This window comes from Catharus ustulatus, chromosome 1, assembly GCF_009819885.2.
Source record: "Catharus ustulatus isolate bCatUst1 chromosome 1, bCatUst1.pri.v2, whole genome shotgun sequence".
Taxonomy (NCBI): domain Eukaryota; kingdom Metazoa; phylum Chordata; class Aves; order Passeriformes; family Turdidae; genus Catharus; species Catharus ustulatus.
The window spans coordinates 49,133,397-49,277,096 of NC_046221.1; the positions used below are offsets into that span (position 1 = coordinate 49,133,397).

Here is a 143,700-nt window from a genome sequence, read left to right on the forward strand (position 1 = left end):
AGGCAAGGAGCTGAATGGACTCCCCTACACCCCAAAGGCAGCAGTAGGCATCTGTCCCTCTTGTTCATTTGCAAGATAAGCCATCCCCATTCCTGATGCTGGGTGTTAAAACCTTCTGGCAACACGATATCAAAGGATATTTATTATTATGCTAACATGGTCCTGTGCATCCCTTAAGAAAAATCATGACACTGAGAAGAACTTCACATTGCACCCAAAGATGTGCACTGGCTGAAACAGACCTTGATGTTGGATTCAGACACAGAGTTAGGCCTGAGGCTGTCTCAGAGGACCCTGGTAGTTTCTAAAAATTTTCTGGAGGAGGCGTTTCCATTTGCTTTGGTCATCCCTCCTTGTGACTCAGCCTGACTTAAGCCAAGCTCAGCAAGAATCCACCACCCCCTCTTCCTCTTCTGGGTTATATTTCCCCCATAGCCTCTTGCTGGGGCAGGTAACACTGCTTGCAAGGACATGGGTTATCCATTCATAACTGTGGTGGAACCCAAAAATAATCCCCCAGAAAAGCCTCTGGGGAGTGGGAGGCTAATGGAAGATTTGGCTCTGAGAACAGTTGTTTTAAACCAGTTCCCAATCACTCTTGGGAGCTGGAGAGTTCTCCCAGGCTTATTTTCATCAATTTTAAAAATCCTTTTCTTAATTTTTTTCTTCTTCCACCCATTTGGATCTGGAGTGTTCACAAGAGATAAGGCAGTAGACATTTGACCAATCAAAAAGCACTGATAGGCCATCCAAATGCATGTTGTTCCCATCCAAGAGACATCAGTGGCATCAGGTAGGAAGTTCTCCCTTCTAATCTAGGTCCCAAAACATCCTGGCTTCCCAGAGAAAGTCCATGCTTATGAACAAAATAAATGCATAGACATTACATGCAGCTCCTCTGAATGAAATAAGAGCTATTTTTCCCATTTTGGAGCTGATCTGTGGAGCATGATGCTCCATCAGCTCTGGTGCATGGCCCTTCACAGGTCCAGTCTCTTGTGGTGGGATCAGGCACACACAGATGTCACTGGAGCTTACCAAACCTAAGTGACACAGACTTGAATGCCAAGCAGAGGAAGGATGATGGCTGCCATTTGGTTTAGAAATAGGATTCTGGTGCAGAAGCTCCACACCGTTGCTCTGATGAGCTATGTGGGAGTATGTGTGTTAGGAGGAGGAATATACCACTCTTCTCCAATAAGGAAAGCTCTTAAGCTCTGAAATGCAGTTCTAGGTCAAGCAGTGGAAGCATTAATAATTTTTGCTTTACAGCTGGGCACAAGATACAATCCTAAACCAGTTTGGTCCAACATACACTGACTGAGGAAATTACATCAACCAAGTTAAGCCTGAATCTTGCTTTTCTAAGGAGGAGGAACTGTATTTAAACACCACATCCCACCCCCTTTTCTTGTAGTAGAATAGAGTCGCTTTTCTTCAACTCAAATTAGTTCTTGGAACTGTCAGCAAAAGAAGACCCCCCCTTAGCAAATGAACTGGGTGACAGTCTTTGGATATGATCCAACTTGCATGTGAAGTTGAATGGAGAACAAATGATACCCTCTCGAGCCAGAGAATGCTGTGAGTGACAGAAAAACACCTTGTGGTGGATAAAAACTGTGTTTTCATAACCAAGCCAAAACCTCGAGGTTACGTGAGATGGAAGATGAGACACAGCAGTGAAACCATGGTGAGGAAGAGCTCTATGCCGTTGCCTCAGAGGTGCCACTGTGGTTGCACCTCTGGTCACAACAAACTCATGAAGATGACAGGTGATATTCAGCCTAAAACACTCCACAGAGCAGCCAAGATTGACAGTAAATTTTTGCCCCAAGCAGAAGGAACTTGGTCCCATCTAGAAACTCTGGCCTTACATGATTATTTTGCACCAATCATACTTCTGGTAGGAGGAGTTCCATATGTGGGACCTGCATTTGTGCCCCCTACTTCCATTTCTACAGCAAAGAGTGTCAAAAGCTGGTTTATAGTTCAAAGCATTTACTTTCACACAGTCTTGAGTCATCACAGATTTGGGTATAAAGCATCATGATTTCCTGTGATAGGTCACAATATGTTTCCAAATTTTATTAACTTGGACAAAAGAAGGTGAAACTTATTTGGCTTTCAGAGTGCATGCACCATGTAAATGCCAATCAATATGGGTTTTAAAACAATGTAAAACTACAAAAAGAAAGGAAGGTACAGTAATTTCACGAATACAAACCACACCATTTTGACTAAAATTTTGCTCCCACATCGGAAATGCAGCTTATACTCAGGAGCAGCTAATATGTGAATAATTTTCTGACATTTACAACCCCGGAAGTGCCAGCCAGGGTGCCGAGCCGAGCACCTGCCAGTAAAACCCAGGATTTCGCGATTGTTACAAATTGGTTACTGTGTTGGGCGGCGGGTGGGGCCATCTCAGTGCCGGCAGCGTGGGGAGGGGGAGGGAGGCAGGGGAGCTCCCTCCTTCAGGCGGGGGAGAGGCGGGAGGCTCTGTGCTGACATCCCCACGGCTCGAGGAGGAGGCAGGGACTCCGTGCTGCCATCCCCGCGGCCCATGGGGTAAGCGGGGGGCTCCTGCCCCTGCCTGCCATGGCAGGAGCAGGCAGGCTCCACCCCTGCCTGCCGCCACCGCGGTGGGAGTGGGGGTGCTCCTTCCCCGCCTGCCGCCGCCGCCACGGGAGCGGGGGGGGCTCCATCCCTGCCCGCCGCCGCGGGTGCCGGCGGGCTCTGTCTCTGCCTGCCACCAAGGGGCAGCGCTGGGCCGGGGTGAGCAAGCCTGGCGGCAGCAGCAGCCGGCCCCGAGCGGCCCCGCCGAGGGGCCCCACCGAGCTAGGCCACCTGGCCCCATCGGCAACCCCAAGCGGGTCAAGCCTGCACAGCCTTAGCCGAGCCAGTAAATCCCACCATGCTGCGATTCTGTAACTTTGTTCACACAGGTCCTCCCTGCGAACTACAGAGCGGCTTATAATCAGGTGCGGCTTATTTATGGACAAAGAACGAAATGTTTGCCACCACCCGGTGATGCGGCTTATAGTCCATGCGGCTTGTATTCGTGAAATTACTGTAATTATTTTTACCTCTGATTCAATACACAGCAGCAAGCTCCCTGTACATCATAATGAGGAGGGCAGAATGATGCAGAGGCAGGAAAGAACAGCTTTCAAGAACAAAGAAAAAAGGAATAAAAAGAGAAGAGGAAACATCTTAAGCTATTATTGCCTTTGCAGTCTTCTTGTCTGTAACTGAGTACAAGAAATAATTGAATTACAGTCCAATAATTACTGGGTTAATAAGGGCAGACAGACAATTGCAATAGTCATGGTTTTCTTCCTTTTCTTCCCTTTCCTGAAAATACTTAAAATAATTGGTAAACAAAGTGGGTTATTTATAAATACAGACAGACTATACATCCCACACCAGTACAGCTAAGCAGGGGGAATGGAAAATCCTGGGATTTGGAGACATTTAAATCTTCCCTTAAGGAAACAGCGCTGTATACTACCAGCAGTAGCTTCACAGCTGGTTGTTAAATACCCAAGCTGCTTTAAAACTTGCCTTGGAGATGCTGAATATATAATTTTAACTCCTAATGAGGTGTTAAGAAGCTCAGTAATTTATTTCCTTCCCAGGGGCTAATGATCATGTCAGAAGGGAAAGGGTAGCTATCAGTCTTGAGATTTTGGTTATCTCCATCAGGACTGGTAGAATTATTGCCTTGTATACCACAAGGCAGTGAGCTCTTCCAGTGTCAGCAGCACAGTGGGACCTTTTTTCCTTTATTCATGTTGTAGAAGCCTGTGTTACTCTTAGCCAGGGCTGAACACCGCAGGAAGGAAGACAAAGAAGTAGTCTGTGCCTGGGGAAGTTTGTCAGGAAATCTCAGGAAGATGAGGAGCTCCCGCTGAAACCCAAAGTCGTGTCAACTCATTAGCGGTCTATGGGGAAAACATCTCCTAATGACATAGGACACAGCTACTTTCTGCATCTTTTAAGCATCAGGTTTTCTAACTCAGCACAGGTCAGCTCTAATCAATGTGCATTTTAAGCCTTAGCTGCCAGTTGCTTTTGAGCAGGGAGGAAGTAAATATTTCATTTCATTTTGGTTACTTTATGCCCACATAGATGCTGCTTTACTGAGGCACAGTCTATTTTGACAAGCAGTAGAGTTTGCAGCCTTGTGTGATTGCAGGGCTCTTGCTTACTTTTGACTAAAATTTTGGTCCGAACCCGGAAGTGTGCCTTATAGTCCGGTGCGCCTTATATAATGTACAAAGTTGCAAAATTTCCCAACCTGGAAGTGCCATGAGCTGAGCCATGAGGGGGGGCGGGAGTGGGCAGCTGCAGGCAGCCCCCGGCCAGCAGAAGCTGCATGGGGTGGGTGGAACTGGGTGGCCTCCGGCCAGCAGAAGCCGTGCGGGGTGGGCGGGACCGGGCAGCCCCCAGCCAGCAGGAGCCATGCGGGGAGAGCAGGACCAGGTGGCCGCGGGCAGCCCCTGGCCAGCAGGAGCCGCATAGGGAGAGAGGGAGCAAGTAGCCCTGCGCCGCTCCCAGCTGCAGGGGACCCCGTACCACCCCAAGCTGGGCTGCCCCGACCAGCCCCGACCGGCCCCGAGCCACGGGCTGTCCCAAGCTGCCCCAAGCCATGGCGGCCCTGAGCTGCCCTGAACCGCAGCAACCCTGAGATGTGAGCCGCGGCCGCCCCGAGCTGCGGCAGCCCCGAGCCGCCCTGAACCACGGCAGCCGTGAGCCACGGTTGCCCCAAGACCTGCCTCACCAGCTGGGGGTGGGTGGGAGTGCACAGGGAGGGTGCTTGGGGCTGCATTTAAAGGCTACACCAATCTGTGAAAAATGTTTGCAAATTGAGCACATGCCAGTAAACTCCACGATTGCAGGATTCCGTTATTAATTCGTTACTTTGTTGCATGCAGCACAGATCTTCGCTGTAAAAAAAAAGTGCGCCTTATAGTCCGGTGCGCCTTATAGTCGTGAAATTACTGTAATTGCTGTAAGTGAAATTGCTGTAAGTGAAATGAGGCTAAATCTTAACAATTTCCATGATGAGGCCAATACAAGAAGTCAGTCTGTCTGCAAGTTGGGAAGCACTGTGAAAAAGTTACTATTTAAGTATACTAATAACGATAAAGTACAGTAATTTCACGATTATAAGCCACACCATTTTGACTAAAATTTTGGTCCGAACCCAAAGTGCGGCTTATAATCAGGTGCAGCTTATATACAGACAAAGAACGAAAAGTTGCTGTTTTAGTTTGGAGGACAGGTGTCTGCTGAGAAAGGCAGGAGCTTCTCTCTGAAATGGAGAATGTAAACTCCCTCCCTCCAAATTATTATAATTCTGAAATCAAGGGGCTCTCAGGCAAAGATATGGGAATTAGGAATAACAGTTCTTTTCTAGGGAAATTAAAATAGAAATACAGTACTACAAAGAAACAAACTTCAAACCCTGACAAAGTCAGAGTACAACCTGACACTCCGTCAGGCAGGGTGTTGGTAGCAGTCCCATTAAATGGTGGCTGCATCCTCCTGCAGTGACAGATGTGATTCAGTTGAAGCAGTGCTCCTGCAGAAGGTGCAGTTTCCCTCCAGAGATCCAGTGGTGATGTGGAGAAAACTGATTTTCCTCTGGAGTCCAGTGGAGAAAGGGGCTCCCTTAGTGTCCCAAAACCTCTGTTTTTATCTTGGTAAGAAATGTTGGGCTCTTCCCCCTGGCTGGAGCAACTTCCAATGGGATGAAGTAATTTTATCAGTCACACAGTGGGACTCAATGGGCCATTAGCAGAAAATGACTTGCTGGAGGAAGGATGGGTTGTGAAAAGATAAAGAACAATGCCCCGCTTGGCTTCAATGGATGGCCCATTAGCAGAATATCTGCCGTTGAGATAAGGATCACTGCCCCCACCCTCAACAGATGGTGATAGAATAGATACCTTTTATCATACTCTGTATTGTAACATGCGGCTTATAATCAGGTGTGGCTTATATATGGACAAAGAATGAAAACTTGCTGGCACCCACAAGTGCGGCTTATACTCAGTGCGGCTTATAATTGTGAAATTACTGTACAGAAAAATTCTTGCTCTTTTGGGGTATTGCTCGGGTCAGTAAAGATGAGCTGTGTGGGCTAACATAGAATCAGAAAATGGTTTGGGTTTGAAAGGACCTAAAAGATCATCTAATTCCAATCACTTGCTAAGGGCAGGAACACTTTTCACTAGACCAGGTTGCTCAAAATCCCATCCAACCCGGCCTTGAACAATGCCAGGGTTGGGCCATCCACGACTTCTCTGGACAAGTTCATACATGTGGTAAGGTAAAGGAATGAATGAATCCTATTGTGCTGACATGACATGCTCTGAATATCTGTGGCTGTGTATGATCAGGTCTGCAGGTGGACTTTGAAGGTTAATCTGGAAACAAAAGCCAGCTGCCTGAATCAAGAGATTGCAGAAAGGTGAATATTTAGATAAAAAATATGTAGTATTATTTTATTCCTTCTTTTTTTTTTTTCTTCTCCTCTTTCCTCTTCCCTATTGCTCATATAATTTTTTTATAATGTAGGCTTCCTCTACGCTGGATTGTTTGTCAGAGCCCTGTGTTTCAGCAAATCCTACAACAAAATCTCTGACTCAGCGAAGATTAGATCACAGTAAAGGCTTGTCATACTTGTTGTCCAATTATGTCAGTCTGTAAAAACAGCTCCAAGTGAATAAAAATAACTTTGACAATGTGAATTACAGTGTTCTGTTGTGTGACTAATTTCAGTGCCTTGGTATGATAGCTTAGTTGCTGTAACAATTAAGACTATACAACACCTTGGTAACAGAGATGAAACTCGGAGTTAGGCCCATCTTAACTCTTTGCCTTAGAATGTTTTTGAAATGGACTTTGTCTTTTCTACCCTGCAGTCTAAGCTAGGAGGAGGTATAACATTTTTCCTGCTCTGTTATCATTGCCATTTCAAAGTTGTAATTTATATATTTCAATCTACCAGTGCCCCTTCTCCCACTGCCTTTTGCAGCAGCAGCATAGAGCGTCTTTTCCAGAGGCCAACTGGTGAATGCATTGCTTGGCTTAAAGGACACTGCTAACAATCTCAGCTCCTGTAAGTCTGTAGATCATGTCATTGAGGTCAAGCAGTCTCTTAGAAGCCAGGTAAATTAGACATCTGAAGGGGCCTTCTTCCAGCCAAAGAAACTCAAGCATGCATGCAGAACCATTAGGCCAGTGAAGCCAGTGGGGTCACTGCAAGATGAGCAGCTGCTTGGAAACTTTATTGCATGGAGAGGGAGATCTCAGCACAGGCAGGATCTTCCAACTTACTCAGCTGTACAGCATGATTTTGAATGACTTCATGAATAATATCACAGGAAGGGAGGGTGGTGTATAGGGTGACCCCTTTTATTCTACAGAAGAATAACCACTGCCACAGAACAAGACATAAGTACTCCTTGTTTGGACTTCTTCCCCTCACACCTCGCAACATGGTTAGATGTGAGCACAAACATTGCTGAAGACTCAGCCTGGCTACTTAATCATGGGTTTGCAGCATGCCAGTTTCCAGGGGTATATTCCATTCTTAATTACTCCTGCATTACTCCTCTGTGCTCTGTAATTTGTCGCACTGTCGGAGACTGTTTTGCAGTGTCTGTGCTCCATTCTGTTGCATGTCACCTCATCCGAAGTTAAATTCCAAAATAAAATAAATGTTATCCTATCTGCATTGAATATGGGGTTTAGCTGAAGTTAGATGCTAGAATTCATTCTGACATAGCAAAGGATAAAAGGGATAATAAGAAGCCCTTGCATAGGTAAGCTTTTTAGCTAAGTACCCTTATGCTATATAATTTTATTTTGTTAATATATTAATCTAAGAGTCAGGTGGCCAAGATTTCACAGCCCGGAAATAGAACCATCATGAGCAAGGATTCAGATGCAAAATATGTCCATGCCACAAGCCATTACTGTACATTTAATTTTCACCTGCATACAGAAATACCTTTCTATGCATATTATCTTGAAAAATTGGTGAGCTGGCAGGAGAGGGTACTGAAGGAAGAAAAGACTTGCTTTGACTGAGTGTCTGAATGGTGTCTCTCAAAACAAATTGCTGTTCCAATTTTCTATCCTGCCTAGATTGACTTCACAGGATTGTCTGTATGTTGCATATGTTCCAGGGTCAAGGGGAAAGCCTGGGACAGATCAAGCTCTGAGACGTCAGGCATTTTATTTTATTCCCTTGTTTCTCAGTTGTAAAAGGAGTTTAATGGCACTTCCATTGTAACAAAGGTGCTATGAGGAAAGATTTCTGTGATATTTCTGAAGCACTTAGATTAGAAGGATCAGGGAAAGTACCTCAGCAAATTATTTCCAATCCCACATGATTAGTTTTTCAGTTTTCAGACCTGCTCCTTTTGGATCACGCAGAGCAAGCGCTTCTGAGCAGTTTGTTAATGTGACTTGGCATCATCAGAAATGTCCAGGACAATAGCTTCACTGGTAGTTTCCTGCATGTCCTATCCTGGAAATACAGGAGACCCACCTATTATGTCTGAACCTTGCTGTTAGAAGAGAGGAGAGATGAAATGCTCTGTGTGATGCTCTACAACCCCTCAGAGATTCATGATCCTTTGCTTCATTTGTCTCAGACCTCTCGCCACAGTCTGAGAGAGAACCTTCATAGGGTTTTATGTATGGTGAGTAGACTCATGAGCCGTACGTACCCAAAAATATTTATGCTCAAATCTTTCAGGCACTGTAGTTTCATTATTATCCATTACTGTAAAATAATTTCTTAAATGAAGAGATCAAAATCCTGAAATCTCACAAACAGAAAGACACTGAGTCATCTCTCTTCTTCAAGGTTCCTAGCCTTGGGATCATTATAGTGGCAGTAGGCTGGGCACAGAAGTGAGGAGACAAAGCTCTGAGTGGATTTTTAATGTCTTCATTAAAAATGAATATATTTTATGAGCATTCTCTTTTAATGTGTAATTTCACTTTACTGTGAAATCCCATGTTTTTGGCAATGTGATCCCACTGGAGTATCAGTCAGCAAATAACACAAAAGCACAGGCTTTTACTGGACTTTCTAGGACTGCACAACTTATACTTTGTAGGAATCCTCACTAATACTTGAGCAGATATTAATTAAAAACTGAAACAACGACAAATAAAAAATCCTAAGCTATTCCTCAATTAGAGCTTAAAATATACTCCATCTGGCTTTTATGAAGTAAATTACCAAGATCAGTCTTCTGCACAGCTACTGATAGGAGAAATCTCATTACTAAAAGAATAACAGCATAGAACTTCTTCCATTAGCAGGGACTGTCACCATGTACATCTAGATGCAGTGACTGTATGTCTAGTCCCCCATCAGTCTGACAGGCCACCAGTCTTCTAAAGGCACAAGGTTCTGAGCTACATGGCTCAAGAAACAAGACGCTGAGCACAAGCAGTAGCTCTCTAGGCTTTCTCCTTGTTATGCTGGCACAGTATCAGCTGCCAAGTCAGCTCTGAGTGCATCTACTCCCTGCAAAAGGATTGAAGTTCCTGCTCAGGTGACTGCTAAGGTTGAATGGAGCGTGGCTGATAGCCCTGAGACCTCAGAAGAGCATGATTTGTTTCATCCCTATCACAATTTTCGTTATGAAACAACATTTCAGGGAACAAAATTATTTTGAGGCAGTAGTTCAATTTAATTAGTTTCAACTAGCTTAGCAAGCTGGAGATGGGGGCATCTTAAGATTAAACACACAAAGTTTTTGTTTACAGTTTGACATGAGGCAAAAGTAATGGTTACAGTTCCCTACTGGGAATCCAAATCCAGCATTTAAACTTGTGTGAGTCTCATCTGTCTCTGTCTCTGAGTTCTAATTTATTTCTCCTCCCCCTAGTCCTTTCCTGACATTTTTAAGCATTAAATGTTAATGTAATTCTGTGCTAATGTGACTGCAGCCTCTAAGAAACACAGCATGCATTTTTTTCATACTCAGAAAGTCTCACAGTAGTATGGGAGTTTCCTCTTTTCCTTCAGTTTCCTAAAGTTTTGGAACGTCTGTTTCCAAAAGTGATGCCAGGAACTAGCACATGAGGAGACACCAGGACATGATGGAAGTGTGGCTATGAAACAAACTTTAAAATCAACATTTTAAGCCTGAACACCTGACCAGAGTGTTATATCATATCATATCATATCATATCATATCATATCATATCATATCATATCATATCAATCATATCATATCATATCATCATATCGTATCATATCATATCAATCATATCATATCATATCATATCCACTGAGCTCTGGACTATCCTAATAATGCCACTAGTCATAATAAATACAATAAAATTATTTTTAAAAAATTAAATACTAATAAATATAATAACCATGAGCTAGCTTGGACTGTTTCATGCAGTACTGGGCAGAACTATAATGTGACTTAAGTGTTTGATATCTTTCTTCTGAAGGATGCAAAATCCCATTTGCTGTGGCAGATGGAGATCCTTTTTCGTCATTTCTCTTCTGGGCCATACTCTCCAATGAAGAAAGCGTTTCTTTCCTGGTGCAGAGGTATCTGTCCCTTTCTGTCCCAGGGTAGTACATCATCCATCATGGTCCTTAAGAGAAGTATGTTATGGGAAAACATTCCCATTGTCAATTATGGTACCTTTTACAAAGTAGTTGGCTGAAGTTACAGTAATTTCAAGAAATCAAGCTGCACCATTTTGACTTAGATTTTGCTCTCAAACCAGAAATGCGGCTAATATGTGAATAATTTTCTGACATTTACAACCCCAGAAGTGCCAGCCAGGGTGCCGAGCCGAGCGTCTGCCAGTAAAACCCAGGATTTCGCGATTGTTACAAATTGGTTAATGTGTTGCGCGGCGGGTGGGGTCAGCTCAGCGCCGGCAGCGTGGGGGGAGGGAGGGAGGCAGGGGAGTTCCCTACTTCAGGCGGTGGAGAGGCAGGGGGCTCTGTGCTGACATCCCCATGGCTCGGGGAGGAGGCGGGGGGCTCTTCCCCCGCTCTCCGCCACCGCGCCGGGACCGGGGCGTGTGCTCCGCGCTCGCCCGCTGCTGCCGCACCGGGAGCGGGGCGTGCTCTGTGCTCGCCCACCGCCGCTGCGCCGGGAGCGGGGCCGGGGCGAGCGACCCCAGAGGCGGCAGCCTGCCCCGAGAGGCCCCGCCGAGCGGCCCCACCGAGCTGGGCCACCTGGCCCCTTCAGCAGCCCCTAGCAGGGTGAGCCTGCACAGCCCGAGCCGAGCCAGTAACACCCGCCTTGCTGCGGTTCCGTTACTATTTGGCAGCTCTGTTGCACGCGGGTCCTCGCTGCGAACGACAGAGCAGCTTATATTCAGGTGCGGCTTATTTATGGACAAAAAACGAAATATTTGCCAACACCCAGAGATGCGGCTTATACTCAGTGCGGCTTGTATTCGTGAAATCACTGTAAATCTTCCTATAATTGCTTGGGCTTCTAATCACAAACATCCCCTTCACATAGTAATCATAGTAACAAAAAACCCTCCAACTTTTTAGTAAGGAAATGTTCTATTGTTTCAATTTGCTGTAATTAAAGCCTGCTCTTTGCATTAGAAAATCAATTTCCATTTACAAGATGAATAATTCCCTTGAGCTCTTTTTGCTTGTATTGTTCTAAAGTGATCAAATTCTCTCTATTTGGCTAAGGAAGCCCTGAAGTTTTTTTTCTCTCTTGGAGTCTCTCTGCTGGACCATTTCAACAGAGCTTTGGTTCAGAACTTGTGGATTTTATTCTTACAGTATTAACAAACCACTATATCCATTCCTGCAAAACCAGAAACAGATTTTAATTATTTGAGAGCAGCTGGATGAGGATTCTTTTCTTGTTTCTTTTTTTTCCTTTTTTTTTTTTTTAATCCAGTTTAAATAACATATCTTCTTTAACTAAAAAAAAACCCAAACCATACAGCTGCAAGCTACTTTATAGTTTATAATGGGATGGTTATCCCCATGGATCTGCAAAGAACAAACATGAAACTACCAATGCCATACAATCCCTCTTCTATTCCCTTTTCTCTCTCTCAATATCTGTGTTCTTTGCAGCTTACCAAATCCTCCTCCATCTCCTATTTATTATGGCAACAAGTGATATCAGGGAATGCTGGTAATCCACCAGCATGACTCCTAAGACACAACAGAAGGAAGACTGGACACTCAGTGGGGTCAAACTCAGAGAAATGGTTGGACCACCATTTACTACAAAGCTGCAGAATAATTTAGGTTGAAAAGGAGATAATCTAGTCTAACCTGCTGGTCAAAGTTACTTGGGACTACATAGAGCTGTGCTTCAAATATCTCCAAGGGTGGTGATTCCTCAGGTTCTCTGGACCCCAGCCTTGGGCTGCACCACTGTCATGGGCATATCTGCAGGGGAAAGATCACTCAAATTTTTCTGCTGACATTGAATACATTTCAAGAGTTTAATACTATTATAATTAGTTCTATTACTCTTTCTCCTCTTGCACCCAGGCATAAAGGACTCTCCTCCATCTCAGCAATTCGAGCACTGAATTTGAATCTTAACAGTTGTAATGCTTCAGAGGCATAGGCAGGAGTCTCTTGTTTGTCAGGGAGAGAAAAAAAGCTACAGCAGTGAGCTGGCACAGCCTTCTGAGCAGAGCTGTGAAGAGGAGATAAAAGTGGGAGCATGCTAGGGTACCCAGAGAAACCCTAATAATGGAAGACATAACGGAGAGTGTTCGATATCTTATCTGTGAGCAGCCTCTGTGCTTTGTCCAGAGATTAAAAATATGTGACCATTAAACATCTGACCATACAAAGTGACACACTATAGTGAGTGAAGCCCCTTACAGCTGGTTCCTTTGACAACATAATTCAGACAAATATTACAGGTTTTTCATGTTGTTTTGAAAAAAAAAAAAAATCCTTAGAAGCTTGCGGTTTGTTTCTGTTTGTTTATAACAATGAGCTTAGATAAATTGTTTGACATCACAAATGTCCAAAACTTTTAGCAAGAGTGAATATGTTAACCAAGGAATTTTTGTTGAGATATTCCAATTTTCAAATTTTTTTTTTAAGCTTAATTTAACATTTAAAACCAAGATTATAGTTGACTTTTTATTGCATGTTCCAGCTCTGGAATTTGAAGCTACTTGATGGAATATTTTTGAACATTTTTATTAAAAATGGGAGCTAAAGGAACCACTGTGAAATTCCTGAATCATGTGAAAGAGACCTGTCCTGACCTTTATATAACCAGATGGTTTTTTTATTGTTTTCTGTTTGGATGGGGGGTTTGTTTGTTTGTTTGTTTGTTTGTTTGTTTGGGTTTTGGGGCTTTTTTTATGGGGTTTTTTTGTTGTGTTTTTTCCCCATTTGATTTATGCTAACACAAATTCTTTCCTTGCCCTTTTGTTTTCATGTACCACACCTGGCCTGATCTCCTGGGAATCTCTAACCCTTCCTGAATTCCAAGGGGAATAATGTCCCTGCCACTGCTGAGGAGCTTGCAAATATTGCAGAGAATTTGTTTCTGGTATCCAGTTTGACTTACAATCCTGCAGTGAGTTGGTGGAATGTTTTTGCTAGGCAGTGCACCCAACATTATTCCTGCCACAGTCTCCGCCCAGCAAAACTGAGTAAAATTCAGAGCTTAATGAAGGACAAAACTCAGTGCCTTCCTGATTCGAAGGATTTCTTCTCTAACAATGCTTGTTTCATGACTTGTTCTTGTGATACAGATTATCATTGTGCCTTAAACAATGACTAGCTTAAATCCAAAGCGATTCTGCAAGTTTGTGCTGCCTTATCTAAAAATATCGAGAATAAGAGAACACAGACAGAGCAAAACTCCTTCCCCATTTCTTTTCAATCTATCACAAAGGTGGTGAGAAGCCTTAAGTGTTTTTCTTTGGAAGAATCAGCTCTTTCAGAATCAGATAGTGTCAAGATTGATTTATGTGAGTGCAGTTTAGTGTCCTTGCCAACTTTTAGCGTGCTTGGTTGCCTGTTTCAAACAGCCCCTGTGAAGGCCATGTGCTGATACCTTTCTTTCACAGCAGGCAACCTCCACTCTCCATCTAGTCATAGTCACACTAGAAAGGTTTGGACCCAAAAATGGCAGTGCAGATGGCAGATCGCCATGCACAGCTACAAACCTGCAAACTTGTGATTGGTATGATGGATAATTACTGTATTGAAGTTCTCTAAAATACATGGAGAGCACTGTTGGTTCTCTTTTAACCAGCCTTTCTAAAACCTTACTATCCTATGTTAGTAGGAATAACAATGGCATGCAGTGACATGCAATGTAAAAAGCTGCAGGTGAAAAAAAATAGTAGGAGTAATGACTTGGTTTGGTGAAAATCAGTCTTCCCGTCCTTGTGCCAGATGGAGGTGACAATGCATGTAACAACTGCTTGCTTGGTTAGGGCAATTCATACCTGGAAAATCTAATGGTCTAAGAGGTGAACTGTGCGGGCAGACTTGTGACCTTGCCAAGGCAATGCTGGATATCAGGCAGACCCAAAGCAAATGGCATATCCAAAGTAGGTACCTGACACTCAGAAGCCCAAGACATTAGCCTATGGAACACCACCATGCAGTCAGCCTAAGAGTCAATGCTAAGAGTGGAGTGAGTTCTCATCCAATTTGGGATGGCAATATGGTACATAAAGTGAAGGAGCAGTAGTTGTCTTCCCAAAGGTGTTTGTTTGCCACAGTTTGCACGTGTGCATGCACAGTCAGAAACAGAGTCATCAACAGGCACTTTTGGGATGGGTCTTAGTCAGCTTGAGTCATTCATCCAATCATTTCTCCGAGTTTGACCCCATTGAGTGTCCCGTCTTCCTTCTGTTCTGTCTTAGGAGTCATGCTGGTGGATTACCAGCATTCCCTGATGTCACTTGGTAGGTATCAGGATAGGGATGCCAAGCACCTTGCATTTCAAGTGACAAGAACATCACCTGAGTCATGGGAGGAGCACTCATGTCCCATAATTGCAAGTGCACAGGTTAAAGGAGACATGCTCCATGACTAACACAGGAAGAATGTGCTTGTTTACCGGCTGGCAAGAATGTATGTGTGTGACATGGCTATATGTGGTGTGAAATCTGAATAAATCAACTGCATGCTGCAGGACACTTGGGAGAAGGATTAAAACCTGATTTCAGGATACCTAGTAAGATTACTTTTGAAGCAGGAGGTGCTGGAGCCATGCTTGTACCACAGCAAAGTCTGAGAGTCCATCACAAGAAAAACAGACATCCCACAATACCCAGAATGGTGTTTGCATAGAAATGACAGCCAACTAATACGTGTTGTGTTGTTTTTGTGCTGAGTCATGGTAGTGAGAACACACCAGGTGAGCAAGAATGAACAGCCTGCAGAGTGTGGGGAACTCATGCTCTGACATAATGCAAAAGCTTGTGTAACGTGGCGACAACGATTTTTCCTTGTCTTTTCAAACTTTGGAAAAGTCTCTCCAAAATACATGTTATTTGGCTAGAATAAGATTTGGAGCTGTGGATGGGACCTCAGCCAAAACCTCACACACAGTAAAAAGAATACTCTAACATCTTATCTACATTAAGTCTTTATTTAGGCAGCAAACTCCTCACCCCAGGTTATGCAAGCTTTATTCCTGTCCAACAGAACTTCACAATTCCTGTGTTTACAATTATTAGAGTACATATTACTTGGCATAAGCAAGGACTAGGATCTAGCCTTAAAACAGAAACCACTTCAGGGCTGTGCAGTTTGTTTTGGGAGAATTCTGGGGGTTTTGCGATGTGTATAGCATCTGGCAGCAATTCACCAATACTTTGGCATGGTAGCACTAAGCACCATGTTCTTGACTGCACCTGTGTCAATGTATAGCTATCTTCCTAATCATGGTGTTGGGATTCGTGAGATAAGCTAGAAACAGACTTTGGTCTCCACTTAATGGGGCACCTTGCTGACTCTTATGTTTTGGAGCCTTTACTGCCCCATCTGTGGCTCAGGTATTCTCATTTTGAAAGGATGATGCTGATTTCTCCTCCCTAGGTCTCTACAAAATTCATCTTGTTGATTTTGGAATATCCCTCTGACCTGTGTAGCCTGTTTTGAATTTTGATCCTACCCAACCAAGTCCTTTGCAGGCTTTCTGGCTCCACCCACAAGCTTTTAAAGTATATGCTCTTCCACACCCTCTGTCATTAATCAGCTGTTTCTGTCCTATCCTTCAAGTCAGTTATCCCATCAAAGAAAAGAGTGAGTTTGGTACCGCTGTGCTGGTTAGGTTTTTAGAACAGCTAATTACCTTCCAAGAACTTAAAATCCTAATTTGTGCCAGGGTCTTTCCAGGGATCAAAGCTAGGTTTAATGGGTCCTTCAGTTTGGTTTTAACTAGCTCAGCGCTGTTCAATTCCAGGTGATCAGGGGCTTGCTTGTCCTCTACTGGTCCAGTATTGCTCAGATGCTCTGCTGTCCGTTCCTCAAATGCTGCTGAACCTGAGCTCATCTATCTCCTCCAAGAAGTCATCCTACAGAACCTGTTCCTAGAGGAAGACCTCTATACTGTCCTGCTGTTCTTCCTCCTTCATACTTTCATTTCAATAAACCTCTCAGACGGAGAATCACACAAGTCAATTCCACCAACAGCGCAAGTCCTCCTGCTTGCCTAAGTCAGCAGAGAAGCCTTTTGAATCATTCTGAGTATTTTCCTTTATCTTCATGTAAATTGAATCAAACCATCACTGAAGGTGTTGTAATAACTAGGCAACTTGTACTGCTTGTCAGGGAGGCTCCTCAGAGAAGTTCAAAGTCTGCTGGGAGTGGTTGAAGCCATTAAACCATTTTAATTGTTGGTGCAGGACTTGAAATGTGAGAGACAGATTTTCTCAGGAGACAATTGCAGAGATGCTAATTTAAGCAATGTGCTATGCTTTGTGCAAAAAGTCTTAATCAAAACTTTTTCAGTTTCATAAACCAATGACCTGATCCTCAACAGAGCTCTGGTTTGATACTGGGGCTCTACTCTTTGAAGATCTCCTCTGAGAATTTGGAACTAAGTGAAAGTTGACTCTACTTTGTTTTATTTTTTCTTCTTAGCAAACAATTTTATACATGATTGGGAAAAGATAGGAAACAAACATGACATAAGTAAACCACACAGAGACCTGACTGACCCCTTCTTTTATCTGAGAAAATTAGGAGAACTAAAAGTCCATGTTTTGCCTATCTGAATAATTTTAGGGTCTGAAACACAACTGTTCAAAGAGTAGAGACTAACCTCCTATGTTTTTATAACAAAAAAAAAAAAATCCCCATGAAACACAAAAAACAAAGGAAACCCCCCCCAAACAGCTGAAGTTATAAGTAATATATAAATCTGGGCAGAATTGCAGTGGCTGCTACAGTAACTTCAGAATCACTGAGTTAAAAAGCTGTATGCATGAGTTAACAAATGATCATGAAACTCTTTGAAAAGTAAAAGGTAAATATGAAATGGATTTTTTACATATTTCTTTAAAATTTGTTAACAAGAAAATTAATTATGGTAACCTAGTAACTACAAGTAAAGGATAAAATTACAGATTATGGAAAATAGTAATTTATTCAGTTGAGAGGCTGGCAGTCCAACTGCTGATGACCAAAGTGCTGTGTGAAGTGCTGAAAACTATACTGAACAACCCTTTCCAGCATATTGGTTTATTTTTCCTCTTCTCCTGCTTGGCTGTCAAGGTGCCTAAAATCTCATTGCCTGTATCTTCTCCACAAAAATCCACTTGGTATTCTCCTTTGGATGGAATCACAGAAAGCTTGCCCTGGGTGAGAGCTTAGCCACCTGGCTCACAAGTTACTACTTCTGACTCTCCCCCGTGTCAGATTCACATAGCAGTGATTTGTGGGCATTTTTACTGGAAGCTTGATGGACTAGGCCTCAAAGAAAACATTAGCTGGGTCACAGCTCCACCACATCCTGTGTTTCTCATATGGGAAGTTCAGGAGATGCACCACTGGAGGCCTGGAGTAGGCAAGCTTATAGTAAGTGTGACCTCAATGTGTCTGCTTGAGGTCAAGGAAGGACTAGATTTTAAAATTTTTTTCTGTCCTTGTGATCCAAGGGGTATCTGAGTCACCTAAGATGTGGGGCATGAGAACCAACCCTGCTGTCTATGAAAACTGGAAAATGCATGCCATTCTCTGCTGGAAAAGGTCTTCTCTAACTTGGGTTCTTCTCTCTAGGATGAGTTGTCCTACAGTGTACTGGTGAGCCACTGGTTGAGATCTCCTCTGGAAGGGAGAGATCTTGGTTTCAGACTCAACCCCAAGCCAAGTGAAGCCTTAATCGAGGTATGAGGATGACTCACTTCTGCTCACCCTTCTGACTGTATTTCTCTGAAGGATGTGACACCTGTAACCTGGCAACACAGCACTGGTGACATCACTTCTTTTGTAACAAGTTTGGTAGCTATATAAAATGCCTTACAGGAAAAAGAACTCACATCACAGACATTGGATTCCCAAGGAAAAACTCGTGATTGTGCGCTCTGCTACTCTGGCCCTCATCCCTTCCCCAGGGGTTTTATTAGAGAGTGGGCAAATTTGATAAAGGTTAAATGTACCAAAAACACGAAGTTTCTTAAACAGCCACAAGTATTGATGGCCAAGTATAACAAAGATATCCAGATTAGTGACCCCATTGAAAGACCAATGGAGACTCAGTTTTATTTAAAACGACCAGAAAATCAAAAAAGGAAAGAGCCGCCAAGAATGAGACTTTGTAAGTCCCACTGCTCATGAATTTGCTAACTCCTACTTGTTATTACTTGTCTTCATAAAAACACTGCCTGACTCCTCTCTTAGGCATCTGTTACAAGTGTTACTGAAGATGTCCTTGCGGAAAGAAAACAATTATTTTAATAGCTCCCTTAAATAAGAATATAGGCAGCACAGTTAATCAGTTGACTTTTTGAGCCCTTGCCCATTAAGAGCCCAGTGCAGCAGGTCTGAAAACATAGATTCTAAAAGCATGATTGCCAAGCCCCCCAACACTGTGTGAGAGCTGGAAAAAGCAGTGCTGTCAGATGGTGGGCTGGTAGGAACTGCAGTTGCTGCCTGAAGACTGAAGAAAAACTCTGTGTTTTTCTGTTGAGTAACATCTTCTCGTGCCTTCTATCCCTCATCATAAAATCCAGTTTATTTGTTTAGAGCCTCTGTAGTGTAAATGAGAGATGTTAAAAAGTGTAAAAATAGATAATAGATCCTTTTTAGACCATCTTAAAATACTAAGAAGTTAGCCTTTAAAATCTATTGGTCTGTGTGCAATGTTTTTTTTCATTAATTATGCCAAAAGACATGGTTCACCAGTACCTGCTCCCACTCCATTTGGTTCAAGCACTTCCACATCACGCTTAAACATTGCATTTATAGACCTGAAGTACCACAGAACCTCCTTCAGATGAAAGAAGTTTGGTTTTGTTCTTTCCTCTGAAGAATTCCTGCAGGGAAGAGGCATTTAAGACCTCCAGAGCAGGCAAGCAGGTGACACAACCCTTCCCCGTGTTTCTCCTGTGGCCAGTTGCTTGCCCTGGTGCCATATGCTGTCTAGAAACCTCCTTCACTACCAGCTTAGGAGGACAGGATGTGAGATGTACTGTTGAGGAGGGCTGTAGAGAGTGGCAAAGCAAGTCCAAGACCAACAAACGGCCACTGGGCAATGATAAAACCATTATTCTCTAACCCCCTGCTTTGTAACACTGTCCAGTGAAAAACAAAAAGCCTCTACATGAAGTGTGATGGCTGCTCCCAAGGGCCTTTGGAGGGAGTCCCCCTACACCTCTCACTGCTGGAGCCTGCCTGGCCCTGTGAGATCCTCTGCAGATTCACACCCTTAGAGCAGTGAAACTCAATTTTGCTGTCACTGGGAGGTTTCTAAGCCAGCCCTGGCCAGCAACCAGCTGCTCAATAAGCAGCAAGCTGCAGATCCTGAGGAATAAGCCACCCATGGTGTCTCAAAGCCCTCTAAACCCCTACTGGGGTTGATGGAGATTGAGGAATCCTGGATTCATGTCCCTTTGCAGGATAGGTGCCAAGCAGAGCAAGAAGGCTACCTGCCAGCCATTGATCACCAGGAGACCATGATGAATCCATTCACTTCTTGAATAAATTTACACTGAGCTCAAGATTAGATCAAAAATAAAATCTATTATCTACCTGGTTTTCACAACATTTATTTTCCGTTGCCTACACCGGCTGTCAATAATTTTGCCATTGTTTTTTTCAATTATTTACTGACTGAACCTCATTTTTAGCTTTCTAAAATTAATGGATTGCCTAACACTGATGTCAGGACAGTTGATGAATCTTTTTTTCATTTGTCTTTTTGTTTAACTTTTCGAGATATAAACAACTCTGTAACTTTTTAGATCTTTTGGTGCTTTCCTGAAATGTGCCAAAGGTTGACTCAGATCTCATCAAGTTTACTAAAACTGTCAACAACAACAAAAAATACAGGTGTGGGGCTAATGGGATGACAATCCCCTCATTCTCCCTCCCCATGTGGGCCCCCCCACGATTTCACATTAGCATGAGGTCATACTCAGGATTAGGTGATGGGACACTTGTTGCATCCCTCTGAGCTTGGTTCCTCAGGTGCATCCATTCTCACAGATTATTTGGGTGGTGCAGATTCAAGAAATGTTGAGTAGTTGCTATCAACAGAAAGTGCTGAACAAAAGGGCATCTGGTGTTTTTTTGAAGATGCTCCTGCCTTTTTTTCTGAAACACAGAAAACCTAGTGCTGCCTGCAACCTAAATGATGTCTCAGATGGATTTTGGGGTTTTTCAGCTTCGAAACTTAGTTAATGAGTCTGTATCAATGCAAAACAAGCTGGTGTAGAAAGTGAAACAGTGGGTTCTCCATTGAGATAACAGCTTCTGGAACTATTACTGTAATAATACAGCCTCAAAAAGAATACTAATTTCAATGGTAATTGTTTCCAGTTCTGTGCTGGTATTGTCCCAGCAGGAATAGGCCCAGCATGACTTCTGCAGCATTGGCTGCTGCTATTGCAGCACACAGAGCACTCTCCAGCAGACGTGGAAGCATTTAATCACCTAAGTGAGCACTTTCTCTGCTCCAGCAGACAGCAGAGAGCCAGTGCTCTAATGCAGCCAGTGCCCTAATGTAGTCAGTACCATTCCTGTAGTGATAATTTGCTAGCTCCACAGGTCAGGCGAACAGAAGGGAAATGTATGATGCACAGCAGAGTATCCAGAGCCGGTATTAAAGCACCTGTGCCCCTGTGCAGTCTGAAAGTCTGCTAAAGCCTGGTGCAGCCTGCACTTCTTTAAGCACATCACATTCTCCTTTGCCAAGAAGCTGAATAAATTTTTTATTTCAGATGGACCCAAATAATTTCCATTAGCTTGCCATGAAAATACATCTACAAGCTGCTACTGCAAGTGGTTTTATTTTCATTAGAAGGCCAATCAAGAGCCTTGATGTTGAAAATACACAGGTACCATATTCTGTGCAGCTAAAAGAAATATAGCGAGAGACTGTCAGCACCAGGCAGCATCAGGGCACGTAACTGGCATCTGCAATCATGTGTTTTCTCTTTCTTTCAAGTACCTCCTTCCTTTCAATTACACCCACCAATTATATTTCCATTCATTGACACTACAGTCACTCCTATGTGGGCACAGTCAAGCTAGTTTCAAATGAGCTAATTTAGCTACAGATAGCATTACAGACAGTGCAGCGTGGGACTGGATGCAGTAGAAACTGGGTAAATATTTAAGTGGCTTCACTAAAATGGTCCGTGGTGGGCTGTTGTGGCTCTCAGGGCACGAACAAACTATGTTAAAGCCAGCTGAGGCACAAAGGCACGACTTAGGTGCAGAATGAGGTTACTGTCATGGAAGGGCTGTAGACCACCACCCCAGCTGAGGCAGACCTAGTATCCAGACCTAATGTGTCCAAAAGCATCATTCCATGGGAAATTTCAGTATGTCCAGCACTCTCGCAATTGCTTGAGATGGTAACAAAAAAAACCAAACAAACAAACAAAAAGAAAAAGACTTCACCTCGATATATAAAAAAAAGCGTAGTGCCTCAGGAGCACAAAACCAGTGGAGATGACGGTTGAGGTTTTCATGAGGTGAAAACACACCGATGCCCCATCAGCTGCAGTGAGTTGAGCCCACGGAACTTCTGGGACAGTAATGCTGCAGGGAGCATCTAAACACTTGTATCCTTTCACCTGGGGACGGAAAAAGCCTACCTTCAGCGGCCAGGCGACAGCACTGGGGACATTCTTAGTGCCCCTGTACCTACGCGGGAAGAAGGAGCTCAACCCTCATACTCACCCCCACCGCCGCGGAGGCCGCGGCCGGGGCAGGATCCCTCGTTAGGGAGCCCAGGCCGTACCGCCCCCGCCCAGCCTGGGCGGTCCCCACGGTGCCCGGGCGGGGGCGGGAGCGGCGCAGATGACGCCCGAGGGGCGGTGGCGGTGGCCCCGCCTCGCCCGACCGAGGGGCGGGAGCTCCCGCTGTGCTACTACTGCCGCCGGCGGGTCGCGGGGAAGCGGTAGCGGCGAGCGCCGGGGGCCGGAGTGGGGCCGGCTGGGCGGGCAGCGGCTGCGCAGGCTCTTCCGGCGCCGGGGAGCGGCGGTCCCGAGGAGGGAGGAGGAGGAGGAAAGGCGCAGGGGCTCCTCCGCGGGGCGCACGGTTCTCCTGACTCGGGCGTGTGTGGCGGCGCGGGGTCTGTCCGCAGCTGCCCCGCTGCCCCCCGCTCCGTCGCCGGACCTCCCGCGGAGGTCTATGAGTCGCGGACGGGTAGCCCCGTCAGCGGCTCGCGCCCGCTTCCGCGGCTCCGGCAGCAGCCCGTGGTGGCGGTGAGATGGGGGGCAGCCTGGGCTGTCACCGCTCCATCCCCCGCGACCCAGCCGACCTTTGCCACAGCCGCAAGTTCAGCGCGGCGTGCAACTTCAGCAACATCCTCGTCAACCAGGAGAGGCTCAACATCAACACTGCCACGGAGGAGGAGCTGATGACCCTGCCTGGGGTCACCCGGGTGGTGGCCCAGAACATCGTGGAGTACCGCGAGTACATCGGTGGCTTCAAGAAAGTGGAGGACCTGGCGCTGGTGAGCGGGGTGGGGGCGGCCAAGCTGGAGCAGGTGAAGTTCGAGATCTGTGTGAGCAGCAAGGGCAGCTCGGCGCAGCACTCGCCCAGCTCCCTCCGCAAGGACCTGGCCTCTGAGCACTACCTGTCAGCCACCAGGATCAACATCAATACCGCCACCCCGGCACAGCTCATGAGCATCCGCTGCGTCACTGAGAAGATCGCCAACTGTATCGTGGACTACCGTAAAAAGCATGGGCCCTTCAAAAGTATTGAGGACCTGGTGAGGATGGACTGCATCAATTCCTCCTTTCTGGACAAAATCAGGCACCAGATTTTTGCTGAGTGCTCCAGGCCCCCTTCAACAAACACCAATGGTGGCTTCAACTTCATGGCCAAACCTCACCCCAGCCCCACCTCTCTAAGCCTCCAGAGTGAGGACTTGGACTTTCCTCCTGGAGGTCCAACCCAGATCATATCTACTCGTCCCTCTGTGGAGATGTTTGGGGGCTTGAGAGATGGCAGACCTGTCTTAAGGGTGGCTACATGGAACCTGCAAAGCTGCTCCATCGAGAAGGCCAACAACCCAGGCGTGCGGGAGGTCGTGTGCATGACGCTGCTGGAGAACAGGTAAGAGGCAGTACCTGACCTGCAGGCCCAGCTCATGCCTTTGAGGTTTGGGTGCTGTAGAGTCTTGTTGTGATCCTAGTGGGACTCACTCCCTCCCCTGTATGTTTCCCGCTTCTCACATGAAACCCTATTTGAGTCATAACGCTGGGACTGTAGTGGCTGTCCCTTGATAAAGCTGCTACAACCCTCAACTGGCAGTGGAGTGCCTGAGGAGATGTATGTGTGTATACACAGCTGTGCGGAGGAGACTGGGCTGTTACAGTCAGTCACCTGAGGCCTGTTAATGGTTGGTAAAGGTCTGATTCTCCATTAAGAACCTTTTGGACATGTAATGGAGAGCTCCTTTACTGGTGGAAGCTGGGGGACAGTAATGGGGGAAGGGCTGTTTAACAGGTGTGGCATGCCACAGCTCGTCCTGCAAGGGTGACACAGCTTGTTAATGAGTGGTCATGGGGCATCTTCTGAGCTGAAGGGACTGCTCATCCTCAGGAGTGTGGGACATGAAGCACCTGCGTGGGGAGGCTGTGCTCTTCTTATGCCAGGCTTTGTGCCCTGACTGCACTGAGCAAGGTCACTTGGTGGTGGGGCCAACAGGATGATATTTTAGGTGTTAATTTAAAGCTGAGAGTTTGTGTTTTGTTTTTTGCCTGTAATTGGGCAAAAGTGCTGGGGATGTCTGTCTTACTAAACTTCCTGCTGGACACAGAAATGTAGATTGCAATAAGCATTTTGAAATAACTCTAGCCCTTTCTTTCTCATGTGTCAAATCTGTCTCAGCTGATCTGGGATTTGGCTTACAACAGAGTTAAAGTAACTTTTCTCTCTGGCTACCATTCACAATTCCAGCAGGAAATGATAAGGGGCAAGGAACTCTTGAAAAGTGATAAAAAAGTGAAAGTGATATTGTGCCGGGGCAGGGGGAGGGGAAGTGCTGATGAACTGTTACCTCTGGTCTTTTCCAATAATAGGCTGAAAAGCAGCTCTTGTTGGTGCAGTTGCAGAGATCAGGCATGTGAGCAGGATGGTGACAGTGATATGAAATCCTGTGCTGCAGTAGAGTATTTGTGGCCTCTGCTGTGAGGTATTTGTGATACCTTTGCAGTGCACTACTTGGGAGCCTGATGCTCCCACATAGGAAACATCTGTCATCTCACAGGCACCACTGCTTGATACCCAAAATGAAAATGATAAACCAGCAGGGTTATTGAGATATTACGCTGATGGCTTCAGCTTAACATCTGTCAGTATTCTGCTTCACAAGTTCAGGTATCCTGAGGTATCCTGTGCTTTCCCCTTTGTCTCCACTCTATTGGCTTTTTGGGGTTTTTTTGTTTGGTTGGGTTTTTTTGTTTGTTTTTTATTTGGAGTTTTTTTGGGTTTTTTTTGTAAGCAACTGGTTGGCTGGAGTGGAGCTGCTGGGGGAAAAAAGCCCTCAGATTATCACTAGTCTCAGAATAATTCTAATAATCCAGTTTTGGAAGAAAAGTGACTTCAGTGATTTATTTGTATTTTTTTATATACATTTAAAATACATTTTTATATACATTTATATACATATATTCATCCAGTGAACTGTTAACTGTCACTTCTGCAACTTCACCATTTTGGGGGAAAGGCTCCAAACAAGATGGCCTGCCTATTACAAAAACCAAGGAGATGTAGCGGCTTGTAAAATAAAGCTGCCTTAGCCCAAGCTGGGCACTGTGTGTGCAGACTGTCATCCTAGAAGTTTGTTTTATTTTTGCCCTTAGACTCCATGGCGCTTAGTTTCTGTCCAGTTTAGCCAACAGGCACTTAGTTGTGCTGGATGCTGTGAAGTATCTCCTGGATACTTTGAAGTTTCAAAGAAGCCTGACAGAAGTACTTGTTTTTGTTCTGTTTTATTGCACATACGTGTCATCAATCACACAGGGTGAGTACGATGCAATTGTTTTCTGTACTTAATCCAATTTGTGATAATGTGAGAAGCTGGAAAGAAATGAGAGCAATGTGCATCCACAGACAAGCCTACAAAACTTTCCTGGAAAAATAAACATGGGAACAGAAAAAAGCAACACTATACAGGAAAAAAAAATATGTTGGGAAAAGCCATACTCAGCAACTCAGGGAGGAATTTCCTCTTGCTTGTGTGAGCATTGCTAGGGTTAGTGGAGCTTTGCAGCTGTAAAACTGCCTCAGCTGAGGCCAGAAACTGCCTTCATTCTGCTTTTGAGCTCTGTGTTCTCCCTCCCAGGTCAGGTCGTATACCCTGGGAATGGATAGGATGCCTTGCAAACTAATCTTTGCCTAGGTGAATCAACTTCACTAGACAATCAGCTGGAGAAATTCACCTCTTGCTTCTCCAGGCAAGAATACATCACTTAATGGGGCTTACCAGCACTTCAGCCTCACAAAATCCATGGGTGTGTTTTCAAGGTGCCCTGTGGGTGTCCCACATGTGTTGTGCAAGTCTCCAGCTATGACCCAAGCTGGAGGTGGATCTGAAGGCTGTTTGACCTGACAGTAGGTGCTCTCCTGAGCTGTGCTAATGGGTATCTGCTTGCTCTGCTTTAATATACATGAATAAGTGTGCTCCTTCATGCTGATCTCTTATAGTCATGGGTGGTCTTGGGTAGTCCAGGTTGCTCTCAGGAGCTGGAGTACTGTCTTGTTGCAATGCTTACAGCTGGAGGAGCTGCCTCATCTGATTTCTTATGTTCAGAAATAAAGCAGAGCAAGTCAAGAAGATTAGTAAAACTGTGTAAAGAGAAGCAAAGTATCTAAATTTTACATATTGGGGACTTTTATGCCAGTTAAAAGGCTTGCTTTGGGCCTTGCCTTGGGGTTTGGTTTTTTAAAATTTTTTGGTTGGTTGGTTGGGATTTTTTTAGTGGCCTGGTCACAGCAAGTAGCTTTAAAAGCCCTTGGGCTTGTTTTTTCAGGTGTTAACAACTGGGAAAAGTACTGCTTCTTTCCACATGAGGCTAGAAGGCTAAGCTCCTTCTGTCTTCCAGCCCTTTGCATTGAGAAGACAGGAAGGAAAGAGGGCCAGACTTTCATTCAAACCAAAGGAAAAACAAGAAAATGTCATATTGTAACCTGTTGAAAGGAGGAGAGGAAAAGAAACACTGATTCAAAGTCTTCACACTTGTTCCCAGAAGTGCTAAATATCTGAAGATGAGTGAAGGAAATGTACACTAAATCAGTAAGCATGACTACAACTGCTAAGCTATTTCAAAATTCATTGCGTAGTGCAAAAATAATGAAATACAACCAGGTCCTCACTCTCTTTTCTCATATTACAAGGATCTATATTTATCACAGTGTTTGAAGTGAAGGAACGAAGTCTTTTCATTCAGAGGACTAGAGGGTAATTTTAGAAGAGCTTAACATGATGAACAAGCAGGCGAGCATGGCACATACAGTAATTTCATGAGTATAAGGCGCACCAGAGTATAAGGCACACTTCTGGGTGTTGGCAAATTTCTGAACTTTGTCCATATATGAGGCCCATCAGAATATAAGGCGCACTTTTTTTTTGCAGTGAGCATCCATGCGCAACAAAGTAACCAACACAGGATGTGATCGAAGTATCTATTCTATCGCCATCTGTTGTGACCAGGTGGGGCAGTGATCCTTATCTCCGTGGGAGATACTCTGCTTATGGGCCATCCATTGAAACCAGTAGGGCATTGTTCTTTATCTTTGCACTCCCCATCCTTCCTCTAGGGAGTTATCTTCTGCTAATGGCTCATTGAGTCCCACTGTGTGACTGATACAATTACTTTATCCCATTGAGAGTTGCTCCAGCCTGGGGGGAGAGCCAAGCCTTTGTTACCTAGATAAAAACTGAAATTCTAGGTCACCCAGTAGCCCTTTCTCTACTGGACTCTAGAAAAAAACGAGATTTCTCCACATCACTACTAGACCTCTGGAAGGAAACTGCACCTTCTACAAGACCACTGCTTCAACTGAACCACGTCTGTCACTGCAAGAAGACTGCAACCACTATTTAATCAAACTGCTACCAACACCCTGCCTGACGGGGTGTCAGGTTGTACTCTGACTTTGTCAGGGTTTGTTTCTTTGTAGTACTGTATTTCTATTTTAATGTCCCTAGTAAAGAACTGTTATTTCTAATTCCCACATCTTTGCTTTGCTTTTGGGGCTTTAAATTTCCACTCCAGCCTCTTAGTCTGGGCTGAGAGGTGGTCTTTTACAAGGGACTGTTCTTTGCTATTGGGGCTTGTTAATTTGCATGGGAAGGGGTATGGTGTGATACCTTGTCTCCAGGGTTCTATTGTGTTTTCCATCGAGATGATGGAAAAAGATTGCACCCCCACAGAACAGACATTGCAGTAATGTATCATGGTAGTAATGGTGGTTGTACTTGCACACATCAGAGGCTCATGACCAGTTTGTATTTGTTGTTTCCATGCTGTTGCTGAAGCTCTCAGTGGTCGGTCAAAGCCCTGAGGTGTATCTGTTTTATATCTCTTTGTAAAGCTGCTAGATTTTCCCTCCGTTGGGTTAGGCTAGAGCCTTGCTAAGAATAACTCCCCTGCAAGAAAAGATCAGGAAAGAGGACCTGGCTCGAGTAACCTGACCATGCTAATACGTCTTAAACAGCAAAAGAACAAATACGCCGTCTTCTCCTTGTGTAATTGGGAAGAAATCCTGCCTCCCGCAGCTTCAGAAAAAAACTTGAGAACGAAGGAATTGTTAGATGATATGTGCACTTCACAGAGCAATTTTAGTGAGCAGTAGAAAAAATGATGAATGTAAAGCCACCATTAAATTACACTTTCTGATAACTCAGAGAACAAAAATTGGGGTGATGAAAGAACTGTTGTTTTGGGGGTTGGGTTTTTCGTTGGGATTTTCTGGCCTCCACCTGCATGAGACCAACAATATTTACTTACTGAAGACTAGTGGGAGCCTTGACTTGCCTTCTGCATACTATCCGGCATGGGAAAGCAGCAGGTCGGACCCTGAGTTATTTAGTTTCCCAGTGAAATGAAACTTGACTGATATACTCCTCTTCAGGATTTAGCCCATTCCTTTGCCTGCGTAAAATCACTTGGAGGCTGCCAAGCTTAATGCTAAAGAGTACTGCTCTGTCCTTGGGGGTTAGGGGTCCTCTGAGGTACTGCCCCTGTCTTGGGTTTCAGCTCCTTTTCAGGGCTGCTGATGGGGGGAACAGGTAATATCACTTGCAAATTAATCAAATAATATGTTAATTAAATTCCATTTCCAAACTTGTGCTTCATGTGGATGCAGTACTGAGCCCCTCTTCATGGGCATCCCCTGCTCCTCCTGCAGGAGATGGGCTGCTTGTTTGAGATACTTTGTTACTCCTGGGTCTTTGCAGGAGAGATCAAAAGTAGTGGGTGGACTTTCAGCAGGACTATGAAGGGCATGCGCCATCCTGGTGTCCGGGCACCTTGGAGAAGGCATCTGGAGCCATATGCTCTGCAGGACATCTCAGAGGTGAATGAACTGAGCTGTTTGATCCTGCTTGGTCTCTGTTGCCCCCACAGCTTTCCTTGCTCAGACATGACATAGGAATGTAGGACAGTCCCTTGAAGTTACCCCTGAGTAGCCTTTCCAGGGATTTTTTGTTTTAAATGGAGATCTGGGCATTGTTTTAACTTTGCAGAAGTGCAGTTTCAACATATTTCCTGAACATTCAAGAGCTTTATCCAACCAGTCATTTTTGTCGACTTTAAAGTTGAGAATGTGGCTGAAAAAATAATGTAGTTAAAGGCTAGTTTATTCATATAAAATAAACATTATTTTTGTCCTTTAAAAAATTATAACCATGCCCTGCCACTGTTACTTGTGCCATAAAGCTTGACTAAAACGAAATAGATTAGTGGGGAAAGAGTTGTTTCTTATATTATTCTTTTCTCCAAATGTGTCTAATTGATCCATCTGGCAGCACTTAATGGCCACATAGTTTCCATCTAATGCTTGCTTGACTATTTTGCACATCTTATTTTGTGTCACTGGATTAATGTTCCACATTGCAGGTATTTTGTTAAACCAGAACTGCCAGTTTATTCCTGCAGATCCTGCAAGGTTTGCTTTATTCCGTGTGGCAAAGATTAAATGGGTTGGCTGATTTATGGTAATAAATTGGTGAATTATTAAGTGATGTTGTACTGCCTGTTCCTGAGACCACAAGACTATAACCTCATCCTGCTTGACTTCTCAGAAATCTTGTGTCACATGGCTGTAGGAGACAGACTAGGCACCTACACATAGGGCTTCGTCCTCTAAACAGAAATATTTAATGCTTTGGGATTTTTCTGTGGTTTGGAAACTTGCAGTACAGCTGCAGGAAGGGTGGTTTTCTAACTTTGAAAAGAACAATGAGACTGTTCCCATTTCTTACTGGGAAAGAGAAACCAAGGGACTGCTAAGTTCCTGACAAGGTGAAGGCAGAAACTTGGTCAGTCACTGTTAACTAGAGGAAAAAGCTGTTTCTGCAATCAAGTGCTGGTCTAGCTCACTGTGAACATGGGTCTCCAGCAGTGTTAAACATGGACATTTAAGACACAATCAGGTTTTTTCAAATTTAGCCACATCCTTCTTGGTGGAATTGAGCTTCAGTGTGTTTCCTAAAGCTTTATTATTAAGGAGACCCTGCTTCTTTAGTCTCTAATTAGTGTTTCTCTGGGAGTCTTCACCCAAATCATGATTTCAAGATTTGGCTGGATGAGCACAGAAGAGGTGATAGGTCATGGATTACAGTGTGCATGTAACTTAATTTTTAAGTCACAGTGTTCTTCGTTGTAATGCAAGTGTAAACTGACAAGTGGAAGCACAGTATCCTTACTGAAATAATTATAATATGCTGCAGTAATTTCTCAACTCTGTTATATGATGTGATGATAGAGACAAGAGCCGTGGCACATTAATAATAACAGTGCTTAAAAATAGGAATGCAGTAGCTTCTTTGCTTCCAGATTTTTTTGAATTATTGTTTTACAGAGGTACTGTGCTTTGTTTTAGTAATAGCTGGTGATCCCCACTAATTTATGAGAGAGTAAAAGTGCATGGTGGCTTTGATGAGGGGAGAGGGAGGCCTACCAGAGGCCTCCTTTCTCATGTTGGTCCTCTCCCTCATCTCAGGCCTGGGTGCTCCACAAAGGACTCCAAAATGTCTTGTAAGGTGCCAAGAGCAGGGTGGGCATCATATCAGTAGTAGATAAATATGAAGGGAATATGTTGCTGTGGTAAAAAAAAAGGATATTTTCTGTCACTAAACTGTTTTATCTCACCCCTGGCATATACAGCATATCCATGTCCCGATCAGACCATATGGCATTTTCAAACAGCATGAGTGTTTCAAACTGCTTTTTCACCACTGGGGAGGCTCAGTGCCACTGACCTCCTTTCCATCCCTGCTGCTGGGGATTGGTGCAGGAAGGAACCCGGTGTCAGCACCAAGATGTTATTTTCAGTGCCTGTGGTAAAATTATTAGAGGCTAGTGAGTAAGAGAAATAAGTTTGCCCTGTATATGCCCCATGTGCATGCATGTTCCAGAAGTTCAACTGTGTATAAAAATATTATTTAAAACAAAATCCCTATGGAAAAATACATCTGGGGTTATATTGTTGTGTATGCTAGGGATGGCTGAGAACACTGTGGATATGGATGTGCACTGTGAGTGCAGTGGAATTAATGCAACCTGCTTGAGTGGAATGGGTTGGAATCCCTCTTACTGAGGCTATCTGGAAGGGAACCTCATGGCTCTGCAGGCTGGTTGTCTGTTCTGTCCCTGTGTCTGTCATGGAGTTGAGGGGAGAGCACAGTAATGCCCTTCTGCTCTTTGTGGTGAACATCCCAGTGGGCAAGGTTGTACCTGGGAGCAGTTTTCACCATAGGCTTACAGATACAGATAAAGAGTAGGAACCAGAAAATTTCCTTTTCCTTGGCTATTTTTCTCCCTGTTTTTATTGGTGTTTCAGGTAATGTGCTCAAACTCCTGTGCAAATTTAGCTACAACAGCTGTCCAAGCCATTCACAGCTGAACGGGTATTTAATGGGTTACTGAAAAGCAAAATTATCAACTCTGCTTTGGCTGCATGAGGCAGTGGCAACCTTCCTGCCCTAAATCCCTTGTACTTGCTGCACACCAGTCCTGCAGAACTGCTATTCCCTCTGCTTCATGAGACAGGCAGATTAAAGACACTGTTGCTTTTGCTTTCAGACTTATCCTTTGACTCCTTGGTATTTATAGCTCCGTTGTTCCCTTCTACTTCCGTGTCACTCTGTTGCTCACAGCCCTGCGGGTGCAGAGGCGCAGGCGCTCAGCAGCCTTAGGGCTTGTTCCAGGCTCACTTGAGGTAATTACCGGTCAGTGCCCATCCTGTCTTGCGCAGGCTTGGCTGGAGTAAAGGTTAGTCACCTTTCTGCCAAACTGGAAGCAGTGTGCTGTTGAATACACACTGGGTGTTAACTTAGGAACCTTATATTTAGTTTCTTTATTTATTCTATTTAAACAAATAGGACCAAGTGTGGTCTTGTTATCTCAATGTCTCTGAATTGTGTCAAAAACAGGTCTTAATTTGATGTTGAAAAATGAACTGTCAGGCAAGTTGTCCTTTCACACATGCAAGACAAGTTCTTTGGGTTTGCTGTCAAACCTACTACCTGTAGAATGTTAAATGACTACCTTACTCTTTTTTTCTCCTTCTAAGCAGGTAGAAACATGGAATAGTGTGAACCCTGTCAGGGAGGATAGTCTTAGCTGGGAGCAACCCATATGACTTGTTTTAAAACAGTCTGCTTTTCTAATAGGGCAGGAAATTTTCAGTGGTAATCCCATTTTAAGCTAACATAAGCAGATTTTGCTCTTCCACCAGATGCAATGATGGAGTCCCTTTCTGTAAGGACTGCCTTAGGGAAATCTTTTTGTTCCCCTCTTGTGATGTGTGGGGCTGATGGTGGTGAAGCACATACCAGCACCACGATACATAGGAGAGGAAGTGCACTGTGTCTGCAAGAGATTCTGCCCCCATACATGAAACACCAGCACTGCTGGAGAATTAAGAGCTAAAATAAATGCTATTGTCAAGAAAATGCTACAGTGGTATCTGACTACCCTTTGCAACCTTTATTCTGACCAGCCCAAGTTTTCCTATGATTCTGGCAGCAGTGACAGTGCAATTTTTGGCTGTCTGTGTCTTCCTGCTAGTCCTTTGCACAGCTCTTTCCATTATCTCTAGCTGTGTTTACAGTCCCCTTTCATAATCAATGGAGATTACCAGTGCTGCCCACTGCCCTCTGTGCTGGCTGCTCTCCCGAAAACATGGCATTGAGCAATAAGCAGCATGTAGCCTGGGTGAGGGCAAAGGGATTGGTACTGCTGGCAGATAGCACAGAAGTATTTCCAATACATCCCAGATGGATCTCTTGGTGAAGATAACACACTGGTTACCAAGAAACCCCCACAAGGTCTTGTTTTAATTGCTTCTGAGTTCTCTAGTGCAAAGCAACACTGCACAAAAGGAAACCATGGCTTAAGGGATGAGGTGAAGTTTCAACTCGTGGATATAGACACAGTTAGGTATTTGAACAATGTCAGCTCTGGGCTGTTGTCAGTAAAGGTTCTGAAAGCATTGTTGCTGGATGGAAGCTGTGCAAAAGCCACCTCCAAGCATGTGGTGTTTCCCATTTCTGTTTTAAACTGAGAGCACTTGGACTTGGCTGTGGTTTGACTTGCTTCTCTATTGATTTTTTTCCTTTTGTTCTTTTGGGGGGGGCGGGGTGGGGAGGGGCAGACTTTTTGAGGAGCTGTATGCAAGGATGATGGTGGCCTATATTACCCAGTTGAGTTCTGAAATTTGCCAAAAAAACCCTGAAAGTAAGAAACTGGGCAGATATCTATATATTGGTTGTCCACAGGTTGAAAGGAAATTGTCTCATAAATCTTTGACCTTGTCATTGAAGCTTGCTCTTGCAACCTCCCACTTCCATGTCCTCTTTCCACCCCTACTGAATCTAAAGCCTTTTTGCTGGTTTCACTTGGCTTTTTGTCTTGCCATACCTTGAGCACTTACAGTTATCTCAAATGCTGCTTGATCAAGCCTTTGCTTTCACACCATGAGGGTTGAATGATATAATCTCTCACCTACAAGGCTGAGGACTTCAGTTTCCTTGGATCATTTGTGATACTTTCCCCAAATCACTGTAATGCCATCTTCTTGCTCCAAAATGTCCTGCAGCATTTCTTTCTCTGCTGATGCCTCTTGCTGGGTAAGTTAAATATCAGTGCCTTTTAAGATACATCATGTTTCAGGTAAAAGCTGCCTGAAAACTACACCCTTGCCTTTTATGTCAGGGGGTGTTAGGAATTCTTGCAATTAGAGGAGGCTCTTGTACCGTTGCTTTGAAGGAAAAAAGTATTTATGTTTCCTGTTTCTGTTCCTCAGAGGTACTAAAAACTCTGCAGAAAAGTAGCGTATTAACTTCCTTGTGTATTGGATGTAGTATTATTTTTAACTTCCTAGAGCAGTTGTTTTAAAGGAGTTTGTACATACCTTAGGCACTTGGCAGTGTGAGTGCTCAGTATTTTTTTTCCCATCTGATTATGCTGTGCGGGTGCACGCTGCACTGACAGTTTATGCTTCCTTGTCCATATGTGTCTTATCTTCCTGAATATAGTGTCTTCCTGAATATAGTGGAGATGTCAGCTCTGTGAGGAGACATTGATTAATTTAGATCAGAAGAATCTTTTTGTCTAGCAGCTCTTCAGCACCGCATGCTGTTCAGGGTATCTCTTAAAAATAGAAAGTACTGGAAGAATATCACCTTTGTCATGGCAGTGTCATTTGTCGTCAGTGCCAACTTGATTTGGCTAATCCCCGGTATTAGTAGAAGAAAGTCTGAATTGCCCATGTAAGGTTCCTGTGCCCCAGTGTTTGGAGTGCTTAGGGATATGTTTTGGGGACTACAGCCAGACCAGCATGAAGTGTGTGTATTCTCTTAATTTGTACCTAGGTGTATTTTTCAGTATGATTGTACAGTACAGTAATTTCACGAATACAAGCCGCACCAATTTGACTAAGATTTTGCTCCTAAACCGGAAATGCGGCTAATAATCAGGAGCGGCTAATACAACCTCAGAAGTGCCTGCCAGAGTGCTGAGCCGAGCAGCTGCAAAGTCGGCATTTTGCGATTGTTACAAATCGCTACTTTGTTGCACCGCGGGTGGAGCCTGGCTCCCTGCAGGCAGCACGGGGGGCGGGGAGAGAGGCGGGAGAGCTCTCTTTCCTCCTCTGCCACAGCCCAGGGGAGAGACGGGGGGGACCCGGCGCCGCCATTGCCGCGGCCCGGGGAGGAGAGGGGGGACCCGGGCTGCCCCTACCGCGGCCTGGGGAGGGGAGGGGGAAGCCCGCGCCACCATTGCTGCGGCCCGGGGAGGGGGGGGGAAGCCGGCGCCGCCATTGCTGCGGCCCAGGGAGGGGGGGGGAAGCCGGCGCCGCCATTGCTGCGGCCCAGGGAGGGGGGGAAGCGCGCGCCGCCATTGCTGCGGCTCGGGGAGCCGACAGGAGCCCCGCGCAAGCCATTGCTGCGGCCCGGGGGGGGGGGGGGGCCCGGCGCCGCCATTGCCGCGGCCCGGGGAGGAGAGGGGGGACCCGGGCTGCCCCTGCCGCGGCCCGGGGAGGGGGGGGGAAGCCCACGCCGCCATTACCGCGGCCCGGGGAGGGGGGGGAAGCCTGCGCCGCCATTGCTGCGGCTCGGGGAGGGGGGGGGAAGCGCGCGCCGCCATTGCTGCGGCTCGGGGAGCCGACGGGAGCCCCGCGCAGCCATTACCGCGGCTCGGGGAGCCGACGGGGTGCTTTGTCCCCGCCCGCCGCCGCCGTGGCAGGAGCGGGGAAACTCCATCCCTGCCCGCCGCCGGCGCCACGGGCGCGGGAAAGCTCCGTCCCCGCCCGCCGCCGCTGCCGTAGGAGCAGGGGAAGCTCCTTCCCTGCCTGCCACCACGGGGCAGCGCCGACCCGGGGTGACCGAGCCCAGTGGCAGCGGCGGCCGGCCCCGAGCGGCAGCACCGGGCTGGAGCACCTGGCCCCGTCAGCGGCCCCTAGCGGGCCAAGCCTGCACAGCCTTAGCTCAGCCAGTAAACCCCGCCCTCCCACGGTTCTGTTACTAATTGCACGCGGGTCCTCGCTGCGAACGACAGAGCGGCTTATATTCGGGTGCGGCTTATCTATGGACAAAAACCGAAATATTTGCCAACACCCAGAGATGCGGCTTATAGTCAGTGCGGCTTGTATTCGTGAATTTACTGTAATTTCACGACCATAAGGCGCACCGGGCTATAAGGCACAGCCCCGGGAGTCGGCAAAATTCGCAACTTCGTAGATCATATAAGGCGCACCGGACTATAGGGCACACTTTTTTTTTGCAGCGAGGCTCCGCCCCCAGCTCCCCCTGCACGGTTGCTGGCCGAGGCCCTGCCTCAACCCAGCAGCCATGGGCCCCTGGGCCCGCCTCCACCTGACAAGGGTGGCGCTGCGGGCCCCCAGGCCCGCCTCTACCTGGCTGGGGCGGTGCTACAGGCCCCCAGGCCTGCCCCCACCCGGCAGGGGCGGTGCTGCGGGCCTCCAGGCCCGCCTCCACCCGGCTACCGTGGTACTGCCGGCTCCCCTCACGTCTCACACTTCCGGGGTGGCAAATGTCGCAACTTTGTACATCATACAAAGCGCACCAGACTATAAGGCGCACTCCCGGTTCAGGAGAAAATTTTAGTCAAAAGGGTGTGCCTTATAGTCGTGAAATTACTGTAACTATGATGGTCTAAAACTTCAGTTCTTCTGGAGATGAGGTTTCCTTGTGTGTTTATCTGCTGCAGGCCAATTTCATGTTATCAAGGAGCAAGGATCATACAACAGCATGAATCCACCAAACAAAAAAAAACATGGAGATTGTTGCTTCAATTTTTATTACTCCCTGTGCTTGGCTTTATGTTTCACCTCCCAGGTCTACTTCTCAAAACTGGGATGTTCTTGGAAATGCTGTCTAGAAGTTCCTTCCCATTGAATTGGTGGTTAAATTTTGGACAGTTTGATTATCCCTTGTTTTTTCATCTTCCTTAATGCTTCATCCAATCAAACACTTCTACATGTTTCCCTGTCACCCTATTTTTATGTCTTGTTTTCCATACTGGCATTTTGCCTTATGGGTGCAATGAATGGCAAGATATATTTTAGTACTGTGTTATTGCCTATAGGTATTAAATGACTGGTTTGATTGTTTTTATAGGTTGTTTTTATAGCACAACTTTAGGAGGCAGTCAGTCATACTAACAAAATCTGTGTGAGGCACACCTCTTGAAATATCTGGAATGCTTTCCATGGAGCAATGATGACTTACTTATCAGAATAATCAAGAAACAGGAGTGAGGTCAGCGTTATAAAAACTTTATAGTTTCTTCTCCATGGACTCTGTAGACCTGCAGGTTGTAAATACCACTGAGAAGAATCACTGGTGCCCTCTTTAAGTTGCTTTATGTCCACTGTTCAATCCAATAAAATTGTAACCAGGGCTCAGCATTCAATGTTCTTGCTCTTTCTCCCTGGAGGTGTATGCACTGCCAGCTTCACCATTTCTCCACTGTTTTTGGAGTGTTACCACCTGTTCAAGCTTGAGAAGATCAGTGGCAAACTGGAGGCATGCATGGCATGGCAGTGGGTAGCCAGGTTATCAGGGAGAGCCTATGAGGAACATCTTCATGAGCCTCCACATAATCCTGTTTCATGCCCTGCATGTAGTCTGTTAAGAGCTTGTTTAACTTGGAGCTTGTTAAGAATTTGCCTTGGAGATTGTTACAAAACATGCAAATCATATCAAAAGCTGCGCAAGACATACAGTAATTTCACGATTATAAGCCCCACCCTTTTGACTAAAATTTTGGTCCCAACCCGGAAGTGCAGTTTGTAATCCAGAGTGGCCAATATATGGACAAAAGTCAGAAATTTGCCAGCCTGGAAGTGCGAACCTCGGCCACCCCGAGCCAACGCAGAAGTGCAAGCCGCGAGCTGCAGCCACGCCACAGCAGCCTCAAGCTGCAGCACCCCTGAGCTGCAAGCCGTGGCATCCCTGAGCTGTGAGCCGCGGCAACCGCAAACCGTGGCAACTCCGAGCTGAGCTGCAAGGGGGAGGTGGCCCCGCAGCAACACCGAGCCGTGAGGGGGAGCACCAAGCCAAGCCCGCACGGCCACAAACCGAGCCAGTAAACCCTGCAATCCCACGATTTTGTTACTAATTGGCAGCTTTGTGAATCCTTGCTGTGTGGATCGTCGCTGCGAATGAAAGTGTGGCTTATAATCCGGTGCGGTTTATATACAGACAAATAATACAAAGTTGCCGGCACCCAGAAGTGTGGCTTATAATCAAGTGCGGCTTATAATCCTGAAATTACTGTAATTTTGCACCAGTATGTGCCTCCTATCGAGCACAATTTCCTCCTGTCTTCTCTTTCCAGGATACATTTGCACTTCAGCTCTAATATTTGGAGAGCTCTGGGTCTGCACAAAGCAGACTTTCTCATTCCCACAGAAACCTGGTGTTTCTAAGACTTTTGTGCTGAAGCCCCTGACCTAGATTAAGGATCTGGGTTACACAATTAACACCCAATGCCAAGAAAGGAAAAGCTAAACTTGAGCCACCATTCCCCACTTGGCTAGGGCTGGTATGCATAGGGGGCTCTGTGGTCCTCTTGCATCCTTATGCTGTAAAGGCCATTCTTATGTCCAGACATCTCTGAGCCTGGCACGCAGGGGTCCTCTGTGACTGAGAAGCATTCAGACTCCTTCCTGCATGTCATTGTGCAACTAGAAGCTTGGATTGCTTCCAGCTCACTGAAGACACTCCGACATTGTTCCCTCCTCTTCCCTTCCTTTTCACAAAGTATGGTTTTTCGGAAGGCTAGCATGTTCCATAGCTGGCTTTCTGCTTGGGAACACAGATGGTGGTTCCTGGGAATAACGTAACCCTGAATTAGTGATGAGCCAAGGCAGAGAGCGGCTGCATGGTGTGATGGTGGGATGAGCCTTTGGCTCTATGGTGTGTGAGTGAGGATGCCTGGTTAGCCAGGCTGGTTTGTGGCTGTGCTTCATTTATCTGTTTGCTGGCCTGCCAACAAGAAGCACAAATGTTTAGTACTAGTGGGGTTGGGTTTCAGCAGGAAGAAATCCTGTCCCCCCATCCCCCTTCTTGCAGCAGCTCAGAGGATGATTCGCACCTGGTTTGCTGTTTCTTTTTGTGTGCTGGTAGTCTGGGGAAATAAAAGTGGGTTAATGGGACAGGGTAGAGGGCACTTTCTACTGAACTGGCTTTTTTACCCAGATGCAAGAAGAGAGAAAGAGAACAAGGTAATGAATAAATATATATATTCAGATGTCTTTACAAGGACATCTTTCAGTGCAGGGATTTGACCTTGGAGGTTTGGATTGTATAATTTATAAGGTGGTGGCCTTGAGGTCAACCCACCTAATACCTGAAGGTGCTGCTCCAGAGGACTTTTCACAGCTCTCAAGGCATTCACAGATCTAAAGAGGAGTAAAGGAAGTTTATTCCAGCCAAGTTATGTCACCTTTTCCTGCCTTCTAGCAGGTCAGGAGCTCAAGTGAAGTTAGAACTTCTGGTACATCTGGCTGTGCTATTGTTTGCTCTGCTGTTCCTTCCGATGTTACTAGCTGTGTGTATTTGGGACGCTAAAAGAGATATTTAAGGAGAGGGAAGCTGGGGGCTTTTTCAGGGTTTCTCTTAATGATGAGAACCTGGACACATCTGTAACCATGAGCACCAGACAGCATGACTGGGATCCCTAAATCAATGGTGTACAGATGTTGAAGCCTTCTTTGCAGTGTTAGGCTCTAACTATCAAGTTTTGCCTCTTAGAAATATTAAAAAATGCAAAGATAGTTTCTAAAAAAGTAGCAGGATAACTTAGAGTGATTGTTAACAATTTTGCAGATCTGTTGTGGTCTGCAATCTCACACTTTTTACTTTAATCCCTCAGAGCCATGTTCTGTAGAAAAGGCTATGTTCCTGGGAGATAGGACAGCTAAAGTGGGAGGTGAGTAGGATGCTTCACAGTCAGATCCCACAATGATATGCATGATCTTAGATTGGATGTTAGGAAAAAATTCTTCGCTGAAAGGGTTGCCAGGTATTGGAATAGGCTACCAAGGGAAGTGGTTGAATTGCCAACTCTAGAGGTATTTAAAAGATGTGTAGGCGTGGTGCTTAGGGACAGGGTTTATTGGTGGACTTGGTAGTGTCAGGTTAATGGTTGGAGCTGGTGATCTTGCAGGTCTTTGCCAAGCTAAATATTTCTATGATTCTTTGGGCTACTGCTGTGAGCTTGATGTAAAGGACACAGCAGTCGGAGACACATTGCTCCTCCTCCTCCAGCTAACCCACATCCCTTTCACCTCACATCCTGTAGACATGATGGGTGTTTCCCTTCTTGAAGGAGGGCTTTAAAGCATTATTGTGTTTTGGGAAGGGGGTAGGGCAGAGAGGAAATCAAAGGCCCAGCATGCTGACTTTGCTGACTTAGGAAATCAGATGGTTTGCCTCGTGAGAGATTTCTTCAGTGCAGAGCTGGTTGTGAGGTGGTTTATGGCCATGTTGACTAATTCATGTTTTCCTGTTGGAGGTGGGGGCAGATTGATTCCAGCAAAGTGTTGTCTCGTGGTGTAACCAAACCCCTTTTGCATGCTGTCCTTGTATCTATGCATGCACAAGTTGCTCCTGTTTGCTCATCAGAACAGATTGTCTCTCTGCTTCTGGCTGCAAACTTCAGCTAGTGGGAGGTTCTGTAGTGACCTGAGCTCTGAGAAGAGCACCCTGCCATCCTTTTAAATGAAGGAAGGAGCAACACTGCTGGAGATCTGTTCTGCTGTTAGCTCAACCTCTTTTTCTGCCTATGCTGACTACTAAAATTTGTCATTTTTTTTCCTGAACTATTTGTGCTTTTAGTCTGAAGAGAAGAGGGGCAGTTTTAAATTTTCCTTTCTACTCCCTTCTTCTACCCTGCTTTTCTGGGAAAGCTGTCCTTAGCATTTTTCTCTGTGCTTATGTCATAAGATATGCTTATATGTTGTCATCTCTTCCCAATACTCTCCTAAAAAAGGAAGGCATGACTACAGCCTCTGTAGCCTTTCTTTCCCAAGGGTACCTCTTCTTTCCTCATCCTCTTGTATCACTACATGGTCATTTGTACATCTGGCACTGCCTAAGTGGGACTATCCAATTTTGTCATCGTTGCCGTGCTGAGCATCCTGTGGACTTGGTAAAATACTGGCTGTGACTTATGGTGTCGCTCAGAGACCAATCCTCTTTGTTCCATTAGGGCTCACGTTTTTGTTTCCTCATGCTCCTGTCCCCAGCAATGGTGCTGCTTCATGGTGAGCTTACTGAGATGCCAAAATGCCATCTTGAACTCAACTTTTTTATTCAGTGAAGTGAATGAATGCTGCTGTACCTGTTTTCTTTTCATCATCTGTGACATGGCCAGTCTTTTCCTGAATATTGGGGTTTCAGGCATTAGGGAAGCGGTTGTGATTTTCCTTACTGGCTTATATGTATATGCCACCTTATCATTTGCTTAATATTTTATCGCTTAAGCTAGTGAAGCTGTTGATCGTCTAAGGGACCATAGGGAGTTCAGCTGTAGATTAAGATTCAGGGAGCCCCAGGTGCTGATTGACATAGTGCATGAGAGGAGCCAGCCTGATGGGGGGCTGCGCCTTCCATGCTGCTATTCCATAGACTCTCCTTCATCAGGGTAACATGTGGAGGCTTTCCTTCTCACTAGGTATCCTGCAAACCAAAATCAGTCCTGCTGAAGTGATTAATGGAAGCTTCAGTATCCTTAATGCGTGCTGCACATCTGCAAAAAACTGGAATGCTTAGCCAAGATGAACGGAAAGGAGAATTGGTAAATGGCTTCTTCCTCCAAACCCCTTCTCCTTTCTGGGCCTTTAGTCATGGAGCAATAAACAGGAAAAGGAATGAAATCACCTTTTTAATGTTGTGCAGGTATGCTAGAGTTATACCCTCTTAAAAGATCAGTAAACGCTATTGACCTTTCTTACACTGCTAGGAATTGCGTAACATGGGAAACTTCTTTCCCTTACAGTAGTACAGAGGCTGTGGTGGTGTGTGTGCTATTTTTCTCTTTTCTCTATAAAGCTAAAAAGACATGATGTTTTTGCTTAACCAAGGGAGATAAGAGAACTTCCTCTTATTCAATCTTGTGGCAATGCAATCCCAACCATGTACTATCCAGTTGAATTTAAGCATGTGGAGACATCTGCCTTTGGCAATTTTAATTTTTATTAGTGAGAGAGAGTGAGAGCCAGTGTTCCTCCTCTTTGTGTGAATCCTAATAACCCCTAAGATGTCTGACTGCATCCCTGCCTGTGCAGGGTTATTTCAGTTCAGGGAATGCACACTGCTGCAGCTCATGGCAGGCTGCATCCACTCACAGGCAAAGCACCTTAAATCTTTGCCCAACACACACTGTGTAGCACAAATAAGAAAATGCTGAGAATCATGTGTTTAACAAAATCTCCTTTCCATGGATCTTTGAAGAGCTTTAAAAAGACTTTTTTTTTAAATCCCCAACAAACTCACAGTCTTTCCAAATTAGAAGGATTAGGGATTGTGTTTTTAAGTTTACCTGTACCCTCTCTAAAGAAAAAATCTTTGGTGACAGTACTGACAAAGCAGAATTGTGTTTGTTGTCCACTATTATGCATCTGGTAAAGCAGATATGACAAGTCCTCCTTTCTTTAGACCTTAAGTTTTTCTTTTTTTCTTAGGGGATACTAGCAGGCTGGTTAAATAGAATTCCTCCATAGATACAGTCCTCTGCAATTTATGTAATAGTAATTTCTACAGCTTTGTACAGTAACTGGTTACATACCTTCATGCTGGCTATGCACTGCAGCAGTTTTTACAGTTTGCAGGCATCAGTGTTTATTAAGAGCTTTAAAATAAAGTTAATGACCCTTTTGATCCTCCCAGCCTTTGTGATTTCTTAGATATTCTGTTTTTTGTTTGAATTTTTGTTTATTTTGGCTTATTTTTAAAATAGGATATGGCCATTTAAGATTAAGCTGCAACTGTTCAGTGTTGGGGATTTATTTGATGCCCTTTGAGAAGGAGACAGCCTCAGATTTCTGTTGCTTAACAGGTCCTTGCTGAGAAGAAGACTCTGACACTTCCTGTGGCTGTCCTGTGCTTCTAAACTACCACTTGTCATCTACCAGGTTTTTCCTCTGCCTCCACCTCCATAATTAATCTTCTAAAAACCAGGGCTTCCAATTTGAAATCAAAATTATACCTAGGAGCTATTTGATTAAATGGGGGGGGTGGGGTGGTGGATGGAGGAATAAGGAGGGCTACTACAAAAATCAGAGGAATTATCCAAATAGTGAAGAGTAAATACTGAAGTAATGAATAATGCCTTAATACTGTCCTTAAGTCAGAAGTAGGAGCCCTGTACACTATATAATTAGCACTTATATAATGTATATGCATTCCTGCACTGTAAAATGTCTAAATGAGGAGCTAAAACGTGAGGTGGTCTAAGTGGAGTAGACTGTGGCTGGGAACTGAAGCCACTCTGGGTCTGTTCCACCTCCATCACTGACATGATGCTGAATGAGTGCCATCACTACTTTGTGGCTTCAAGCACATTCTGATCACTGAAGAAGAAGTAGCACGTGTCCCTGATATCTCTCGCTAGCTGCTTGTTACTCTTTCTCAGCACCCAGAGCTGATCCAGGTTAATCTGGGAGCTTTTTGTCTGCCAAGTAAATTGGCTTCACTTAAACAGCTGCTGACTACAGCTTGCTGAGCAGGAGTGGTAACTGCTCTGACCATGTTGTCTGCAGTTGCAAGAGACAGCCAGAATACACCCTGGCTGTTTGGGGCTTCACCACTTGCTGCCGCTGTAGAGCATGTGGAAGTCCACAGGGAATATGGATGAGGTGTATGAAGACATTAAGGTTAAATTACACAGGCAGGAGAGCTGCAGTATGGTGGGAACATGGCACAGGAAGAGGTTTTCCAGGTGGTCACCTCTGGCATTTGGTCAGTCCTGCTGCCCATCAGAGCCCTGCCATGCGGCCACCCCAGGAGGGTGGATTTGGCCAACACATTGCTGGCACTAGGAGCAGAATGCCTGGGCAGTGCTGTTCTGTTTCAACATCATGCTGCTCTGCCTGGCCTTGTTCAGCTATTTCAGCTGTGCTGTACTATTCCTTATCAAATCCAGACACTTGGAGGCTGACACTAATTCTCATTTGTTTGCTCTTTTTTTTTTTTTTTAAATAACACATTGACAAATGCAGAGGCTCTGTTTGCCATAAAGTCATGACTTATGCTCTTGAAATTGCAGGAATTGCTCTAGAAATGACATGTTGTCCTGGCTTCATTGCTGTTCTGCCCATTCACCTTGAGTTTCAGGAGGCTCCACTTTGATGGCATTCCACTTGAGCTTCCACAGCGCATGGCTTTTCCTTAGGATCGAGGAGAAACTGTGAGCTGTCATGTTTCTGTGCAGACGTCTGCTACAGGGAAGCATTTACTAGGCAGACCACTATGCAGCGCACAGTGTTTCTGCCGACATTGACCAAAAGATCTCCTTTTGTAGCAATGCCAATTATCGCAGCTTCTGTGTGTGTACCATATAACAGTCTTGATTTGAAACTTGCTATATATACTCTCAGAAATAACTTCTGTGACAAAAGCTTAAGATTTTTTGTCTTCTCTAGGAGAAATAGATCACTTTAATGAGGCTCCTTAACTGATGGAGTTTGTCCTGATCTCAAAGTCATAAGATACTAGAACAAAGAGGCTACTGTGATAAGTGAATGTAAAATAACTCAGCTATGCTATTTGCTAAGCACATCATAGAACAAGGTGAAAAACTTTCTGCTATGCTTTCTTCATGGAAACTTTTAACATGGCACATTAATAAACTCACGCCAGAAAATACTACACAGTTTAGGACCTAGGCAGGAGCTCAAATAAAGGATTAGTTGCCCTCCACCTACCTCATTCCTGAGGTGTAACTGATTTGACTATGGTCTTGTTGTTGGTGAGACATCCCTTTTGTGTATCTTTTGATCAAATGTTTCACAACAGCATGTCATCTGCTGTGGAAGGCAGCTTCAATCTTGGCATCTGGCTGCAGTCCAGAAAGCTGGGGAACCACCAGATGAGATCCTTGTGTGGACGGTGGTGGCATCCTGTTACAGGAGATGAGAGCAGCAGGGAAAGTGCTCTTTGCCTTCCTTACCATGTGTCTCTAAAGAATCTGGCACAAGCTGCTATTGGGGCAGGGGAAAGAAAACATTACTTGACCCATGTATCTAGTCAGGTAAGCCTCTTCCTTTGTCAACAAAGACTGTTTGTGGCAGTAGATATTTGCCATGCAGGATAATTATCCTTTATCATCACTAATAAGTTATTATGCTCTATAACAGTATGTAATTTGAGGGAGTGGCCACTGTGGCAGATGGTAGCCCTTGAATCTGGAAGATCCTGAAGAAACTCAGCTTTGTCAATGCAGCCCTGTGAAGCTCAAATGGAAGCCCCCAGCCCAACCCTAGAGGTAAAATAACTCTCTGCTTTAGTACCTGCGGGCAGTCATTGGCTTTGGATCTTCAGGACAGACATTAAAAGAAGCTTCCTCACTCGGGAGCTGATGCAGCACTGAAAGATGTTATCTTAAGGTTATGGTGTCTTAGTGTTTTAGAGGTTTTCAAGACTACAGATGACTTCACGATAGCCCCACGTTGAGGAGACTGCTGCATCAAATAGTTTCTTTTGATCAGTATTCCTGTGTTTGTGGCTCTGCAGTACTGCTAAAGTCAGATGCACAGGATTTGGTTAGTAGAGGTTCTCTTTGTCACACACTGTCAATGACTTTTCTGAGATGCAGTAGAAAAAAGTGAATAGTAGCAGCCTGGCTACATGTTTACATTGCTTATACTTTCTTTTGAGTGGTCTGTCCCATGTGCTTGGTGTATCTCTGCCAGCAAACTGAGCAGAGGCTGGTCTGAGGACAGCTGTTGGCTGGGAGACTGTCAACTCAGCCAGTTTTTTCTGACTTTGAGAATTGAGAACAGATTACATTTGCTCCCAGATTAGAGTTACAGCTATGTGATGCATCCATTGGAGGTTTAAATCAAAACCTTTCCATGTTACTCTGATACTCAGAGCAAAGGCTATATGCGGTTGTGGTTTTTGGCTAACTGGAGGCTTAAGCTTCACATAACCCTCATCCCACTTGGAAGTCATTACTGAAGTACAAAACAACTGGACTGATAGAAAGACCATCTGGTCTGTTATTAAGGTTAAGGTTACATAAATGGCACTTCAAATGCCCCATAAGCTAAATTCCCTTTTCTAAGGCAGTATCATGTGATGTAGATGAAGCTGATAAGGTACTTTTGTAATTAGCTCTTGGAAAGAAGGCTTTTAACTTCTTACCCTTATTTGACGGGTTGTTTTCATATCTAATTTGTGCTCTCTGTGGGCTCTTCCAGATGCAATCTCAGTATTGGCTGACTGTTGTTTTCTGACTACAATATTCTTTGCATTTCTGGCAATCTAGGAGTGAAGCATCAGTGTAAACAAAATTCTTCATGGCTTAGCATCAACACCACTTGTAAATAGTACTGAAGACTGACAGAAGGCTGAGATATCTTCTGTGGTTTTTCTGACATTTAAAGGCTTGGATGAGTGTCATCTTCACTGGTAGGCAAAACTTGGGTTTTATGCCTTTGCTACCTCTGGCCCACTTGTTTTCACAGTTCTCCCTTTCTTCACTTTTTGTTTTGGTCTGTGCAATTGAGTTTTAGGAGCATGAATTCATTCAAAGCTTGGGTTGTTCTGTTTTCAGTAACCTTTGAGTGGGCTAGCTGAGTGAGAGTTGTGAGGAATTCTCATCTATTGTGACTTTTCCTATACCGTATGGGACAGATGCTGTAAAGAGAGCACCCCAGTTGTTGGTAGTGGGTCCTAACACCATTCCTGTGTATGGAGCAGCAGATGGCTGTGCTGACTGGTGCTCCACTCTGTTGACATGCAGACTCAACAATGTTAGGCTAGGCCTGCGCTGAGGAGTTTTGTTGGAGTAGTAATGTATGAGTGTTGTCTTGTTAAACCCACACTTTCCCCCCTCTCATGGCAACAAGATCTCAGAGATCTCCTTGTCACCTTGACAACATCTTTGGATGACTGCCCCTTACCCTTGCAGGGCACTGGTGTCAAGGTCTTGTCGCCAGCTTCCCAAGCTCTACTCTAGGAATACAGGTGGGCTGCCTTTTGGCCACAGAGTGGGAAGTCCTTAAAACATACAGGCTGTCTGCTAATACAGTCTGCTTTGTTTCCCACCTGTTATAATGATGCACTTAATTTTAGCCTTTTTGTTAAAATGTCCTTGAATTTGTAAGACAACATAAGCCACTTGTGAATGAGCCCTGGAGAAAAGGGCACTTGACCAAAGCACTGCTTTTGGTTTCTGAAGTGTTCCTTTTCTCTCATAACAGCGCCTTTTCTCAGTAATTTTGCAGGGTCTCTCAGAGCATTTCTTGTGCACATTCTTCTGTTTTAATAGCCGGTGTTTAGTGCCTTCCACCACTTAAACAATTCCAGTTTGGCATGAAGTCTTCTGAAAAAGATGTCCATATGAAATGCGCAATGGGTGTGGTGCTTTGCAAGCCTCTTTGAAGTGGGAACCAGCTCTTGAGGGTCAATCTCTTTCTTAAGAGTGTGCTGTAAAAAATTGCAGAGTTCTGCATCCAGATTCAGCCAGGAAGCTTCAACATTCTTTACACAACAGCAGGCTGAATCTTAGTGGCTCTCAGATATCACCAGCTGATCATGTTGTACTACCATAAAGCTGCAGCATTGCTCTTGAGCAAGCATTTTGCAAAACTAACTGACCTTCACTATATTCTTTTGTAATGATTTTAACTGTGTAAACTCATTTTTCTGAGACGAGGCTGTGCATGTATGGCAGAGTAATACTGCCTTACGTTTCTGAGGCTAAATAAGTGGCATGACGAGCTTTCACGTAAGAGCATATTGTTCACATGCCTAACGGAGAAAGGGAAGCAGGCTATTTCAAATCACATTTTATTTTGCAGGGACACAGAGGTATATTTTTTAAGTAGAGTCCCTATTAACAACTTTGCCTTCCAAGGCCCCATAATTTTGCTGTAAGCTTTGTAATTCATGGCAGAACAGTAGTGTGGTGGTGGGCCCTTTCCCAATCATATCCATTTATTTAGCTAGAGACTACTCAATTTTTCCATTGCTGCAGGATTGGATGGGAGAAGATGCTTTTTCTGGAATTCAGACTCTCTACCCGAGCAGGGAATTATTCAGAAAATCCAGAAAAAAGAGCCAAATGCCAGAGACTGCGTACACTATAACATAATGCCTGTATTTGGAAGCTCTAAGTCACCTTTGATTTTTATGATCTTCTAAATTTTTGTTTTCATTGTTGGTCTCCTCCCTTATTGGACAGATTTGAATAATTCAGTGCAAGTTAAATAAGCTGTTCATGTCCAGTTTTAATGACTCAGAAGAAATCAGTGTTGCCACAGACACAACATTCACTGTGAGTCTTTCTCTTCCTGTGGAATTATAAAGAAACAGGCATTTTTTTAAAAAAATAAAAAATAAAATCCCGTGACTGTGGACATTATACAGAGGATTTTGCCCATGTTCAAAATAACTGAGCATAAGGTGGACTGGTTTGGATGAAGACTTTATTGCCCTTAGCTAAATATAATAAGAAATTAAATACTGAGGAGGAAAAGTGCATTCTATCATTATAGGAATTAAACTAAAAGCTGACTATCCCCCCCACCCCCTTTTTAATGCAGGCAACTGATTTTGGTTTGCTGTCTGTCTGAAGTGAGTTACAGACAGACTGTAACTCTGTCTGTACAACTGGTGCAATTTTTTTGTGCATAAAAATAACATACGTGCACATGTGCCACTTGCAGTAGTACTCTCTTCTGTTGCCTGAATTATCATGTAGCGAAGTGTTTGTCACAGGAGCAATCAGTTAAGGTGAAAGGGGAAGTGGTGACAAAGAAGGCTGGTGGACTCTCACCCTGAGTTTTGAATGATTTTGGGTGTTTGGCTGCATTGTCACTGCATGTACTTGGTCCCTGTTAGTATTTATGTATGAACAAGATTGCTGTGTTTAGTATAATTTAATATAGGTATTTGATTTATTGTTTCTTTATTCATTAGGCTGCTATTGTGTAGTCATTATGTTCCTGGCAGTCCCAGACATTTGTGGTTTCATCTCATGTATTTGGGAATTTGGGACTTATTTTCAGCTGCCTGGTCTATTTTAAACTCTCTTTTAAACTTAAAAAAAACAACAAATAATGGGTTAGAACAGACTGATAGTTTTGAGCCATTTGCCTAATTAACCTTTGCCTCTCGGGAATCACCTTTGGTTCTGTTCAGTCAATTGCAATGTATCCCAGCCCTTAATAACCAGCATTTCTTCTGAGGACCTTGGAAGTCTTCCCTCACTTTTACTTGTCTATCTGCTGCCGCTCTCTTGGTATTGCATCAGTTTTCAGAGAACGAATTGGAGAAAGACAGGAAAGAATAATAACAGGATATCAAGAGAAAAGGCCATAGCACGGCCTCTAACTTAGTCAAATGTTTCTGAAAAGTATGGTTAGCACAGTGCTTGAGTCTTCAGTACTCTGTACCTCAAATGCAGATTTATGAGCCTAATAGTGAAAGAAAGGACAGTACTTACATGTACATTGCATACACCCAAAGGATGATCCCTCTGTGACTTCCTCTAGTGAAAAAGTTTGAGGGAATCTTCGGAGAGATTTTATACAAGTAGAAATTATGTCCTGTCTCCTTCCCCCTTACCTGAAAAAAAGAAAGAATTAGGCCCAAGGTTGGATCCTCTATGTGGAAAAAGAGATAAATAGTACTCTTCCCTGTTGCTTCTAACCTCCAGAATCTGCACAAGGGTCCTGAAAAATCATCACTGCCTCACAACTCAGGAGACACCTATTCTGGGTAGATGGATAAGAGTGATGTTTCTTTAGCCTCACAGAGATTCTCTGAGTTTTTGCTGAGTGTGACCTGCTCTGCTTACTGACGTAGTGAAAGTCTGTATGCATAGCAGCATGGATTTCACCCATTTGGAAATTGATTTGATTGGGTGTTTCCGAGGAGGTGGTCAAGAAGGCTTCCAGGTCTCATTATACATGGGCATTCACATGGTTTCTGCAGTTGGTTGTGGTTTGGGTCATTGCGAGCATGTTTTATTCCCTTCTAGAATTCTAGGAAGAAGTTTGCTGTTCTTGAAGCCTTTTGGGTTTTTCTCTGGCTCATTGGGAATACACAATGCTTAGAGTTTATGAATAATCATTCTCTTCCTGCAGTGATACAGCTGCACTGAAACCACAACATCAGCTGAACGTAGATCACATATTCAATGCAGAGTTCTTAGGTCCTGCAAAGTGATGGCTTTGATGCAATTTTAGGGCAGAGACAAGCAAGTAGAGAGCATCCCTGAATCCAGAGAACCACTGAAATAGGAAAGGGAAAAAATTAACTGTTTCAATTACCTCCTGCCTTGTAATGCTGCTGTTCTCCCCCTTCAACTCTCAGTAGTAACTATCCATAATTCACATTTTCCCTTTTCTACTTCTATTACAGTGTCCTTTTTCCCCATGAGAAATACATCAATCACTCACATAAATGTAATAGGATCCATGAATGCAAACATCAGGGTGGGAGGGTTTGTGTGGCCTTCACTACATTACCAATTTGCTTGATAGATTTCAGCTTCTCCGCTCCTTCTATTTACTCCTGGTTCCCTTTCCAGCTGTGGTGCCTTGTTCTGCTTTTTGGTTACAGACCATGCTGCAGGCAGATCAGTAATGACTAGACATTGAAGAATGTCTGCTTTCATCCCAATGAGGAAGCAGCAAAAATGTAGCTCTAAATACATTCATCTACATATAGTTGGGCATATATATATGAATGTTTCAAAAATTATGTATAACTTGCGTATGATCTGTTTTATGTGTATCTATAGTATAGGTAGATATAAATACATTTAATATGTAGGAAATGCAGGTCCCTGATTTTATAATAATTTCTTCTTACTGTAGATACATTTTTTCCTGAGAATCTTCCAATATGTTTTGTTGTGTCATTAGCTGGCAGTTAGTCCCAAAGCAATATGGCATGCTATTCCCATCCAAGCCCATCAGCTTACTTAAGATACTCTCTGGTGGCTTCCAGTGTCTGTTAAGGTATGGCAGTGGACACAGTTTTTCCTTCCATTTAAAGAGTGATTGAGAAAATGTAGACGCTTTTATTGGAAAAGGAGAAACTGGGGTTTTTTCCTCATCCAACTTCATAGGGGTAGATGAAGGAACTGTACAAGGCTGAAAGTCATTGAGCATGCTTTTCTTTTCTTCTTCTGCTTTTGTTTTTATGGGGGCATGAGTAAACAGGGTCTTGGGGGCGAAAGACAACTTTGTAAATGGGATATACCAGCAAAAATGTCTTTTTACAGTGCATACATTGATGAAAGTCTTAAAGGTTGTTCCTTCACTGTAAAGGCATCCCATTTAGGTGACCCATTGCCCTGGTCAGTGTGGGCAGCCCCAAAAAAGGAGTGGCACAGATCCCTTTGCAGCCCCAGGGTGCTCAGACTTGTTCCCCCATCATCTCACCGTGTTAAACTTAGTCTACCATGCTATTGGTGGAAGTCTGCCATTCTTTTGCCTACCCTTGCGCAAGGTAATCATCACAGAGGCAGACAGTCATAAAGAGAAGCCTTGGGTCCCATTAGGCATTAGCAGCAAGGTCCAGCAGCAGGTCTGTATTTAAAACAAACAGCCAAACAGCAAAAAAACCCCACCCCCTCTATACACACCACCCCACCACCTCCCCCCACATTTGTTTAAGCCACAACAAGATCTGTTTTTCTGTGTTTGTCACTTTTGGACTGTTACCTTTCCCTGTTATGCATGTGTTTCTCTAAGCATCTGACTATGCTGAAAACAATCAGGAAACAGTTAATCACAACCCTTAACCTCAGGCTGTTGACAGCTGGGGCAATAGGGACCACCACAGCCCTCACAGGGAACACATAGACCCATGGGTAGCTTCCCCGTCCTTACTGTTACCCTGTCATCTGGCAAATGCTGAAGGAAGAGCGGGGGCTGTGCTGTGAATGGTGATGAGTGTGCTCTTTTGTAGCAGAAGTAGAGACTAAGGTGAGGATGGGGAGAGCAGGCAACTGATGACGAGTGCTCCCTCCCAGGTACTAGTACCATTAGAACAGCTCAGCTGCATTTTTTTTTTCTTTTTTTAGTCCAACTCTCATGTTTCATACCCATCTCTTAGAGCAGAATAGATTTATGAGTGCGACCAGTTTGGTAGGTTTTGTATGTACAGTTTTGGCATACAAATTTGGTAGCCCAAATGGTTTTGTCCTGTTCCTTTTGTTAACTCATATGTGTCTGTCAATAAGCACTTCAGTTACGGTAATTTCACGAATACAAACCGCAGCAATTTGACAAAAATTTTGGTGGAAACCCGGAAGTGCGGCTAATACTCGGGGGCGACTAATATGTGAATAATTTTCTGACATTTACAAGCCCAGATGTGCCGGCCAGGACGCAAAGCCAAGCACCTGCCAGTAAAAGCCGGCATTTCGCGATTGTTACAAATTGTTACTCTGTTGCCCTGGCTCCCTGCAGGCAGCACGGGGGGCGGAGAGAGAGGCAGGAGAACTCTCTTCTTCCCTCCTCTGCCGTAGCCCACGGGAGAGATGGGGGGACCCTGCACCGCCATTGCCGCGGCTCGGTGAGGAGGGGGGTGGCTCTGCCCCCGCCCTCCGCCGCCGTGGCGGGAGCAGGGGTTGCTCCGTGCCCGACCGGTGCCGCGGCATGAGCGGGGCGCGCTCTCCGTGCCCAATCGGCGCCGTGGCGTGAGCGGGGTGCGCTCTCCGTGCCCAACCGGCACTGCAGCGGGAGCGGGGCGTGCTTTCCGTGCCCGACCGGCGCTGCGGCGGGAGCGGGGCGCACTCTCTGTGCCCGACCAGCGCCGCGGCGGGAGCGGGGTGCACTCTCCGTGCCTGACCGGCGCCGCGGCAGGAGCGGGGCGTGCTCTCCGTGCCCAGCCGGTGCCACGGTGGGAGCAGGGCCGGGGCGAGCGAACCCAGAGGCGGCAACCAGCCCTGAGCGGCCCCACCGAGCTGGGCCACCTGGCCCCGTCAGCAGCCCCTAGCGGGCCGAGCCTGCACAGCCTGAGTTGAGCCAGTAAACCCCCCGCCATGCCGCAGTTCTGTTACTATTTGGCAACTTTGTTGCACGCGGGTCCTTGCTGCGAACGACAGAGTGGTTTATATTCAGGTGCGGCTTATTTATGGATAAAGAACAAAATATTTGCCAACACCCAGAGATGTGGCTTATACTCAGTGTGGCTTGTATTCGTGAATTTACTGTACATGTATTCATGCTTTCCTCTTAGATATGTAAGTATTCCACAAAACTTCACCATCAGCCATAATATGTTTGTGGGATCTTATCTCAAGAGCAAAGAGGAGGAGTTTGTAGACTAAAAGGAAGAAATAAAGGAATTATTTAATGTTGCTCGAAATGTTTTGAGAATGAGTGCTTTTTGCATGGGGTATTTATAACATTTGTGAGTCTAGCTGAAGCAAGATTTGGTACAACTGTGTACTGAAAAAGGCAACAGAAAAGCAAGGGAAGTCAAACAGCATTTCTCAATGTTGTTAACTTCAGGCTTATGCACTGGCTGATAGAAAGCATGAGGCTTTTGGAAGAACTCAGACCTTGAGCACAGGTATGTAATTGAGCTTTTGTAGGGCACTGTTGTGAGGCCAAGTATTCACTTACAGTAATTTCACGACCACAAGGCGCACTGGGCTATAAGGCACACCCCCGGGAGTTGGCAAATTTTGCAACTTTGTAGATCATATAAGGCGCACCGGACTATAAGGCGCACTTTTTTTTTACCGCAAAGATCTGTGCCGTGTGCAACAAAGTAACTAATTAGTTACGGAATCCCACGGTCGTGGAGTTTACTGGCAGGTGCTCAATTTGCAAACATTTTTCACAGATTGGTGTAGCCTTTAAACGCAGTCCCAAGTGCCCTCCCCATGTGCGGCGCTCGGCACTCCTGCCCGCCCCTGGCTGGCGAGGCGGGTCTCGGGGCAACCGCAGCTCATGGCTGCCGCGGTTCAGGGCAGCCACAGCTCACACCTCGGGGTTGCTGCGGTTCAGGGCAGCTTGGGACCATCCGCAGCTTGGGGTGACGCGGTGCTGCCCGCTCCCTCTCTCCCTGTGCGTCTTCTGCTGCCTGGGGGCTGCCCGCCCCCTCTCTCTCTCTGTGCGGCTGCCGCTGGCCGGGGGCTGGGCAGTCCCTCTCAGCCCGCGCGGTCAACAGGGGCTGGGACGGGGGACTGGGCGGTGCCGCCCACCCCACATGGCCACCGCTGGCCGGAGGCTGACCGCTCCTGCCCCCCGTTGCGGCTCGGCACTCCCATGGCACTATTCCCCCTCGCGGCTTGGCTCACAGCTCGCGCTTTTTTTTTGCAGCGAGGAGCTGAGCCACATGCAACAAAGTAACGAATTACTGGCAGTTTGCAAACATTTTTCACAGCCTGCCGTAGCCTTTAAACGCGGCCCCAGGTGCCCTCTCCGTGCCGTGGGCCCCCGCATTCCTGCCCGCCCCTGGCACTGGCTGGCGCGGCTCGCAGCTCCTGGCTACCACCGCGCGGCCGTGGGTCCCGGCTTCCCCTAACTGGCGGCCGCAGCTGCCACAGGCCCAGGCACTCCCGCCCGGCGCTGGCTGGCGCACCATGGCCGCTGGCAACTCCTTCCCCCCACACCCGGGCTGTGGCCACTGGCGGCTCCTCGTTCCCTTGTGCCCGGGCCGCAGCCACCACTGCCCAGTGGCTTCTCATTCTCCCCACACCCGGGCTGCGGCCAGCGCCGCCACCACCCAGCGGCTCCTCGTTCCCCCCGCGCCCAGCGCTGCCCAGCAGCTCCTCATTCTCCCCGCACCCGGGCCGCGGCCAGCACCCCCGCTGCCCGGTGACTCCTTGTTCCCCCCGTGCCCGGGCCGGGGGCAGTTCCCTCCCTCCCCGCACAGCCCTGCCGGCTGCAGCTGCCCACTCCCGTCCCCGCTCGCAACTCGTCGCTCCCACGGCACTGCCCCCGCATTGTGGTTCACACTTTCGGGTTTGCGAATTTTGCAACTTTGTCCATTATATAAGGCGCACCAGACTATAAGGCGCACTTCCAGGATTGGGGGAAAATTGTAGTCAAAAGGGTGCGCCTTATAGTCGTGAAGTTACTGTAAACACTTCACTGAGTCTCTGCTGAACTCTTCCTCACTTTCTCCTCTCTCCCTTTTCCTCAAAATTGCCAGGTTCTACATGGAATGGAAGGTTCAGCTCCACATTGTGCTCAGCTCAGCAGACATAGGTCATTGTGTCCATTGATGCTCTTCTTTGGGGACCCTCTCTCTTGATAGGGGCAGCCAGGTGACTTGTGTCCATAATGGCTGCAGTTCTAGTTCTGTGCAGGGGTGGTCCAGAAACTAACTGTAATTCTAAAAATCGTTCTACCTCTAAAGCTGGTTTTGAAGGAAGCAACTTCTCTTCCTCAGGTGAAGACCTGAGGTACATTCTGAATGGATGGATCTGGGATCTGCCTTATGGCAGTCTCAATCTATCCCATCTGCCTTGTGGCAGATCCATAGAATAGCTGGTTTGCAGGCAGACGACCCTCCAGTGGTTCTTAGGAAACCCCCAACACTCCTCAGTCTAAGAGCAGATAAGATTTTGTGGGCAATGGGAATTCAAGCTAGGAAGTGAAGTTCAGCACAAATCAAACACGGATGTGATGCCTCAGGGTGAACAGGAATCCATCAACCAGCTAGGGATCTTTCTGCAAGTTTGTAGCATTTCAAAAGACTGCCAGAAAGACTTAAATGACTCTTGAGTATAAGGGATTAAAAAGAGAAACCCAATGCTACTTGTTTTTGAGTAGGAAGACTTTGAGGAAAGGATTGCAATGATACCTTGAGGTGTAGAAATGTGCTGTAGCTATAGGCATTTGCTCAGCACTGTGACTAATCTTCTGGAAACAAAAAGGAGTTCCCTTAGAGTAGAATGCCATGCATCACACAGGGACAAAAAAAGGGAGTCATGTTTCCTTGACAGCACATTGTGTTGGCATATTTTCAGTACTGGTGGAGAATCCTTCCTTCTGATCACTGCATGTTTTCATGTATTTTGAGTGTGCCTGGGGTGCCAGGATATTAATTTCAATAGCTTTGTTTAAATAGATCATCTAAATAATTCAGTCAGTGAGTATTTTTAACAGAGTTTCAGATTCAAGCAGAACCATTTTCAGTATAGTTACTTCTATTACAGCTTTCTTAACCAGTAAATTTTAAAGCTGGTAGGCTAGGGCAGGCTCTCCAGGAGCCATAAGGCTTCTTTGGGAAATATGGTTTTTCTGTTATTTTATTCATGAGTTAGTGTTTGCACAACAAGGTGAGGATGAAAAAAATAATGCCAAGGATATATATAAACAGAGTACAGTAATTTCATGATTATAAGACGCACCATTTTGACTAAAATTTTGGTCTGAACCTGGAAGTGTGGCTGGTAATCCGGAGTGGCCAATATATGGATAATGGGGCGCTTCCCCAGCCCTGGGGTGGCGGGGCAGCGGGGCTGCTTCCCCGGCCCCAGGGAGGCGGGGCAGCGGAGCCGCTTCCCCGGCCCCCCGGCAGCGGGGCAGCTGCCGGGCGGCGGCACCTCTGCACGCAGGGATCCTCCGAGCAACTCCGCCGGGCTCGCAGCCCCCGACACTGATGGGCCCAGGCTCCTCACTCCCGCCCGCTCCCACGCAGTGCCCAGGGCAGGGCACCAACCCGGCTGGTGAGCAGCAGGGCCTGCCTGGTGCCGGGACCACCGTGGCACCAGGGCGGGCCGGCACAGCACGTGGTGGGGCTCTGCTGCTCGCCAAGAAACTTTCCAGCCTGCGGTCCCCACTGCCTCTGACAGCCCAGGGCAGCAGGTGCCCAGCCCGCCCAACCCCGCTGCCCTCGCCCCCCTGGGCTGCACCCTCCCCTCACCTGGGCAAGAGCAGAGCCACCAGGTTTAATAAAAGTGAGTGATTTTTCTCTCTATTTTTTTTTAGTTTTTAAGCTGCATTTAAAGGCTACCCCGATCCGTGAAAAATGTTTGCAAATTGAGCACTAGCCAATAAAACCCACGATGGCACGATTGTTACTAATTCATTACTTTGTTGCACGCGGGTCCTTGCTGCGAACAAAAGTGCAGCTTATAATCCGGTGCGGTTTATATATGGACAAAGACCTAAGCGTTGCCGACACCGGGAGGTGCAGCTTATAATCAGGTGTGGTTTGTAATCATGAAATTACTGTACTTAAGTGTTGTATTGTAGACTGCAAGAGCTTGGGCTTCAGCATTGGCTTTTGGTAACTCTATTTGTATTTCATTTGAGATTTTTTTAAATTGGTGACTTCCTCCCCCTCTCTTCCACCAGTTACTGACTGTATTCCCATCTACTTTGGAATCCTTGATGAGCAAAAAAGGTACAAACAGCAAATGAAGGTGTGAGCTTCTTTCAGTGGTTGTAAGATTGCTCATGTAATGTCTAAATAAGCAGCCTGATTTCTTTTTGAAGCATCAAGTATCCAAAGCAGTGGCCTTGAAAGAAGGTGCATTTCCAAGCTGACATTGTGTCAAGTAGCACATAATAATGTTGCTTGGAACTGCTGGAAGAAATAGCAGTAAATAACTGATTATCTAGAGCAATTTTCCAGGTAGTGGGCTGTAATCCAATGAACAGAGACAGTGGCTGTGATGGTGCTTTAAGGAAAGAAGGATCTTGCAACTGGTTGTATAAAAGCTGATACTTGTGTTCACAGATTCCTTTTGACCAAGGAAAAATACCTGAGGTATTTAAAGGTGTCACCTGAGGAGAAAAGAGTAAAGCACTAGGCAAACATTGATCTCTTAATTTGTAAGATCATAGGAGGTCTTTTTCTCTTCAGGAATCAAACCAATGTTGCTGCAAATCATGTAGCAACTTTGAATTGAGATTTGATTCTGAGCCTGCAAATGCAGTATCTCTGCAAGATGTAAACCCTTTGTATGGTTTCTTAACCTCTGATACAGCATCTGCATAATATAATGAAATAAAGCAAAAAATTCCTGCTTCCTGTTTCGTCACTTGCTTCTGTGGGACTGGATACTTTGTTTTAAATGAACACATACCAGTTGCAAAAGTTCTTGCGTAAAACATTTTTACAGTGAGATGATGATTTTTAATGAAAGTAGTACTTGGTTTTGGGGCAGTCTACATCTTTATTCTGTAGCTATTGTCAGATAACTCACAAATAACATTCTAGAAATAAATTAGTCATAAATCAGAAATAAATTCTCCAACCTTGACTGTTTGATTAAGTAATCAAAAAGTCTAGCTTCAAAAAGATAAAAACAAATGTAATTTGTATACTCCCAACTCATGTACACACAAACTTGAAGCCACCTTTGCAGCAACCCAAGTGGCTGTGAGTACCTTGAGTGCATCCACATGTGTGTTAGCCTACCTTCCTCTCACCCGTCCAGTGTTTTTTTCAAGTGCACTGCAACAGAAGTGAGTCATCCAAAATGGACAGATGACTCCTGAACCCAGAGAAAGGTCTTGACTGTGGCTGCATTGTTACTGCCTGGGTAATTGGAGACTTTGTTCTCCAAGATGTATCAACTGAAGCACCTTCTGAGTTGGACACAACACTGCCGTGTTTTTTAATGGAACTGCCTTCTTTGCTTGCTGCCCAGCCCATCTTTATTTTGTATGCTGGCTGAATTACTAGGAAAATTATGTTTAAAAATAACCTGTGTTGGTTTTGTACTCTCACTAAGTGCCTTCCAGTTCAGCTGAATGTGTGTGTGTGCAGCCTAGTGCCTTCACCACAGTAACAGCAAATCACATGTCTTCTACTACCATAGTGATTGGACTTTATTGGAACACCTTTTTAATTTTCCTCATTATCCCATTTTTTTCTGAACCATCTTCACCCTTTTTGTCTTAGTAGTAATAGTCTCTGCAGACTAGAAATGCATTGTCTGTGGCTGTTTTATAATTCACTGGCTATAGGCTTTTTATGATACCTTGAAGTCACTGAAAACTAGAAGTCCATTAAAGTGAAAGCACATTGATGTTTAGGGATTAGGCTGTGAATACCTGCAATGAAAAGCCAAAATAGGACAGGACTAGAACCATGCTTTGCCAGCTGCTGTTGCAGGATGGATGTATTTAATTAGCCTATAAGGTGCAAGCGGATGCTCAAGAATTATGCAATATTGCTCAGAGGTTCTGAAAGGCTAATGAAATTTTTTGTATTATATCATTTGGCCAATCTCTATGTTGGCTATTCACACCTTCTTGAATATGATCTATTAACTATACTGGCTTTTTACTGTGTGCAGGGTAGTGAGAGTAATTTAAACAATATTTATATGCATCATTTGATTCTTCTATTGCCATGCAAATATTTTTGTATCCCTGGGTGAAGGAAATTGTTCTCTGGAGTCCAAGGATAATATATTAAGTAACTGGGTTTAAGACTGGGTAAGGGAAGTGAGCCTGTGGAGCTGCAATACACGTGTAGAATCCTGCTTGAGTGACTCTCTACCTTGTTGAAGCAAATGAAATTCAGTGTTCAGGATTTAGACCTTGAGGCAAACTTAGAAAATATTAAGTAGGTGAAGAAATTTGGGATTGATTAGCAAAAGGCATTACAAGAATAATAATTGAGGATTATCTTTCTACCATAATTTTAAATGGTGGTGCACATTTCCCTCATCTCTCCCTCACATTTCTTGAGCTGGGTTGTCTTAATAACTGCACCTCATGTATAATATTGTAAATCCCTGGAAATGGCTTTTTGGGACTCATAGAAACCTGTTGACACTGAGGAACAAAGTTGACTACAACTGATAGAAATGTCTAGAATATTTTTCTGTGTTCGTCCTTCAGAAGATGCTTTGGTGTTAATTTGGGATATTACAAAAGTAATGACTGATGCAGTTTCTCTGTAAGGCAGATTTAGATATACTTGTAATTTGGAAACCGAAATACCTGCTTGTGATGGCTAATTCAAGGCAAACAAAGAGACATTGTCTCTCTTGCTTTGTTTTGTCATAAGCATTTCTTTTAATTTCTCTTGTCAAGAGAGAAGATAAAAAGATCTTCAGTTCTGGTGTTTCTTAGATTTCTGTAATGCTTGCAGTGGAGTGACTAATTCTCTTTTTCTCTCTGTTTCTTTCTTACAGTATCAAGCTTTTGGCTGTGCAGGAGCTGGCTGACAGAGAAGCACTGGAAAAGGTATTAAAAATACATCTAATGCAGCTATTGTAACACATTTAAGCTCTTGAAACCCTCTGTGTTAGTTGTGCTTCCTAACTTCATGGAATACCACGCTGCATAAAATAGGACATCTTCCTGGCTGCATAGTGCATGAAGGCAGAGGGTCAATGTTTTGTCTAAGCTGACCATGTGCTTTTGGTGTTTTCTGATTTTACAGCAAGCTCGGGGTAAGCAATGCTTAATAATAAGCAGTAACTAATAAAATCCAGTGTTGCTCTTCATCCAAGGGTATTGTAAGCGCAGCCAACTCAGGTCAGATACACAGAAGAAATTCTTTACTGTAAGGGTGGGAAGGCAATTGAACAGGTTCCTCATGGCTGTGGATGGCTCATCTCTGAAAGTGTTCAAGGCCATGTTGGATGGGGCTCTGAGCCACCTGGTCTGGTGAAAGGTGTCACTGCCCATGGCAGGTTTGTTGGAACCAGATGATTTTTCAAGGTCCCTTCCAACCCAAACTGTTCTATGATAGCCTTCTTCTGGATGAAGAACCACATTTCTTACTGCTTTATGGTTCTTCTGGCCTGGCATATAGGACTGGACTCCCAGTGCCCATACTGGGACCAGTGGCTTCCCTTCACTTTCTACACTCCTTCACCTGCAAGAGCAAGGAGCCAGCTGCGAGGCAGCATGAGAGACTTTTTGAGATTCAAAGAAAACAGCTGGATTCTGAGCCCTGTTGGAAAAACTACTGTCTTAGAGCAGGCATTGAGCTGGTCCTGGCCCAAGCAGCCCCTCTGTAGCTACAAGTGGTGTGGCAAGGCTTGGGTAGGAAGGAGAAACCCTTCTCCTGCCTTGAATGCATCCTTGTCTGTGTTCAGGCTGCATTTGCTGGGTACTCTAGAAATAATGAGTAAAATGACATACAGCAGCAGTGGGTGCTTCAGCCTTGTACTTTGCTGCTGACTGGAGATGCATTTCACCGAGGTCCTCCTTACACCCCAGTTAATTCACATGGGACATCTCTTCACTGGTGTTCGTGAACTCTGATTTTGACATGAAGAGGTAGATTTTGATAAAAGGCAGTGACAGAGGACTACGCAGGAGACACTGTAGTTTTTCACACCTGGACAAGACACAGTTCTCAACCACTCAAATTGTGCAAAACAGGTTGATATTAGCAAATTTTAATTGTTTGCAGCAGTCAGATTCTCTGGACCCTCACACCCTGTACATTTCCCCACCTTTCCAACAGACCCGTACCTTCCTTTTGGAGGTACCTTACCTCCAAAAACATGGCCTGGAAAGGCTAAATGACCTCAGCTTGGTGGGAGCAGTAATTTGAGGCATTGTCTGGAGCACTTCACGAAGCTTTTCAGAAAGGTTCAGCCTCAGAAAAATGATCTTTCTAAATTGAGCTCTCTGAATATTTGATATCTGCTTTCATACAATGCCAAGCCTAAAGAATTTAAAAGGCTGGTTTAGCCGTATGGAAAAAAACAGGCTTGAATTATGCAAGTTCAAAGAAATTTGCTGACTTTATTTTTTAAGTACAGGAGGGGAAAGAAACCCACACAACAGAACAGAATCCCTTGTCCAGCCTGCTTGCAGAGTCAGGTTTTGATAACACCATGCTGAGTTTTGTATTCTTAAGTCATGATTTATCATCATTATGCTACTGGAATACAGAATATTATTAAATTATAATATTTTAATGTTTATTCTAAAATGGGTTTTTCTGGTTTTCAAAGGGAAGTTTCCTTTGAAGTAGCAAAGTTTCCTTTAAAGTAGCTATGGACATGATAAAACTGCTTTTCCTGTAGGACACTTTCCAGTCTGTCATAGATGGTTTGGAACTTTGGAAACTTTCTTGTTTCTAAAATTTGCTGCCCAACTTTGAAAGTGTTCTTATATATTTTTGACACTTGCACAGAATCCCAGAGTGAGCAGAAGCCCCCTGCTGAACAGAAGTGCCCCCCAGACTTAGGGACTGCAGATTAGCTCTATGAAATCAAACCACATTGAAGTTAAATGCATGTGCAGCTAGTCTCTTGAGAACCAGGGCCTCGAGACAGTCTCATCAAATTATTCTGGCCCTGAATAACACAGGCAGACTGTGAGGTGAGGCACATGAAGCCAGTGGACTGTTGGAGCAAACTGGGATGACTTACTTGAACTGTTGGGGTCTTGCTTCCTGGAAAAAGATTTTGTGCCATTCTATCTTAGGTACTGAAGTGTCTTTATATGTTACTGCCACCTTGGCTGTTGAAAATGAACTGAACGTACTGTGAGAAGCTTTGTGTCATGCAAAGAGTCAATTTGTTTAATTTCCTAAACTCCAACGTTTTGGCAAATTGGGCCAAAATAGCTCTTTAAGCTATCTACTGCATTTGGTGGTATTTATGCCCGCTGTTGCCAAAACAGGAGAGATGATTAACAGGGTTTGATTGCAGCCTGTCCTGGATTGGGACAAGCTTGACTGACCCTTGAATGCTGCTCATGAGCTGGTTTGTTTTTCTGGGGTGCCACAGGTACCTGTAAGCACCACAGACAGGGTACTGCTTGTGGAGTTGAGCCCCAGCACAATGCTTACTGCTGTTAGGAGGAATGGGAAAATGATAATTTATTTCAGTCTACCAGGTCACATAAGAGGAACAAGAGTCTTTACCTGGAGAAAATTCTGGGTCAGAGATGGGTTTGTTTGTGGTTTGTTTTTTTTTCCATAACCCATCAGATCCATTCCAGAACAGGCTCCATGTGAGTGGTCTTGCAGGCAGCTTAAAACCAAGGCTGTGCTTACCTGTATTTTTTCCTACCTTGAGCCTTCAAATCTATGTGTTTGCTTGCTCTACTGCTGTGGGATTGAGTTACGTGCCTTCCCTTCAGAAGTGTGGCTAACATTTGCAGAGGCCAGGGAAGAACATGCATGGCAAGATGCCATGGGAGGGCTTCCAGTCATCCACACAAGGGTTCAAGGCTGCTCAGGCTTTAGAAAGAAGGTATGTGGGCTTGTTGGTGCTGAGTCCTGTATGGAACATCTCTTCTTCCAGAAGCACAGCTCTGGGAGACACTCCCAGTACCACTTTTGCCCCAGTGTGTTTTTGAGTACAGTAAATTCACGAATACAAGCCGCACTGAGTATAAACCGCATCTCTGGGTGTTGGCAAATATTTCGGTTTTTGTCCATAGATAAGCCGCACCCGAATATAAGCCGCTCTGTCGTTCGCAGCGAGGACCCGCGTGCAATTAGTAACAGAACCGCGGGAGGGCGGGGTTTACTGGCTGAGCTAAGGCTGTGCAGGCTCGGCCCGCTAGGGGCCGCTGACGGGGCCAGGTGCTCCAGCCCGGTGCTGCCGCTCGGGGCCGGCCGCCGCTGCCACTGGACTCGGTCACCCTGGGTCGGCGCTGCCCCGCGGTGGCAGGCAGGGACGGAGCTTCCCCCGCTCCTACGGCAGCGGCAGCGGGCAGGGACAGAGCTTTCCCGCGCCCGTGGCGCCGGCAGCGGGCGCGGACAAAGCATGCCACCTCCTCCCCGAGCCGCGGCAATGGCTGCGCGGGGCTCCCGTCAGCTCCCGGAGCCGCGGCAATGGCGGCGCGCACTTCCTCCCCCCCCCGCCAGGCCGCGGCAATGGCGGCGCGCACTTCCTCCCCCCTCCCCGGGCCGCAGCAATGGCGGCGCGCACTTCCCCCCCCTCCCTCCCCGGGCCGCGGCAATGGCTGCGCGGGGCTCCCATCGGCTCCCGGAGCCGCGGCAATGGCGGCGCCCCCCACCCCGTCCTCCCCGGGCCGCGGCAATGGCGGCGCCCCCCACCCCGTCCTCCCCGGGCCGCGGCAATGGCGGCGCACCCCCCTCCCCCGTCCTCCCCGGGCCACGGCAATGGCGGCGCAGGGTGCCCCCGTCTCTCCCCTGGACTGTGGCAGAGGAGGGAAGAAGAGAGCTCTCCCGCCTCTCTCCCCGCCCCCCCCGTGCTGCCTGCAGGGAGCCAGGGCAACACAGTAACACTGTAACAATCGCGGAATGCCGGCTTTTACTGGCAGGTGCTTGGCTCGGCACCCTGGCTGGCACGTCTGGGGTTGTAAATGTCAGAAAATTATTCACATATTAGCCGCCCCCGACTATTATCCGCACTTCCGGGTTTCCACCAAAATTTTTTGTCAAATTGCTGCGGCTTGTATTCGTGAAATTACTGTACTTTACTTTTTCTAATTTTGGCAAGTCCTTAATTGCAGAAGAAGAATTCTACTTGGCAAATGTTAATTGTATTTATTTGTGGAAGGGGAAAAAATAATTATTCCAAGGAATATGCTGTTTTAATAGTCTAAAAATAAATCTGTGTAAATAATTAGGTTGAACTGCCTAACCAGGTGACATTTCACACTGGTTACTGTTTTAGCATTTAAATTCGTAGCCCTTTTCCATAGGCAAGCATGTACACCAAAGCAATTGTTCTCATTGGTGCTTGATGCCAATAAGTTGTGCACCAAGAGGCATTCATCTTACAAGAAAAATAAAAAATATTCTTTGCATTCTAAGCATTTCCTCCTGCATTTTTCAGGTGTTGAGAGGTTCTTGAGCTCATTTCTCCTTCAGAAGCAGGTTACAGAGGAAAGTTAAATAATTTGTAAAATTTAATAATCCCCTGATAGCTTTTTAAAAGGTAAGCCTGCTTTGGGGACAAGCAAGAATAACCCATTATTTTCCTATTTGTGTATTAAAACGTAAATGCATCTGCTGTTACTTGAGATGACAAAGGACTGTCCACTTGACGTCCCAGACAGAAAAGTTTGTTGGCTTTTCATCTAGGAAACAAAAATCACGTGATTATAATCTGCAATTTGTGGAAGTGTGGTATTATCTGCAAAGTGATGATTGTTCTACCTGAAGTTAGAAGAGATCTACTTAGACTGCTATGACACACACTAGGTGGGCTGAAGAAAAATAGGAATTGGGGTAAGAATTTTGATTTTGTTTAAGGATGATGTTGTTGACAATAACTTGCAGCTTGACAATCAGTGTGAGTAACAGAAGTTTCACTATTAAGGTCTGCCTATAACAATGATGGCAAATTTGTGTGAGCTGTGTCCAAGAGGTCAGTGAAAAGAAAGTGAAGAGAAAAAACCAATTATCAGTAGGATTGCACTGTCTGTGTGGTGATTTTTGCCTTCACTGGAGAAGTTTTGGAGGTCATAAATCAAGAGGGATTGAAAGTCTTTCACCTTGTACTTCTGAAGCACAGAATGCATTCTCTGGATATGAGGACAGTCGTGCCTTCTCAATACAGGAAGGGATCTCTTCTTCTGCTGACCTAACCTTACTTGGTCATCCATTGGGAATTTCTGCTGGAGATGATAGAATGAAAAAACTGATTAGCCTTCTTCTCCATGTAGATTCCCCCTCACCCCATCTAAAGAGCTATTTCTCTTTCTTCATATTTACCTTGTTGCATTAAATGGAAAACTTAGCTCTGTAAGCAATCTCTACAATCTGTGCTCATTTTTTTTTGACTTTTCCCACCTCCTTCAGCAGTACTAATGGCTGGAGTTGTCTTCCATGATGTGGAATCAGTTTCCTGGATTTCCTCATCCACAGGAAAGACCAGATGTCTGTATCTGGGAAATATTTGCTAAATTCAGCCCCTTCCCATCACATAGAATTTTCACACTGTGCATGAGGAATCAGTGAAGCACAACTGGAGTGATACTGAGAAGGTGGCATTATTTTGCTAGAAGAAATTTAGCGTGACTGCCATTGATCAGAAGTGGCTTTTGTGTGAGGGGAAATTCAGTGACTACTATTGGTCAGTTTTACAGCGAAAGATGTAGGAGATGAGGCAAAAAGGTGGATGCTTGTTTCTTTTTAGTAGCATCACTCTGCTGGTGCCTTTTCAACTGCAGTCAAAAAGAGGTTTGTAAAATGCTGAGCTACCCTGTCTGTTCCCTGCTGTAGCCTTCTTTTTACACAGCACATGGAGAATTTTAACTAAAAATTTGCCTTTGTTTTCTTGATCCAGAGTACTGTTTCCTTCAGATACTATCAGAACATAAAAAGTATGACGTCAATTGAGGTTCCAGAATTTCCAGTATGAAATGCATCTGCTGGATGTTTTTATTTATCTTTTGTCTTCTTTTGAGTAGATTGAGCCAGATCAGTGTTTAATCATGATTAAACCCATTGTAATCTCTGTTCTTTATATAATCCCTCTCCAAGCAGAGCAGGTTGTTTATTTGTGAAAGGTTATCCCTAGAAGCTTCTTGGTGTTTGAAACAGAGGTGCTGTTTTTTATTTGCGGGGTAAACATAAGCACATTGCATCTTGCTTACATGGATATAAATGTGGTTGTGTGTGCATTCGATGTGATTTTTTTTTAAATATAGCCCAGAAATGAAGTTAGTCTGGGACTGAGTCTTTGTGTACATATTTTTAATTTTCATAATCCTTCTGTACAGTGTGAGCCCTATCTTGCAATCTTGCTTTGGGCTGTTGGTTAAAAAAGATCATAAGGCAATTTGCAGTGAATTAATTAGTTGCTGTAAAGGAGTTATATTTACCTCCTGTTCTTAAATCTATCCTTTCTAGAAAGGATGTTGACCCCTTTGAAAATTAGGTACATTTGGATATCTTCAAGAGTCAGATAAGGAAACAGCAGTCTTGCTTTCAGAGATTAGGAAAAGGAGATGTGAATTCGGCCACTGACTCAGTCAGGACTCAGTCAGTTTCTTCCAGCCTTGTCATTGCCTCATTTTTCTGCTCCCCGTTTCTAGAGAGGATAGCTGGAGTGAAGTCTCTGAGCTATGAGATGGACTTCGCAGAGTTCATCAACTGATGTAGGTCCTCCTGCCCTTTTCCTTCAAAGCCACCATGGAGTCAATGATTGACCACTTAGAGTAAAAGGAGATTATTCCAAATCATCCCACTGATTTTGCTTTAATTCTTTTTCTCACCTTACTCCCTATTACTTTACCCTTTTTCTTTCCCACGCCCTCCATGTATTTTCCCCTCTCTCCCTTGTCTTGCTTGTTTACCTGAGTGCAGGTAATATTCAGGAATACAAAGTATTATTTTTTTTCAGACTTCGCCCCATGGTTTCATAAAATCTTAAAGTGAAAGGAAGAATAGCTGTAATTGGAAGGGAATGATTTTTGTCTGAGTGGAGCTGCAAATGATGTAGCATTTTTTACTAAATGGGTGGCTTTTTTGGCATTATTGTACCTACTAAATGCCTTAGGAACACTGCAGCTATACTGTGTTTGATTCGGGCCTTTCATATTGTCCTCCTTTTTGTCCTCTGGAAGGGATCTAGATGGCTGGAAGTTTAAGGAAATTTATTAGTAGGCCTAGTAGGCCAGGTCCATGATGTTTTCAGTAGCTCTCTGCAGGAGGACCTATGACTACTTTGTCTTTCCAGGCCCCTCACCTGCAAGTTAACCTCAGCAGCATTGGAAGCACAGGCTTTCATCTGCTAGGATTTCTGGTGTCTTTGATCTTGGCTGGATTTTCTTGCCTGTAGTTGCATTGCCTGTTTCTTTTCTGATGATCAGTGGACTTCAATAAACAAAACAATAGAAGCCTTGCTATACACAACATAGGGAGCTACAGAGAACACAGATTGTCTTGAAATGCTGTCCCTTATTAGGTGCCCTCTTCTTCCCTAGAGCACAACTCTGCCTCTCTGAGCAGTAGTGGCATGGAGATTGTTTATTCCAGTAGCTTGGCATTTTTTTGTAAATCATCTGGTCTTATTCCTAAACAAACTCACCCAATAGTAAAGTCATTCTCTATATTTCCAGAGCAGGGAGAAACAGAAAATATGTGTTTATAAGTGCTGACAAGTGTTAAGATTTAGTTGTGGGTGGTAGAAGAAAGAGGGGGCTTACTGAGTCCTTTTTCCTTGATTTCTTCTAGAAGATGATAGCGGCAAAGCAATTTCAAAGAACAGGAACAGTTTTGAATAGTCAGCAGTTTAAAGAAGAGTGGTTTTTTTTGTTTTGTTGCTTTTTTTTTTTTTCCTTTTTAATATATTGATATAGCAGCAAGGGTGTTTTAATGTCATCCCGAATAATTTTTGATAGTAATGTATGTACTCTCTATGAGAAGCCAGAATCCATGGCACCTGTTGGAGCAGAACTTTGGTCAGAGTTGAAGGACAGTCCTGTAGATTCTGTGGAGGGGCATGCTAGTAAGGACAAACAGAAAATCATTAATTATTACTCACGGAAACTTATAAATAAAGAATGGGCTGTATCAGAGAGCAATCAGTGTCAAATTGGGCTCTTTAAATTAAGCACTAGAGCTGTAAAGACGAGAAAGAAAGAAGTATGAGATTTTTAGGTTTTTTTAAGGTAAGATAACATGGCCTAGTGCTAGATGCCTGGAAGAGATCCTCCAGATAATAAGCATTAAAAAAAAAAAAAAAGGGAATTAGGAGGTGAGGCAGAATTAAATAACTTTACAGAAGGTGGCACAGTGTTCTGTAGGGTGGTGTAATCAATGCCTGAGGGAAAAATAAATATTTGAGACTGGCAATGGTTTTGAGTCAGGTGTTTCTTTCTTCCTTGTTTTTGTGTTCTTACCATGGGAAAGAACGCTTGCTTTAAGCAGAGATGTAAATCAGTTGGGGAAAACAGTAATACTAACATCAGGGAAGAAATGAGGCTGCAAAACACCCAACTCACTATTACCTCTAGATATTAGTGAAATTTTATCATGAGGATGGAGGGAGAGCTAAGCTTACATGCTTAAGCAGCTTTACTTGATTAGTAACATTAAAATATTGTGATTTCTCTGTTTCCTTTCAGTTTTATTTGTTCTTCTTTTCATTAGCACATTTCCCCCCCACCCCTTTTCCTCTGGCTGAAGGTGGTATGCAGATGAGGAGATTCAGATGATGGCAGATCAATACTGCTTGTTTGGGATGCTTTAAATCAGTGAATAAGAGAAGATTTCTTATCACTTTTGTACCTCATCTTTCATAGGCTGATTTTCTATTTGCTTTCTGTATTAAGGACTGGGTTCTGATAAACTTATTGTCATCTCATGCAGTCCTGGTAGTTCCTGGGTGAGTGAGGTTGTATTCATAGTGGTGTCATTTTACACCACACCACAGAAATTGATTCCTGGGCTTCATGGGAAAATAATCGACCCAGGATTAAGCATAAAAAAAACCAAACCCCCACCCCCTAACAAAAAAAGAAAGAAACCTCCCAAACAAACAAAAAACCCCGACAAAACCCCACAAAAAACCCACAACCAACAAACATCCTCAACCCATACAAACAAAAACCAAAATCATTCCCAGGAAGCCATTGATTCCTGGTTGCCCAGTACCTGATATCCAGTCCAAATGATCATGTAGTTTAGGTGTCCAGACAATTGCTTCATGGATGTTTATGATTTTCATGATTCTGTGGTTTTAGCACAGCTACTCAATTGAGCTGGGTACTATTTGATGACAACATAGTGCAAGTACAAACTCAAACACTCAACTTTGGTGAAACCAACTTGATAAAAAAGACATTCTCATGGTCACCAGGGCTTCTTTTTATGCCTCTTTATATCATGTCAGTCCCCTTGGAATGCCATTATAGCTGCAAATGATTGTAGTGCCTTCTTATGAAGTATAAAACATTGTCTTGAAAAGACTTCAAAAATAAATTTGTGACCATCTTTGATGGTCTCTTAAGCCTTAATTTATAATCTATGTTCAAAATAAGAAAAGTCTTTAGGAGTATGAAAAGAAGTAGGCAGGGCATGTCTTCTGACAAATGAGTCTATCTCCCTAAGTACAAGGAAAAAGCTTAGCTTGTGAATGGATACATAAAAAATTTAAAACCCACACATTTTCTACATGGAGACTGGTAGATATGGCTGTCCTGTTCCACTGGTAAAGGGCAGCATAGATTTCCACCAAGCATCTATGTAGGTGCCTTCCCATTAAATGGCAAACTGGATGAAAGATAGTGAGTACAGTAATTTCACCACTATAAGGCGCACCCTTTTGACTAAAATTTTCGCCCAAACCCGGAAGTGCGCCTTATAGTCCGGTGCGCCTTATATATGGGCAAAAGTTCAGAAATTTGCCAACCCGGAAGTGTGAGCCATGAGCCGCGGGGGGAGCCGGCAGAGCCGTGTCTGCCGGGTGGAGGTGGGGCCGTGGGGCTGCAACTGCCTGGTGGAGGCGGGGCCATGAGGCCGCGGCTGTCGGGTACAGGTGGGCCCGGGGCCCCCTGGCTGCCAGGTACAGGCGGGCCCAGAGGCCTGCAGCGCCCCAGCAGGCATGCCCTGGCCCCGGGGAGGCGGCACAGAGCGGCGGTGGACATAGCCTGGCCCCGGGGAGGCAGCACGGGGTGGCGGCGAGCATAGCCCGGCCCCGGGGAGGCGGCACGGAGTGGCAGTGGGCATAGCCCGGCCCCAGGGAGGCGGCACAGAGCGGCGGCAGGCATAGCCCAGCCCCGGGGAGGCGGCACGGAGCGCAAGCCTCTGACCTTTCCCTACCTCTGCTTCAATAGCAAGTACAGTAAAGTACAACACACACAAGTCTTTTCACCCCCCAACTCTACTTTTCTTCCCCACAAACCTGATCTAACAAAACACTCATCTTCTGGAAGTCAAGTCAGAAAGTTTTGCTTGAAAACTAAAGGTGTTGGTTTAAGTTCTTGGAAATATTTATAATGTTTCTGCCCCTGGTTTTCTGGGTCAGGCTTCATTAGGATGAGTCAACTGTAGCTGTATCCTGTGGTAGATTGCATTTAGATTATGGGTGTTCAAGTCTACTTTTTCAATCAGAAATAAAAGTACATCCAGTTGGATGAATAAAGAAAGGATAATGTGCATTTTATTTTTAATTTATACTGTACATAGGGATAGAGCAGGGAACCCAAGTATGTATTAAAGGTGGATTAAAAAGGAGCATTGCCAGATGGTCTCATGAAGCCACTGTCAATTTTGTTGTATCTTCTATCAGAAATATATTAGATCATATTTCAGGATGGGATTTTTATTGGAGAGTGTTGTGGGACATCTCAAGTGCCACTGCTCAATATACAAAGTCTGTCTTAGAGTTCTGTTTATCCTTCCTTGGATGCACTAAGTTCATCATACTTGGAGATGCGCTGTAGCAAAAACAGCCCTTACTTCAGACTGCAAATGCCTTTCCCCATGGAAAGACAAATCCTAATTGCTAATATGACACCTACACATAGTTAAGATAATAAGGAATTGATAGAAATTTTTTACTCATCTTTGGTACTCATTAAAGCTGCTCCCTCTAGTGCTTATTAAAAAAAAAGTACAGTAATTTCACGATTATAAGGTGCACAATTTTGACTAAAATTTTGGTCCGAACCCAAAGTGCGGCTTATAATCAGGTGCAGCTTATATATGGACAAAGAACGAAAAGTTGCTGTTTTAGTTTGGAGGACAGGGGTCTGCTGAGAAAGGCAGGAGCTTCTCTTTGAAATGGAGGATGTAAACCCCCTCCATCCAAATTATTATAATTTTGAAATCAACGGGCTCTCAGGCAAAGATATGGGAATTAGGAATAACAGTTCTTTTCTAGGGAAATTAAAATAGAAATACAGTACTACAAAGAAACAAACTCCAAACCCTGACAAAGTCAGAGTACAACCTGACACCCCATCAGGCAGGGTGTTGGTAGCAGTTCGATTAAATCCTCCTGCAGTGACAGATGTGATTCAGTTGAAGCAGTGCTCCTGTAGAAGGTGCAGTTTCCCTCTGGAGGTCCAGTGGTGATGTGGAGAAATCCGGTTTTCCTCTGGAGTCCAGTGAGAAAGGGGCTCCCTTAGTGTCCCAAAACCTCTGTTTTTATCTTGGTAAGAAATGTTGGGCTCTTCCCCCTGGCTGGTGCAACTTCCAAGGGGATGCAGTAATTTTATCAGTCACACAGTGGGACTCAATGGGCCATTAGCAGAAAATGACTTGCTGGAGGAAGGAAAGGTTGTGAAAAGATAAAGAACAATGCCCCGCGTGGTTTCAATGGATGGCCCATTAGCAGGATATCTGCCATTGAGATAAGGATCACTGCCCCCCATCCTCAACAGATGGTGATAGAATAGATACCTTTTATCACACTCTGTATTGTAACATCCGGCTTATAATCAGGTGTGGCTTATGTATGGACAAAGAATGAAAAGTTGCTGGCACCCACAAGTGCGGCTTATACTCAGTACGGAGCTGCTTGCGTCTAGAATTGCAGAGCGCTTGCTGGCAGCTCTGCTAGTTGGCAAAGTTACTGCACTGGAACAGATTAAACATAATGTATAAATCAGATGTTCTTACAGTGCTTGGAGTGCCCTGAGGAGGCAGGTAGGCAGGTAGGCATGTTAGGAAGACTGTAACTGACTTATGGTCTCCAGCATAGGCCAGCCCAGCATATGTTTCTTTCTCTGCTCCCAAATTAGTCCAAGACCCCTTGTATTCACTTCTCCAGTCACTCCTCAAATGTGCATTTCTCCAGCTTCTTCCAGCTGCCCTGTGTTCTTTTCCAAAGTCAGCCATAAATACCTCTCTCTGCTTCTGGACAGTCAGGGAGGGACAGGTGCCAGCACTTTATTAGGTGGACAAAGAGCAATTGCATCTTTGGGTCCTTCCTTCTTGGGAAAATGACATGTTGCTCATCAGCAAATGCAACAGGGCTTGTCCCAGTTCCTGAGGTAGTGGCTCTTATTGGTGCCTTGCATGCTAGATGGGGGTAATCATATCCAATGGGCAGGTTGTCACTGACACAAGGTAGTTGACCACTCACAAGCACTCTGCTCTTTTGTTTAGAGTATGCCTTGGAGCCTGGTGCTGCCATGTTGCTACTCCCTGGTAGCACTGCCTATCCCACAAAAGCCAGCACCTAGCTGTAAGAGAGACCACAGGGTATCTGTGTAAATAAGCCGTGGTGCTGTTGATCTCACGGTGTGTGCGTGTGTCAGGTTTGACTTGGTATGTGTAGGTTATAATGAACAAACTGATTGAATTTCAGGAAACTTGCAGGCTGAAAGGCTCTAGAGAAAAACAAAACTAGAACTTTTTTCCTTAGGATTTTTTTGGAGGGAAAATAATAATTGTTTTGATTGACTGAGATTTTAATTTTTCTTTACCACTTGAAGAATTGTCTGTCAAAGGGCTTGGCATAGCTCTTAGTTTTGCAAAAGAGGAAAGGCGTTTTGTTTTTTTTTTTCATTCCCAGTGTGGACTAGGAGCTTGTCTGTATACTTTTGCTGCATGAGCAGCATAATGTTGGTTGATGTTGGGTTTTGTGGGCAGAACAACATGATTTGAAAAATGCCATTCTCACTTTAGCAAAAAAGCATGCGCTTAGCAAGTGTGTTGTCACAGCTTCAAAATAAGTGTGCCTGTAAGCCTTGGAAAATGAGTACAGATTGAAATCAGCTGCTGTAGGCCAAGTTCTCCATGGCTGCAGCTGTACCAGAATGGGCTTTTTTTCCAGAACAAACCATATAATCTTATTTGTCGTCTTTTTGCTTGCACAAAGTCAAATCAAAGCCCTAAAAAAATCAATTTAAAGGAAACAAACTATTCAAACTAATAGACTGCAGATGCTGTTTTTAATGAAGTGATGGTTTCTGTAGGATTTATTCAGTCTTGTCATATGCTTTGTGCTGGCTGGACTTTCTAGGCAGCTGCAACCTAGAGATAAGTCTTTTGTGAGGTTACAGTTGAACTCCTAATTTCAACAGTAATTTTGGTTTTCGGATTTAAGTAATTTAAATGTTAGAAAACTCATTGATCAAATCCACCCTGTTTGAAGACATCAGAATGCCATCAGGATTGACTAATTATTGCTGCTGTGTTTTATTGTATTAGCTGGGGTAGCACCTGGCAATCAGCTGGGAGCAGAGCTGTGTTCCTAGGCTGTGCAAACACCCTACCTGCCTCCAAGTTCTGTAAATCAGCCCAGCGCAGCACTGCCTGAAGGTACATAATGGGCCACAACATATGTTAATGTGGTATCTTGAATAAGAAGCCCCAGCCAACCTCTGCACGTCAGAAAACTGTTTTAAAAGCTGTGCCAAAGGTTTTTGTTTTAGGTGTGCAACCAAAACAACTCTTGGTCTTCTGAGGCAAGTAAGGGTGCCTGGGTTGTGTGTATCTGAGAATCAGGCTGCTTACAACTTCAGCCTTCAGGATACTGAACTTACAGACAAGGAAGTCAGTGAAAGATAAGGATTTGATTTTAGTTTCTGAATCAAAAGATAAACATGAAAATAATTATTCCATCATTTTACTGATATCCATGTAGGAAATACTTATATCCATACAGCTCCATAGCTCTTCAAACTGTTAGGCACGTCCCACTGCAGAGAGTCACTGTGCACATGAAGTTATTGTTTGCCTTGAAAATCCTTTGTTAAATTGCTGCTTGATCTGGAGGGGTGTTCTGGATCCAAGATTTTGTCCGAGGGTACTTCTTCACTGTGAAAGCTTCTGCATTTTAACCCAGTTTCTCCAGTATCAGAACAAGATGGTGCATGGTGGAAGTCCCTGTTTCTCTTTCACAGGGCTTTTTACTAGCTGCTTTCTGCACAGCCAGAACCTCTGCCACAACCAGGGCATCCAGCTTCTTCCAACTTCCAGCCAGAGCCTCCCTGGAGCCAACTTCAGCCTTGCAAAGGGCTCTCACTCCTGTTGAGCCTGGTTTTGAAACCCCTGGGAAAAAGTATTCCATATTGTCTGCACCAAGGACTTTCAGATCCCACATTTTCCAGGGCAGCTTTTATTATTTATTTACTTACTTACTTACTTTTATTTCAGTCTCAAGATGTTACACAGGAAGACTTGGAGGCTCTCAACAGTGTCCACGGTTCTGGTATCTCTGATCTGCTGGGCATTAGGATGTAGCCTCTCCAGCTCTGACCATGTGTTCAGACATGTAATGGTGTCCAAGTGCTGTGGCTGTTTAGCAGTGACCAGGAAGATGAGCACCTCTGGGAAGCATGAGAAGGACATGCTAGAATTGTATGCAAGTGCGCAGTTGCTTCCTTCATGCACGGAGGAAATCAACATTGTCCCTGGTGTAAAGTCAGAGAAGCCTTAACCCCAAAACTCCAGCTATTAAGCTTGGCCTACACCCTTCCTCTCATGTCATGCCGGTGGCTGTGTTGTTGGAGGGGGGCCAGCCATGCTATGGAGGCCTACTGCCCCCAGGAGGATTCGGCAGCTGTTTGTGAAGCCTCAGGCAGGGGTGGGATGTGATGCAGCCAGCATCTTCAGAGGCAGTACAGAGGAAATCTCTTTCCAATCAAACAAGTAGCTCTGGAGGAAAATAAAAGGGTACAATGTTCTACTTGCAGCATTTGCATTGAGTTATTTTAGTTTTTATTTATCTCTAAGTCAGGGGTGAGTCACCCTGGGATGTGGCTCAGACCACCTCCTTTGCAAACCTTCAGGGAAGGCAGAGAGCACAGCCTGTGCTCCTCTGTGCCTCTTACCGGTGCTTTACTAAACATTATTTTGCATTTTTTTTTAAACCCTCCAAGCTGATGTTATTTTTTCCCCCTTTCCTGTCTCTCTAGTTTTGTATGGAGCTGAACCAACCAACGCTGCCAAACATCCGCAAGTGGAAGGGCCCTAGAGGATGTTGGAAGGGTGTTGTTTCCGAAAAACCCTCAGGTCAGCTACACAAGGTACATTAATCCCTAAGTCTGAACTTTGGCTTTGCTTTTTTTTCCCCCTCCAACCAAGGACCTTTTTTGAATGTTTAAGGCAGCACTTTTTGAAAATCCTTTCTGGTAAGGTTTGCATTTTTTGTTTTTTAAGCTGATTGTTCCTATAGCTTTTAGTTTGACTATACCATTTATATTTTGGAAGAATTGTGGCACACTTGTAAGGAGGAGGATGTGTGTGTGTATATTTGGTGTGCGTGTATTTGGGAGAGGTGGATAAAAGCAGTACAGATATATAGATGAAAAACCAAGGTTAGAGTCCTGAGTTTTTCCCCTAGCGGGCTGCAGTATTTTTGACATTTTTTATGCAAGTCACCTGAGTCACACACACGAGAGGCATCATCCTTCACCCCTACAGTAGTCCTGAGCATGCTCTGGCTGTAGAAGATACAACAGATTATTAAATCCTTGGCTTTACTGGAGCAGTGATAGAATTAACTGGGCGTCCAATAGCCAGTGTGCAGGTGTGAGGGGCTGTGAGTAAGCAGAGTGATGCGTATTTCAGCTTGCCACACTCACTGTTCAGTGAAGTCAGTGGAGCTTCCCAGGAAGCATTCCTCACACATCTGGTGGGAGTTTTGGCAGGGGTGAATTGAAGAAGCCTTTTTACTTGTCCTCTGTATCTTCCACTGATAGCCCAGGAAGCTATTTCTTCTTTATGCTTGGTCACAGCCAATTTGGCTTCCTGCTCTCAGCAGGCACAACGCCTAGATATAGATGATAGATATATAGATAGATATGGATAGATATAGATATAGATATAGATATAGATATAGATATAGATATAGATATAGATATAGATATAGATATAGATATAGATATAGATATAGATATAGATATAGATATAGATATGGGGCTACATTTGGGCGGAATGTTTTCTTTTTACCATCTTGTGACTGGCATTTCTCTTTATTTTTTAATTTCAGGGAGTTGAGTATTTTGGCTTCCTCTGGGATACAACAGCTGGCATTGAGTTGAAAGATGCCTCATCTCAGGAGGCTGCACAGACTAATGGGAATGGGAGGCACTCATATCCTCATCCATATCTTGGACATTTCAAGGTAACTGCCAGAGTGCCTTGCAGAACTTTTATTAAAAAAAATTAGGCTAAGATGAAAAGAGGCACAGCATTCTCACAGACAAAAATTTGCATGAGCCTCTGACCCCCCTTCTCATTACTGTCCCAAGGCTTGATTATGGACAAGTGGTTAATGCACCATAATACATGTGGTTGTTCACCACAGTCAGTCCTTTCCCTTGCTTCTGTGGGAGCAAACCCTGCTGCAAGGGAATATTTGAGAACCTAGGTCAGTGAATCCTCAATACCAGCCAGGCCACAGGGCTGGAATTCTTGTCAGTGCCACAAGGTGGGATGAGTGCAGGGAGAATGGAGATGGATTTTACATATATATGAGTATGTGTGTATATAAGGCACAGTGCTCCAGTGAGACTTGGGCTAGCCTATCTTATGTTGCTGTCACACTTCAGAGTTTCCATTTTAAAGCTTTTTCACAGGGGCCAAACCTATCTAAAAGAACATCATCACTTTTGGAACCAGCATTTCAGCATATGCTAGAGCAAACATATGAGCAGAGAGAGCCCATCTCCACACAGGCGGTGGTGAAAGGGTCCAGTTTAGGGAACTTGACATCTCTAGTAAGGCTTTGAGAGAAGCATTAATCAAATAATTATTAATAAATAAAGTATTAGTAATTAATTAATCATACAAATAGGTCTAAGTTATTCCCAGATGGTGAACAGAAGATTGCAGGGAGCCAACAACTATTTTCAAGTTACATTAAGTTTCTTGGTTAATCTCTGTTACAAACTCACAAGACAGTAGTAATTAGCCCCTGTAATGACCATGACATTATTTGTAGCTTATTAACAACTGGTTTTGCATAAACTGATTTTCATAAGCAGCTGACTTCTTTCTGCAATTGTGGTGAAAGGAAGCTGTTTGTTAATGCAAACTAGTTTCCCCAGAACTAAGAGGGTATGAGGTTTTTTCAAACAAAGCTGCAAAATGCAAATGTCTCCCTCCTCTTCCTCCCCACACTGAGACACACCAAGACACACCACATATATAGCAGTGTGAGTCCTAATGCCCCAGATTTACTACTGAAAGTACTGGGAACTGGCACATGGTTGTGCATTGTGACCTTCTATTTCCCACGTGCACAGCATTGATTTTTCCTGCTTGCCCCCCCAGGTTGGAATGAATGATCTGACTGTGGTTAACCTTCACCTGGCTTTGCCACCCTCTGCAGGAGAGAACACTGAGAAGAACCACAACAGCCACAAACTGGCAGCCTGTGCACAGAGTTTGCAGGAGACTCTGAAAGGTAAAGGCAGGGTTTTAATTGCCAGCTATCTGTGCAGCTAACATGCACACTATCTAATTCAAAAGAATTTTTAAGAATTAGCTTTGTCTCAGTGAGCATTTCAGAAATACCCTTACCAGCCTCACAATTGTCTTTACTTATATTTGTGTGATGCATGGCATGACAAAGGTGTTTTTCCCTCACACATTTTCTTACAGCCTTTCCTAATTGACAGCATAGGAGATCCTGCTGACTTTGACACCATTTTTTCAAATAAAGTTCCTTCTGTTTTTATGCTACTGTAACAGCAAGTTCTGTCAAAGGAAAGAAAAGTCACTAGAGTTGAGACCCTATTTTAAGTGCTTTGTGGAAATGATGCCTACCTGATATCAGAGCAAAGCTTAATTACTTTTTTCTTCCAAGAGGAATAGGTTCTATATATTTAATTTTTGGTTAATTGAAAGCTCTTTGGAAAACCCAATGCAAATTTGCAGATGACTGATAATGACAAAAGAGACCAAATCCTGCTTTGGTCCCTGGATGTAATATGTAGAATAATTTTGTTGATTTCAAATAAGCTGCTCTGGCTTTACACCAGGATGAAATGACATCAGAATTTAGGCCAGAGCTTGAGCAATTAAATAGGCAGCTGGATTTCTTCATTTCTGTGAATTTGCTTTTTACTTTGAAGCTTGCAAATTATGTTTAACTTCCTGTGAAGCCGAACAAAGCAGTTTAGATTCTAAATCTGCTGATCTTGTTACAGGAATAGAAAAAGTCTAGCAGTTCATTTACTGCTTAAGAAAGATGTGAAGGTGTTGCAAGGTTATTCATGTGATGATTTTCAACTTGGCCCAGCTTAGTCAGGTTGGTTACTTGGAAGCATTAATATCCCTCTTGTATAACTCAAGAGATATTTGCAGTTTTTCTGCATGTTCTATTGTTCCTTTTGAGCTTCAGAAGCCAGCCAGAGCTATTTTAAGTGTTACTGATTTAAGTATTTGTCCACATACTTCAAAATTGGAAAGGATGAAGGTAAACAAAAGAATCATTTGTTTAATCCCCAAAGGCTGAACTGAAACATGGAGTAAATGTGTAACTCTTCTGAAGTCAACTGAGCTGCTAAATTTAGACTGTTCGTGTTATCTTTATTTCATGTTTTAATTTTCATATGGCCAGCATGTTACTGGAGCATGCTTGTTCTTGGCTTAGTCTTTCACAAAAGAAGAAATTCAGATTCCTCCCAACTTGTGGGATGCAGGTGTGGTCTCCTAAGGAAACGGTAGTGCACACATCTGACTTTGAAGTACTGAATTACCCTGTCAAAATGAATACCATGCTTAAAATTACCAACACCCTTCAATTTCTTCCAAATTAGTCCACAAAATATGGACAGTAAGAACCAATTTGTCTGTGGGTACTGCAGTAAATTTGAGTTTCTGTTCCCATTTTGCTAACAAATGCCTGCTCTACTATCTTTTATTCTTAATAAGAGGCATGCAAGCATTTGAGGAACATTGTTTACTATCCACAACCTCAACACAGGGCATAGTATCCCCATATTTCTCCCATTAGATTAGTGGGTCCTGGATTCTTTTTGCCTCTCTTTTTGTCCTTTCATCAGTACTGGAGAGATGCATAATAGCTAATAGCTAACTCTTTGCTGCAGCTCTTCTGTCTTCTCTCAAGAGCTCCACCAGTTTGTCTTCAGTGTGGTGACGATGGGCAGTGCACAGATATTATTCTGGATGTCCTGGTAGTGGCTGGACCCAGGGACCAAGGTGCTGGGTGGATTGAGAGAGTCCTGAGGAGAAGAACTTGCAATTGCTGCTGGATAAGAAACTGGACATAACCCAGCCTTGTGCACTTACAGCCCAGAAAGTCAGCCTCATCCTGCTTAGGGCTACATCAAAAGCAGTGCGGACAGCAGGACGAGGAAGGGGATTTGCTCTCTCTAACGTGCTCCTATGAGACCCCACCTGGAGAATTGCATCCAGCTCTGGGATCCACAACATAGGAAGGACATGGACCTGTTGGAGCAAGTCCACAGAAGGGCTGTGAAGATGATCAGAGGGCTAGAACACCTCTCCTATATAAGAAAGGCTGAGGTATCTGGGGTTGCTCAGTCTAAATAGGATTAGACTTAGGGAATATCTTACAGCAGTACGTGAAAGGGGCCTATGAGAGATCTGAAGAGGGACCTTTTATGAGGACATGTTGTAATCAAACAAGGGAGAATGGGAATTACCCTCTTAAACTGAAAGAGGTTAGGTTTATATTAGATATTAGGAAGAAATTCTTTGAGGGTGGTGAAGCACTGGTACAAGTTGCCCAGAGCAGCTGTGGATGCTCTTCCTTTGCAGTATTCAAGGCCTGTTAGATGGGCTTTGAATGACCTGGTCCAGTGGGACGTGCCCCTGCCCATGGCAGGGGGTTTGAACTAGATGATCTTTAAAAGTTCCTTCCAACCCAAACCATTCTGCAATTCTGTGATATCTTCTCCCATGTTGCTTGACCATATTCCATGGGTTATCCATGCATCAGGCACTGAGCTTACAAGACTACTGAGAAGACTTTTAGCAGCCAGTGTAACATCACATCCTTCTCATCATACATGTGTCACTCTGTCCAGGAAGGATTTCAGCATTTAAGAGTCTGTGTAATTCATAAGGGAAATCATCCAGGGCATGGTAAATTCTGGGAGCGTGTCCTACAGATGTCCTCTTGGCCTGCCATGAAGCAAAGCAGGGTTTCCTAGTTCCTGCAGAGAGTCATATTTCAATACTGCAGACCTTCTACAGGCACTCTCAGTCCCTCAGCTGATTGCCTTGCCACACCAAAGCTCAGCCACTGCAGCAGAGGGCTGACTTAAGGTTGGCTTTGCTTTATTGGCCAAGAGCCACCTGCAGGCATTGCCAAAATTCACTTGTGCTTTAGTGAATTTGAAGATGCATTTGCAAACAGACTAGACTAATTTTTTCACCTGAGGAGTTCTTCATTGACAAGGGCATGGTTACTTTGAGCTCACAGGGTGTGAATGTGTGTGGGAGCACTGCTGAGAGGTCATGAACAGGACATGTGCCTAGCTGCTGTGGGCTTTATGCCACCACGTCCCAACAGATGGAGGCACTGGGTATTTGTGGACAGTACAGTGTCAGGGACCTTTGCAGCAGAAGATTGGTTGTTAAGAGAGCTCCTGCTGCTCTGTCTGTTGGAGAAAGAGGATGACCAGATTGCATTGGCTGAGGAGCCTCTGGCTCTTGAGGAGCAGAATCAAGCCCCACCAGTCTTAAACTCATTTCCTCAAAAAGAGGAAAATCACAGCACCGCACTGGTTACATTGTCTTAATTTTCTGTTTTTCTCTCTATCTGATTGTAACTGTGGGCATCATGATTGTAGTTTTTGATCAGTTATCATCCCTCATTATGAGCAGGGCATGATTTCTTCCAGAATTTTTGCTAAGTTTTGCTGAGAGCCATTGGGGCTCATCCATGAGACCCCTTAGAGCTGCAGCTGCTGTGGGCAGCTCTGCTTCCTGCCTCTGCTGAGAGACCTAGGAGTGTCCAGTTAAACAGAGTCACGCACTCAGGAGGATCCAAGAGGGTTCACTTCCTTCCCTCTCATGGCTGGATGTCTGTCAGGGTCTTGGAGGCAGAAAAGACATGAAACTGCAGTGCTGACATGCATGATATTGTTGTTGCAGGGGCTGGCAGAGGTAGGAGCAGGGTTGACAGTGAGCCAGGACAAAGGGGAAATGAAGTTGGTGGTTGTCTAGAAAGCTGGTTGCTTGCTCTTCCTTGCTTAGCACAGGGCTACCTGATGTATTCCCCACTCTTTTGCAGTCTGAGGAGCCCCAGAAGCTCCTGTCAGAGGGAAACTAAAACACTCCTTTATCTCCCCAATGGCAAATGAGGTTTCAGCTTAGCATGCTCCAGCCTATTCTGTCTGTCAACTTAATGCTGTTACGATTTTATGCTTAGTTATTTTGCATGCAAATTTTAAATTAGTGAAAAATTTAGAGATTCCCTCCCTAGGCAATCAGCTCCAGGGCTGACTTCTTACCTCTTTCCAAGCACACGATTTCTAACCTCTCCAGAATGGAAAGGTTAAAATTTTCAGTCAGTTAAATTTTTCACTTGTAAGTATGGTGGGGTTTTTCCATAGATTTTTCATATCAAGGAAATAGGCTTGAGGATTTGCTAAAAGAAGCATGAGTACTTTAGGATAGAATAGAATAAATTTTGTGCATAATCAAGGTACTGCTGTTAAGATCCTGGCCTCTCTGTCATTTTTAAACACCAAAGATGTGCTCCAGAGGTTTCTGTACTAGCCTTTTTTCATATAGGGTGGCAATGACAGCATGGAATGAGCCAAGTGCTGCCTGGGCCATTAAATAAGTGTTAATTAAACAGGTGTTGGGGGGTTCTGATGGAGCTTAAAATAACTCGGGTTTAGATTCAGGTGGGGTGTTTTCCTTCAAAGGTGGGAAGACTGCTGTCATTAATGCTTTATAGGATACTATTTAAACTTCATGTTGTTTATGGTTTGTGACTTACAAAGGATAGAGGAAACACAAATAATTTTACTAACTATTCACTGCCCCTCTGCATCTTAGCAAGCACCATGTTTTGAAGTATTTGTAAGTCATATGCCCTCAGTCTCCGCTTGCTCTCTTGCCCGTTCCCAATTCATCTTTCTTGCACAGCAAGACAGGAGTGGAATAGATTTTGTTGGGCTTATGCTCCCTCTCCTGGATAGTGATTTCTGCAGCAACAGTAAAAAAAGGAGATTTATCCAGAGCACTAAGTATGGTAGAGAAAGTCTGTCCACCCAATTCCCTCTCACACTTCAATCCCAGAAAAGAAAAAGCTTATAATAAGGCTCTTCATGGATCTCACCTCTGAAGTCAGCTTTGGGATAATTTTTTTTTTTGGTGTATTTTTGCCTTCTCCTTTTCCAGTTCCAAGTAGTGACATGGAAGCATCTCTGGTCAGCTCTCACCATTCTTCTTCAATTATCTTCTCAGACATTTCTGGCAGAGGTTTGAGATGGGCACAGAGGCTTGTGCTTTGTCCTCTTACCCAATGGCACAGATGGGATGTCTGCATCCTCATCTGTGGGCCTAGGAGATCACATATTGTGGACATGAGATTAGGGTCTGGAGTTTCTATTCTCACTCATTAGGGTTGGAAACAAAATGTAACTGAAGTAATTTTCTATTCCAAGTTGAGCAGTATCCTTTCTGTTAGCCAGGAAAAAGAAAGTTACTGTAGTCAGGGAGTGTCGTGTGGTTTCTCAACTCATCTTCTACCATCAGGCTTGTAGATTGCTCCTCAGTCCTATTCCTTGGCATTTCTTAAATTCAGAGGTTAAAATGAGCACTGCACTTTTGGGACTGTGGTGTATACCAGCATAAGGCTGGGTCTTCCTTGATTCCTCACAGAAGTGTTCTTGACTTTTACAGAAAATCTATTTTTAAAAAAATCAGCGTAAATTAAAGCCTGTAGGTGTTTCTTGCAGAAAAAGAAGATTACAAAGGCACAGATTTCTAAAAACCTCTGAGACTAAAACTGCTTGTCTTTGAGTTTGTCACTAACAGGGAATAGCAAGGAAAAAACATCAATATTTGGGCTACATAAAGCTATTGATACTGTTTCTCATAGTATCCTTCTGGACAAAATGCCCAGTGCATAGCTGGATAACCATTTAACATGATGTGTGAGCAACCAGGTCCGGTGGCAAATAGATCAGACACAAAAAAATTACAGTGAATGGGTGACATCAGGCTGGCAACCTAGTGGGGTTCTGCAGGGCTCCGTCCTTGACTGAGTTCTCTTCAACATCTTCATAAATGGCTTGGACATGGGACTTGAAGGAATACTAAGTTTGAAGACAACACTAAGTTGTATGGAGCTGTCAACTCCCTTGAGGGCAGACAGGTTCTCCAGAGAGACCTCAACAAATTAGAGGGATGAAAAATTACCAACCATATGAAGTTTAACAAGGGCAAGTTCCGGATTCTGCACCTGGGATGGGGCAACCCTAGTTGTGTGCACAGACTGGGAAATGAGAGGCTGAAGAGCAGCCCTGTGGAAAAAAGACCTGGGGGTCCTAGTTATCAACTAGTTGAAGATGAGTCAGCAGAGCCCTGGCAGCCAGGAGGGCCAAGTTGGGGGGACAACATTGCCAGCAGGGCAAGGGAGGGGATTGTCCTGTTCTGCTCTGCGCTGGAGTGGCCTCACTTTGAGTGCTAGGGGCAATTTGGGTGGCACAATATAAAAGAGACATTAAGTTGTTAGAGAGTATCCAGAGGAAGGCCATGAGGATGATGAAAGGCCTTGAGAGAAAGTTGTATGAGGAGCAGCTGAGGTCACTTGGTCTGTTCAGCCTGGAGGAGACTGAGAGGAGATGTCATTGTGATCTTGAACATCCTCAAGCGGAGAAGAGGAAGGGCAGATACTGGTCTCTTCACTTTTGTGCCCAGTGACATGACATGAGGAATGGCCTGAAGCTGAGTTCAGAGGAGGTTTAGGTTAGGTATTAGAAGAAGTTCTTCACCCAGAGAAGGATTGGGGACAGGCTCCCCAGAGAAGAGATCACAGCACAAAGCCTGCTTGAGTTCAAGAAGTGTTTGGACAATACTCTCAGGCACATGATGTGACTCTCGGAACGTCCTGTGGAGGACCAGGAGCTGGACTCAATGACCCTTATGAGTCCCTTCCAGCTCAACATTTTCTATGATTCTATGACTCTATAATAAATGAGATGATATTTAAAAGCAAGAATAAAATGTGTACTGGCTGGGTTTTTTGTCATGAAGAGAATGGCATGAGTAAATAGTCAGCAAAAAAGACTTTAGAAAGTATTTCTTTCAGGAGTTCAGAGTACAGTCACTTTGTTTATTCAGTACTTGTATTTTTCCTGTTTCTATTTGTCCTCTTGTACTTGAGTGATGGATGTCCATTCTTCCTATTCTTTTATATTTTTCCTGTTTTCTAGGAGAAAAAGATGTAATAATCCTTGGAGACTTTAACCAGGCTCCAGACAGCAGTGACCATGACATCCTGAAGAAGGAGAAGTTTCACCATCTGGTCCCTTCCAACACCTTCACCAACATCAGCACAAAAAACCCACAAGGGTCCAAGTCACTGGATAACATTTGGATCAGTCGGAACTTGAAAAAGGTTTTCACAGGTAGAGTTGCTTGAGTGAAGTCATGTAACCTTTAGCTTGGTTAGCCTCACATGTCCTGTTTGGGCAGTATCACCTAATGTTTTCCCTGTGATTCTCTTTGATTCAGGCCACTGGGCTGTCGTGCGAGAAGGGCTTACAAACCCATGGATCCCTGATAACTGGTCCTGGGGTGGGGTGGCTTCGGAGCACTGCCCTGTACTTGCTGAATTTTACCTGGAAAAGGACTGGAACAGGAAAGAGATGACACGGAATGGGAACGGAGTGATGGCTGAATGCAACAACTCCCACACTAAGCACGAACGATGACGTGAACTTGAGGGTGCCTCTTCTGCCACCCAGGGAAGGATCTGGTCACTCACAACTCCACAGCAGGGCAGGACTGCCTTCCCCTCCCTCTCTTTCCTACTCTCTTCCTTGCACTTAGAAAGTATCAGCACTTGATTTTGGTGGTTCTGGTTTTGTGCCCCTCCTGGACAGTTCTGGATGGAGTCTTATGGCAGCAGAACAATCTGCAACTTTTTCCGGGAACACAGTGGACATTACCATGCCTGAAGATTTGGATGACAACTGTACATAAAATAAAGTGTACAGTAATTTCACGACTATAAGGCGCACCCTTTTGACTAAAATTTTCCCCTGAAACCGGAAGTGCGCCTTATAGTCCGGTGCGCCTTATCTGATGTACAAAGTTGCGACATTTGCCACCCCGGAAGTGCGAGCCCACTGGCATCGGGACGGCCCCTGGGCGGGGCGGGCCCGCCGGCATCGGGGCGTCCCCCGAGCAGGGAGGGCCCACCAGCATCGGGGCGACCCCTGCGCGGGGCGGGCCCGCCGGCATCTGGGCATCCCCCCGCACGGGGAGGGGGAAAGCCACCAGAATCAGAGCGGCTGCCGTGCAGGGGGGGCGAAAGCCGCCGGAATTGGAGTGGCTGCCACGCGGGAAGGGGGAATGCCGCCGGAATCGGAGTGGCTGCCACGCGGGAAGGGGGAAAGCCACCGGAATTGGAGTGGCCGCCACGCGGGAAGGGGGAAAGCCGCCGGAATCGGAGTGGCCGCCATGCGGGAAGGGGGAAAGCCGCCGGAATCGGAGCGGCTGCCACGTGGGAAGGGGGAAAGCCGCCAGAAGAGTGGCTGCCGTGCGGGGAGGGGAAAGCCGCCGGAATCGGGGAGCCCCCCCGCACGGGGAGGGGGAAAGCCGCCGGAATCAGGGTGCTGCCGGAATCAGGGTGCCCCCCCGCACGGGGAGGGGGAAAGCTGCCGGAATAGGAGCGGCTGCCGCGCAGGGAGGGGGAAAGCCGCCAGAATCGGAGTGGCAGCTGCGTGGGGAGGGGGAAAGCCGCCAGAATCGGGGCAGCGGCAGCACGGGGCAAGCCTGCCGGCATTGGGTCACCCGGAGTGCCAGGGGACTCTCGGAGTGCGCCGGCAGTGCAGGGTTCCCGGTGCGCCAGGGAGCGCGTGACACCCGGAGCACCAGGGAACTCCCGGAACAGCGGGGCCCTGGGGATGCTGCACGGAGCGGCGGCGGGCATAGCCCGGCCCTGCCGGGTATAGGCAAGCCCGGGGGCCAATGGCTGCCGGGTTGAGGCAGGGCCTCGGCCAGCAAGCGCATGGGGGGGAACTGGGGGCGGAGCCTCGCTGCAAAAAAAAAGTGTGCCTTATAGTCCAGTGCGCCTTATCTGATCTACAAAGTTGTGAAATGTGCTGGCTCCCAGGGGGTGCGCCTTATAGTCCGGTGCGCCTTATGGTCGTGAAATTACTGTACTTTTAATACTGGAAAAGCTCTTTGCTAAAATGCAGCTGAACAGGGTTTTGCTGGGAGGGGGAGGGGCAGGTGACAATTATTTTCCTTTACCTGTTTGTAAACTGAGGTAATAAGATAGACCCCAAAAAGAGAGACTCGGTGGACATTCTTGGTGAGTCTCAAATGCCATTCAACACTTAAAAAACTGCTGGAGCTGGTCCCTATATTACCTGCAGTGAGACCTGAGTGGTCCCTCTGCCCCAGCCAGGAGAGACACTGTTCTTCCACAGCCCCATGTAGGCACTCTTCTTCCTTTCTTGCCTCCTTCTTTATGCTCCTGGCAGGGTCATTTTGCCCTGGAATAGCTTCCTGGAGCTTGACTTTGTCTTTTTGTTTCGTGCAACATTCAGTATTGGGTTTTCTTCCTGCACAATAATTTTCAGAAGCTGGGAAAGCACTAGTTTGTCCCTCTGCATAGCCAAGTCCGCTTCTCCACTGCCCTTTGCCTTGCTCCCTGTTGGGGATCTTACAAGAACAGCATTTTTCCTCTGCAGGCTCTGCAACTGTCATCAGTGAGAGGTAGCCATGGGTCTTTGTCTAGGAGTCAGTGTTCTGCATCGGGGAGAAACAGACCATATGTGCATATGGCAGGGATGGGTGCTGCTTCCAAGGAGGTTTGGATTCTGGCATGTCCTGGGTGGGGACACTTCAATCAGCGCTCTGCCACAGCTGCACTAGAAATGGAGCATTGAATTTGCCATCTACATGAGATTTTTCATACAGGAATTAGGTGGAAATGTCCAGTATTTAGATTATGAGCTTTTTCTTAGCTGCAAGAAGCAAGGTAAAGACATGCAGGCATTGCCTGACCACTGACTTTAATACTTTCATACAGAGTTTCCAGATGGGAAAAATGTTATAGGAGGCTTATGTTCTTTGTTTTTCCTAAGCAAAAGGCAAAATTCTTTCCCATGTGAGGAGTCACACTGATTGTGAATCAGGGCTTTTGTGAGAAACAGCCTGCAGCAGCTTTTTTCATCCCTAGAAGAGATGTAACAGCAGTTTTCTGTGAGCTGGCTGCTCTCAGGGTGACTGGAGGGCCATGCCAGCAGAGTGTACAGCTCTCACTCACTACTCAGCAGTTCTGGGTTGCATACCACATTCCACAGAGCAGGACAACACCACAATTGCAGACAAGCCTTTAAGCCTTAAGTAATTTTTACCTCCATATCTGTAGGTAAAACAGCTCCCTTGTAAAATTGAAGTAGCTCAAAGGATTTACTCTAAAATACCTACAGGTTAGGTGTACACTTAGGAAGTATGTTGCTGGATGACCTTTGATGACCCATCCTTCTGGCCATCTCATAACCTTGCACAATGAGATGTTCCCCAACTTGAGGGATGTCCAAATTTCTCTTTATCAGCTGTGTGAAAGGCCTCATTTAAAAAGTGGGGGGAAAGGAACGTGCACAAACCTGAACTGCAACATTGCTCAAACTTTATGTGGAAATACAAGGAGCACCAGGGTCTCAGAGCACTTTCCCGCCAGATTTTAGGGCGTGGCCTTCAGGGAAGTTTTTCTTTCAGAACTACTTACTGTCTTGTCCATAGACAGCTTTACCTCCCCCCATTCTTATTGCCTGAAGTTGTCAGCAGGCTCCCACAAAGATTACTCATATGTACCTGGCTGGGCACCTCGGTACCTTTGCACACCCTCCTTTGGGGGAACTTAGCCTGGTTCCTTCAATTCTATAGCTATTGTTCCTTTTACTGACCAAGGGAGGGGGGAGCTGGAGGAGTGTGGGCTAGAGAGACTGGGAAATGGGGAAAGACAGAGATAAGACAATAGATGGAGGAGTGAATCGCCACTGGAGGCTGTTCCACATGGTCCTGTGTGTCTGAAGACATGTCTTGTCTGTGCCTGAAAAAGCTTCTTGACTGAAAACTATATAAGAAGATTAAAAATGCAGAGGAGCTTAGCTTTAAAATACTGACAGGAGGAGAGGAAGAAGAGGTTGACTTACAGATCACCTGTGGATTTTTTGGGGGTAGGAGTGAATTTAATTTTTAGGCTCAGAGAAGCATTATATGGTAGTGAATATATTCCTTAGATAAAAGGGAATGTGAAGAACTAGGATTTTAAAAAAACCACTCTGATGGATGAGTGCTAGAGACCAGGACAAAAGTCAAGACAGAAATAAGCCAGTAAGCTGAAGAAAACAGCCTGACAGGTATCTTGCTTGCAATGTGTCACAGGATGGAAACTGGACCCTGAAGTATAAATGTGAGACCCTCCAAGTGTCATTTTCAAGGCACTGCTGGGACAGGGCCTGAACACAGGCCCAGTTCTGCTGTACTTGAGTAGATGTGCAGTAGATTTGCACAGTTCCAATGGAGAAGGACTCTGCAGGGAGGTGTCCATCCCACTCTGATCCTGGGAGATGGCAGAAGTACTGTAGCTTCATGCCAGCCCCTCCTGTGCCACCACCAGCATTTCTCCTGCCACCAAATTTTTTAGGATTTTTTTTTCAGAATTCTTTTATTTTCAAAACCAAACCTGACACTGCTCACTCATAAGAGCTCCCTCATCTGTGAGCTCTCTACCCCTGCTCCTGCTGAGCCATAAAGAGATGATGGGAGTCCCTGGAGATAAGTAAGGACATTGTATAATGTGAGAGAGGATAGGGAACGCTGGAATGAAGCAGCAGGGGAGGGGGGGCTTTGGGGGTGGATCAAAGTATTAAAGTGCAACATTTGGTGTTAACATTTCCTACATGGATGGTGCAGAGAATTGGATTGTAGCAAAGACGCTGCAATGCTGCCTCAGATAGGATGTCCAAGCTGCTGTAGAACTAAGGCCACTGAAGAGAGCAGCCCCCTCACACAACATGATGTAACACTTCAGTACTCTCATCTCTGTCATTATTTTATTTGTAAAAGCTGTATAAAATGCCTTTCAGATTTGATCTGTTGAAATGGGGAGGCTTTCCAATGCCAACCAGGTTTCTGTATAGGAATAACATAGCAAGACATACATACAAAGCAAAAAAACCAACCCAGGTAGCCAGGAAAGGCTGCCAACACAGCACTGACACCATGAAACTGTGCAGTGACACGAGCTTACTGCTGCTCACCACTGCTATCCACACACTCTATCACAGAACTTCAGCATCGTAACTCAGTAACCAGCCTCTTCACAGTGAATAACAAAAATTCAGGAAAATTTACAAAAGCTACACTTCAAAATTTGAAACAGTTTTACAAAGGAGGAATGACAGGTCTGATGCGAAAAACAGAAGCTGACAGCCTCGCCTATTGCTACATACTGATACTGACCACTTCCAGACTCCAAACTTTGCACCAGGCAAATCTATTTCTAGAATAATGAAGAATGGAAGTTTAATGGCACCTACTGCTTTGCAAAAAAGGTGATGCAGGTGTTCAAGTAAAGCAAACAAGGCTGTAGTAGTGTTTACAGCTATAGAGTGGTAGAAGTGTCAGGCCTGCAGGCACAGTATTTTGTGGCAAAAGTGTGACTAGCACAGCCTCCTGGTTTTGAGGACACATGCACGTTCCTTTAGATTATAAGATTCTACTACTGTGGGAAAACCACTTTGTTTATGTAGAAGTCATGGGAGAAAAGCAGGGATCTCTCCTGCCAGAATAAAATCAGTTCAAAATTGTCCCTTTCTAAAGGAATTTTGCATACCCTAGGGTCAGCAAAGTGAGCCAGATTTTTCCACGGTGTAGCTCAAATGATGTCTACCCAGTTTACTCCTAAGACAGCTCTTGACTGTAATCCTTGGCTTGACTTCAGTCATATGTAGCTTTCTTGCCGTTTCTGGCAAAGGAGCCAAAATCTGGAGCAGAAGTGCATATCTGATGTGTAAAAGGTTTCTGTCAGGCTGCTGCAACACTGTCTGCTCTGCACAGCTCTAAAATAAAGCTGGGCAGGTGAAGTCACCAGTGACCAAACTAGACAGCCTGAAAGAGGAAAGGAGAGAAAACAGCATACAGAGGCTGAATGGCTTTCAGCTCTTGAACAATACTGACAACACAAAATTAAGGCTGATGCAAGCAGCTCTCAATCCCTGCCTTGAAAATAACTAAATTTAATAAATTTATGCTTGTTGAACACATTTTGTTTTTTGCAGCAGCCAGACAGCCATTGCAAACAACCTGCAATAGTATCTGAAAGGCAGCTGCTTTCATGGGATTATTCATAAACCCTCTGCCCTCTTAGCCAACTATCACCTTTTCCTCACAGATTTTCCTATGGATCAGAAAATGTGTTTTCAAGATTTTACTGTAATATCTGGTAATGTCCTGGGTGTAAAACAAGGTAGGAGAGTTATTGCATTTGTTACATTAAAGAACAGGATAAGAGGAGAGGGATGCTGTGGCTCAGGTCCATGGAAATGCGGTGTGGGGAAAACCTTGGCTCCATCTACTCTCCTTATCCCATGCCAGGCCTGTTACCAGTGGGTGAAAGCAGCAGGGTAAGAAAGGGCAGAAGCCTTCTCCAAGGCTCCCACTAGTTTCTGCCCAGCCTCTCTTACCACAGCTGCTTCCCAGGAGTTCAAAGGAGCCCTTGTAAAATTCTGTCTACTGAAACAAAACCCTTTGTCACAATACTTACATACTTTGTCTCATCAATTCCATAATACTTCTCAATCAGCAAATGTAGTTTATGTAGTAAGTCCTCCTGCATCATCTAAGGTATTCATCATGGGACTAGAGAAAGCTCTTTGCTGTAAGGAGCTCTCTCTCTTGGTCCTAGATATAGCACCAGCAGTTAAAACAGAGGTAAAGTTGCTTCAGAGTGGTGCAGCACTTCTGTTGGAACATAGGAATAGGGCACTTGAGAGTCATCTTCACTCCACCACTCACATCTTGTTTCTGAAATGAGCTCTGCACACTCAAGCTTGCTGTAGTGTGGGGGTACTGCTCAAAAATGTGACCTGATCCTATGTAGGCTCAGGCGACCCAACGCTGTGCTGGATCATGGCCCTATGTTCCTGAATTTATTTAGAACCATGGGTTATGAAATCACAGTTTTGCTTCATCCTCCTTCCAAAACACTGCCATGCTGAATAGTTCTCAAAGGAGGGGGGTCCTTCCCAGAATTCAGCCTCCAGAAACATTTACTGTACACATAAGTATGTAGAACGATGTACAGTAATTTCACAATTATAAGCCACACTGAATATAAGCTGCACTTCCGGGTGCCAGCAACTTTTCGTTCTTTGTCCATATATAAGCCGCACCTGATTATAAGCCGCACGTTACAATACAGAGTGTGATAAAAGGTATCTATTCTATCACCATCTGTTGAGGGTCGGGTGCAGTGATCCTTATCTCAACGGCAGATATTCTGCTAATGGGCCATCCATTGAAACCAGGCAGGGCATTGTTCTTTATCTTTTCACAACCCATCCTTCCTCCAGCAAGTCATTTTCTGCTAATGGCCCATTGAGTCCCACTGTGTGACTGATAAAATTACTGCATCCCCTTGGAAGTTGCACCAGCCAGGGGGAAGAGCCCAACATTTCTTACCAAGATAAAAACAGAGGTTTTGGGACACTAAGGGAGCCCCTTTCTCCACTGGACTCCAGAGGAAAACTGGATTTCTCCACATCACCACTGGACCTCCAGAGGGAAACTGCACCTTCTACAGGAGCACTGCTTCAACTGAATCACATCTGTCACTGCAGGAGGATGCAGCCACCATTTAATGGGACTGCTACCAACACCCTGCCTGAACGGGGTGTCAGGTTGTACTCTGACTTTGTCAGGGTTTGGAGTTTGTTTCTTTGTAGTACTGTATTTCTATTTTAATTTCCCTAGAAAAGAACTGTTATTCCTAATTCCCATATTTTTGCCTGAAAGCCCCTTGATTTCAAAATTATAATAATTTGGAGGGAGGGGGTTTACATTCTCCATTTCAAAGAGAAGTTCCTGCCTTTCTCAGCAGACCCCTGTCCTCCAAACTAAAACAGCAACTTTTTGTTCTTTGTCCATATATAAGCCGCACCTGATTATAAGCCGCACTTTGGGTTCGGACCAAAATTTTAGTCAAAATGGTGCATCTTATAATCGTGAAATTACTGTAACTTTTTCAGGGAATGAAAGGGAAAGCTTTGCTACTCACAATCATTAGAATACCACTACCTACCATTTCTCTCTTTTTTAAAACACTAATCCTCTCACTAAAAAAACACCCTGAAACTTTTTGTAATGTTACAGACTTCGATCCTGTGGTGCAAATACCTGCTTCTGTGCACTGTTTTTAAACTTTCTGTTTTCATTGTAATGATGACCAAATGGGAAAGTTATGCAGACAGCAAGGCAGCATAATCTATAGCAGTTCTATTTCTATGAACCGTGACAGCTATGACCAAAGATAAGGCAAACAAGTGAACTAAGGGGGAATTTCTCCTCTGTCTCCTTTCTTCCACCTCTAAACCTGGGTGGGAAAAGGCAATATATTACAAGAAACAGCATTGAGCACTATATCAAGCATATAAAAGAGAATAGATGATTGGACAGATCACTGCAGAGGAATTTCTAAGCCAATTTTACAAAAATGCACAATCTCTTTAAAAATAATCAGTATACAATCACAGTGCAAAAGGACATAAAGTGTCTTTTTCTGAATTCTACATATTCTGGCCACTCTTCCCTCCCATCCCTCATAAGTCCCTTTTTGCAAGCTCTGGAAAGTCCAGTTCTACATCCTCACACAGTAAGTGAGTGGAGATCTAATACTGTTAATTTATGAGATCCTGGAGCTCCTCATCAGTCAACTCATTGACTTCCATGATCTTTTTCAAGTGTTCCATGTACCGGGCGTGGTCTTGCAAAAAGTGTGGCACCCTCATGTTCTCAATCACAGCTAATCCTTTCAGGCGATCCACATCCTCGTATGAGATCTGTAAGGAAGCACATGGGTAAATTTAGCAGTACAGTCCCATAATTTCTCTGCTGCTGCTATAAATTCTCTCCTGTAAATGAGAAAATATTTCAGAGCAGGAGAATTTAAAATCTTGCAGAACTGTTTGAAAACATGAGCAACTGTGTGCTTCAGTAGAAGATGCAAAAGAAGTGTAAATTAAGCAAATGCCTTCATAATTCCTGATTCTGCTTTTGATTCAATCAGTAAACAGACATGTAGGAATGTGAATGAGAATCATCTACAGCAGCTGCAGGAATAGAGAGGGAAAGGATGGAGTGCGTGTGAGTCCTGGAATGTCTTCTCAACAAGGCGGAAAGATTTGCATGAGAATGGAAAAAACACTGTGCAAAAGACTAAGGAACTAGAAAGAGAGGGCAGGACAGGCATGGCACAGGAAACAGTTTGGGAAATGCATGGTCCCTGCATGGACCTGAACTCTGTTGTTTCATTTTCACTAGTAAATGTGCTTATGCAAAGCGAAATTAAAATGCACCTCTAGTAACTAACTACAGCATGAACAATACCTAAGCATCCTAATTTTAGGTTTTTTTGTTTTCCCCATTCAATACCAGAGTGGAGACTGGGTTTGCCTCATGGCATCAGAGCCTTCTGGGTATTGGTGATGAACTCTCATTTTGCAGCTATTACAGGACCTGGTAGAAATATCCATTTTCCTTAGGAAAAAAAGCTATCTTCATAGTCTTATGATTCTAAAAGCTAGGATTTCTAATCACAGTAGCTCAAGATGCTGTGAATGATGGTCAAGAAAGGATGAATGTTTTTGTTTTGGGCACAAGCTGCCATGGAAATACAGAGCAGGACTCCTTGGGCAGCTGTCCAGTGTGATGAAATTTGTGTGGCTGTCGCTTTGTCTTCAAGCTGTGAGTTCTGGCACCCTGCAGACAGCAGCATATGTGCTGGCAAAGTCCACCAGCCTCGCTGCGCTTACTTTCTGACATGTCCTATTTCTTCACACGCTGTGCCAGGCGGCTTGAGTGGAGCCTGCTCCTTCCAACCTTTTTTCCCCATGTTTCCTTTAAGGAATCGAACCCTGCAAAGTCTGCTTTCCCTGGAAGCAGCCTGTCCTCTTGGCAGCTGATGGTTTCTATTCATGATGAAGGATTCACAATGTGCAATGGGCATAGAAGGGCTTTCTGGAAAGAGAGGGCAGTGTAACCCAGATTGCTAAACCTGATCCATTGAGACAGGTACAGTAATTTCATGATTATAAGCCACACCTGATTATAAGCTGCATTTCCAGGTGCCAGCAACTTTTCGTTCTTTGTCCATATATAAGCCGCACCTGATTATAAGCCGCACGTTACAATACAGAGTGTGATAAAAGGTATCTATTCTATCACCATCTGTTGAGGGTGGGGGCAGTGATCCTTATCTCAATGGCAGATATTCTGCTAATGGGCCATCCATTGAAACCAGGTGGGGCATTGTTCTTTATCTTTTCACAACTCCTTCCTCCACCAAGTCATTTTCCCACTGCGTGACTGATAAAATTACTTCATCCCATTGGAAGTTGCTCCAGCCAGGGGGAAGAGCCCAACATTTCTTACCAAGATAAAAACAGAGGTTTTGGGACACTAAGGGAGCCCCTTTCTCCACTGGACTCCAGAGGAAAACTGGATTTTTCCACATCACCACTGGATCTCCAGAGGGAAACTGCACCTTCTACAGGAGCACTGCTTCAACTGAATCACATCTGTCACTGCAGGAGGATGCAGCCACCATTTAATGGGACTGCTACCAACACCCTGCCTGACGGGGTGTCAGGTTGTACTCTGACTTTGTCAGGGTTTGGAGTTTGTTTCTTTGTAGTACTGTATCTCTATTTTAATTTCCCTAGTAAAGAACTGTTATTCCTAATTCCCATATTTTTGCCTGAAAGCCCCTTGATTTCAAAATTATAATAATTTGGAGGGAGGGGATTTACATTCTCCATTTCAAAGAGAAGCCCCTGCCTTTCTTAGCAGACACCTGTCCTCCAAACTAGAACAGCAACTTTTTGTTCTTTGTCCATATAGCAGCCACCCCTGATTATAAGCTGCACTTCGTGTTTGGACCAAAATTTTAGTCATATCGGTGCGGCTTATAATCGTGAAATTACTGTACATATCTCAGTGATGATAATTGGAACAAAGTCCACAAAGAGAATCAATTTGCATCTGAATACACTGCTTTTCTAGTTCCAAGGACAAGATGCACCCAATTAAAACACAGACACCCATGCCCAGGCTTATTCAAGTCACTAACATACTGCTAACCGACGAATGTGTGGCATTACACCTAACTTACTTAGAAGTGGATACAAAGGAGCTCTCCCAAACCACACCATCTCTCAGTGTAGAGACACAGCACTACAGTAATTTCACGATTACAAGCCGCACGGATTATAAACCGCATTTCCGGGGTGTCGGCAATGTTTAGGTCCTCATCCACATATAAGCCACAACGGATTATTAGCCGCACTTTAATTCATAGCGAGGATCAGTGTGCAACTTCCACAAATTTGCCAATTAGTAACAGAATCGCGGAATAGCGGGGTTTACTGGCTCGGGTTGGGGCCAAACAGGCTTGGCCCGCTCATGGTTGCCGACGGGGCCGGATGGCCCATCTCGGCACTACGACTTGGCAGGGGCCCGCTGGGCGGTGCTGCCGCTGCCGCCGCCAGGCTGGCTCACCCCCCCGCTGCCTGCACCGCTGCGTTTGCTCGCCCTGGCCCGGCTCTGCTGGGCTCCCCCGCGCCGCCGGGCTCCCCCGCGCTGCTGGCCTCAGTTCTGCTGGGCTTCCCTGTGCCACCGGGCTCTCCCACACTGCTAGCCCTGGTTCTGCTGGGCTTTCCCGTGCCGCCGGGCTCCCCCATGCTGCTAGCCCCAGTTCTGCTGGGCTTCCCCGCGCCGCCGGGCTTCCTGCTTCTGCCGTGCTCCCCTGCGCCGCAAGGCTCCCCCGCACTGCTAGCCACGGTTCTGCTGGGCTCCCCTGCACTGCTAGCCACAGTTCTGCTGGTCTTCCCCTCACTGCTAGCCCCAGTTCTGCTGGGCTTCCTCGCGCCACTGGGCTCCCCCGCCCCCGCACTGCTGGCCCTGCCTCTGCCAGGCTTTCCCACCTCTGCCGGGGCTGGCCGGGCTCCAGCTTGGCTTGGGGCTGCCGCGGGCTCTCACTTCCGTGTTGGCAACTTTTAGAACATTGCTCATATATTGGCCGCTCCGGATTACAGGCCACACTTCCGGGTACGGACCAAAACTGCAGTCAAAATGGTGCGGCTTGTAATCCTGAAATTACTGTACATGCAATTAAATTCTATCTCTTTTCCTGCCTAAAGAAAGAAAAAGCATCCTTTCCCCCTCATACTTATGTTCAGAGGTTTCTGTTACTACTACAAAAAAGAAACATGTATCTATAATCTGAGATATAGTTTGAATGCGATGCATTTCCCCAGTCCTTGTAATTATTAAAAAAATTACCAAAGTTGACATCCTGAGGAGATCAAAAACATAATCCCATCCCGTGGTGGAAACAGGTTGTCTTCCTTACCACAGTCAGTGCACTAGATAAAAAAGACTGAGGTTAAATCAAGCTTACTTATGCTCTTTGTAATGTCCTCATGTGTTTCTTGGGAAACACAACAGTAGGTGATATTTTGCTGCTTTTAGGTTTCATAGTAAACTGTAACTCTGGTAAGTAACAGTAACTTTGGTAGTTATGACATACTCAAGTGCACCCAATATCTGTATTCTATTTCTCTTCAGAAATATTTGCATGAAATTACCACATGAATATTTTGCAATGCTTCCTGTATTTGATTCTTTTCTACAAAGTTTTAAAACTGCTCCTTTTAAGAAGCACCTTTTCTCAGGTTTCAGGTGTTTTACTTAGTCACTTCTAGGTATGTTGAACAGCTTGCATGTATCCACACCACACTCTTCTACACTGTAAGTAACATCAGAAGCAACAGGAAAGCAGGACCTGGAAAACGTGCCAGCCAAGCTTAATACTCCCTTTGGAACAACCTGATCCATCCATTCCACCCTAAAAAAACAAATAAATCCCCCATTTAAAGTGATGATAAACCACTAGGCTAGATCCCAATGAGAAGATATGGAGATATTGGAGTGGGCCCTGTGAAGGGTCACTAAGATGATTAAGGCACTGGAGCATCTCTCCTGTGAGGAAAGGCTAAGAGAGCTGGAACCGTTTAGCCTGGAGAAAAGCAAGCTCATGGGAATTGTCAGTGTGTATGAACACAGTAAGGGGGCTCTTCTCACCAGCACACATTAGCAGGGCAAGAGGCAGTGGGCACCAGTTAAAATGCGCAAAATTCCATATGAACAAAAACCACTTTTGTACAATGAGGGTGGAAAACACTGGCACAGGTCATCCAGACAGGTTGTGGAGTCACCATCAGTGGTGATATTCAAAGCCCAAATGGACATGGTCCAGGGCAAACTGCTCTAGCTGACACTGCTTAAGCATAGAAGTTGAACATAGGATGTTGCGAGATCTCTGCAGACATCTGTGACGCTAAGAGCAATTATTGCTCTGATACACAAATTTCCAGCTTGATTGTAGATGTCTGAAGCTAAACCATTCAGAATACATTTTAAGATCCCTTGATTGTAAAAGTTGTAAAGTCAAGCACTTATAAATTATCATAATGCTAGAAATAAATTGCTTGTAGACCCTTGATGTGGGTGCCATGCAATGTAGATGATAGTGGAATCTGTAATTTTATGAGGAATGACTTAGTGTGTTTTTCAAGTGGCCTGACAACCTGCAGACTCCCTGAATAGAGGCATAAAGCAGTAAAGGAACTGTATGTTCAGTGGTTTAGCAGGCAGAAGCTGTGTGGAGTTAAGCAGGCTTAAAGCAAAAGGAAATTTCAGAGAGAAAGTTGCAGACTTACTGATTTTATTTTCAAAGCTTCCTTACTTGGTTTAGCTACCTAAATTGCTCTTGCTTATCAATAAGGATGTTTCTTACAGTAAAGGGAAAACTCAAATGTGGACCAAAACCCTCTATCATAATATGCTCCTTCCCTTTATCACCCATTGATTGCAGAAATATTGGTATAGCAGCTCTAAATTCAAGCTCAAGTCAATTTGACTCCCTGATTATGAGAGTATGAACCCTGCTTAATGAACTGGGAAAGCTTAGCAACCCAAGGATTTGGTTCAGGAAGTGTGACAAAACTTCTGCATTTCTTAGGATGATTGGAGCTTGAGCATGTCCAGAGGAGGGCAACAAGACTGATGAGGGGCTTGGAACACAAACCCTATGAGGAATGACTGAGGGAGCTGGGATTGTTCAGCCAGGAGAAACGGAGACTCAGAGGTGACCTTATCACTCTCTACAACTTCCTGAAAGGTGTTTGTAGTCAGGTGGGTGTTGGTCTCTTTTACTAGGCAGCAACTGACAGAATGAGAGGACACAGTCTTAAGCTATGCCAAGGGAAATATAGGTTGGATATTTGGAAAATGTTTTTCACAGAAAGAGTAATAAAGAACTGGAATTGTCTGACTGGGGAGGTGGTGGAGTCACCATCCCTGGATGTGTTTAAAAGAAGACTGGATATGGCACTCAGTGCCATGGTTTAGTTGAGGTGTTAGGGCATAGGTTGGACTCCATGATCTTGAAGGTGTCTTCCAATCTAGTGATTCTGTGATTTGAGGACAAAGAAGCCATGACAGTTAGAATGGACCTAAAATTCATTCACATTCTGTGAATGTATAAATACCATTATTCTGGGGGGAAAAAACTCATTTTTTGAGAAACACCTGCCACCAGTGAGAGAGCTTTGAGATTAAATACTCTTTGTGGTGGAAGGAGGGGTGCATTAATGTCAAATGGTTTTCTTTTCTGCTAGGACCACTGCCTTATCTAGCACCTGTCTTGTTTGGCCAAGGCAGTCTGTTGTACTGCAAGTCAGGTAGTACCCTGTAAAGAGAGGAAAGTCTGAGAAATATGACCATAACATCTTAATTTGATAAGTGAAGGATGAGGCCAAGCTGGTAGAAATTTTTAGGACCTCAAAATACTTGCAACTTGCAGAGTGTATTTGAAGGTGCTGTACAGAGCAGATAATTCTAGATCAAAGTAAAAGCACCATGACTCATAGCTTATTACAGACAGGCTTGCTGAAATGATAAAACTATACTCTTGGGAATAATGAGTTCAGTCACCTTTCCAAGGGCTGTCAGAAGATGAAAATCAATGGACTCCCTGTATCTCAGGATTCGGAGGATGCCATCCAAATACACCTGGTCCTTATTGAAACAGCCTGAAAGGAATGGAGATATATTGCACTCTATCACTGTTTTGTCAAGGCATGTTCTCAGAAGCCATTATGAGCAGAACAATTTTATTTTTAAAAACTAGATATTTATATCCCTGACTTTGAAAACCTTTCCAAAAACTAGCTAGAAGGTAAAACCCACCAGCCAGAAAAAGAAATAAAACGTAGAAGATAGGTCCTGTGAATAACCACAGGCAACATTACATCTGTAGAAAGCAGGTGAAACGGAGTGTGATTTTTTTTCAAAGTTTTGCATTTATGTTCCACTTCCACAAAAAAAATGAAAAAGTCCTTTACTGATTCAGCTTGAAGATCTCACTCATGAGCATTTTCAGCCTTTTTGTCCATAGCAGAATTCCTGGTATGCCATTTCAGAAAGTGTGGAGTCTGATTTCTCCCATTTGCCATGGTTTTACTGTGTGACATGTTAAGGAGCTCTGTGCATGTTCTGAAAACCTCCCTGAAGTACAAAGCAAGAAAACGCAAATAGAGAACTCACCTGGCTGTGAAGTGTCAGTCCATCCTCTCTTGGCACGTACACAGTAATCCCACCTAGTATTGGGGTCCTTGACAAATTTCCCCACGTCCTGGAAAAGCTGACTGAAGGACATTTGGCTGGCCTGGTACACTGTGTAATAGAGCAGAGCAGCTCTCCAAAGGAAAGGGTCTTTGCGGAACAGGACACTGTGAATGCTCGCTAGCCCCTCTTCTGTAGGGTTGATTGGTTTTAACCCATGTTTTCTACGTCCGTTACGGTTGCACCAAGGCTGGCTGTTGTTGTTAAAACCCCGAAAGTAATGAGTTCCTGAAAAAAAAAATAAAAGGAATGTGGCACTTAAAACAGTAGCATCCAATGATTAACAAAAAAATACAAAATATATAATTCCAGAACTCTAAGCTGGTAGGACTGGGCACTGGGAAAAGCAATGACTTTAGCCTTGTCTACAACAGAGAATTTTGTCAGCGATATATACATCACACAAATATTCACCTGCTGACTGCAAGTAAAATTCCTGAAGGAATGCAACTATCAGGAGGACTTGACTTTCTAAATCTGTGAAAATGAATTTTCAGAAGTCTTAAAAGATTAGTTGTCTCTGGTACAGGCTAGGCATTGTATGGAACAGCATAAAGGAAAATCAAAGTAAAAGGGCAGAAATATTGCCTCCTGAAGGTGATTAAACAGCACTACTGCGGCCTTGGAAGATGCTATGTCCCTTAAAATGTGAGTAGCAGCAGTTCTAGGCAATTGCCTAGGCTTATTCTTCAGGCACTAGCCAAGTTTATCCATTTCTTATGAACTTAGTTGAAACAGATGCACTGAAAAATTAGTAGAAATTTTCCACAGGGCTGGGCCAACCTTGTGGTAATGCAAATTTTGCAATTTTGCACCAGTTTAGGGATCACTGGGATCACTGGTTAAATTCTTCATATCTAAAGCATGTGTACATGTGCAAACAGGCAGTGCAACAGGAGGAGGTTTGTAAAGTGACATAGCTGGAGCCAAGGTTGAACGGTCACACTATTTTTGTTTCCCCCCCTTTTATTTTTTAAGTCCAGAGCAGTTAAAAAGAAACTGCTATCATGAGCAAAATGTCCCTGAGCAGTGACAGCACGGAAGGTATGCCCTGGAGCAGAACCTCTGGGCTAGCACCATCTGAAAGGATTATTCTTTGTCTGCTCCAAGATTCCTTTGGCATGGAACCTCAGTGCTGTAAGTGGGACTAGCTGGTAGGCCTGCTTCAAAAGCTTGCTCTGGATCTGACCTAAAATGCTATTGTCCATGAACTCTAGGAATCCTTTTACTGCAGTAATAAAAAGGTTTTTCCTTCCCTTTAGCACATCTCCAGTATAGGGATGCTCCCTCTTTCTGTATCTGTCCAGTGCCTGGCCCATCACTGTGCCATAAGTAAGAATGCATGCAAGTACTCCCCTTCGACTGCAGAAGGGATGTCATGCTCATACCAATTTCATGTCTCAGCATCCCCTCCAGCCAGTGTTCTCGCGCAGTGGAGACATTGATGGTGAGAGTGGGGCGGCCGTTCACCACGGTCATGGAGGCTCGGGACAGCAGGTCCTCTGTGAGATGGACCACAATCTGAAGAGGAGAGAGTTCAGGTAGAACTGAAGGAGCTCTCTTCTCACTCCTGCTCCTGCTTTTTCTTCTGGCCCTTCCATTATTTAATTTCTCTTTGGTCCCTTGCCCTCCACAACTCTGTCTTGTGATCAACAATCACAGTAACACTGACTAGACTCAGAGGACAGGGAGCAATTGCATGCAAAATAAATTAGAGAAAATTCCAGTTTTTGAACTGTGTTGAATTATTTTGGTATTACTAAGAACAGAAAAGTAGTAGATAAGAGTACCTTATCTAATAAATTGACTAGGTATTTATATAATAAGCTGTCTGAAAGCAAGCCTAAAGCCACTTGAAAGAGAGGGAATAGTACTGTGTAGTTTTTCTCCTGTTACATGATGCAGAGTTGAAATATTGAAATACTGGTATTGTTTGGTTCTATACAGCAAAATAGTTCTTGCTTTCCTGTTTTCTCTTGGAAAACTGGTAATCAAAACAAAAACTGACAGAGAAGGAAACTAATGCATATTGATGTATTTTATTATTTAACTTCAAAAAGCCTTTTTAAACAAGTGACTGAGAAGGAAAAGTGAAACTATTGAAGACTAAGCACCTTTCCCCCTTTATGTAAATCCTAAAGAAATAGTATCACCCAGAAGAGTACAAGGGAGACTACTTTAAAGAAAGATTACTTTTTTAGTATCCAAAGAAAAGGACCCAGAGATCTAAGGCATGAATGTAACACTTCTCTACACTCAAAACTAACCATGCAGCTTCAAGTTCAACAGCAGTCAGTCCCATAAAACTTGCATTTAAAAGGCAGGAAAAATTGGTAAATACCAAAGCATTTAGATTTAAAGGACAGGTGCCACTTAACATTATTAACACCTCTTCAGCTGGAGAGAGTATTTCCATATTTTAGGCCATCCTAAGCATGATGTATTAACCCTATTTTCACAGAAAAAGTGAAGCATTTCATTAAGAAGGACATGGGTTGCTGGATGAGGATGTAGGATCCAGCTGCCATGAAGTTGAACCAAGCCAAAAATAAAGAGGGAGATAAAAGCACAGGAAAAGACAAAACATACAATTTTTTTCTGCTTGCTCTAAATTGTAGTTTATTAATCCCACTCTTAGAAACACAGGTAAAGACTGGTTATCAGTGTCAAATCAGTCTCACAAAAATGTGTGATGAGTTTAGCATTTTCTCCTAATAATAGTATGTTTACCAATTAAGCCTAGTTAAATTACTTTTTGTCTCATGATTCCAGACTCCTCTTGCTCACTGACAATGATCTTACCCAAGTCTTTGACTCTGTCATCTGGTGATTTCATTTGGATTAATTCCTTTTTTATACATTCACTTTCATCTGACTTTTCCAAGCAATTTCATTAACTTCATCAAACTGGTCTTCTAAAATTCTGAATATAGAAAGTAAGTTTTTTTCACAGGGCTCTAAAAAATTAGATGGCTAAAGCCAGGAAAAAACAGCATTCAAACCAGCTCAACAAGCTCTTTCAGACATTTTTATTCATCTTATGTCACTTTCATTTCTGTTGCTTCTTATAAATCACTCCCTTGGGCCGTTGCTTATTTTTCTTGGCTTTTTCTTAACTCTTTCCTTTGGTGTAAATAATTTGATACAGGAGAACAGATGGCAGAACTGATGAATAAATGGAAATGCGCTGGTCCCCAAGTAGCTGAAAAAAGGAGGGAAGGAAGGGTGTCGTTCTTGAGTACTCCCAAAAGAAGATAATTTAAGAACACACATATATGATTCAGGAAACAGGTTTAGAGAGATGACTGAAGCATTCACAATGAATTTGTGTCGTTTCAATTGTTCAAATATTAGACTGGGCTTAGCCGTGAGAAAAGTATGATGTAAGGAATATTCTTGTAATTATGGAGGAAAGACCTCCCAGATGGTCTCTTGGGTCCCTCCATGTGTAATGTCTAAGTTTTAATAAGTGTTTCTTTCCTGATCCAGTGCAGGACTTACCTCACCAAGACAGCCTTCTTTCATCATGTACTTCCTGACGTGATTCCAGATGCGACTTTTGGTCAGCAAGCTGCCTCCAGCAGCCTGTTCAAATTTTTCATAGCTTCCATATTTCTGCAGTGTCCGCTTCATAATATTAATTGACTATAAAATGAAAAGGCATTGCAAACATCAGTGCAGTAAGATCCCCATGTCAGACTGACACTTGTATTCTTTCTCTCCCTCATCTCTCTTTTTTTCTTAGTTTAAAATACTTCCTTTCTTAACTCACTAGCAGTCACTAACAGGCTGTACTCATTTAATACACACTGACATACTCTGCAACGAATTTATACCCTCTTCAGATGTACATTAATGCCAAAGTACTGAAAAAAGATTCTGATCAACTCATCTTAGACCTACATACATGAGCGTGATGATGAGATGATTATCAGTCTAGTGAAATAATACCCATTTTCTCTTTAATTTTGGAAGTGTTGTACAACTGCCTTGTAAAACTGACATAAAACATCTCCAGGGCATTTGCAGTTTGACAGCATGTTTCTTGTTATGTTTTTCCAAAGACTTTTATAAAGATTCAACTATTACAATCATCTTGCTTAATTTCTTGGCATTTTCTAATTTAGGAACACTGAACCATGATTAAGCAGATGTATAACTCTAATTTTAACAACAGTACTTCTACCAAAAGTCTCCTTACAATGAAAATGTCTCCTTACAATGAAATCCCTTGTCGCATTGGTGTCTGTGTGAGAGAGCAGGAGAGAGAGCAGGAACTTTTATTTACAGAACTTTCATTTAAAATTTTCATTTAAATCATATAAATTCTTTATAACTCCCCAAACTGAAAGCCTATTTCATGAGATAAACAGTGGTATCAACAATTCTCCTGTGAATTACTGCTAGAAGAAGTCCCTTGTAGGCGCAAACCTTAGTGCAATGCCCATAACTATGATCTGAACTACATATTTCTTTGTCTTGCATATTTTTCCAAACTATTTTTCCTTTTTTTAAAATTACCTATGAATTTTACCTTCTAAAAACATTGTCTGTTTTATAATTTTTTTCAGTGTCTGCTCATGCTGAGGCATTTGCCTGTCTTACACAAAATCCTTGGTTAAAGAAGGTGGTTAAATCCTTGGTTAAAGAACCCACCCTTTTCCCAGGAAATTTATTCTCAGCCAGCATGCCTGAACAATTCATTATAACAGTTCTTCAGTCTCCTTTGCCAGGTGCCAAATCCTTAAGATATTTGTGTCACCTACTAGTTGTTTGGTATATAGGGTTTCTATGAACAATTAATTAACTTTATTCGTTCACTCTGGAAGAAGTCATCTCTCAATCAACCTTCTAGCACTCAATCTTCTAGCATAAATTTGTCTTCACAACTTGTTAATATTAAATTTCAATTAAATCTATAAGACTAAACACTAAGCACCCACATAAATTCTAGGATGCCTAAGTTCATTTGAAATGAAATCCCAGAGGACTCTCTGACCTTAGCTGGAGTGCAGGCATTTTCTAAAACCACCTCATCACAACAAACAGTGAGAAAACAAGCATAAAACACATCAAACCTCCTGCTTGGCTGTCTGTAACAGCAAACTACTAGAGCTGAGACCTCTATGCTACAGGAGGCAGCATGATTTTGGGAGTCAAGAGACCCAAGTTCTAGCTCTTCCTGCCTGCAGGCACCTTCCTGGGCTGTTGAAGACTTTCCTAAATGCTGTGAGACACTTGAATCAACAGCACAATACAAATAGCAGATTTTCAGACCCAGGGCCTCCTGAAGACACACAGACCCAGTCCAACCTCTTCTACCTCAACCTGATCAGAGAGTTCAAGGGCAAACTTCTTTATGTGCTACACTAGGTAACCCCCATCCTGGCATTCCATTCACATCCAGATAGGTGTTACAAGTTTGAACTCCTGCATACTGAGAAAGTCATTAAACTTAAGCCTCCTTATTGCTGAACAGATATTCAGAAATTACTAGGAAGGGTTCTCACCCCTATCACCTTCTCTCTTGACTCTGCTTCAAGTGAACCAGAAAAAAGTCATGAAAATTCTTTCCAAGTGTGCAGGTGTGGCTCTAGAAGCCCAAAACAAGAGGGAGAGCCATCACACAGACACACTGCACACAAATCTTGGGGGAGTGGCAGATGGCCTGACACTGAGATGAACCCCATCCCCAGTGGTTTGGACACTTGTTGCCAAAATCACTCCCACTCGTGGTGGCTCCTGAGGAGAAAAGGTTTGGGAAGTATTTGGTTTCCAGGCACTGACGACAACACCAAGCCCTTAATTTGGGATTCTGCACCTGCCTCCAAGGTGAGATGACTCAGTCAGGTGTTGCAAGAGCTCGCTGGGAAAGGGAAAAATCCAGACCAGCAGGCCAGCTGCTGCCTACTGCAGCACCCAACTGTGAGCTTCCTTTCCAGCCTCTGGGCCAACAGAATACTGGTACTGCTGCAGTTCCTCAGGCCAAACTAGAAACTCTTCAGCAACATTGAAAAAGTGGAAGAAAAGAAGAACTATGCGGCTGTACCAGGTTACTGGTTAGGAGTAATTCCTGTTCTTTTCAGTATTAGAGTAATTTCATGATTATAAGCCACACTGAGTAAAAACCGCACTTCCGGGTGCCAGCAACTTTTCATTCTTTGTCCATATAAAAGCCGCACCTGATTATAAGCCCCACATCACAATACACAGAGTGTGATAAAAGGTATCTATTCTATCACCATCTGTTGAGGGTGGGGGGCAGTGATCCTTATCTCAATGGCAGATATTCTACTAATGGGCCATCCATTGAAACCATTCACACCCCATCCTTCCTCCACAAAGTCATTTTCTGCTAATGGCCCATTGAGTCCCACTGTGTGACTGATAAAATTACTTCATCCCATTGGAAGTTGCTCCAGCCAGGGGGAAGAGCCCAACATTTCTTACCAAGATAAAAACAGAGGTTTTGGGACACTAAGGGAGCCCCTTTCTCCACTGGACTCCAGAGGAAAACTGGATTTCTCCACATCACCACTGGACCTCCAGAGGGAAACTGCACCTTCTGCAGGAGCACTGCTTCAGCTGAATCACATCTGTCACTGCAGGAGGATGCAGCCACCATTTAATGGGACTGCTACCAACACCCTGCCTGACGGGGTGTCAGGTTGTACTCTGACTTTGTCAGGGTTTGGAGTTTGTTTCTTTGTAGTACTGTATTTCTATTTTAATTTCCCTAGTAAAGAACTGTTATTCCTAATTCCCATATTTTTGCCTGAAAGCCCCTTGATTTCAAAATTATAATAACTTGGAGAGAGGGGTTTACATTCTCCATTTCAAAGAGAAGTTCCTGCCTTTCTCAGCAGACCCCTGTCCTCCAAACTAAAACAGCAACTTTTTGTTCTTTGTCCATATACAAGCCGCACCTGATTATAAGCCACACTTTGGGTTCGGACCAAAATTTTAGTCAAAATGGTGCGTCTTATAATCGTGAAATTACTGTACCTAAAATGTCTGCTTATCCCTCTGATCACTACCAAAGCTCCCTCGCATAGCAAACTCTGCTAATGCTCAAGAACACAATGACACAGAAGCATTAACAAGAGTAAGGCAAGACTGTTTAATTGAGTGGTTGAAGTTATGGTGGTGTTGTCTTTTTAAAACAAATTATTTACAGCCAAGTGGGTCTCTGAATCCTAAGCCACCCATGCTTAGCAACACAGCTCAGTGGTTGAGAATTATTGCAGAAATATGGACTGATAAGACTTCTTATGAGCAGTGTGAGGCAAGCAAGTCAGAGAAGGGGCTCAGTGATGTAAGAGTCAGCCCCCATTTGAGTTGGCTCATCTTACATTCAGACGCAGCTCTGCTGCAAAGGGTTTGCAGTATCTGCCAATATTGTAAGACAGACAAGGTAGACACACATAATTTCTCTTCTTCCTGCATAATTTATCCGCTGGGAGAGAAAAAGCTTCCAAGGTGAATCATTACGTAACACTGAGTACTAGGCTAAGCTTGTTAGTCTAATCCACAGCCATAAAATGGTGGCTGTTTGGGTCAAGAGGAATGGAGCGATTGAAGGTAATTGTAGCTTTTGAGGCTAGTCCACTCAGGTTGTAGTATTTTGGGGTTTATTCACTGTTTATAGGGGCTTTTCCTTTGCATGTTTGTTCTTAGTGGTATGAAGGTCACATTTAAGTAATTTAGACCTGGAAGAAATATTTTTAATTTAAAACATTTGAATTACAGTAATTTCACAAATACAAGCCGCAGCAATTTGACCAAAATTTTGGTGGAAACCCGGAAGTGCGGCTAATACTCGGGGGCGGCTAATATATGAACAATATTCTAAAAGTTGCCAACACGGAAGTGAGAGCCTGTGGCAGCCCCAAGCCAAGCTGGAGCCCGGCTGGCCCCGGCAGAGGTGGCAGAGGAGGGGCCAGCAGTGCGGGGGGCGGGCGGCAGAGCCCGAGCCAGCAGGGTGGGGGAGCCCAGCAGAAGTGGGGCTAGCAGTGCACGGGAGCCCGGCTGCGCAGGGGAGAATGGCAGAAGCAGGAAGCCCGGCGGGCAGGGCTGCCCGGCGGCAGGGGGGAAGCCCAGCAGAAGCAGGGCTAGCAGTCCACTGGAGCCCAGGAGAACCAGGGCCAGCAGCATGGGGGAGCCTGGCGGTGTGGGGGCCTGCAGTGCCGGCCAGGGCGAGCAAACGCGGCAGCGGCGGTGCAGACGGGAGCGGGGGGGCCAGCGAGCCTGGCGGCGGCGACAGCAGCAGCACCGCCCAGCCGGCCCCGAGCGGCCCCGCCGAGCCGTAGCGCTGAGCTGGGCCACCCGGCCCCGTCGGCAACCATGAGTGGGCCGAGCCTGCCTGGCCCCACCCCGAGCCAGTAAACCCCGCTATGCCGTGATCCTGTTACTAATTGGCAAATCTGTGAAAGCTGCACACGGATTCTCGCTACGAACGAAAGTGCAGCTAATATTCGGGGTGCGGCTTATTTATTGACTAAGACATCAACATTGTCGATGCACCGGAAGTGTGGCTTATACTCCATGCAGCTTGTATTCGTGAAATTACTGTACTTTGTAAATCATTTGAAGTTAATACTCACTGGGTTTTCGTATGAGACTGTTCTGAAGTAAAGCTATCCTCCTACTGCGGTATCACCAGAGGTGATATATTAGTCTCTTGTGGGGAAGAGAGACATTTGTGTCAGACCCTGAGAACCTGTGCCACTTTAATGACCTGATATATTTTGTGTTATGTACTAGCCCACCTTATCTAAAATCTTAGTTAACAAGCAAGTTTGTTACTACTGGAGAATGAAGTGTTTTACAATTAAGTGCTTTTTACAGTGTCATGTTCTTGAATCTTCCACCTGCCTAAGCTGTGATATCACTTGCACATAGCAAACCATTACTCAGTGTTTGAATGCCATGTTGTTTAGCCTTCCAGCTCCACCTAAATTTTTTCCCAACATCTGATAAATTTGCTAATTGTAGGCTACCTTTATTATTGCCCTAAAAGGCGTCATACAAACACATGAAATGTGGTATAACTGGTTTATTTATGAACTCAAAACTGCTATACTGCTATACTTTTATGAGTACAAGGGAAGAGGACATATAACTCTTTCCAGGGGAGATCACTCATTCAACTAAATGGTTTGGAGTTTTTTTAATGTATATAGAAATAGAATTCTTACTGCCTTGTACAATTCAAAGAAACAGGTTACCTAAAATTGAAACTTGCTGATTTTGGTTCAGCAAATGCAGTTGCTGAGTTCACCTGCTCTGCAAACACTGGGAACAATAATTTCTAAGCAAATATTGCCACCTCTAGCATCTGAGCAAAAATAACAAATGCTTTGAGTGCTAAGAAACTTCACAATGAGGGATAAGTAGTTTGAGCCAGAAAACTTTTAGAGCACAGAGCTGCTGCAGTGACCCTGAAATACACTTGTAAGAGAAATAAATTCTGTTATATCAGATATGTTAATCAATGAAGAGTGCAATATATGATATTTTCTATTCTCCAGTTTACTTCCCTAAAGGCATCATATTGTGTGACTCATGAAAAAAACCTCATTATGAAGAAAATATCATAAAATAGGGAGAAACAAACAGAACACAGTATGAGAAGAAAGACACTAAAATTAGAATTTTTCAAATGCATTAATAACTTTAAAATGTTTTCTCTATGTCTGTGAAAAGTCAATCAGTAAAAGTGTTGGGCTGTGCCCAAGATTTAAAAGCTTTGATTTAAGTAGAGGCATGGAGTAAAATGGGTGCTCATAAGCCTGTGTGTTCCCCACTGTAGCACTGCTGGGTTAATGGTTTGCAAATCTTCAGTGCTCTTTGCCTGTAAAAAAATAAACAAATGAGGCAGAGTATGATTTGTCTTCCAGATATATTTCAGTAATGCTATATTAACCAATTTCATAGACATGTACAAATACAGGAAGTGCAATAAGAAAACACAATCTGTTTTAATGTCCTAGCAGGCTATGCAGTTGTGGGTAAAAAGATTTTTGACATAACTGAAAAATTCTCTAAAATTCTGAAATGTCAGGTTTTGAGTTCATTTCACTTCAGTATCCTAAAAGCCCCTATAAAAATGGTGGGTTCAGTGAGTAAGAGCTGGGTTGATAGCTTTTTACTCACAAAAGATCAAGCAAGAGTAACTTACCATGAGCACCTTTTGCAGATAAAAATAGCAATAACTGTTCACAGTTACCAAGGCTTTCTAAAATAAATGGAGTAATGAATAGAAGCCAAATATACCTCAAAAAATCCCCAAAAAACTGAATTGAGCCTTCTTGTAGCAAAAAGGATGGCTACATACAGTTGTTTTTTTACTGCAGACCAGCTCATGATACTGTAAGTACATTTTTTGGAACTGAAGTCATCCTTTCTGAACTTAACTTCCTGTGAGATACCTACATGTTTCTTCTGATAAGTAAAATCTGCCTGGAAAAAAATACAGCAGTGAGGAAAAGCAAGTGCTCCTACACTACTTGCTGATTAAAATTCTGATTAATGATGCTTTTTCTGGATAGTAAATTTGCATGAAATTAAATTCAAATTTGCATGGGGATGAAAATTTCTAAAGCTAGTTGTAGATAAAAGAGAGAGAGTGACACCTGCTGGGCTTGGGGCTGTGTTAAAGCTGCTGGTTTGGGCATTTTTTAAGTGCAAGGTATTTTTGTTTGGTATTTTTAGGTGCTGAACTTTGAATACAAGCTTTTTTAGTGACTCAAACCAAGACATCTGAAACAATTTACATCTTCCTTGTTAATTGTCAGAAATATCATACTTCCTTGAAAATTAAATCTCTTACTTCCTTTTATAATGCTGTTACAGAACCTTTATTTTCCCATAATTTTTATGGACAGGGAAAAAGATTGAGTTACAAATCAGAATAATATTGAGGAATCATTCATTGTTAAAATTTTCAGTATTTAGGCTTAGAGCTTTTTGTTAAAAGAAGCGTAAACCAAAGACAGGCTTGCACCAGAAAATCATCGTGCATAAAAAGACTTTTAAGGCTCTGCTAGCCCACACCAAAAAGGATAATTTGTATTAAATTTGGTTTGTCAAATCAGTAGTTGTTGATTTGCTATCATCTATGTTGCTAATACTGCTAAAAAAACATTGAAGGAAAACCTATTAAAAAGTTCTAATCAAGGAGCAGTTTTATTTGGTGTCATTGTGATTTAGTTCATTGTTTGGAAGTATGGAAGAATATTTTAAGAATATAACAGTTGTTCCCTTTTCTCATAAAGAAATAAATTTTTAATGAAAACCCAGAAACTGACTTGTTAAAATATACAGAAATTTTCAATGTGAAAATAGAGACTATCAATACAATGATGTAATCGGCAATAGCAGTTTTGTGCATTCTTGGGTTTAGAAAAATAAAAAAAAAAATCTGTCTGTTTACAAGGGATCAGTTCTTACAATCCCTAGTCCTTTTAATTCATGTATTTTTTCCACCAAGAATTTTAGTTAAAAGTGAAATATTCATATCACAAAGAAGTGAAACTCATGGAATGGCAGGATGTCTTCTCAAGTTAAAGGAAACTTGAAAACGTAAGAGGCTCTGTTTAGAAAAGCTTGTCAGACTTAAATAAGATCTAAACAATTTTAAAATAAAAATCTTCTAAATCATTTAAAAATAGCAAAAGTGGGAAGAATACTACGTCTGCTACTGATCAGATAAACACTGGGTTTTGTCACTTAGGTCAAAGTTGAAAGCAAGGCTTTTGTTGTTTAGGTTTTTTTGTAATGCAGGTAGGAAGGCAAAGCAGTTACATAGAATGGCAATGTCAGTAGCTATGTTATCAGTGTGGTTGCATGTTATGAAAAACCAAAATTGTTTTTTTTTAATTTACCTCTCTCTGGAATGGAATTTGGCTGCTGCTTGATTGAGTCTAATGGATATTCAAATAGCCTTTCAAAGTCGATTAAAACAAGGAACACCAACATGTGCTTATACAACGATGACCTCAAATAATTGCTATCCTCTCCCAATCCCTGTGTCACCAAGAGGATTGGCAGGATTTCTATGCTGCCTCATTTCTCTGCCTACTTAAGTACTGTATTTTTCCTGTACTAGACCCTGCTTCATTGCCTAAAAAACTTTTTTTGCTTTAAATTATGCTTCATGTAAACACATTTAGAAGAAACTGTGCCTTTATCCTTTAAAATCCTGTAAAGTTTAGAAAGGTTTTAGGTTTTTTTAATAAAAAAGATTTTATTTCAGCTCTACTAGTGCTGCTACTATTCTAATCTTTGATGCATTTTTCAAACAGCAGGGGAGAACAAGGAGAAACTACTTGCTACAAACAAAGCCAAATGCCACGTAGGTGTATGAAAAAATAATCACTGGAAATGGAGGGGAATAAAAGCAACTATACCTGCTTAAGAAATCTGTCAGATGCATGGCTGTGCTTAGCTAACACATTTGGCAGAGCAGGGTTTTCATATTCAAATTGAGGATTGTAGGTGAAATTGGAGTTGAAAAATTTAACCTTCTCTTTCTCCACATTGGACGGCTTGATTGCAGTCAGTAAACAGAGCTTTTGTCCAGGGGCATCGCCATCCTTCCCATGGCTTTTTGAGGACTGAGACTGCTTTGGCTTTGTGAGACTAGGATGCTTTTTAGTTCTGCTTCTGGGCCGCGGTGGCAGTGCGGCGGCACTCCCCGCAGCCGAGGAGCTGCTGGTGAACTTGACGCCGGTGGCCGTGGGGTCAGTGCCGAGGAGGGGCGGCTGCCTGAGGCCGCAGCACCACCCGCCCAGCAAGGGCAGCGGCACCTTCACACGGCGGTGCTCGCTGCCCCGCGAGCTGGAGGAGCACTTGGTGGTTTTCCTGTGTTTCTTGTGATGGGCGGATGATTGCTTTTGAGTGTGGTGTTTTTTCTCCTGTTTGCTCTGCAGAAGGACGTTGTAGCTACTGGTTCCTGTTGTGAAAATGTCCTTAAGGATCTCAGAAGGTGGATGCTGAAGGCTGTTTTCATTATTAATGTTCCACTTATGTTCTTCCAGACTCAGGACTGATTTCCTAGAAAGCTCTGTCTTAGGCCAGTGAAGTTTTTCTGCATTTGGGGGAGGGGGTGGGAAAGAAAATAATGAGGACACACTTGATTTCACACAGTGATACTAATCTTAAGGATTCAAAACTGCAAGATAAAGGAAACGCAAAATGTCTTAAATGCAGTCACTTCACATTTATCTTGACTTCTAGGCATAGGGGAGAACTGAGTGTGTATATCACTTCTGAACCATTAGACTGGGACTTGTAATATTCGGATAAACACCTATTTTATGCTTGCATCCCCATGCACAACTACACTGCTGGTAGCTAAGAACTTAGTGATTTAAAAAAAGACTCTGCAGGACTTCACAAACATTTACTGCTACATTAACAAATGTATAGTTTTGAGCTGATTGATCTTCGTCAGGCAAGGAAGACTTCCTGTAAGGATAAAGAAAAGCTTAAAAAATAGGAAACACTGTAAGAGCATGTGAGGAGAGTTTACCATGTTTACCACAGGGATCTGTGCTTCTGTACAAGTAGTCTGGTATGATCTTATCCGCAAAATCTGATTCACGGAATTTACAGTAATTTCTCGACTATGAGGCGCACCGGATTATAAGGTGCATCTCCAGGAGTTGGCAAATTTCAAAACTTAACATTACGTTACATTACACAACTTTACTTTACATTATATAAGGCTTCCACCCGGCCGGCGGCTGCACCGTTTCCCCCTGGCCAGTGACTGCACTGCGTCCCAGCATCCCCCCGGCCGGCGGCCACGCCGGGTCCCAGTTTCCCCCATCCAGCGGCCGCGGCTCCTGCGGTTCCCAGCTCCCCCCACGCAGTCGCAGCTCCTGCGGATCCCGGCTCAGCTCGCACTTCCGGATTGGCAAATTTCTGAACTTTGTCCATATATAAGGCGCATCTGGATTATAAGGCGCACTTCCGGGTTCAGACCAAAATTTTAGTCAAAAGGTTGTGCCTTATATTTGTGAAATTACTGTACTCTCAGAAAATGGTGAGGACATTGGGAAGAGACAGCGACTGTGAACAATTTACCACAACATATGGATAGTAATATACATTTAAAATAATTCAGTTTCAGGCAGTACAGACAATAAGCTATATTTAAAGAGGCGGAAGAGATCAGCTAGTTACACTCCTGAAAACCCTTAAGACAACACTGACTATTTCATGTAATCAACAGAGTTCTACAGTACCAGCTGACTTAAAACACTTGAGAAGAAACATTATAAACCAAACTAAGTGCAAGAAGCAAATAAATTCTCTTTAATGAGTGAAGCCTCCTTCATTGCTCTCACTCCTGGCATTGTCTTTGGGGCAGACTGGTCCCTGGTGCAGAGCAGCTGCATGGAAAAGTCATTGAGGATTAAAACAGAATTTAACATTTGTGCTAGCTTGTTAGAGAGAAGTGACCTTGCTTCCCTGGTTCTAACCATCCCATTCTCTTGACAACTAGTTCCTCCTAGAGCATTAGATGAGCTGAAACTACAGGTACAAATAAATTGTGCCACAGAGAAATGTTACCTACTTCTCTACCTAAAATAAAAGGGTTTACAGAAGAGGAGACACGGTTGAAGGATGATTAAAGCCTGCAAAAGGGATTTGAGCTTCATTCCACAGTTATACATGGTTAAGCTGTAATTACTTCACATACAGTAATTATACTCTAAAGGAAACAGCAGCAAGAGATCATTAAACGCCTGCAAGGCAAAAAAAAAATCAACAGTGGCTTAATTTCAGCTTTATTTTCACAGTAAAATTAGGTTTTGCACCCAACATAAGCACCATAACAATGTATTTCATAGTGTTGAACCTTTGTCACTTCCATATCAACCTGTGTTCCTCAATTCTCCCTAACATCCTGTCCTAAAAAACAAAAAGACCAGAGGTCCTATTCACATGAAAATATGATGGGTGATCTACAGCCTGGATGTTTTCTCCACCGGAAAGAAGAGAGATAGAAGCATTAGATTACAACTTTTCAATAAAGCATGTGTATCCTATGAAAAATGAGTTTTCTTCCATGTTAAGTTTGTGAATTCCCTTTCTATGCCTGGCACAGGAATGTGCTCCTTGCCATTCCTGTTCAAATTCTGTCAGATCATTCTCATCACATATGTGACAACCTGCCTACATGGCTTATTTTGCTTTCCCAGGAGCTGTCATGGTGAGAAACTACAGTTCCCCACCACTAGAAGAACAACATCAAACTAAATACATAAGAGACGCATTTTTTGGACAACAGAATAGGATGGCCACTCTCATATTTCTGGGCAAGTATTTCAGATTGATTTCAGACCTCTATCAACTACTACAGAGAACCCTTACTTTTAAGAAGGGTAACTGAAAACGAAGGTTTCCAGAATGTCTGAATATATATTACAGTAATTTTACGACTATAAGGCTCACCCTTTTGACTAAAATTTTCCCCCGAACCCGGAAGTGCGCCTTATAGTCCGGTGCGCCTCATATAATGTACAAAGTTGCAGTATTTGCCAAACCGTAAGTGTGAGCCGCAATGGGGGGGTGGTTCCAGCCCCCAGCAGCCGTGCAGGCTGAGCGGGACCACCCAGCCCCCGGTCCCAGCCCCCGGCAGCCGCGTGGGCTGAGTGGGAGTGGACAGCACCATGCTGCCCTGAGCCGCGGACGGTCCCGAGCCGCAGGCGGCCCCGAGCCGCCCTGAACTGCAGCAACCTCAAGGTGTGAGCCGTGGCCGCCCCGAGCCCCACCTCGCCAGCCGGGGGTGGGCGGGAGTGTCAGGCCCCACTCACGGAGAGGATGCTTGGGGCTGCGTTTAAAGGCTACACCAATCTGTGAAAAATGTTTGCAAATTCAGCACCTGCCAGTAAACTCCATGATCGCGGGATTCTGTTACTAATTAGTTACTTTGTTGCGCGCAGCATGGATCTCCGTGGCAAAAAAAAAAGTGTGCCTTATAGTCCAGTGCGCCTTATATAATGTACAAAGTTGCAAAATTTGCCGGCTCCCGGAGGTGTGCCTTATAGTCTGGTGCGCCTTATAGTCCGGTGTGCCTTATGGTCACGAAATTACCGTAAATTTCTGAGCACATGACTTTGCTTAGGTACACAAAATTGGAGTTGGAAATGACACAGCTACTTCTTAAAATATAGACAAAGAAAACACATGCAACTAGAGGCACTAACACTTCACTTTCTCTACTAATCAGCTCTTAAAAGCCACAAAGAATATAGAAGCCTTTAATTGCTGCTGTAACGGAACAGTTAAAACTAATATCACACATGTATCTCAGAAGTGATAAATAGAAAAAACCCCAGAAATTTAATTCAAGGAAACAACTTTAAATGACCTTAAAACAAGCCATTCCCTCCCTCCCTCCATGCTTGTATCAATCAATCTAATATCAAAAACTCATGACAGCAAGTTACAGCAAAGAGGTACAGTTGGACAGTCATAAATGCTTTTATATGTAGACAAACGCTGAATGCCATAAATCAAAATTCTCCTAAAAATGGTGATTGAGTGCTGAACATACACTGGCAGGTTTCACATGCACATGGTTGATATCAAAAATAATTGTGCCTAATCTATAGTTACTTTATAAGCGCAATCTTGTAGTAAAGTGATTTTTCAGCTTCCAAACTTAGTGTGGCTGTCTTTAATTTCTTCTGACTGAAGGATACTGTTCCATGCTTATTTGTGCTGGAAACCTAGAATCAAAAGGTAATCTGGCACATTTGAAATATTATAATAGATAACAAAGCAGTTTTCACAGAAGTCATTTAACGGATGTTCTAATATTCTGTATAGGTCTTCTAAACATCACTACCAAATAGATTAGAAAATAATATATTTTGACTATGTCAAAATCATGTTGCAAAACACCAAATTCAAAGTTCATACTCTAATAACATAAACATCTAGTAACATAAACAGTTTTTTATGCTATAACAGATATTTCAAACTCACATTTGTAAACACAGCATCAACCAAATTAAGACTTTACTGTCTTCTAGGAAACTTGACTTATATATCCAAGAGTCTCCAATGATTAGCAATGCCCGGTGATTGAAAAAAAGGTCTAGTATTCTGAATATAAAACTAATTCATTGCACAGCCTGCCTCCCGAAAACCTACTTCAGTGATTCAAAAAGTACTAAGATACCATGCTCTTATAAAGTAGCCTGTTGGAATGGATTAACAACCCAGATTACAGAACAGTAATTTCACAACTACAAGGCGCACCCTTTTGACTAAAATTTTGGGCCGAACCCGGAAATGCGCCTTATAGTCCGGTGCACCTTATATAATGTACAAAGTTCAGAAATTTGCCACCCCAGAAGTGCGAGCCGCGAGGGGGAGCGGCCCTGCAGCTGTGCTGGGCTGTGAGGGGGAGTGGGCCCGTGGCAGCGCTGGGCTGTGAGAAGGGAGTGGCCCCGCGGCCGCACCGGGCTGTAAGGGGGAGCGGCAGCCGGGCTGTGCTAGGCTGTGAGCGGGGAGTGGTCCCACGCCTGTGCCGGGTTGTGAGGGGGAGTGGCCCCACGGCTGCACCGGGCATTGAGGGGGATCAGCAGCGTGGTTGTGCCGGGCTGTGAGGGGGAGTGGCCTTGCGGCTGTGCCGGGCTGTGAGGGGCAGATGCAGCGGTGCTGTGCCGGGCTGTGAGGGGCGAGTGGCCCCGCGGCCGTGCCGGGCTGTGAGGGGAAGAGGTAGCAGTGCTGTGCCAGGCTGTGAGGGGCGAGTGGCCCCATAGCCATGCTGAGCTGTGAGGGGGGATCAGCAGCGTGGCTGCACCGGGCTGTGAGGGGGAGTGGCCCCATGGCGCCACGGCTGTCGGGTGCAGGGGGGTCCGCGATGCCAGGTTGCCAGGCACAGGCAGGCCCGGGTACCCGCGGGGCTGCAGCAATGGGGTGGAGGCGGGGCCTCAGCCAGCAACCGCGTGGGGGGTGCTGGAGGCAGATCCTCGCTGCAAAAAAAAGGTGCGCCTTACAGTCCGGTGCGCCTTATACAATGTACAAAGTTGCGCAAATTGCCGACTCCCGAGGTGCGCCTTATAGTCTGGTGCGCCTTGTGGTCGTGAAATTACAGTAATTTCACGACTATAAGGCGCACTCTTTTGACTAAAATTTTCCCCAGAACCCGGAAGTGCGCCTTATAGTCCGGTGCGCCTTATCTGATGGACAAAGTTCAAAAAATTTGCCTACCCGGAAGTGAGAGTTGCGAGCCACAGGGGGAGCCGGCAGGGCCGTGACTGCCAGGTGGAGGGGGGGCGGAGCAGTGGTGGGCACGCCCCGGCCCTGTGGAGGCGGAGCCGCCCCTCCAGAGGCACGCCTGGGCCCCGTGGAGGCGGAGCCGGCCCTCCAGAGGCACGCCTGGGCCCCGTGCAGGCAGAGCCGTCCCTACACAGGCACCCCCTGGCCCCGTGGAGGCAGAGCCGCCCCTACACAGGCACCTCCCGGCCCCCTGCAGGCGGGACGACCCCTACACAGGCACCCCCCGGCCCTGTGCAAGCAGAGCCGCCCCTACACAGGTACCTCCCAGCCCCATGCAGGCGGAGCCTCCCTTACACAGGCAGCCCCCGGCCCTGTGCACAGCCCCTACGCAGGCACCCCCCGGCCCCATGCAGGCGGGACGGCCCCTCTAGAGGCAGCCCCCGGCCCTGTGCAGGCAGCACGGCCCCTACACAGGCACCCCCCGGCCCCATGCAGGCGGGATGGCCCCTCTAGAGGCACCCCCCGGTCCCGTGTAGGCAGCACGGTCCCTACACAGGCACCCCTCGGCCTCACGCAGGTGGGACGGCCCCTCTAGAGGCACCCCCCCCGGCCCCGTGCAGGCAGCACGGCCCCTACACAGGCACCCCCCGGCCCCGTGCAGGCAGCACGGCCCCTACACAGGCACCCCCTGGCCCCATGCAGGCGGGACAGCCCCTACACAGGCACCCCCCGGCCCCGTGGAGGCGGAGCCTCCCCTAAACAGGCACCCCCCAGCCCCCTGGAGGCAGAGCCGCCCCTACACAGGCACGCCCCGGCCCCGTGCAGGCGGGACGGCCCCTACACAGGCACCCCCCGGCCCAGCCCCTACTCAGGCACCCCCTGGCCCCGTGCAGGCAGCACGGCCCCTACACAGGCACCCCCCGGCCCCGTGCAGGCGGCATGGCCCCTACACAGGCACCCCCCGGCCCCGTGGAGGCGGCACAGAGGGGTGGCGGCCATAGCCCAGCCCCAGAGAGGCAGCACGGAGGGGTGGCGGCCATGCCCCAGCCCCACCGGGTACAGGCGGGCCTGGGGGCCCACGGCACCGCCCCTACCGGGTACAGGTGGGCCCCGGGGCCAATGGCTGCTGGCTTGAGGCGGAGCCTCGGCCAGCAACTGCGTGGAGGGAGCTGGGGGCGGAGCCTCGCTGCAAAAAAAAAGTGCGCCCTATAGTCCGGTGCGCCTTATCTGATCTACAAAGTTGCGAATTTTGCCGACTCCCGGGGGGTGCTCCTTATAGTCCGGTGCACCTTATGGTCGTGAAATTACTGTACTGTGATTTCACGAGTATAAGGCACACCGGAGTATAAGGCGCAGTTCTGGGTGTTGGCAAATTTCCGAACTTTGTCCATATATAAGGCGCACCAGAGTATAAGGCCCACTTTTTTTATTTTGCAGTAAGAATCTGTGTGCAATGAAGTAACTAATTAGTAACAATCGCACCAGCCATGCTGTCTTGGGTTACAATTGGATGTGATCAAAGTATCTATTCTGTCACCATCTGTTGTGACCAGGTGGGGCAGTGATCCTTATCTCCATGGGAGATAGTCTGCTAATGGGCCATCCATTGAAAGCAGTAGGGCATTGTTCATTATCTTTGCATCCCCCATCCTTCCTCCAGGGAGTTATCTTCTGCTAATGGCCCATTGAGTCCCACCTTGTGACTGATAAAATCACTTTATCCCATTGAGACTTGCTCCAGCCAGCCGGGAGAGCCCAGCCTTTCCTACCTAGATAAAAACTGAAATTCTGGGACACCAAGTTGCCCTCTTTTTCCTGGGCTCCAGGGGAAAACTGGACTTTTTTTCCTTATCATCGCTGGACCTTCGGAGGGAGGCTGCACCCTTCTACAAGACCACTGCTTCAACTGAACCACATCTGTCACTGCAGGAGGACTGTAGCCACCATTTAATAGGACTGCTACCAATACCCTGACTGACGGCTGTCACCCTGATGGGGTATCAGGCTGTACTCTGACTTTGTGTCTTAGTTTGGAGGACAGGTGTCTGCTAAGAAAGGCAGGAACCTCTCTTTGAAATGGAGAATGTAAACCCCCTCCCACCAAATTATTGTAATTTTGAAATCAAGGGGCTTTCAGGCAAAGATATGGGAATTAGGAATAACAGTTCTTACTAGGGACATTAAAATAGAAATACAGTACTACAAAGAAACAAACTCCAAACCCTGACAAAGTCAGAGTACAACCTGACACCCCGTTCAGGTAGGGTGTTGGTAGCAGTTTGATTAAATAGTGGCTGCAGTCCTCTTGTAGTGACAGATGTGGTTCAGTTGAAGCAGTGGTCTTGTAGAAGATGCAGTTTCCTTCCAGAGGTCTAGTAGTAATATGGAGAAATCTCGTTTTTTTCTAGAGTCCAGTAGAGAAAGGGCTACTGGGTGACCTAGAATTTCAGTTTTTATCTAGGTAAGAAATGTTTGGCTCTCCCTCCTGGCTGGAGCAACTTACAACGAGATAAAGTAATTTTATCAGTCACACAGTGAGACTCAATAGGCCATTAGCAGAAGATAATTCCCTGGAGTAAGGATGGGGGGTGCAAAGATAAAGAACAATGCCCTACTGCTTTCAATGGATGGCCCCATTAGCAGAGTGTCTCCCACAGAGATAAGGATCATTGCCCCACCTGGTCACAACAGATAGTGATAGAATAGATACCTTGATCACATCCTGTATTGTAACCCAAGACACTTTGTCAGTGTTTGGGGTTTGTTTCTGTAGTACTGTATTTCTATCTTAATTTTCCTAGTAAGGAACTGTTATTCCTGATTCCCATATCTTTGCCTGAGAACCCCTTAATTTCAAAATTATAATAATTTGGAGGGAGGGGGTTTACATTCTCCATTTCAAAGAGAGGTTCCTGCCTTTCTTAGCAGATACCTGTCCTCCAAACCAGGAAATGTGCCGAACCCCCACTGAGCCCTGAGGCCCCACGCGAGCCGCGCCCGACCTCCCTCCGCCGAGCCCAGCAGCCCCGTGCAGTTCAGTTTGCAGCTTGCACTTCCGGCTTGGCAAATTTCCGAACTTTGTCCATATATAAGGTGTTCTGGAGTATAAGGCACACTTCCAGGTTCGGACCAAAATTTTAGTCAAAAGGGTGAGCCTTATATGTGTGAAATTACTGTAAATGCATGGATTGCTTAGCGGTGGTTTCCAGTTTTTAAATTCTGGATATCATTGGACAGATGACTGGAGATTACAGTAATTTCATGACTACAAGGCACACCCTCTTGACTAAAATTTTCCCCAGAACCCGGAAGTGCGCCTTATAGTCTGGTGCGCCTTATCTGATGGACAAAGTTCAAAAAATTTGCCTACCCAGAAGTGAGAGCTGCGAGCCACGGGGGAAGCCGGCAGGGCCATGGCTGCCAGGTGGAAGCGGGGCGGAGTAGCGGCGGGCACGCCCCGGCCCTGTGGAGGCAGCATGGCCCTTACACAGGCACGCCCGGCCCCGTGCAGGTGGAATGGCCCCTACACAGGCATCCTCCGGCCCCGTGCAGGCGGAGCCGGCCCTACACAGGCACGCCTGGGGCCCGTGGAGGCGAAGCCACCCCTACACAGGCACCCCCCGGCCCCATGGAGGTGGAGCCGCCCCTACACAGGCACCCCCCGGCCCTGTGCAGGCGGCACGGCCCCTACACAGGCATGCCCTGGCCCCGTGGAGGCGGCATGGCCCCTACACAGGCACGCCCAGGCCCCGTGCAGGTGGCACGGCCCCTACACAGGCACCCCCCGGCCCCGTGCAGGCGGCACGGAGGGGCAGCGGCCATAGCCCGGCCCCGTGGAGGCAGCACGGAGGGGTGGCAGCCACAGCCTGGCCCCGGTGAAGCGGTACGGAGGAGCGGCGGGCATGCCCCGGCTCCGCAGGATACAGGCGGGCCTGGGGGCCCGCGGCACTGCCCCTGCCGGGTACAGGCGGGCCCCAGGGCCAATGGCTGCCGGCTTGAGGTGGAGCCTCAGCCAGCAACCGTGCGGAGGGAGCTGGGGGCGGAGCCTCGCTGCAAAAGAAGTGTGCCCTATAGTCCGGTGCGCCTTATCTGATCTACAAAGTTGCGAATTTTGCCAACTCCCGGGGGGTGCGTCTTATAGTCCGGTGCGCCTTATGGTCATGAAATTACTGTACTTTTCCAGATTGAAAACCACCATGCTATGGTGTAACAGTACCCTGCATACCTGGACACAGATACCACACTACAGATCCCATAGGTTTTACCTTTTGCATCTCATCCACATGTACTACATGTGTTTTGAGAAGTGCAAATCTGAATTTCCTGACTTATTTCTGTTTTTGCAGTAGAAAACTGTCAAAGAACATATCCCCAGGGCTCCAATTACCTTTGAGAGCCTCACTCGCATAGTTTATGATTTAGTTTAAAGATTCTTCTCATCGTTCTTACTTCCAAACACTCAACAGTCACAGAACCACAAGCCCTTCAGCAATTAAAAAGAAACCATCAGAACCCACAAACTAATATGGTCTAATAAAAAACTAATATAGTCTGTCCCTAAAAGATTCTCCATCTTGTTTACTTCCATTTATTTATATCTTGTTCCTTTCTGCAACAACACATTAATAAAAACATGGTCCTAGAGACAGAGGTGAATTATTACATGAAACAATCTGCCAGATTTGGAGCACAGGGTGATGTAGACATAAGCAAGGATGGGACAGAAGAGCTGCCTATCCCATTTAGTCATAATCAGGGTACCAAAGAACAGAACATCCTCCTCTTAATAGCACCTTGGTCTGTCTTGGGCCAGAGTAGAGCTCTACCCCTCTTTACTACCATGGTGTTTGGCATCTGCTGTCCCATAAGCTGGGCTAGCAGAGTAGCCAGCCAACCAGCCAAAGGCAGCTATCCCTGTGAGTCAGAAGAATCTTACAAGACAGCAGGTTGTGCCCTAGCCAAAATCCCATCATTGTGAAGACATCAGTTGGAACTGGCAGTATTGAACTTACTCCATCCTGCAGACACAAGTGTACTATGTGTCACAGAACAATTCAAAATACCACAGGCTTGATTTCGCAAACAGACGAGTTTTATCTTTAACTTCCATTTATATACAAGTAGCTAGCTACTCCAGTGTCACAGCAGTACCGAAAAAGGGATGGAGTCCATGAGTGCTAACAAAGAATATGTGGGAACCACAAATTTCATGACAATTCTGCACTAATGAAACACTTTCCATGTATAAATTGCATCCCAGTCACTAGCCTTGAACCCTGCACCACTGCAGACACTGCCTAATATTGTTATAGGTTATTTGTTAGAAAAAATGTTAGATTTTATGTTATATTCAGGAATCAGGTTATGTTATTGGTCTCTGTCCTTTGGAAACTGATGGATTGAGATAATAAGTCAATTAAATGCGTAGTAAAACCCCAGTGTAAATGTTTTTCCAGCCTTGGGAGAGTGTTGTATAAATAATACCTTCCTCTAGGATACAGGGCAGCTAGTATCCAAGCAGCTTCTTAAATAACAGTTACATAGGTGGAATGAGGTTAATGAGAGGTATTTATGGGCACGGATATCTCTGTCTGGCTAGCCTTGCTCTAAAATAGCAGAGAGCTCCTGCAGATTTCAAGCAGCTATCACTCAGGTTATATATGCACAATGAACAAATCCTGTCCAAAGTGTAAGTGTGAGTAAGGTGCTTAGCAAATACGTTTGTGGAGCACTTTCTCCTATCCTAGGGATGTAATGGTCTGAGCCACTACTTTTGCTTTTCAGATTACCATTACCATGTTAGAATATGGCTGAGTTTCTTTTTGCTCAAAATCAGAAATCATTGCAAGGCTGACTTGAATTTTCAAATTTTTAAGAATGTAAATAATGTATATGATCTGTCTACAAGCAATAGTTAAGTTTGAAACTGTGAGATGAGAAAGAACTACACAGATGTTACAAGTAAGATCTTTCCTTAGACATATTGTGCAAAGATACAATTACATTACAAAGAAATGTTTATCTCCAATATTCAGACAATTTGAATAGATTCACAGCACCCTGTAGTTTATGGGCTCTAGACTGTATGGTTTGTGTGTGCAGAGGGCTATAGAAAGAATATTCTGAAAAAAAGCTGGTAACATAAAGTGTTGCATATGAACCTGTAATGTCCCACTGCCTCTCAAACACTACAGGTTTGTTTTTGTGGCATAACAGAATCTGACCACAATCCTATATTCTATTTCCTCACCACTGGAAAACACCTTTAAAGGTGTTTAAAGAAGCTGTCAGGCAACTCGAACTAGAATGCACTGGAAGCTCTGTCTATAATGACTGCACATGGTTTAACAGCAGAATTAGGCAATGAGTTTCTGTAAGAACATTGAGTTACTTTCTATTTTCACAAGCATCTTAGTTATTAACTAGAGCCTGTATGATATTGGGAACTCTTACATTTAATCTAAGACTCTTTTTTTCCCCAAAAAAATCCACCTATTTACTTTTCCCCTGTAAAGGTGCTATCTGTCATTCAGCTTTTAATTCTGAGCTTCAAAATCAAGGGCAGGTTTCAGCTATCAGCCAACTTGTATATCTGATTCATTAGTGGCCAGTGGTTGTAAGTAACTGCATTTTTAGGGCTGATTGGCAGTTTGGATTTTCTTCTTTAAAATGACAATGCTATTTGAGATGCACTCTTTCTACTTTCAGGAAAAAAAAAAAAAAAAAAAAAGGTATGGACTGACTTGCAAGCATTTTCGTGCACGTTTACTTCTATTTTGAAATACAGTATTATGTAACTGACTCCAAATTCAGACCCTTCAAATTAAATTACATGGGCACAGTAATAATCAGTAAAAGTGAAGACTTGGCTCTAATGAAATCAAGCAACAAACTCTCACTGATGTAATAAACTCAGGATATAATCACAGAACATTGATTTATAGGCAGACCTGCACAGGACGAAACTCTCATACAAGCAGGTCTCTGGCTTGTTCTACTAGAGCACAGGTACAGACAGAAATATTTGATGGAGGGAAGAGAACTATTTTTCACAAAATCTCATCCTTTAAGATTGCAGTGGCTAGTGCACATCTTCAGGGATGCTTTGATCAATCCCATGACCTTTATTTTTTTTCCCATTGTCAGAAGTAACACTTTAGTCATATCCATGCACATAGAGAACAGCATATCAATTATGCAGAGAAAAAGTAGTTGTAAGAGATCTTAATTAGGATTGCAAGGGTATTGAATGAGGGCACACTAAGACACCTCCAGCAGATTTCTTACAGATAGATTTCCCCATGGAAAAGTAACACTGGCTTGAGCAGCTGAAGTAATGACACATGAAAGGATGTCAAATTCAAACAAGGAAAACATCTATTTTCAAGCAGCAGCTGTATTGTAGGTGTTCCTGCGTTCCACATGTACACAGCACAACAAGGGGCGCCAAGTTATATTATTAATATATGTCCATATTATCGTTATATAGTCATAATACAGGTTTTTATACACACATACTATAAGGATTTGTTAACTTCTCTGAGAACACAGCAAACGTGTCAGTCAAAACGTGTAAGACATCAGATATAATCAACAATAGTTTTATTGGCATTCTTCCTTGCATGGTCTGTCCCTCGCTCCAGCGGAGGGTGTGTCACCTCCGCACTCCCCGGAATCCCAGGGCAGGGGCAGGGCCCGCAGGTGACACGCTCACTGCCCATTGACCGGGAGCGCCTCCTGCTCCGGGAGCCAAGCAGGTGTGGAGCCCCTTCCCCGGTGCCCAGGGACCAGGTGACACCCCACCGACATGCGCGGCGCCGCCCGGGCGATGCTTCCTCGCTCGGCAGAGAAGAGCTGGCGGCCTGCTGGCCGCCCCGGGCGCGGCGAGAACCGCGCCGCCTCCGCTCCCGCTACTCACCGGTGACACAGATGGACTCCAGCATGATGCTCCGTCGGGCAGCGCCGCCGCTCTGCCCCGCCGGTTGCCTCCTGCACGGCGGACTCCCGACTGCTGGGCGGGGAGCCAGCGCCCGGCGACGCGGGATGTGCCTACCTCGCTACCTCAGAGGATCCGGGGAGTGCCGCTGGCTCCGGACCGGCAGGCGAGAGCCCCGCCGGTAGAGCCCTCGCCCGTCCTTCTGCCCGCCTCTGCAGACTACAAATCCCGATGGGCTCCGCGGGGCCCGAGCGCTGGCGGGGGCGGGGCGCGGGCGCGCTGCACCCTAGGATCTGTAGTGCACCGGTCGGTGTTCCGAGGTACCACGCTGCCGACGCCACTTGGGAACGGCTGTATTCGACCGGCACTGCTGGTCCCAGATGTCAGAGCACATGGAGGCTTGAGTGCCATCCTTTGCATGAGTCTAGCGAGCATAACTCACGTAGAATCCAGCGCTGATCCTCTGATAATCCTCTGATAATCATCAGCTACCATCATCGCTGCAATTGGTAAAAGTTGGTGTGATCTGCTGGATCTGTGGCAGGCAGAGGAAGGACTGCATGGGACAAGGGTGCTTAGAAGGATATGTGCCACCCTGGGAGCCGGGTCTCATGCCCGGGGATGTCCCACGCAAGGAGAACAAAGGATTGCATCAGGGCAACGGTTGAGGGCCATAACTGATGGTTACCACACAGTGATAAGTAGCAAAAAGAATTTAAAGTGAAAGACAGACTTTAATACCTTCCTGTCACCTTACTTGTGCAATCTGCTGCCTCGCTTGTGAAACCTTTCACTCCTTGAAATACAATCTGTTTGTTTAAAAATTGAACATCAAATAGGAACAAGTTATTTTATCTCAGCAATCATGGTTGTGTAACCCATTAATGTAGGCACAGTGTAGGAAGATTCTGTACTCTTCATCCAGACTAAAGGGGACTACTGAAGTCAGATTACACATCAATACATTCTACTGTGTGAAAAATGCATTTACTTTTCTTAAATGGTCAACATTTATTGGAGAGAGCAAGTTGATTGAAAGTGACTTACCAGCACAATAGTGCTTACATAGATCATGTGAGTGTAGTGATCTCCCAGGGCGAGGAGAGCTGGGAAGTGTGGTGCTTTGAGTATCTTAAATATCTGCTACACTCCCTCTCATCAATAAATCCATATCTGCAATATGCTCTACACAGGGATTCCCTCTATAGCACTGTCCAGTAAGACCTGGCTGTACAATCAGGTAGCATTGGAGGAAATTCTACAGATCACAGTTTGTTGTTACTTCAGTGAATCCCTTTCTGTGTCCTACCTGGAAGAGTTTTAGTGAATTTCACAAACGTTTCTTAGATAAATATGCGTATTTCCAAGTATGCAATCACAAGACTGAGTAAACACTGCTGAGATTAACTCTATCTGCTTTCATGTCAGCCTTCACAGGCAATAATTAAAAGAATAAAAATAAGGGTTTAAAGCAAATATTTTCATTTTATTTTCTACTGCCTCACACACAGTCAAACCTTATGACCAGCTGTGAAAAGACTGAGATGTCATTTTTCTCAGTTGGCTAATGAGGAGCCAGCACTGAAACACATTTCTACCTAGGTGACAAATTTGATGTCCCTTTTAACTTAAATTCTTTGAAGATCTAAAAAGATACATGCTCTGTGAACATGTCCAAGTTTAACCTAAAATACCCTCTAAACTATTTTGCTAACAATGTAGCATCTGGAACTTGCAGCTTGTCTCCAAATCTCACATTGGAAGAACTGAATAAACACTTTTAAATTTAGAGAGATAAAGCTATCCCTAATGGGTTAGAGTTTGCTTGTGAAACATGGCAGTTACAGGAAAAAAACACCAAAAAACAGTGAATTGGTTCAAACACTGCAAATAATTAGCAAAGCTGATGAAGAAATGATAGACAACTGCTAAAATATAAAGTTGATGTACCATTTTACCATAAATTCCCGTGGTTTTGCTGCGTAGACCCTATTTCTCCTTATAGAGCTGACATTTTATATATACTTAGATACAATAGCAATGAAATCAGTAACCAGTTACTTTTGTGTATTTTACACATCTACTTCGTCTCCTTGCTCCATCCAGATGTCTTCTCTCCATTTCTCTCATCTCCTGCCAGCTTCTCTCTGGTGTTCATGAGTCCTTTATTCCCTGAGTGCTTGGGCAGTCAGTCACTCCTGAATCTGCTGCCCCCACTTTGTTTTTTTTTTCTCTTTCCCCACTAGCTTTTTCCTTTGTAGGACAGTGTGAGTTTTTTTTTAGGTCATACTAGCTCCTGGCTGTAGCAAGAAGATGCCAAAAGCAATAGCAGCAGAAGGCACAGAGGAGGGATTCTAACAAGTCACCTGTCCCTGCTTTCCGCTTCATCTTCAAGAAAGCTTTGTCACATTTGTTGATTAAAAGCATAACATGGAAAGGTCAGTTGAGACCAGTTGCCTGGGGGGCCAGGGCTGCTGGGTGCCTGCAGGACCGGGGCTGCTGGGTGCCCACGGGGCTGCGGGGCTGGGGCTGCTGGGTGCCTGCAGGACCGGGGCTGCTGGGTGCCTGCAGGACCGGGGCTGCTGGCTGGAGGTGGGGCTGGGGCTGCCGGGTGCCTGCGGGACCAGGGCTTCCAGGCGCCTGCAGGACCAGGGCTGCTGGGTGCCTGCAGGACCGGGGCTCCTGGCTGGAGGCGGGGCTGGGGCTGCCAGGTGGAGGCGGGGCCACGGTGCCACGGGAGCCAGATGGATGTGGGGCCTCGGCCAGCAACCACGCGGGGGGAGCTGGGGACGGATCCTCGCTGCAAAAAAGAAGTGCGCCCTATAGTCCAGTGCGCCTTATATGATCTACAAAGTTGCAAAATTTGCCGACTCCTGGGGGTGCGCCTTATAGTCCAGTGCGCCTTACGGTCGTGAAATTACTGTAATTATATATATAGTTTGTACTGAAGCTGAGATGACATAAGGGACCAGTATCCCTCTTGGGTAGGTGTGTGGAAAATATAATCTCAGCTTTAAATGTTTATTTAAATTTCAGTAGAATTTCTCCCATAAGAAACACCTGTTTCTTATTTCAGATGTGCATTTTTTCCAAATGTTGAAAAAAGGATTTCCAAAGCAAGACACTGAGCAGCCTAAGTCCTGTCCAAGTAGCACCCTCTAGTGTAAATATACTACTTTTGCAGAAAGGATTTCATGATACTGTATGGCTGGGTTTTTTTCAAAAGAACTGACATAGAAAGTGAAAAAACCTACCATGAACTCACATAAAACCCATTTCCTATCCTTATTATATCCTTTCCCTATTTAGCAAAGCATATAGATTATACTTACAGTAATTTCACGAATACAAGCCGCACCGTTTTGACTAAAATTTTGCTCCCACACCGGAAATGCGGCTAACACTCAGGAGTTGCTAATATGTGAATAGTTTTCTGACATTTCCAACCCCAGAAGTGGAAACCGAGGTGCTGAGTTGAGCAACCTGCCACTAAAAGCCTGCATTTCGCTATTGTTACAAATTGTTACTTTGTTGTGCTGCGGGTGGAGCTGGCTCCCTGCAGGCAGCACAGGGTGGGGGGAGGCGGGAGAGCTCCCTCCTTCCCTCCTCTCCTGCAGCCCGGGGGAGAGATGGGGGAGCCCCGTGCTGCCATCCCTGCGGCCTGGGGGGAAGGCAGGAGGCTCCATGCTGCCATCCCCACGGCCCGTGAGGTAAGTGGGGGGTTCCTGCCCCCACCTGCTGCGGCAGGAGCAAGCAGGCTCCGTCCCCGCACGCCACCATGGGGCAGTGCCGGGCCGGGGCGAGTGAGTCCAGTGGCAGCGGCGGCCAGCCCTGAGTGGCCCCGCCGAGCGGCCCCACCGAGCTGGGCCCCCTGGCCCCATCGGCAGCCCCGAGTGGGCCGAGCCTGCACAGCCTTAGCCGAGCCAGTAAACCCCCCGCCATGCCGCGATTCTGTTACTATTTGGCAACTTTGTTGCACGCGGGTCCTCGCTGTGAATGACAGAGCGGCTTATACTCAGGTGCAGCTTATTTATGGACAAAGAATGAAATGTTTGCCAACACCCAGAGATGCGGCTTATAGTCAGTGCAGCTTGTATTAGTGAAATTACTCTAATTTGAAGCACCTATTTTGGTTTTAAAAACTTTTAAAGTGATTTTTCCAGGTAACATTCTTGGTCTTCCTTATAAATAATTTATTTTATGTGTGTCCTGTAGTTTCATTTATTTATTTAAAATATGAGAACAGGATGGCAAGAGGTCAGACAATGTTAGGCTTATAGCCTACTGAGTCTTAAAAAAAAAAAGCTAGAGCTGATGTAACACTTTTTTTGTTAGTGAAAAATGGTTTCTCAATAAGAATGTCCTAATTTTTCTATTGTTCAGAAAAAGATTTAAAAAACATAAAATGCAATACAATTTGTTGGCTGGTGAAACTGCTGATGTGATTATGTCATTACTCCATTTGCACTATGTTGCAGTTGCAAGCAAGTCTCAGGTACTGAGAGTAATATCCTCGTTTAAATTAACATAGCAGCACCTAAGTACTCTCATGCCCTTTGCTTAATTTCAGAATTCTTATGTCAGAAATTCTTATGTTACATCTGTACCATATGAACAAAGAAAGGGGTATTTTATCTTGAGACACAAAAGAAGGAAGACTAATTCTTCTGTGTGAATGTTAGGAGATCTAAACGAACAGCCCTCAGAAACTTTCTGTGATTTAATAATACAAATGCAGTATTATACTGACTGAAGACAATAAATCTTTTGAGGGTGCATGAAAGGCAAGTATTTCTTAAGTCCCACAGCCCTGTAAAAAAGCAGATTTCAATCACACAGAGATCTTTTTCTGAAACTGAGTCCGCTTGACAAATGTCTTTTGTTGTTAATGAAATATTATTTTTGTCTCATTCCTTGTTTCACTACTTCTCAATTTTAATATATCTTCTTTATTTTCCTCTGTTTCTTGTTATACTCCCTTGTTGTCTGCCACTTTTCACTTATCTTGTTTTAGTTATTTCTCCCCATAATCATAGAATTATTAAGGATGGAAAAAGACCTCTAAGATCATCAAATCCAGCCATAATATTTTCACTTTTCCTTCCAGCTTTGATTTCTCTGAGATTTTTTCCTTCAGTTGCTCCTCATAAGAGAGCTTCTGTAATATTTTCCCCCAGCAAGCATCTACTTTAAGGATTTTCCCACAACTACACTTGTCAAGGCTAAGTAATGAATGAATTCTTTTGATAACAGAAAACAAAGTCCCAGGTAGAATTTACACTGTAATGGCTACGGGGTCTCATATTGTTTTAGTCAGGGTGATCTAGTTATAAATTTCCTATTTGGACTATTAGGAGAGAGACTTGTGCTTTAAGCATTGCTAATTTAAATCCATGTCACAGATTTGGTTACTCACTCATGAAACCTGTCTTGTTCCTGACATAAACATATTCCTTTTCTGGATAATGTCAGCCTGTGATTATCATTGGAGTTGACAAAAGCAGTATAATCACCTTTGGTTTGGTTTAGAGAACCTAACCTATCCTAAAAGCTGTCCACCAAAATGTTTTTGATTATGTAATGTTTGTAACAGTAAATACAGATTAATCCAAACTACAGTGTTTTGCCAGGCTATGCGTCTACCCTTCTATTCACTGTTTGGAGGTGAAATTGCCTTTTTCCAGGCCAGGTCTCTGGCATACTAGGATATTCAAGAGGATCTGAAGGCACAATTTGCTCTTCATTTCGGAATTCCTGAAAGGATGGATATTACATTCTTACTGCTCTTGTGTAGTGCGGGAATTCCTTATTACAGGGGTCCTGCTGGAGGGCCTGTGAAGAGGGGAATTTCTCACAGCATGACTTCAACTTAGACATAGACAAGACACAGAGAGTCAGACCTGCACCATACATCCTCCAGGATCCAGCAGAGGCAAAAAACAAGATGGGCCAGGGGAAAGAGATGTCCTCAAGAAGATCTGCAAGGGCTGTCACCTTGTCTCTTCCCCAAGGTTCTTCTTCCCCCCATGTCCTAAGTTTTGGTGAAGAATTAATTTTAATTGGGACTAAAACCCAGAAATTATTATGCACACCATCATGTGTAAGGCCATACATTTGCTTCTCCTCTCTGTGGATTCCCATGCAATCCTACTACTAGGTTGGAAATGGCTTTCAGAATCATGACAACTCTCCTGCTGATAAGTGGAAGAGTGGATTTTTCTGGTAGAAAAACAGCTTTTGAAAGGAAATCTACACTACAAGGAATACCACATTACTGTATTCTAATTACCATGCTACATATTGATTCTGCTTGCAAGTGCAAGATATGTGTGCATCGACTTTTGAGTTATTAAACGATGAATAAAAGGAAATTACAAGATGGAAAGTAGTAACTTTCTCTAATTGACAGGATTTTTCTGTGCATCAAGGAAGCACTTTGCTCATCTTTCATTTGGAATTAGAATTGTGAACTCAGTTTCTCAGCAGTAAGAAAGTTTTTGGAAATATTCTCTGACAATTACATAATGGAGCTACACAGTGAACTACACTGGGATCAACGTTTTCAATGTCAATATTTTACTTTTCTGATTGTATTGGTATTGTAAGGAAGCTAGAGATAAAATCACTTTGACAAGTGCTCTCCTTATTAGTTAAAAAGTGCTCCGCTCTTATTAAAGTGCTAATGCAAATATCTATAACCTTCTGAAATGAAAATACACCCCTGAAGACAGGCAATATGCTTTAAAACTTTTTGAAGGAAAACTTGAGAAAGTAAAAATGTTCTTCTTGCCATGCTAAAAGAAAAATTACTGGCTCCAGTGCTTAAGTTCTCAACTCCCATGAAAACTGCAAGCCAGCAAAAACTGTTCCCCAAGTGCTTTATACTGTGTTATTTATAATTATGGAAAGAATTTTTTTTTCATTAGCTTATGCCTGGCAATAAGACATCTTAAATCACATCACATGAAGGGAGGAGAGGGAGAAGACAGTGAAGGGTGTGATTCATAATTTTTGAATGCAAAAGTCTAGCATAAAATATAAAGCTGTTGAACAGACAGAGCCGACACATTGTTCTGCTGGTTTCACATGGCATTCCCTCTCTTCCCTTTCCCTCTCTTTTCCTTTGTGCCTTCATATTGTGAAAGAACAGTTGATTTTTTTCCCATAAATTGTTGTATAAATAGTTTTACTCATTTATTAAGAAAAACATATCCCCAACTGAAAATTCCTTTGCTATGAGCTGTAGCCCCACCACTATGCAGACAACAGGCCTCATTTTTATAGCACAGTTCCTGAAAGATTGACTTTTTTTGGCTCCTTAGAGTGATAAAAGGAAAAAATATATTTACAACCCACTGATTCCTGGAAGACAGACATAATTCCGTGACAGGATGAGAAATTAAGTATTCTATTTATTTCTAGCAAGACCTTGAGGAGTCTGGATCAAAATTATGAAGAAATTATTGGCTCTGTAGCAAGCAAAAGGGAAGGACATATGTCATATATACTGCATTGAATAAGCAGTTATACACTACTAGGAATCTCCATTTCATTTTTCAGAGTACACTGTATAGAAATACATTTTACAATAAATTTATTGGCCAGATTAAGAATAATTATTTTCCTCTTTTTAATAATAACAATAATTAGCATATGTCAGTATTATTTATACATCCTTATGTCAGTATTATTTACACATCCTTACATATGCTAACAGTGCAGTCATCCCCACTCTGTCAGCCCCCAGGCTGAGTATTGTGCTATGCTGTGTCATTTGAAAGATGCCAGCAATAGATGGAGCCACATTTGGAAATGCAACAAGGACAGATGGAGTTGCACTGTATACATCTCACAGACCCTCATGTAAAGCAGAAAGCATGTAACACTGTATTATTTAAAGGGTTCAAATTGTGCACAACTTTTCTTCCTTTGGGATGGAAGGAGAAAGAAAGGACTTACAGTAATTTCATGACTATAAGGCGCACTGGATTATAAGGCGCACCTCTGGGAGTCGGCAAATTTTGCAACTTTGTACATTATATAAGGTGTACCGGACTATAAGACGCACTTTTTTCTTGCAGTGAGGATCTGCACCGTGCGCAACAAAGTAACGAATTAATAACGGGATCGCATGATCGCGGGGTTTACTGGCTTGGCTCAGGGCTGGGTGGACTCGGCCCCGCTTGGGGCTGCTGCCAGTGCCGGGCGCCTCTACCGCTCGGCGGTGCCGGCAGCCCGAGGTGGCCCATGGTGCCAGGAGCCAGTGCCGTGCTGCAATGCCAGGGGTCCGCGCTGCCCTGGCGCTCCTAGCCGTGCTGCAATGCCAGCAGCCTGAGCCGTGCCATGAAGCCATCAGCCCGAGCCACCCCGTGGTGCTGGGAGCCCATGCTGCTTGGTGGCGCTGGGAGGCCGTGCCGCCCCGGCGCTCCGAGCCGCGCCGTGATGCCGTCAGCCCAAGCCGTGCCACAATGCCGTAAGCGTGAGCCGTGCTGCTATCCCACCAGCCCATGCCACCCAGCGCTCCAAGTTGCACTGCGATGCCGTCAGCCCGAGCCATGCCACGATGCCGTAAGTGCAAGCCCCGCCGCGATGGCGGCAGCCCGTGCCGCCCAGGGGCTTTGAGTTGCGCAGCAATGCCGTCAGCCTGAGTCGTGCTGCAACGCCGTAAGTGCGAGCCATGGCGTCCCCCGCACCACTGGAGCCCCGTGCCGCAGGAGCCGTGGCCACCCCGACCCAACCCAGAAGTGGGAGCCGCAGCAGCCCCAAGCCACGGCGGCCCTGGCACCGCGGGAACCCCAGGCACGGGGCTCCTGCGGCACTGGGGCTGCCGCGGCTCAGGGCGGCCGTGGCTCCCACTTCCAGGTTGGCAAATTTTGCAACTTTGTCCATTATATAAGGCGCACCGGACTATAAGGCACACTTCTGGGTTCGGACCAAAATTTTAGTCAAAAGGGTGCGCCTTATAGTCATAAAATTACTGTAATTCTCTCTATTTTCTGCCAATGACTTTTAGCTCTATATTGGCTATTTTGACTTCTGGTGTTTTCCTGCATTCTCTACTGCTCCATTAAAGGAATGTTGCTGTTTTTTATCAGTGATGGCTAAACCTAGTTTCTCTTGAAGGAAATAAAACCTGTTCTTTCTTACCACTGAACAGGTTTGTTCATAGATTATGAATGTGTGACAAATCTCATCTGGTAAGTCCTGATTTTCTGCCTGGTGTGTCAGCAAATTCTGATGCTGGACCTCAGACTGTTCTGACCCATGTTTATCTGAGAACAGTGCAGAGATGCTTGTTTGCCAGTGTCCAACCTTGAAGACTTCTTCAGAAAAGTATTTTTAGATTCTGTTGCACACTGATGCCGTGCTGTTTGCAAATAAGACACTGGAAAGATTTTTTAATGAGGGACAGTTAGAAGAGTGTTGGTTTGTGCAGCGAAGCAAAATAAAGGTTGAAAGAAGAAAAGACTGCTGCCTATAAATAAGCAGAGGCAAGAAGCACAGCACTAGTGAAGAGGGGCATTCATGCAAGGTAATAAATACTATTTGCATAGGAGCAAAAAGGTCTAAAGGGGTGCCAGTATATATGGATATAGGTTTATCCATTTGGGCAGGCAAGCCTATAGCAGCCTCCTCATGGGAATGGCAGATGTGAAAAAAACAAGATGTATTGATGACTATGCTGAAAACATGTATGTGAAGGGCATTTGGGGTGCTGTATGGATAGCAAGGAGTGAACCTCAGCAACCAGTTGGTCTCTGCAAATTCCACATTCACTGAGAAGGGTGTGCCAGTGAATGGTGCAGGGAACAGCTGTAGAAGTGGGGGGTGGGGTTTCATGAGATCCACGGACTGTAGAGCATGAGGGGAAACAAGAATCACAAAAAGGATCCACAAGTTTCACAGCTGCACTAGGTAAGCATCCTCTGCACTTACTGTATCACACAAAAATCATGTTTTCTGCTGACATCTCCATGTCAATGTCATGTGAAAAATTAATCTTGCTGCAGCAAGATGTGTGATCAACCAGGCACTGTTGCTCTACTTGCCTGTAAAGGAGGTAAAAGACTCTTAATTAGAAGAGGGGCTGTCAGCGAGGGGGAGCGGGAAGGTGAGTCCAAGCGGACATAGTCTTTAAGCTGTGCCAGGGGAGATTTAGGTTGGACCTGACGATGAATTTCTTCACAAAAGGAGTGATTAGCCATGGGCATCAGCCCGTGTAGATGGCGGAGTCACCATCCCTGGAAGTGTTAAAGACGGACGTGGCACTCAGTCCCATGGTCTGGTTGACAGTGTGGTGTTCAGCCACAGGTTGGACTCCCTGATCTCAGAGGTCTTTTCCAAAAAAATTCTGTGACAGGGCGCAGCCACGGCTGCATGGACTCCGGGCACGCAACACAAGGAAGTCCTGGGCGACAGGGTCATACGCAGACGCCGGGGGTGCAACTCACGAAGCCAGCCGTGACTCCAAGGCGGCGAAAGCGGCCCCGCCCTCCCAGGGCGCCTCCGGGCTCTTCCGTTCCCTGGGGCAGGCGGGCGGGCGCGCGCGAGGCTTCCTGCTGTCGGGTTGGGCGGTGCCCATGTCAATCAGAGCCCGCTTGCGGGCACCGCCCCCCTTCCCGTCGTGCCTGCGCGCGGCGGGCGCTGACATTCAAATCCCGGCAACCGTTGGGGTGGAAGTTTGGTCGTTTGCGGGCGACTTTGGCGAGCGGATACCAGTGGCACCGGCACAGCGATGGACCCGTTCACCGAGGTGAGGGCACAGCCTGGCCCGTCTCGTTTCCACCGGGCTGTCAGCTGGGGAGGGAGCGCCAGGAGGCATAGAGTTGTCATTGTTGGGGACCGCGAGGACCCAGGGCAGGGAAGGTTGGGGTCCGAAGGGAAGGGAGCTACTCCTTGCGCCGCGCTCTCGGGGCGGGATAGTTGCTCCTGGCTGAGTCCTGTCAGCCACCCTCGTCCCTGCTCGCGGGAGGATTTGCGGGCTTGCAGTGTCCCTCTTTCTCTGTAGAGGGGGGACCCTCACAGCCGCGCCCCACCTTGCTCCTGCCGGTGCCTCCGCTCCTGGAGCCGCCCGGGTTGTGTCCTGTCCTGCCGGGAGAGGACAGAGCACGGGTGATTGGCGTAAGGGTTTGTGTAGGAGAGGCCCTTTTTCAAACCGGCCGTTTGCCTTTCATGCGCGTCTGGCAGATAAGATGTCCAGCGGGGGCGGAAGGGGTCCCTGGAGCGCCGTTGACACTCTGTACCTGACATATCTAAAGGTCGCATCATAAGTCTGTCCAAAGTGGAGACCAACTGATAAAAGAACCGTCCTATTTGGCACTATTGCCGCCTGCGATTGGTCACTTTCTTTGGCAGGCACAGTTCCTCTTTTATTATAATAATAATAATAATTATAAACCTGTTAGTGTGAATTGGCTGTGTGTGTGCTTAAGTTCTACAGAGGCAAAATTATAGTAAAATGAGGAATTCAATCTGCAGCCTGTGTAAATAAAACCTGACCTACTAGAGAAAAAGAAAAAAACCTCAAATCAGAGACACTGATGAAATACTCTCTCCTCCTCTTGTAAACAATGTGTTTATCAAACTGACATTCTTTAGCTAATTTGAGTGCCTGTAAAAGGTGACTGCACAGATCTGATTTTTAAAAAATGAACATAATGTGTTGATCTGAACAGATTTACTAAGTATGTTATGCCAAGGCAGTTCTACCCTACCCGCATGTGAAGTCTTGCTAAGTGTAAATATCTAAAACCTCCTTCCTTAATTGGTAGTGAGTGACATGATCCAGCTCATCTTAGATAAACTTCAACTACTGAATCAAGTTTGAAATTGTTTTGCATGCTGGGAGATACTCCAACACGTACACGCCCTTCTTACACATAGCTGACTTTGAAATTCTTTGAAAATGACCAACTGTGAGGCCACTCCCCAGAGTAAGCTTCATTCAAGTGTTAGCCAGTATTGCAGAGTGCATAAAAAGTCACCTTATCAAGAGTATTTCTGGTGTGGAGGGCATTCTACTGTTGTGTAAAGTTCTGACCAGTATTAGTGTCCTAGTATTGAAGTTTAGTAACTTCCCAAAGTTCTGTGAAAAGAAAGTATTTTGCCACTTATTTTTAAGTATTTATGTTCTGTGGTTTATGTTACTATTTTTCTTCTTTTAATATAACCTTCCTTTAGTTTAACTGTTTTCAAATAACCTTTTCTACGCATTACCTTACTCTGTTACTTGCAGGGACCTGGTGAGGCACTGTAAGTGTTGATTATGTAAATGTAATAATTCAAGCCTCAATTGGACGAGGCATCAGTGTCTGCTGATCACTTTGCAGTAGCAAATTTTGTCTGTGTCTCAATGAATTTAAGCTCAAATAAATCTAAGAGTCAGTGGAATGCTTTCAAATCAGTTCTGAAATAATGTTTCTTTTGGTTAATCTTGCAAAAAAAATCTGATAACCTGAATCTCAACCATGTTATTAATACAGATCATGCTGTGGATATGGTACAGTGGGTACTTTCTCAGGATTGCAATGAACATACTGCTTGTGACTCTCCGTTCGTAGCTGATTTTGTAACTCAACTTTCTTGCACAACAGGGTTTATGTTAGAGGATGTTAGAAATTGTCTAGATTATTTTGTACTTTGAAGTAGTTTTTACCATTCATAGAGGCAAGGATGGTTTCTTAGCATGGAGGATGAGCTAAGAGAAATAAGCGATGCAGTCTGGGGAAACTTTGCAAATGACAGGTTTGAAGTTGACTGTTCCTTTATTTGCTCCCTTTATTCTGGAAGTAAAGCAGGGTAGTTAGAACAAGTTCTTGTAATCTTATATGGGCCTAGGTATCCTCTCTAATATGTGCTTTAAAACATACTTTGGAAAAACTGAAGTTACCCATTAACATTTAAAGTGGGAAGGTTTTTTTCTGATTTTTAGAAAGGTCTTTTTGTAGCACAGTAATCCTCTGATTTTGACTTTGACTTCATAGTCCTCAGATTCCTCAATGTAATAAAATAGGTAATGGTATCAGGCATTGTGTGATTCTTGGGCTGTTCTGTGCAGGGTCAAGAGTTGGACTTCTTGTGGGTTCCTTCCAGCTCAGTCTGTTCTAGGATTTTAGATTTCTATGATACTCTTTTTCATCAGAACAGTTGGAGAATGCACTTGTAGAAGATAGTCTGTTGATGAACTTGGAAAGTAAGCCTCAAGTTGTGGAATGTGGCTTACTCATCGTGTGTAACAGCACCATTGGAAAAATGGCAGTTGAATGGAAAATTTGAGATGCAAGAAGCCAATAGGAGCTGGAGCTGAGCAACAGAGGTGTGCCTTCTTGGGAAGTGACATCTCGTATGTAACAACTGAAACTCTATTTTACTCAACTAACAAAATAGAAAGGAATGTACCTCTATTTGAATGGAACTGTAGGAATACTGTTGTGAGACATATTCAACTTCTTGCAAGAAGAGCAGTTAATTTAAATTGCCTGTAGGATTTTTTTAATGTGGGTATTACATGCACTTTGTAGCTCTGCATTTTGGAAATGAGGAAAGTTGACTTGTGGACACAACTAGCACGGAACCTACAATGAAGGCATTAATGGCATTTCATGCATTTTGTTTTGGGGATTTTTTTTCCAAATTCCTTCTCTTTTGTGGAAGTTAGCAAAGCTGAGATTTGCTTTCACAAAAAAACTGTTGAGATTGACGTTCTTTGTCCTGTGTTGCCCTACAATGGAACATTGTTTAAGACTTCAGCCGTAGAGTTAAAAATGTGAAATGTGTATTTAATTGCTGTGCAACAGGACAGATAATGGTTGGCACAGTTCTCACAATAATTTATGTGCAACCAAACACGTGCAGTTTATATGCTTACCTTTAAAGGCCATTTAGTTCAATTGCACAATTTCTTGTCTCAACCTTAAAACCTAGATCAATAGAGTCATTAAATAGCCTTTAGATGTGATCAAACTGAGTGATAATGACTTGCAAATGCTATATTTAAAACAAACAAACCACAACGTATTTTAAACTTGAGTTTAAGTAAGGAATCACTTTGTACTAGTGTGGAACATTTGCTAAAACAGCTATTTATATGGAACATAATCAGGGTATTGAAAATTCAATGAGTAGGGAATGAAAAAGAATGTTATGTAGCATAATTAGTGTTTCTATATAGATATATCTTAATAAACAGGCTGTTTACCATAGTACAACTAGGTATAATACCAGTCTATTCTGAAAATTTAAGTTTGAGGCAGAGAAATTCACCTTTTGATTTAGAAGGTATAATAACAATTTTTTTAGTACTGATAACCACGCTTTTATTTGTTGAACTGTTTTACAACCTCTTGACAATTGCTTCAATGTTGTTTGTTTTGTTAGAGTATTAGTTCCAGTCAGGTGACTTGACCAGATGCTGTAGCAATGTGTCAGAAAACCCTACTAGCAAGACTTGACAGATCAAGACTGTCATGTGGTGATTCAGGATAAAAAAAAAATTACTTTCAAATGTTTCTGATGATGTTGGAGTCTACAGAAACCCCTCTTCTTTAATTTTGCCATTACTTGTGTCTCTTTAGTTTGATTTTCTTTGAGAGCCAGACTAGTTGGAGACAATAGTTGATTTAATGACTGAAATTTGGAGCCTATCTATGCTAAACAGAACTCCAACATCTACTTAGAGATGTTACCAGTTAACACACTGCAATGTCTGGTAACATGTGACTTATTGACCATTCAGAAACTCCTCGAAAGAACCCGTGCCAGGCGAGAGAACCTGCAGAGAAAAATGGCAGAGCGGACCAAGATTGAGGCAAGACCCACAATGCAGACCAAGAGGGCCAGAGAGCCTTTGGCAGAAACTGGTAACCAGGCATCTCTTCCAGGTGATGAAGGTATTTGCGGCTTGTTTACTAGTGATTGTGTTGATACCAGTCCCATCTCTTTTCCAAAGGGAAAGTGAAAACACTGAGCATTTATCTTAACTGCATCGACCACTGTTTAGTTTCTCTGGCCACTAGGACTAGCTCCTATTTAGCTAGACCTAAAAGCAGATGTTCCAAGTTATTAGTAAGCTATTAAGAAATAATTACATAATGCCAAAGAGGATGCCTTGTACTTGGTAGATTTGGGAAGGGCTTTTTTTTGGGAAGCATATCAGGGTATTAATAAATCATAACTTTATTTGCACTATAATTTTGTGTTGTCAAAAAATATTTTAGATTGTTTGAATACTAATTTAGTTGAATACTCTGACCTGTCCAGTAAAACCAGATACAAAGCCATCACCATCAAAAAGGCTCTGCTCTAATGATATAGAGACTCAAACTTCTAGTTCAGAGAACGTACTGCCAGTTCCTTCAAGTTCCACAAGCCATGATTCTCCTCAGATGACTTCAGAATCGCATAAAACTGCTTCTAACAGAGCTTCATTGGTTCAGCCTCTTGAGAGAGTAAAACCAAACACCAAGTCAGAAATTCCTGCAGTCCTTTCAATCAAAACACGTATGCAGAAGTTGGCAGAACAGCGGCGCTGCTGGGAGAGTGAGGGTATGTTTCTCTTGCTAAGCACCATTGATGTCTCTCAGTTTTTGCATTGATGATTACTCTGGCTAGAAGAAGACAATTTTGTGTGGGAAGGTTAATGTTTTCTTAAAGAATTCTAAGACAGTAGCAGGCCTAAAATATTGAAACTTGTCAACAGCTTAATTTTAAACCTTTTCTCTACTGCTCTGATGCCTTGCTCCTCAGAACACTGACATAAAATCAGTAAACTTGATTAAAAATGTTTAATTTTCTTAGTCTCAGTGTCTCCAGGGCTGGTAGTTTGATTTTGTTGGTGGCAGGAACATCTGATTTTTGATAAAAACAGTATATATAGTATAATGCAAAAGATGCAACTGTATCTCAATGTATTTTATTAGCAAAATAAAAGTGTTTTCTTTTTTTCCAGATCACTCAGAATGTGTTCCTCTCTCTCCTCTCCAATCAAAAGATCTGTCTGTTTCTCCTCCTAAGCAGACATCCAATGCCCTGGCAAGTGAAACCCCTATTGGGAGGAGAGGCTATTTAGCTAACCTTGCTGCTACAATTGGTTCCTGGGAAGATGACCTAAGTCATCCATCTGCAAAGCAAAACAATGCACAAGAACAGCCTGGCACTACTTGTTTATCCAAATTGTCCACTACAAGTGGAGCATCTGCTAGAATCAATAGTAGCAGTGTAAAGCAGGAAGCTGCATCCTGTTCTCAAAGGCTTGTTGAGGCTTCTATTAATAAACCAGCAAACTCAAAGAGAGCGGTGAGTGTCTGATTTAGTTGCTGATTAAAAATTGATTTGAGTATTGTATTGGGCAGACAAATGTTAGCACATAACTGTTTAATCCGAATTTAAAGATTTGGTGTGAGCAGTCTTAGTCTATTTACAACTTCTGCTTTACTGCAATCCCACATACCCTCTTTTAAATAACAAGTTTGAAACAAC

The 143,700-nt window shown here is 44.6% G+C and overlaps 3 protein-coding genes and 1 long non-coding RNA gene across 7 annotated transcripts in view; 2 read left to right on the top strand and 2 right to left on the bottom strand.

The window, feature by feature from the left end:
* Positions 1-8,927: 8,927 nt before the first annotated feature.
* LOC117005108 lies at positions 8,928-22,481 on the bottom strand. The gene is made up of 3 exons (XR_004419776.1): positions 22,394-22,481; positions 22,112-22,287; positions 8,928-10,650 (listed from the first exon to the last, which is right to left on the bottom strand). It is a non-coding gene; the product is annotated as an uncharacterized LOC117005108 (long non-coding RNA).
* A 153-nt stretch (positions 22,482-22,634) lies between these two features.
* On the top strand, positions 22,635-86,070 carry EEPD1 (endonuclease/exonuclease/phosphatase family domain containing 1). Its single transcript, XM_033080834.2, has 7 exons — positions 22,635-23,779; positions 60,226-60,277; positions 75,797-75,907; positions 76,873-77,007; positions 78,159-78,291; positions 85,271-85,465; positions 85,572-86,070. The coding sequence occupies exons 1-7, from the start codon at positions 22,926-22,928 to the stop codon at positions 85,769-85,771; spliced, it is 1,680 nt and encodes a 559-aa protein (XP_032936725.1). The 5' UTR covers positions 22,635-22,925; the 3' UTR covers positions 85,772-86,070.
* A 7,177-nt stretch (positions 86,071-93,247) lies between these two features.
* Positions 93,248-128,672, bottom strand: KIAA0895 (KIAA0895 ortholog). 3 transcript variants are annotated; one of them, XM_033070141.2, is made up of 8 exons: positions 127,207-128,672; positions 113,453-114,132; positions 104,544-104,687; positions 102,431-102,563; positions 100,965-101,270; positions 100,353-100,450; positions 97,638-97,720; positions 94,032-94,138 (listed from the first exon to the last, which is right to left on the bottom strand). In XM_033070141.2, coding segments are annotated over exons 1-8 (1,470 nt in total). In that variant the 5' UTR covers positions 127,232-128,672; the 3' UTR covers positions 94,032-94,137. The 3 variants fall into 3 exon arrangements, with proteins under 3 accessions (XP_032926026.1, XP_032926032.1, XP_032926039.1); XM_033070135.2 differs by lacking the exon at positions 97,638-97,720 and having other exon boundaries at positions 93,248-94,138; positions 127,207-128,669; XM_033070148.1 differs by lacking the exons at positions 97,638-97,720; positions 100,353-100,450 and having other exon boundaries at positions 127,207-128,671.
* Positions 128,673-137,832: 9,160 nt separating this feature from the next.
* ANLN (anillin actin binding protein) overlaps positions 137,833-143,700 on the top strand; it is a 30,827-nt gene continuing 24,959 nt past the window's right edge. The window contains exons 1-4 of one of the 2 annotated variants that reach the window (XR_004419982.1): positions 137,833-137,977; positions 141,959-142,112; positions 142,483-142,767; positions 143,171-143,517. Coding sequence is in view for 1 of the 2 variants with exons in the window: in XM_033078720.2 (XP_032934611.1) it covers positions 137,960-137,977; positions 141,959-142,112; positions 142,483-142,767; positions 143,171-143,517 (804 nt within the window). In the remaining variant the exon portion in view is untranslated. The remainder of the gene's footprint in view (positions 137,978-141,958; positions 142,113-142,482; positions 142,768-143,170; positions 143,518-143,700) is intronic. The other variant, XM_033078720.2, reaches the window with a different exon arrangement.

Coding starts and splice junctions, on each gene's coding strand:
- EEPD1 (XM_033080834.2), top strand. CDS start 22,926: ATGGGGGGCAGCCTGGGCTGTCACCGCTCCATCCCCCGCGACCCAGCC. Junction 60,278..75,796: donor ACAGAGAAGCACTGGAAAAG/GTATTAAAAATA, acceptor CTGTCTCTCTAG/TTTTGTATGGAGCTGAACCA. Junction 85,466..85,571: donor CTTGAAAAAGGTTTTCACAG/GTAGAGTTGCTT, acceptor TCTTTGATTCAG/GCCACTGGGCTGTCGTGCGA.
- KIAA0895 (XM_033070135.2), bottom strand. CDS start 127,231: ATGCTGGAGTCCATCTGTGTCACCG. Junction 104,688..113,452: donor CTGACAGATTTCTTAAGCAG/GTATAGTTGCTT, acceptor TTCATTTTATAG/TCAATTAATATTATGAAGCG. Junction 94,139..100,352: donor TTCTGACAGCCCTTGGAAAG/GTGACTGAACTC, acceptor GCTTCCTTACAG/ATCTCATACGAGGATGTGGA.